Genomic DNA, 144,179 nt, shown 5'->3' with positions numbered 1-144,179 from the left:
AAAGAGGGCTACAACCCAAAGGAAGGCTCATTGCCTTACAAGTGATTACAAATAAGAACAAGAATGTCTGAAATGAATAGTAGCATCTACAAATGCCAAAAAGAAGTTCTGGTAAGCGCAATTAGTCTTTTGCCACTATTTTGTCTCTCTACTCTATTCTGTTGCTCTATCATATACTAGAGCACAAAACTTTCAATCACTCACACAAAACTTTGCACAATCGCTCATATGATCTTCGTTCATCATCACTTCCTTACCAAATGATTATGTAAATCAGACTAATATATCTGCACCATCAAATTAGATCAATTCCATGTCGGCCTAAAAACCGCATAACATGCAACATGAAACATGTAATTCAAGTCAACTTAAACCGATCTAAAAACAACTATCCGGACCAAAACAAGATGTTCATATGCTTCCCACATGTTAGCTCATCAACCTCGAAGACACAAACAATCATCAAAATTACTCCGCACGATCCACACAACAAATCTTTACACATTACAACACCAAAACATTGTTTTACTGGCAAAACGGTCTACCGAATCTTCTAACCAACACCAAACTTAACATCAAAGGCTAGAAATATGGAATAAGGTGAATTTCATATCCATTACACATCTCCCAAATCCGCAAAGAAAAATACTTAACCAAAATAATTTGTTAACCACAAAACTGCACACTCAGTCGGTTACATTGTTCTTCCTACTAAACCTTACTGAACCTCAATCAATCTTTCGGAATGAAGGAATCATGAACTATGGATTGGATATTAGACTCACCAGTTGTCAGTTGCCTTCAATGACAATAAATGATCATCAATGCAGTGTCTCATGCCAACAATCTTCCCCTTTGGGATTGATGGCAACACTTAGTGAAAAATGACTAAGTGTCGGTATCAAAAGCAAAATCAAACTTCCAAACTCAAAATAATAAAAGAATCAAAGAATCAATAATCTCCCCCTAATATCAACATTTTTCACTCATCTATTCTCCCCCTTTGATATCAATGACAAAGGTAGAGTTCCGAAAAACAAAATGCTATTTACACATGTGCACACATAGTCCTTATACGTTCACAAAAATAGAAGATATCAGCCTAAGAATTTTTCAATGAGTCCAAGTGACTGTCCCAGCCTTTCTGCAAATTCTCCAATACAGTTATAAACCCACTAAGCAAGTAAGCTTGTGTCTCTATTGTCTTTACATCATTTGGATCACCAGTAGCCAGAGCATCTTGGGCATCTTTGAAAGCACTCTGCATAATGTCGAGCTTAGGAGTAATGAGACTCCTAACTTCACTAACTCTCCCAATTATTTTCTCTCAGTCATGGTTCACGCTCCTGATTTTCTCAAGTAGACATGTTACCTGATTTTTCATGACTACTCAATGATGCTATCAGGGAGTCAACTAACTAAGATATTCATTCAAGCTCATTCTCATACACCTTAAACTTATTCTCAATATCTGCAATAAACTTGTTCAAAGATAGACATGATTTGTACAAGTTTCCACCTATGGATAGTGCATCTTGCATGCTCTTCACACATTCTCCTAATGTGGCTTTATCTTTTACAATCATTCTTTTTAGATTTCAAATCCTTTTTGCATTAAAATCATTTAGGGCTTTTTCTGCAGCTAACGTTTCAAAAGACTTAAAATGTTTGTCAACAGAATTAATCAAACTCTTTAATCGCCCAGATGGAGTATATGAAGTATCCTCTTGAAACAGGGGCTTCAAATTCTCAAGAACACTTGTTGCCAAGTTTAGCAACATATTATCCTCAGCATGAAACTTCAAAAGATTTTTGTTGGCTTTGGCTTGTGCAAACGATGCAAGTTGTATCTTTTGAATTGGGGACAAGAAATCTAGATTGATAGGACCTTGAATGAATTTTGGATCATCAATGACTATCTTTCCCTTTACTTCCTCTGCAGAGTCAGTTACTTCAGTCTTGATTTCAACCTTGACATCCACTTTTTTCTTTTTCTGCATTCTTCTCTGAAACCGGAGGGTCTACTACAACAGTCAGAGGATTCTCAACCTTGTCCTTTCTTTCCTTAGCTTTCCTTGTATCCTCTTCTCCAACTTCTTCTTGCACACTAACTTCTGCATTCTCATAAGTGTCATCTATTGTCTGGTCGGCTTCCAGATTGATTTGAGATGTCATGTTCGGTTCTTCCAGATACCCTTTAGCCATATTTACTTCATATTGATTGTCTAACAAAACTTTTGTCAAAATCTTTTCAGTTTCCTTGACAACTTCATCAATCTTCCCTAACATGATTTTGTTTACCCTGTGTTTTCTCTTGAATTCGTTCTTTGTTAGTTTCAGCAATCTATCTATCTCCTTTGTAGTAATGACCGAACATAAGTTAACCAACACATATTCCTTTAGTCTCTCATCTTCCTTACTATATGTTTGTCTTCTGGCATCCACAATGTCATACAAACCTTTTGGGTATGACAGACATCAATTCAATCGATGCTTTACTATACACATTAAGATATTCTACAATAGCCTCTTCTAGTGTCCTCTTACCAGAGTCATCAAAATTGTCATACCACTTAGATAGTGGTTTCAAATTATCATTCTTAACAACTTCATTTACAATTTGCTCTAATGTCATAGGACAAACAATAGTAAATTTTATTTGCTTCAAAGCTTCATCAAACTTAGATGCTTTAGGTTTCTTACCAGATCTTGTTTTACTGGTAGGCTTCTCCTTTGAGATCTTAGTAACTTTAGGATTTTGAGCCTTCACTTCCTTCACGGCTTCATCAAATTCAGTTTCTTCTTCATCCACAATCACAAATTTGATTATCTTCCTCTTCTTCTCACCATCAAATGGCTTGATTGAAGATTTAGGTTGGCTTACTAACTTTGCAGAACCGGAGGAGGGAGCTATGATTCTAACTTGCCTTCTCTTAGGCTTAGATAGTTCTGGTTTTGTTTCCTTCTTCACAGACTGCTCCTTAGAGAATATTTTCTTCTCTATCTTTCTAGATAGCTTCCTTAGTTATTCCTATACTCTTTGCAAAAGCCTCTACTTCCTTCTGAAACTTCTTTTGAATTACTGATTTCTAAAACTGGTGATGAAGTTTTAAACTTTTCTCCTTGTATGTTCTAAATCTTTCTTCATTAGGATCCACCAGTTTGTTCAACATATGTTATGCATATAGTTCCAAAATTTGTTCTTCAACCTCATAGCCCATAGGCATGATCCATACATTTTGGGGCTCTACAAATTCCATCAAATATTGATCAGTATCTACCATGAAGTAGATGGTATCTTGATATTTATCTACAATAAACTTAGGTATTCTTTCCCTATCATGCATTTCCTTTTGAAAGTTCTTGAAATAACCACATAAATTCTTGCTTCGAACCTTAGAATCACCAAAATCGTACAAATGTTCCTAGATTTGAACTCCTAGAGGTCTATCAAATGCCCATTCTACTGGACCAACACTCGAAACCTCCTTCATAAAGTAGAAAAATAGGCATAGAAGCAGTGTTCCAAATTTGAAAGGATGTTTCTTATTTTCTTTGATCTTCTTAATATTTCTTATAAGCTCACTTTCGAGCAATTCATAGAGATCATATTTCTTGTTCTCTCTCATCATCTCATATACAGTATAAATAGAAGTACCGGAAATAAATTTCTCTATGCTAGAAAAATAGATTTTGTACCCAATGATCATTGATGCAAACCTGATGTCATTTTCTAGAATATCATTGATTTCCATCGCCCATTTGTCAAATTTAGATCAAGTTGCATTGATCACAATTTCATTCTTCAAATATTTCAGGGATGACATTTGTTCAGTTGCAAACAATCCAATTACGGCCTCAATGACTGACTTGGTAATTTTGTAGGGTTTATCTAACCAGACAAATTCATCAAGAACTCGGCTCAACATATATTGAATCCATTCTTGTTCATAGAACATTGGAAATCTAACGAACTACGCAAAACCCTTGCTCTTAAAATTTTGAAATTTTAGTTTCAGTACCGAGCTCATCTGCTAGCTGATTGTTGTACAAATTCAGCATTTGTGTGCTACCTAATTCCTCAATGGGACAGTCTGTATATACCCTAATGTCCTCAATATGTAACACTCTGTAGGACATGGATGAAAATGCGCTCTCAGGATCATCTTCCATCAAAATGAAAGGATGATTCTTGAAATTCAGATGTGCACGCTCAGTGATTTCCAAAACCAAAGGAGTTGCAGTGCCAAACGCAACCATACTATCGAATTCAAACTTCAACTAGAAAAGGGGTTTCACAGTTAAATACCTTTCAACCAGACTCAAGATCGCACACCAAATCTGGATATCACTTTGAAATCTCTGCAAATTCTCCTTTACTGTGCTTTGCTACTCTTCTGCTTCGAATGCAAGGTGAGAAATGAATGATTAACTGCCCTTTTATCCTTAGCAAACCTAAATTTTTACTTCAATAAATGCTCTTAACCCTAAACTTTTGGATACCCCTCATTTCACAAAGATCTTCTACGGACCTACAGATTCTTCTTGAATCTATCATGGATACCTACAATCATCGTATATGCCTTTGTTATTGTTAGGATTCCCAAAGATACTGAGAGGGGGGGGTGAATCAGTATCTAACCGGTTTAATAATTTTCTTGACTTAAAACATGTAAAGCATATCAATATTGTATACGGGTAAATAAAAAGTAATGCAATAAACAGAGATAACAGAAACCACATGAAAAGAACACCATAATACAGTAGTTTAACGAGGAAACCCAGTGTGGGGAAAACCTCGATGGGATTTGTGACCCACAATATTCACTTACTAGCCAATAAGAGAATATTACTGCTACAATAGGGGCCTACACATGCAGGAAGGCCAAGTGCCTAGAGCTCATTGCTCAATTATAAAATGGGAAGTCTCGCTGACTTACAAAATGGATTATGCAAATCCAAAGTCTTGTACTGCTTCAAAATAGCATCTACTATGCCAGATTCAATACCGGTTTTAGCTCTGCTTCATACATAAACCTTTAATCTATAATTCGCACATTAGGTCTACCTTCTTTTTCCTGTCTTATACCTTTTAATGTTCTATAATGATCTCATTTATATATGAGTCATTTTATAACTTTCCAAGTTAGCTTACAATGATTTTAAATTTAATTACAAAATATATTATAAACAAAATTCTTGTCAGCCTGGGTGCCAGTATACTTCCTGATGCCCTCATAAATGGCACAAGGTTAGCAACTGATAAACAACACCAAAGACACAAAAACCATTAGTGTTAGTCAATCAAAAACTAATCTAAAAAGGCATACCAAGAGAGACACTAAAAGCATGCTAATGAATCTAATAAACGAAACAAAGATTATGAGGCATCTCCAACTGCCTCTTAGCATGGCCTTAGCTCCTTCTCCCTCGTTCCTCTCCTCTCCAAGTTCCAAAATAGTGTAGCTCTCAGCAGCTTTTTGCACTATGGATGCTTATGGAGGATTGAGATTTAATATTAAGCTTCAAATATGAAATGAAAAGCTAAATACTATGCTATTGATGCTAACATGATATATTTTAACCAAAATGATAAGATGTTAGATTGCTTATGCTAAATGCTCTCTAAAAATGTCTATAGCCTAAATGCATACAAGTTTTCAGGATCTGGATTATGAAGGAATGGGCTCTATTTATAGGAAAAATGGAGCAATGGATGGCCAGGATTGAAAGGTTTAATCAAGGGTTAAGCTTGAAAGTTGGGGATCCATATGCACAATTTGCACCAATGAAATGGTGACAAGTGTCAACACAGGATTGGGTTGAGAGAAGAGGTTGGAAGCATTAAAGGCCTGAGAAGACCTCATGGTTATCTAAAGGCTAAGGGTCAAGTCTAAATTAGGATTACCCACTGGATTAGGAGTTAATGCAAGGATAAACCTTTGTGCAAATGATTAAGAGATAATCATGGTCAAAGCATTAAAGGCTTGATGAGACCCTTGGGTTGGATAGAGGTTGAGTCAAAACAAATATTTTAACCATGTGGGAAGGTTTGGGTTAACCATTAATGGTTTTTGAAGACTTTGTGGATTAAGTGGTTGAAGGTTGGAAGCTTTCAAAGGTTATCCAAGACTTTGAGACATTTAGTGGTTGAAGGTTGAAAGCCTTTAATGGTTATCAAAGACTTTTAGGCTTTGAGAAGTGACTCCATTTTGCTTAGGAATGTGACAATAATTAGGGGATGGATTAGGCTAATTAGGAAGGGGTTAGAAGAATCTAGAAGGGGATTAGATTTTGCAAGTGGATTTGGTGGGTGAGGGAAAATAGGATTTTATTAAAAATAAAAACTCATTTATTTCAATAAATGTGTGCAAGTTGCATTTGTAGGAAAATGCAAGTGGGGTGGGGATAATGATTTAAATAAATGTTTTATTTAATTTATTTAAAAGAGGAAAAGGGAATTTAATTAAATAAATAGATTTTATTTATTTAATTGAATAGAATTTGATTTAATGAATTAATTAAAATAAATTGAATAATTTATTTAATTAATAGAAGAATGTTTGGAGATGAATTAATTAAATATTAATTTAATTAACTGATGGATAGTGGATTTTTAATCAAATAAATACGAAATATTTATTTAATTAAGCTGGACAGATTTGTGTGACTACATTTGCCCCTCTTTGAGACGGTGCGGTTTATCGCGTCGTTTCAAAGAAAGAAAAACTGGTGTGAAGAAATGCCCCATAAAATGTTAATTTAATGGGTGGTATGCCCCCTCGAGAGATGGGCCGAAAATTTTTGAAAAATCGGGCGATCTCTCGAAAAAGAATGAAAATTGGCAGGGTGATAGAAGAGAAGAAGTAAGGTATACTGGTGAAAAATAGAAGAAATCGGGGGAAACGTGGAGAAATGGGGGGCTCGGGAAGTTCACGGGGACCACGGCGATGAGCGGGACGAAGTTATGGTGACGGCGAGGGGTATAAATGGGGTGAAAGGGGTGAAAACAGGATCATTTGTAACCGCGACCAGTTGAAAACGAGAGCTCTAACAGTGACATTTGGAGGAGCAAGCAGCAGCTACGATGCCGATTCCGATCACCGAGTACAGATTCGAGCGAGTCCGACGGTTCCAGCACCCAGATGACTACGGACCAACGGTACGCAAATTCAGAAACTTAATTTTCATGCATTTTTGATAGGTTTTTAGCTGAGTCCAAGTCAAGTCAGAGTAAGAGCGCTGGAACTCTGGTTTTGGCGCTTTTGCTCCATAAACTAGCGCTATTGTGCCACAATGGCGCTATTGTGCTCTTGTTTGAGCGCTTTTGGTTTTATTAGCGCTACTGTATGCATGTTATAGCGCTATTGACTAAGTAGCGCTATTGGGGGGTTAATTGAGCGCTATTGTATAGCTGGTTTAGCGCTTTTGCAGTTGTAACACTGTTGCATAGCTTATTGAGCGCTTTTGTCAGGATTGTAGCGCTATTGTTGAAAACTAGCGCTTTTGTAGGTAAAATAGCGCTTTTGCCTTAGGATAAAGAGATGCCCCAGTTTGAATGAAGAAAATCTCCCGATGTCAATGATTGATGGATGGTGAGGTGAAGTGGGAGTTGTTTTGAACCATAGCAGTCCGATGAGACTTAGGTCATTTGTTAGGATAAATGCCTGTTGAAGTCTAGGTGGCCATGATTGCTTACCTGTTGAGACCCGAAGATACTTGATCAGAGTATCTGATGATAGTCTAGGTTTAAACTTAAGAAAGTTTGAAAACAAAACAACTGATGGTGATTGATGAATGCCTATGTGCAAGAAGATCTGCGCGTGTTGCAATTACGCGAGCGTCATCCTGCGACACAAGGGTTGCAGGACCGATTGACTCAGACTGAGATAGACTGCATTGTTGCGACTAGTTTGTACGAGGTGATGCATATGCCCGTGATTCGTATGAATCATGGTTTGATTACAGCATTGGCAGAGCGGTGGCACAGTGAGACGTGCACCTTTCATTTGACACAGGGAGAGATGACTATGACTTTGGAGGACGTGTGGCGCATCCTTCGGATTCCGATTCGAGGGGAGATAGTCACATATGATAGATCCTGGGGGACGCTTTCATGTCAGAGGATTTTTGATGAGGATGTATATATTGACGATGGCTCGATCGCATGGGAGGATATAGCGGCACTATATGAGCCCCTTCCAGCAGTGTTGTCAGGGATTGTGGGAGGACTTCTGTGTCCAGACAGGCGGTCACATGGATTGGCAGTGGGATGGGGACAGGTGATAGAGATGATGATGATCGAGGGGACCCGATTTGCACGGGGGTCGTGTGTGTTGGCGCACATGTATCAGGAGCTCCACGAGGTAGTGTACCGAGGGAGGGGTTCTCTAGCAGTGGGCATGACGCTGCTACATGTTTGGGCATGGGAGCACCTACCAGTGACTCGACCAGTGAGTCTCAGATTTCGAGCCGTGGACCAGCCATACATGTTTATGTACAGTGGCATGATGAGTCAGCCCCACTTGGGGAAGTTAGAGTGGTGGCGGCGGGCATTGGATGACTTAGATGCAGTGATATGGCGGCCATACTTGGAGTGTGAGCCATGGGAGGATGACGCAGAGGCACTACCTTATGTGTTCATGACCCGATTCCTCATTGGGAGGACCTCATATCATGTGGAGAGACAGGTGTCAGGGAGAGTGATGAGGCAGTTTGGACGGCAGCAGGGACTGCCTAGTGGATCTGGAGAGTATACACGGGTGATTCGGGAGAGGTATGCATGGGGTCCAGTGCTACCTTATGATCAGGCACTAGCAGAGTTTCGGACACTGCAGGCGAGGCCATGGGACCTACGACTGAGGGTCGTTGATGCAGGGGTTACAAAGGAGTATACACAGCACCGAGCGGCACACCCGATCCGACGGATATCAGACCCGGCAGAGCCGATCCCAGCTTTTGAGGATGAGAGGGGACAGGGACGAGGATGAAGAGCAGGAGGTCGAGGAGGAGGAGGAGGAGGAGGAGGTGGGGGAGGAGATGGAGGTGGGGGAGGAGGAGGTGGGTTGGGGATGCCGAGGCAGCGGAGAGGGAGAGGTGGACTACCTCTTCAGATATCCCAGGGACCTTTGATGCAGGGAGGAGTGCAGCTGAGTGGGAGGGGGATGGAGAGAGAGATCCCGATGGATAGAGGAGTGGGGATTTCTGGAGAGGGTGGGGTAGGGGAGGGACCTATTGGAGAGGGTGATACAGGTGAGGGACCTATTGGAGAGGGTGATACAGGTGAGGCAGCGATGGACACGGGAGAGGGAGCTACTGGAGATCTGCGGGATCATATTATAGTTTATTTGCAGACCCGGATAGAGAGATTAGAGGAGGAGGTAGCAGCTAGGGATGTGCAGCTATTTGCACAGGAGTCAGAGCTGACGATGGTGCTGCGGGATAGAGATACGGCGGTGGAGAGATTGGCTGAGCTGCAGGAGAGGGTTCGGATTGGAGTAGGAGCATAGGGTCCTACAGGGGAGGTGATGAGGGAGATGCGGCGAGCGCAGGCGGAGATAGATTACTGGCAGGGCTTATATGAGCAAGTTGTACCAGTGAGCCAGTGAGCTCTCAGCTATTCGCAGATGCGGCAGGCCAGATCAGAGCGATCGCAGAGGGTACAGAGTAGTGGGGGTGTGATGGGTCCTCTACGGTAGGAGAGATCAGGGGATGCAGTAGGGAGTGGGGGTTCGATGAGGCCTCCACAGAGAGATGGATCAGGTGGTGCAGGCACTAGTGGTGGAGCAGGTAGAGGTGGTGGTGGTGGTATAGCATCTGGCCAGAGCGGCATTTGAGAGAGCATTTTGCATATATATTGTATCATTGTTTATTTATGGACTGTATCTTGGATGGCTTTTGGTAGCCGATTTTTTTGTAGACGTCATTGTACTCTGATATATGAGATGATATATATGAGGAGATCCCATATTTTGATGATATGCATTTGATTATGTATGGATGTATATGCATGATGATGATGTATTGCTTAGATGGATATGTGTACATGTATGCATTTGATGAGATGTTTCCTATATGCATGTTGTTATGATGATGTATGATGTTGGATACTGACATATGAATGCAGGTTTATATATGTATGGTTTTTATTTGTTTGATGCAATGCTTTATGTATGTAATGTCATGATGATGATGTATGCTTATGATGATTTATGAACAGGATTTTGTTGTTTCCTATGTAATGATAATTTATGCGATGATGTAAATGTAATGGTTGAATGAATGATGTTATGTATGAATATGCATCTAGATGTTTGTCAAATGAATGCAATATGGATAAACAAAATGCAAAGTACAAATTTTTATATGATAATGTGTGAAATGAATGCATATGCATAATGGATATAATATGTTAAGAACCAATGTTTTATAAACAAATGGATTTTATGATTCTAAATGCTTTAAATATGATTTAAGTATAAATGATAATGGGATTCTAATAACTGCACCGTAATGCAATTAAAAGGAATATAATGAATGCAATGCGAATGGATCCTAAAAATAAGCATAATAAGATACTTAGGGAATGGATGAACGAATGCACCTTTTTACTGAATGAATGGTTGAATGTATACAATAACAAATGATAAAGGATAATAAAAATGATGATGGATAATCGACACTATATGAATGCCTTATTAAATGATTTAAAACAATCAAAGACAATTGAATCCCATGAATGAATCTAATTGTTTATGATTGATGCAATGCTACAAAATGATTAATGAAAACTAAATGGCAAGAAAATGAACTATATGCAAAGTTAAAAAATGACATAAATTTTTAATGCAAAATGCAACTAAATGTTTAATGCAAGATGCAACTAAATGTGAGGATGATATGATCATGAGGAATGCAAGGTTTGTAAGACTTTGCATGATGCATTGATGATGTATCAGAGTACTCGATCATGATTGTATCCAAGACCAGCTTAATTTTCTCATTTTTGCATATAAAACCTCTATATGAATGAGTGAATGGATGGGTGATATGCAACGGAATGCAATATATAAACAGATGAGATGAAATGATGATCCATAGTGCTCTATTTTCATCATTGATCTTTAAAATGTTGGAAGAGAATACAAGCATCCTGACATAATGATTCAAGATGACCTGAGTATTCCTTACATGGATTTTATATAGCAAGTTAATACAAACGACTTGATATAAGGGATCAAGTCGACCAGAGTATTGCTTGCAGAACAGACAAGGATTATCTCCTTTCATGCATGACTTGGATCGTCCTCCTTGATCTTAGGCTGATCATATCCTGAGACAAGTGCATACCGTACTAAGAGATAACACCTTTATCCAGTTTGGATGAGGTAGGAGGAACCAAAGGAAGAGCATTGTACCTGCAAACAAATAGTATATGCAATATGAATAAAGAATATGGATCCTTGGTAATGGTTCATGCCCATATGGTCGAGGTATACGCTGTAGTCAGCAAGCCATAGTGATCTAGGACTGCATTTTTGCCTAAGATCACGTAGCTTAGTGAACTTCCCACATAGACACCATTAGTACATGTCCCAGAACTTCATCGGAAATAATGTGCAAACTATACAAAACAATGCTGAAAGATGCCGATACAGATAAACAAACGATTGTACTCATAAATCAACCAAGTATTTGATAGCCTAACAGAATTTTCTTGTCAAAGAAAACGTCATCTTGTCTTTGTTTTGGTAAGGAAGGATGCATCCTTGTTGAAGACAGTTTGATTGTTGATGTTGATTGTGTGGTTGATTGGTAAATGGTCATTGTGTGAGTAGTTTGTCAATGTTTATTTTGGTATCTGCATGGATCAGTATGTACAAAGTATTGTCATGTTTTTGTGTGATTTTCAATGTTTTTGTTGATGTTTTTGGATTTTGTGAGTTGTTTTGAATGTTTTTGGTATTTTTGATGATTGTTTGAATGAAGAACTTAATGAATCATAAGACAATGTAGAATCCACTTCCATCAATAGGTTAAAGGCATTGCCCCCAGTTTTAGACATGACTATGAAAAAGCAGGATGCAAGATGTATGGAGTACTATCATAATTGCAGAGGAATAACAAGCCATGTTTTTTGGATGGATGGATGTATGTATGAAGTAGATGTGATCGCAACAAGTCTGAAAGACAATGGAGCCATAGCCTTTACGAGTGGCGCCTGTTTGCCAGGTTTTCACCACCGTACTTACCCAAGGTGCCACCGGAGTGGTTGTTCACCGTTTGGATGCATGATTTTTCTTTACTCTTTTGATGTTTTTGTGTTTTCTTCAGGTCATTTATCTAGATATTTTTGGTATTTTTGCCAGTATATATGGGAGCCTGATACTCTGTGCAGCTTATGTGTAAAACCGTTTGAGGTGCATGCTGTTGATCGGATCTGCTAATGGTTCTCCTTCTGAAGTAGCCAACTGATATGCCCCGGACCCAAATACAACAGTGACAACATATGGACCCAGCCAATTTGATTCAAACTTGCCCTGATGTTCTCTGTTTGGTTGGTTGCGAGGATTCTCTCGTAGAACAAGATCACCTACCTCAAATGTACGAGATCTAACTCGGTGATTGTAGCTTCTACTCATGCGCTGCTGATAGGCTTTGAGGTGATTGTATGCAGCTTGTCGTTTCTCATCAAGTAACTCTAAGTCCTATCAGAAGGTTGCGTGTTCGATTCACGTCGGGTTCACCAAATGATGCCCTCCTAAATGGCACAAGGTTAGCAACTGATAAACAACACCAAAGACACAAAAACCATTAGTGTTAGTCAATCAAAAACTAATCTAAAAAGGCATACCAAGAGAGACACTAAAAGCATGCTAATGTATCTAATAAACGAAACAAAGATTATGAGGCATCTCCAACTGCCTCTTAGCATGGCCTTAGCTCCTTCTCCCTTGTTCCTCTCCTCTCCAAGTTCCAAAATAGTGTAGCTCTCAGCAGCTTTTTGCACTATGGATGCTTATGGAGGATTGAGATTTAATATTAAGCTTCAAATATGAAATGAAAAGCTAAATACTATGCTATTGATGCTAACATGATATATTTTAACCAAAATGATAAGATGTTAGATTGCTTATGCTAAATGCTCTCTAAAAATGTCTATAGCCTAAATGCATACAAGTTTTCAGGATCTGGATTATGAAGGAATGGGCTCTATTTATAGGAAAAATGGAGCAATGGATGGCCATGATTGAAAGGTTTAATCAAGGGTTAAGCTTGAAAGTTGGGGATCCATGTGCACAATTTGCACCAATGAAATGGTGACAAGTGTCAACACAGGATTGGGTTGAGAGAAGAGGTTGGAGGCATTAAAGGCCTGAGAAGACCTCATGGTTATCTAAAGGCTAAGGGTCAAGTCTAAATTAGGATTACCCACTGGATTAGGAGTTAATGCAAGGATAAACCTTTGTGCAAATGATTAAGAGATAATCATGGTCAAAGCATTAAAGGCTTGATGAGACCCTTGGGTTGGGTAGAGGTTGAGTCAAAACAAATGTTTTAACCATGTGGGAAGGTTTGGGTTAACCATTAATGGTTTTTGAAGACTTTGTGGATTAAGTGGTTGAAGGTTGGAAGCTTTCAAAGGTTATCCAAGACTTTGAGACATTTAGTGGTTGAAGGTTGAAAGCCTTTAATGGTTATCAAAGACTTTTAGGCTTTGAGAAGTGACTCCATTTTGCTTAGGAATGTGACAATAATTAGGGGATGGATTAGGCTAATTAGGAAGGGGTTAGAAGAATCTAGAAGGGGATTAGATTTTGCAAGTGGATTTGGTGGGTGAGGGAAAATAGGATTTTATTAAAAATAAAAATTCATTTATTTCAATAAATGTGTGCAAGTTGCATTTGTAGGAAAATGCAAGTGGGGTGGGGATAATGATTTAAATAAATGTTTTATTTAATTTATTTAAAAGAGGAAAAGGTAATTTAATTAAATAAATAGATTTTATTTATTTAATTGAATGGAATTTGATTTAATGAATTAATTAAAATAAATTGAATAATTTATTTAATTAATAGAAGAATGTTTGGAGATGAATTAATTAAATATTAATTTAATTAACTGATGGATAGTGGATTTTTAATCAAATAAATACGAAATATTTATTTAATTAAACTGGACAGATTTGTGTGACTACACTTCCTTTTACTGTCGGTGTCCTGTGTGCCGGTGTAGAGTCTATTGTTGCTGGTGCTGGTAAATTGTCTTGTCGGTATCATATGATTGCAAGGTTGCCATCAATGACAAAACCTTCAATCACCTACAATATCTCATTGGAGTGTGCATTTGCCAACAATCTCCCCCTTTGGCATTGATGGCAACACTCATGAGAAAAATCCAAAAAGTGTCATCCAAAAAGAATCTGCCAGAATTGTCTTACCAAAAATTGTGTACCAAAAAAAATGTGTGCTCCCCCTGAGCTGATGAGCCATTTTCTGATTATTTTTCTCATTACCACTACTCCCTCTTTGGCATCAATGACAAAGGTTGTCAAAGTGTCAATTGAGTGTGGTTTCTAGCTTCATCCTTGTAACTGGTTGGTTACAATCTAAAAAAGGTCTGCCAATACCAGATTCAAGCTCTGAGTGAACCGTTCATTGTCCTTTAGTGCGGCCTTTGTCCTCTAAATTATACAGGTGAGGTGTTGCATTTGTTGTTCTGGTGTTTTCTGTCCTTGAACTAGAGCCTCAAATATCTATTTTCTTAAGGAGGCGAGGTAGTCCAATCTTGGACTAAGTTTCCATTTTAGATCTTTTGCTTTTCCTTTTATACTTTTCTTCTGTCTTTCCAATTTTAGAAGTTCCTCCTCAAAACCTGTTGTTTTCTGCTCAAAAATTGATAATGGTTCAGATGAATTAATGAAGTTGTCAGCTAACTTATTTATTTCTTCCTATACCTTTTTGATCTTCTTGTCTATATCTACTCTCAATAAGTTTGTTTTGCATGCATCTCTGTACAAAGTTTTAAACTCTTTTAGAGTATTACATAGTGTCGGTAAAAGAGTGTCAAATTGTCTCATGCACTTCTTTATTTCTTCTTCAAATAATTTGTGTTTTTTGTTCTCTAGTTTCTCTTGGAATGCTTCCTTATTTATTTTTTCAATTGTCACAATGTTGTCAGTAATATACTTAGACAATGTGTCAAGTTGATTCAAAGAATCTTTATTATCCACATTACATTTGGGTGCTATCATTTTCAAAATTGGGATTGTATCATCGATAGCTTTGTATGCTTGTGAGATACACTCTGTTATTTTCTTGATAGAATCCAAAAGAATTTTTGTCACATTTGTTGGTCTGATTTCTGCAATGGAAGAACCAACAATCTGTATTCTGCCAGTGTGAGTAATTTCTTTGCTTGTAGTGACCTCTGGTAGATCAGTTTGTGTTTGCATTTCTCTAAGCACACTCCAATGAGATATTGTAGGTGATTGAAGGTTTTGTCATTGATGGCAACCTTGCAATCATATGATACCGGCAAGACAATTTACTGGCACCAACAACAGTAGACTCTACACTGGCACACAGGACACCGGCAGTAAAAGGAAGTATACCGGCACCCAAGCCGACAGGAATTTTGTTTATAATATATTTTGTAATTAATTGTAAAATCATTGTAAGCCGACTTGGCAAGTTGTAAAATGACTCATATATAAATGAGATCATTATAGAACATTAAAAGGTAGAAGACAGGAAAAAGAAGGCAGACCTAATATGCGAATTATAGGTTAAAGGTTTATGTATGAAGCAGAGTTAAAACCAGTACTAGATCTGGCATAGTAGATGTTATTTTGAAGTAGTACAAGACTTTGGATTTGCATAATCCATTTTGTAATTCAGTGAGACTTCCCATTTTGTAATTGAGCAATGAGCTCTAGGCACTTGGCCTTCCTGCATGTGCATGCCCCTATTGTAGCAGTAATATTCTCTTATTGGCCAGTAAGTGAATATTGTGGGTCACAAATCCCACCGAGGTTTTTCCCACACCGGGTTTCCTCGTTAAACTATTGTGTTATGGTGTGCTTTTCATGTGGTTGTTGTTATCTTTGTTTATTGCATTACTTTTTATTTACCGGTATACAGTATTGATATGCTTTACATGTTTTAAGTCAAGAAAATTATTAAACCGGTTAGATACTGATTCACCCCCCACCCTCTCAATATCTTTGGGAATCCTAACAATTGGTATTAGAGCCTGGTCCTCTATTTTCAAAAGCCTAACAGCTTGAGGAAGATCTTGACACCGGTAGAGATGGAAAAATCGATGAAACAATTAGAAGCAGCTCTCTCAAACTATGATACAAAAAAGTTGAAAAATATAAAACTTGAAGATGATCTAAAGGTTGCACAGGATATTATTCAAGCACTTCAAGAAAATCTTACCATTGCAAGGAACAAGAGAAGAGAACTTAGTGAAAAGATGCAAAATGAGAATGATGATAAGGAAACTCTTAGTGATCTGATGAATAAGCTGAAACAAGAAAACATGAAAACAAAGAATGAGATGCAGGATATGACTATGAGATTTTGTAAAGAAATTGAAGATAGAAAGAAGAATGAAGAAGATTTGACTAGAAGACTGAATGATGCTGCAAATGAAAACACAAGACTTAGTTATGAAAATGATATGTTGAAGACAGATCTGATGCACACACAAAATGACTCAAATGAACTTATGAGACAGAAAGGTATCTTGGAAAGAGAACTGGCTACTGCAAATCAACACAAGGAAAAATTTAAGAAAAGCTCAAAAGAACTTGGTGACTTGCTGAAAAATCAGAAAACAAATGGTGATACTAATGGCCTTGGCTTTGAAACTGGTGAAAGCTCTGGCACTGCAAACACACATGATCATAGCAAACTGGTAAGACAACCTACTGCTTATAAATTTAATGGCAAATGCTTTAACTGTAACAAGTATGGTCATAGAGAAAATCAATGTAGATCTAGAAGTTATCAGAGCACTAATGCACCCACCGATCAATGCTCCAAATGCAACAAAATTGGTCATAACTCAAAAAACTACAGAATGAATGTAAGATGTTATGTTTGTGGAAGATTTGGACACTTATTTAATCAGTGTAGAACACAAACCAGCATAGGATATGGGAAAGCTATTCAGAAAAACAATGTGACCTATTATGCTTGCAATAAGATTGGACATATTGCAAAATTCTGCAAAAGTAAGGCATGACCGGCAAGTAATAATGGTGCTAGTTTGAAAGGTAAAGAAAAAATTCTCAAAACAATGGATCAGAAAGTCAGATCTAAATGTTGATAGGAGTAACACTCCACCAGCAGAACAGAATAACACTCCACCGACAGAACAGAGTAACACTCCACCGGCAGGAGACTCTTCATCTAACTGAAGAAAATTCCTTTGAGGGTTTAGCAAACAAATATGAAACATGCTATTATTCCCTCGGTTGATGATGAGAAGTTGAAATTACTTCTATACCGGAAGATAAGTTAAGACATTACCTAACCGGCAAACATTAAATGCAGTGGTTAGTGAACTTAACATTATAAAGCAAGTGTTTTGGCTCCATTTTCATTTCACCAAGCATTCAAATCTTCGAGAGCGCGAAAATTCTGAGTGAAGGCATTCCAAGCAAAGAAGTGAAGCAATTCATCAAGCAATCATTCCTTAAGGCAGATAAAGGTATTTATAACCATGGCTTCTTCATCTGCTCCTAAATTCATTGCAAACCCTACTATTGTCGAAGTTATTAAACACCCTAGACCCATATTCCAATTAGTTCCTGAAATTGCCAAGAAAGATGATAACATTGGTGCATTTTCTAAAATTCCTAAGGGAGTAGTTTTTGCTGAAGACCCTAGAATGTATATACATTGTCATATAGAGGAATTAGGTGATGAGGAAATTAAGAATATGTATAAATCTATAATTTATGATGAATCCGGAAATATCAAACCTAAACACAAGATAGTTGAAACCCTAGGATTCACTAAAATTCTCAGTATCTCGGATTTTCCCAAGGATGTTATAAGGATAGTACTAAGCAGGGTACATGGTGAATTCTTCTGATTGGAATCAGTGCACAAAATAACAAAAGAAGCAGTAAAGGCTGTGACAGGGTTACCCTCCACTGGTAACAACCCTGATAAGACAAAGAAGGTCTCAAATGACCTAGTGATAAACCTAACCGGTGCAACATCTGACAAGATATCTTTAAGGGTAAATGATGTAACGGATATCAATGTCAAATTCATCAGTATGATCTTAGGCTACAAAACTACACATGCAAATAGGTTAAACTCAGTCTCTAGCCTATGCATTAAAAGTGCCTATGATATGATTAATGATAATGCAAGAATAGATGTGTGCGAATGGCTTAAAGATGAACCGATTGACAATTTGGGAATCCTAACAGTTACCTGTTGGAATCAGGCACAGATTTTAGATAGGGGGTTTGAAAGATTTTCATGAAAGCTTCCCCCAAGGTTGGATGCCTTAGCTTAGTTACCAGAAGAGATTCCAGCACCAGAATCATGTGCGGACCCATCTCCTGCCTCAGAGTCACTCTTCTTGACCCATTTCTTCTTGTACTACTCTCTAATTTCTTCAACCTTCGCTTTCCCATTATCATTCGATTTGTTCTAGTCTGTTAGAGAATTCTTCGCATTCTTGCTTCTACAGTATTTTGCAATGTGACCAGTTTTGTTGCAAGCATAGCAAGTAATGTTGTTTCTCTGATAAGGCTTGAAATTACTTTGATTTCCCTTTGATCTGCATTGGTTAGCAATATTTCCAAATCTTCCACAAGCATAGTGTAGACACCTAAAAATGTCTCATTGATCATGTACTAATTATTCCTCTAATTAGTTAAATAATTATTTAATTAAGTTAATTAATCATATTCTTCTAATTTCATATTTCCTCATCATCTTACTAATTATTCTATTTCTTATTCTATCATCATTTAATCATTTTAACCATTTTCTAAATATTAATTAAATATTTATTATTTAATTAATTATGGTTAATTCCCCAATTTATATAATCTTTATTATTTAAATAATTCTATTCTTAATTTCTATCTCTAATCATCTAATTATTTAACCCTTTTCTAAATATTAATTAAATATTTATTATTTAATTAATTGTGATTTAATCCTTTAAATTAAATAATCTTTATTATTTAATTAAATTCAATTTCTAAATAATTAAATTATTTCTTTAAATTATTTAATTAACTAATTAATTTCAAATTCTTCTAATTTCTTCTAAATCCAATCACATGTGTATGATTTCAAAAACCAAATTGAAAATCAAACTCAAGTTCTAAATATATTCAAATGCTAAATTGAATTAAAATAAATTCAATATTTGAACAAATCTCATGCAAAGATTAAATTAAAAATCTAAGTTAAAGTGCAAGCACATGCTAAATTAATTAATTCAATCAATTAATGAATTAAATCATTTATCTCTTCAACTTCTATTTCCATCTTTTAGTTATCATTTTCTAAATAAAGCTTTCTTTGTCATCAATTAATTTTCCTCCAATCATTATTTTTCTTCCCTCAGTCAGCTTTTTCTCAATCAGTTGACTTAATTAATCTATTCAATCTATTTTGTTTCACCTCCAAGTCAATAATTCAACTATCAATCAGCATGTGAGCTCACCTGAGTTCCACCTCTTGATCAATTTGTTCCACCTTTCAATCAATCTTCTCCAAAAATCTATAAATTGAGCATTCAATCTCCATTTTCAGTCCTCCTCAATCCTGGACAATTACTCTGAATCACGAACTTTGAATCTATGTGTCACTTGCAAGTTGCCAGCGCAATATCTGAGAGTCATCATACCACAGAGAAGAGAAGAGCAATGGAAGTTATACGCAGTCATGGAATAGGGAGTCTTTAATTGATTTTATTTATAGTTCCTATTTTGTTTGATTGTGTTATTTCATTGTCTGTTTGTTAGAATTCTTTCATTAGATAGGGATTCGTGATTTCCCTTTGTTTCTAATTGATAATATTTATTAAGATGAATTTTATCGTACAACATTTTGGTGAACCCGACATGAAACACGGCTAATTTACCTTCTCTGTTCTCTGTGTAATTTTTGCAAGTCGTACAGATTTTTGCATATATTTTTTAACAGATTTCGCATGGATTTCGAGAATAGATCTTTCATCACGCAATTGCACTTACATCTTCACACAATCGCATAGACAGCGCCACGCATTCGACCCCTTGGGGTCACACATTTGATATGACAGGGTTACACAATCGCCTTTTCTTGGTTACGCAATCGCCCTTTCCAGATTAGGCATTTGCAGGGAAAATTATTGTTTAATTCTTTATTCTGTCTATTATTTGATCTATCTAATTCTGTCTAAAATTGGGTTAATCTAGAAATAGATTACTTCTATTTCATGATTTGATTATAACAATTTATGGAAAGAAAGGTACAGTTTAGGATTTCAGGTGCAAGAAGGATGAAAGAACAAAGAAGAGAAGCCAAACGCTATCAAAAGGTTCTCCAAGCAGAAAAGCAGATACAAGATTCGGAAGATCAACTGGCCTTTGATAGATATAACAGCTTAGTTCTTTCTTATCAAGTTAAATATGATCTAATCAATATTGAATGGATGATGAGAGATTTGGCTAGGGCCTCACAGTTGGTTTTGCAGGTTTCTGATCGGGTTTAGTTTTCTTTTATTTTTTAGTTTTTAATTTTTTGTTGTCTGCTTGTCTGTCACGCAATCGCCCTGTTATTATTACGCAATCGAGTTGTTATCATCACGCATTCGGTCTATCAGAATTACACATACACCTTGTTAGGTTCACGCATTTGAGTTGTCATTATCACGCAATCGCACAAGTATTGCCACGCATTCGCTTATGTCAAATTTTGAGTTTCTATTTTCTGTTGGTTTGATTTTACTACTAATCTCCTGTTTACAGCCTGTGGCGAATTTACAGAAATGATCGGATTAGTATTAGATCAGTTGCATGCATCATCTAACACTTCATCTTTTGGTGCTTAAAATCAACAATAGTTAAAATGGACATGCATGGATAAGCTCACACTTCATTGTTTGGTGCTTAAAATAAACATGGGCTAAAATTGACATGCATGTATCTCACACTTTGTCTTTTGGTGCTTAAAATCAACAAATGGTTAAAATTGACATGTATGCCTTCATATTTTGATTTGGTGTTTAAAATGGACATGCACATGCGTATTCAACACCTAAATTTGGGCTATAAAACGAACGTGAATCAGGTTGCATTAGATTGAATCATATTTCTTTTTTCTTAAGGTAAAGAATTTTTATCGTGTTTGCGGTGGACCTACTATTGCATTAACTGACATTCCACCCGCCTTCGGGGTCTTGGGAGAAAGGAAGGAGGTGACAATGACATCCAATTTTATTTTATTCTACGTAGTGAGGGGTATCTTTGACTGGGGATTTCATCACCCCATAGAGGTACTTCTAATTGGGATGCATTGGGGATATCATCTCTCCCAGCATACTCTCAAGCGGGTTTTTCGAGCCGCTATACAAATATATTGGTCAGGCGGCTAGAGTGTTGAGTGAATTTGACGTATGTGGGGGCCTTCCCTACACTGATAAGCTCAACTAAAGTCTTAAGTGGCTTGCTCTAAGAATACATCGTTGGATCGGGATCCCTCGAAACCTAATACTATGAACCAATTTAGTTGACAAAAATCCTACATTCAGTGATTCCGGGAGTGTGGATCGTACCCTGCGAATCGTACCCCATAGATACCCTTCATGTACCTTACACTATGATACAAGAATCCCTTGGCTATAAGATCTTCAGATCTTCAGGGTAAGAGAGACTGGCATGCCCGAGAAGTGTGTGTCATGGAGTGGAGCCAGTGCTGCCAGACTCTCTATCTATTCATTTTGTTTCGGTATTTTATTGTAAGGGCCTCATTTGAATGGTGTCCACTTTCCAGCCTAAGATTGTATTTTGTGCTTTTTTATGTATCGTTGTGTTAGACCAGTATTGAGTCAATCCTGTGGGCTATTTCAGGCCCTATCCTACGCATCTCTCAATTTTCTAAGATTGTATGAAAATTGAGTCAGTCAGCTATACATACCTTCAAGCAATTTTTCTTAGATTTGGAAAACTACGGAACTTGTCCTAGACATGGAACTACTGAAAACAGAGTTCATTTTGAAAACAAAAAAACTCAAAGTTCTTACATACTTGTGACCCTAGGAATTCCTTGCATAAGTCCCACCTACGTCCTCATTATCGTCCTAAGTCTTTGCATAGTCCCCACTTACATCCTCATTATCGTCCTAAGCCTTTGCACAATCCCCACTTATGTCCTCATTATCATCCTAAGTCTTTGCATAGTCCCACTTACGTCTTCATTATCATCCATAGTCGTTGCATAGTCCTAATTTTGTGTCCGCATTATCATCCTCATATACGTCTTCATCTAGATTTCATAGGCGTCTGTCTTAGTTCATCATCATTTTCATACCCCAAACATCCAAAACACAATCAGAGGATCAGTCAAACTCAACCTCAACTCAAACAAGTTGGTCAAGTTCAATCAAACATTGTCACATTCAGAGAAATGGAGAAAATGTTTTACATGTTGTGATCCTAGGTCCAAACCAAACAAGAAAACACCATGGATTGGAATTATACATTTCATAGGGAAGGTGGAGGATTCATCGCTTCCATTCCTATTCCATCACCGTCCATATAAATATTAGCTCAACAAATCAAAACTTTGCAACAACAACTGACAGACATGGCTAGTCCTGACAACAATAGGGGCTGGTTAGAAAACATAATGAGAGAAGTGATGACCACGAGGGGATCAGTATCGGACCAACCTTCTTCTTCTTGTGAGACCATTCAAACATGCCAACCTTCATTCCTCAAGAAAATTGTTCCTACCTGAGTTCAACCAACATTAGAGTCATGTAAACCTTCTTTTTCTTTCAACACACTATATCAGTCATACCAATCATATCAACCCAACAATCAAACCCCTTTCAACCAAAATCAAACCCCATTCAACCAAAGTCCAAAACAAAATTCATACCAACCCAATATTCAAACCCCTTTCAACCAAAATCAAACCCCATTCAACCAAAGTCCAAAACAAAATTCACACCAACCCAATATTCAAACCTCTTTCAACCAAAGTCCAAATCAAAATTCATTCAACCAAAATCAAATATATTTCACAAATCATACTCCTTTGAACCAAAATCAAATCCCTTTCAACCAAAGCCAAAATCAACCATGTCTATCTACCATTTCATCATCCCCTGAAGTCACACAAGACCAATCCATGCCATCTCTATTCAATAACATAATCTCTGAAGGGCTATCCATAGCAAAAATCCAATCTAATTCAAGTCATGATTCAAAGGATCTCATTCAAAATCCTTTCTCATCAAGTCAAAAGTTTGAAACATTCCAAGAATCTCCCATGCATTTCCAAAATCCTTCCCCGTGTCAAGAGGATGATCCAAAATCAGAAGAAATGAGTCCCGAAACAAATAAAGATCAAGAACAACCACTTTCATCTTACCCAATTTTTGATCAAGATCCCACCGACCAAGAATCTTATTATGATCCCCTCGCTCTTTTCTATTCCATTCATAATCAAACCCTTCTATCTCAAGAACAAAGTGTCCTTTCTAGTCCCATCCAACATCCACCTCCTAAACAAGATCAGGATATCTCTTCCATCCTTCATAATAATCCTTTTCCAAGACAAGATCAAGGCCTACCTTTACCTTCATGTCCTAAACAAGATCCCATTATTTCTCCAAATCCTAATCAAGGTCCCTCCATCCCTTCGTCTCCATGTCATAATACTCCATGTTCTTCACAATATTCCCTCTCAAACAAACTTACCATTTCTCCTAGTGATCCCCATCCCTCTACACAAGTTGTTAATAAACACCTTATCAATGAAATCACCAATCTAGATCATACTACACAGAGCAACTTGTCAACAATTGTATATGTGTCATCATCAAATGCTAATGTAGTGACAAAAACAAGCATAATACCAACTAATGAGATCAACACCTGGTTGACTTCATCATCCTCTTCAAGTGCATCAATAGAAACAAGCATAACACCTGCTCATGTTACAACTTCAAAACTAGAATCAATTTGTCTCATACACTCACACTTGAAAGACTACGGGCAAGAGGATCTACCACAATTGAATTGTATTGAAAGTAATAAGGCTATAGCTGAATTAATGGGTTCCAAAGCTAGATTTCCCTCTTATGATCCATAAAATCCAAAAACTAATAAAATCAACATTGGAGATGCTGAACATGTACACTTAGTTGAGTCCTTATATCCTATTGGAAAAGACATCTTTATCCAACTCTTCAAACAAAGACCAATGAACTACCTACACAAAACTCTCTAACCCTATGAAAAGCAGGCACCTTAAACGATACTATACCTAAGGTTGGGTTAGTTTAGGTTTTACTTTCCGCATTGTCTATCATATTATTCAAAGCACTGCATTACATATAGTTTTTTTTTTTTAAATGCATCACATTCTCAAAGTTTCTGCATTTTCATATAGCAGCATCAATAAAACAAGGCAACTGGTCAATTTTATCATTCGTTTGCATTCAAGAGAAGAAAGGGTCATCTCCTTTCTTAGATATTCAGATATGAAGTCCTTGAGGTTCTAAGGTCATTCATTTTCAACATTACCCTGTGACGACGCTTTACTTATGGTTGGGTAGTGATTTCGCTATTTGAGACTTGTTAACCCAAAATCTATCAATTGCTATATCTCAAACATATTAAGAAGATCTTTAATTCATTCTAGACACCTAGTTGATCATATGACTAAGTGAAAAATCTAAAATTCTACTTCAGCGCCACTGTAATTGTCACACCCAAGTAGGTTTCATTACTTACAAGTCAAGGCAAGAAAATAAAAAGAAAAAGAATATGCCAAATTCATCTCAAGGCAAAAGCGCAATGATATATAACTAAAATATCACGGATACAAGTGTGATAAAAAGATTGACTATGGGAACATGCAAGTAACTCCATCAGGGCTATGAACACCTACTGGCAATGGAGCAATATTTGAGAAATTACAGTCTATAACCTCTTCGGAGCTCTCAAGGTTTGCTGGCAGCGAGGCTCTATTCGGAATGCTTTTGAAGATAGGATAATCCATGTAGCTAGTCATATAGGATGCTAAGGATCTTTAGTGAACACAAGAGCAGAAATTAACTCATCTGCACACACATGGGCAAAAGAAGATCAAAGTTTCAAGAACCAATGGAGCATTTTTTTGTGTCTCCATTTGTAAATCCGAGTCACTAAGTGTGTTGAGTTGAATGTTCCAAAGGACCTTAGGGATCGATTGACCTCTTATCTATAAAATGTTTTGCACCTCCAATTCAATTGGTGTATTACAAATGATACAACAAACACAGTCAACCTTGTTCGAATAGGAAAGGCATCTTCATCATGGCATTAACATAGGTCATGTCAAAAAGTCATTTATCTCCACATACATTCTGCAGATCATCATGTCATACAAGTCTGCACACTAGGGGCATAACTGAAAAAATCCAAAAAATCATATAGAGTCCTGAATAAATCCTAAAAAATCATATAAAGTCCTGAAAAAATCCAAAAACATTGAAAAACTCAAAATCCAAAAACATCCATATAACGTCCTGAAAAAATCAACCAAAAACATTCAAATATCGATCTACATAATCCAAAAACATCGAAAAAGCTCTTGGAAAAGAACTAAAATCAAAAATCAATCAATCAAAAAAACTTGCAATAAAATGTCTTGTGAGAAACAAATACCCTAGTAGATATCTAGCAAACACTTCACACAAAGTTAACAAAGGATACAACTATCCAATCAAACATTTGCAATCAACTGATCAAACTGTCTTATCAATCATATCATATTCATATCAAAGTGATCATTATCTTGTCTTCAATAGAAGAGGATACACTCGAAATCAGACAGGTCAGTCTTAAACGGGGTCCGCAAATTTCTGAGATCAGACTTTACCAACCATCACATCAAGCAACTGAGAAGGAAGGCACAAGGTCAGTATAGCTGTTGAATTTTGTCCAGGTCAATCTTTATCTTTTATCAATTGGTGACAGATTATATTCCTATGCTACTCAAAGATATCCACAAGTGACTAGAGGAGCCATGATGGGCATTATATTTTTCTTTGTTTGCTGCTTGTCTGCTACGTGTTTGTTTCTTCAATGAGATAACTTTACATCTTGGTTCCTTATACCCTGATGCGCTAAGCTTCATTGTTCAATAATAAGGCTCAGTGATGAATATATATTGAGCAATAAATAATGACATAGGTTCGTGAATCATTCATTCTCATTTCATCTCATTTTCTTATTGCTAGTTTGTTGATTCTTTTCTCATCATCTCTTTCTAAATCATTTTCTATCATCTAACATTATTCTATTTCATTCGAAGGTTCATTCTCTCATATTCTATCTCAATATCATCTTCACATCACCTATCTCTATCTCTAATCCACTAACCATTCTTCTATCTTTCATCTCACATTCTTCTTTTTTCGAGAGATCATTCATGTCTTTAGTGCACAAACAATCTCTCGAGGGGGCATGTTTACACCCTAAGTATCACCGAGGCATACTAGGGCAGAAATTTTTTATTTTCTTTGAAACAACATCGTTTCAACATTGTCTCAAAGAGGGGCAAATATAGACACCTAAAACTGTCTCATTGATCATGTACTAATTATTCCTCTAATTAGTTAAATAATTCTTTAATTATTTAATTAAGTTAATTAATCATATTCTTCTAATTTCATTATTCCTCATCATCTTACTAATTATTCTATTTCTTATTCTATCATCATTTAATCATTTTAACCATTTTCTAAATATTAATTAAATATTTATTATTTAATTAATTATGGTTAATTCTCCAATTTAAATAATCTTTATTATTTAAATAATTCTATTCTTAATTCCTATCTCTAATCATCTAATCATTTAACCCTTTTCTAAATATTAATTAAATATTTATTATTTAATTATTTGTGATATAATCCTTTAAACTAAATAACCTTTATTATTTAATTAAATTCAATTTCTAAATAATTAAATAATTTCTTTAAATTATTTAATTAACTAATTAATTTTAAATTCTTCTAATTTCTTCTAAATTCAATCACATGTGCATGATTTCAAAAACCAAATTGAAAATCAAACTCAAATTCTAAATATATTCAAATGCTAAATTGAATAAAAATAAATTCAATATTTGAATAAATCTAATGCAAAGATTAAATTGAAAATCTAAGTTAAAGTGCAAGCACATGCTAAATTAATTAATTCAATCAATTAATTAATTAAATCATTTATCTCTTCAACTTCTATTTCCATCTTTTAGTTAGCTTTTTCTAAATAAAGCTTTCTTTGTCATCAATTAATTTTCCTTCAATCATTCTTTTTCTTCCCTCAGTCAGCTTTTTCTCAATCAGTTGACTCAATTAATCTATTCAATCTATTATGTTTCACCTCCAAGTCAGCAGTTCAACTATCAATCAGCATGTGAGCTCACCCGAGTTCCAGCTCTTGATCAATCTGTTCCACCTTTCAATCAATCTTCTCCAAAAATCTATAAATTGAGCATTCAATCTCCATTTTCAATCCTCCTCAATCCTAGACAATTATTCTGAGTCACGAACTTTGAATCTTTGTGTCACTTGCAGGTTGCCAGCACAACATACAGAGAAGAGAAGAGCAATGGAAGTTATACACAATCACGGAATAGGGAGTCTTTAATTGATTTCATTTATAATTCCTATTTTGCTTGATTATGTTATTTCATTGTCTGTTTGTTAGAATTCTTTCATTAGATAGGGATTCGTGATTTCCCTTTGTTTCTAATTGATACTTTTTATTAAGATGAATTTTATCGTACGACACATAGCATATTACATTCCTCCTATTTACCATATTTCTGCATTCAACTGACTTATGACCATATTTATTGCAATTGAAACATTGACCGATGAATGATGAATTATTTTGATTTCTTCTATTTCTGCATTGACTTGACATATGACCAAATGTATTGCAAACAAAGCATTTACCATTGAATTTATAAGCATTAGGTTGTCTTGTCGGAGGCCTCTTGTTCTTCTATTGATTTCTTTGACCAGATCTGGAGCTTTCTCCTTTTTTCTCAAATCCAAGTCCTCCCATATCACCTTTATTCTTTTGACTTTGTAGCATTTCATCCATCTTGGCTGAGCTAGCATTGAATTTTTCTTTGTACGCATTAGCACTGGTAAGTTCATCTCTCATAATTATGATATATCTTTCAAGCTCTTGCTCATTATTTTTGGATTGCATCAATTCAAGCTTCAACGGGTCATTTTCATGATTTAGTTTACAACACTCATCGCATCTATCCTTTAGTGATTGAGTCAATTTTTCCTCATTCTTCTTCCAGTTTTCAATCTCCTTTGTCGATTTCATCACAATGGCTTCCATCTCATTCTTCAGCACTGCATTATCTCTAGCAAGTTTTTCACATTCATCTGTCTTGACTTTCAGAACTTGAAAATCAATGCATTGGCTTTCTTTCTCTGAGTTTGTCCATTAGCTCCTTTCTCTTCTCTCTAGATGAGTTCACTTGATCTTTCAATGACTCAATGAAATTTTCAGCATCCTTGAGATTTGTCTTCAATTCCCAGACTTTGGCTTTGGACTGATCCAGATCATTGTTGTCTCAGACCACTTGAATCCAAGACACCTTCCTGGATCTCCCTCAAGTTGTTAGGATCCTTCCAAGGAACTTGGATCCGATACATGTTGGACACAATGGAGGGGTGAATAAGTGATTTAAACAATTTTTACTTAATAAGAGCTATACCGGTTCAATATGAAATAAACAAAATGCAAACTGGTTACCAAAGCAATGCAAATAAGGTGTGTAGGAGAAATATCTGAAAGATTAATACAATACACACATGAAGATGCACCACACAACAACAGATGTACGAGGAAAACCCAATGTGGTAAAAACATCGGTGAGAATAGCTGTTGGATCTGCTCCAATCCAACCTCACAATGAAAAGATCTTATTACAAATTTTAGGGCAGCAACCCCTGATTTATGAGCACCAACTCAAAGAAGCACCAACCCCTACACAATTTATAGGCTACAACCTAAAGGAGCTACAACCCCTACACTAAGCACCTACTCAGTGAAAATGATATGAAAACTCAGATATACAAATGAGATCCTTGTTGCAAATGAAGTTGTGCAACCCTTCAAAGCTCTACACTACCAGTTTCTATCTTACCGGTTTGTATCAACTCAACACACACTACAACTTAGCCTTTCTTTTGGTTCTAACTCTACTTAATCTTCTCTCCCTCTATTTTATTGAATTCAAATCACACTTGGTCACTCTATATCAGGTACTGCTTCTTTCAGTTTGTCACCTCTGCATTCTATGCTCACTCTGTCAGTTTGTTCCTTACACCATTTTACCCTACTTTTTTTTACCGGTACAATCTTCACTCACAAACACTTCAGGTGTTTTTCTCTCTTGCTCTCAGACAACAATTTCACTTTATATTTCACCCTACGGCAGCCTTTTTATCTGTCTTAGGTCACCATATTTTAAACTGAAGCTTTCCTGTCAAAAACCAATTCAAACAGAGGATGGCTAGGGTTTCCTTCTACCGACCAAATTTGCATCCAATCTGATCTGATCCACCTTGGATCACACACCTACATTGGAGGAATAAGCCATCACGCATTTTCCATCTGTCCAAAGTATGTTTGCCAAAAATAGCAAACCTGACCATGATTTCCGGCCTTGAAATCTGTCGACTCATTTATGACCCAGTTGTTTCCTTCTCGAGGTCCTCTTGATATCTGATTTCCTTAATTCGATCCAAGTGCCAACAACTCCCTGATTCTTTGTCGTTCATTCTTCCTCGAGCCACATCAATCTGTTATCAATCCGTGATTTGTGGTTGTTTCATTTAATACCGACTAACTACTCCAACAACATGTCGATGGAAACTTCACCGACCTCTGCATGCTCGCCACCTCAGGTCCATGTGGTATCACATCGGCATATACTCATATCACCGACACAAGGTCGGTTTAAACTTGAACATTCAAGAAACTCGTGCCGGCACAAGCCCTTACCGGTGAGACCTTCTCCTGCTGCTAACCGACAATATACACTACACTGGTAGCACAACTTCACCTCCAGTGGTTTGTGATCTCTTTGTCACTCTGCCTCTTTATCACAAACAAACAACCAACCTTTATACCGGTTACAACTTGTCATGCCAACACACAACTTCATATCACCTCTTATCAGTGATGCCACTGACAATCTCAATACCTACTTGTCTTCCACCATATCGGTTGACAAGCCTTCATGTTAATCTTCCTTATGTCGGTTCAATCTTCTTCATACCGGGTTGACATACCCTACCGGTAGCTTGCAATATCGGTTGGCATCAATGACAACTCAATGCCAACAATACCAATTGTTGGAATCAAGGGAACACTGACAGGGGGTGGGGTGAATCAGTGTTCAACAAAATTGACTTTAATAACCTGATCATGCAACAACATTATGCAAATGAAGTAAAGTAAATGCATAAACACAAAGCCAAGATCATCAACACCATAACACCAAGATTTTTACATGGAAACCCGATTAAGGGAAAAACAACGATGGGATTGAGACCCACAATATTATAATACTATGATCAGGAGTATAGTAATATTACAAGAGGGAAATGTACATGCATTCAGGCTAAAACTCACTGCTCAATTACAAAAGAGGGCTACAACCTGGAGGAAGGCTCACTGCCTTACAAGTGATTACAAATAAGAACAGGAATGTCTAAACTAAATAGTAGCATCTACAAATACCAAAAAGCAGTTCCGGTTAAGCGCAATTAGTCTTCTACCACTGTTTTGTCTCTTTGCTCTATCATATACCGGAGCACAAAACTTTCAATCACTCACACAAAACTTCGCATAATCGCTCATACGATCTTCCTCCATCATCACTTTCTTACCAAATGATTATGTCAATCGGACTAATATATATGCACCATCAAATTAGATCAATTCTATGTTGTCCTAAAAAACCGCATAACACGCAACATGAAACATGTAATCCAAGTCGGCTTAAACTGATCCAAAAACAACTATCTGAACCAAAACAAGATGTCCACACACTTCTCATATGTCGGCTCATCAACCTCAAACACACAAACAATCATCAAAATTACTCTGCACGATCCGCACAACAAATCTTTACAAATTACTACAACAAAACACTTTTATACCGAAAAAATGATCTACTGAATCTTCTAACCAACACCAAACTTAATATCGGAGGCCACAAACCTAGAATAAGGTGAATTTCATATCCACAACACATCTCCCAGATCCACAAAGCAAAATACTTAACCAAAATAATCTGCCGATCACAAAACTGCACACTCAGCCGATTACATTGTTCTTCTTACCGGACCTTATTGAACCTCAATCAATCTTTCGAAATGAAGGAATCACGAACTGCAAATTAGATATCAAACTCACCAATTGTCATTTTCCATCAATTACAAGAACTAATCATCAATGCAGTGTCTCATGCCAACACTTCAGGCCATACAGACTCTTCTTCAACGTGCACACTAACTCCTCCTTACCTTTGACCTCATATCCCTGTAGTTGTTACATGTAGATTTCCTCCTCCAAATCCCCATGGAGAAAAGTTGTTTTAACATCTAGTTGTTCAAGATGCAAGTCTTGTACAACCACAAGACTTAGAATAGTTCTAATTGAAGTCATTTTTACAAGTGGAGAAAATATTTCATCAAAATCTATACCCTTTTTTTTGTGCAAAACCTTTAACCATGGGTCTGGCCTTATATATTTTCTTTCCTCCATCCTCCTTCAGCCTATAAACCCATTTATTTGGCAAGACTCTTTTTCCTGCAAGTAATGGGACTAAGTCCCAAGTCTGATTCTTCATCAAGGAATCCATTTCCTCTTTCATGCCTAGCTCCCACTACTATTTGGCATCCACCTGCATTGCTTCTTCATATCCTTCTCGTTCACCAGAATCAGTTAATAAAATAGAATACAAAGAAGAAAAAAATCTTTCAGGAGGTCTACTTAACCTCATAGAATGTCTAACACTTGCAGGAGTTTGTGGGATATTTTGTTGTTATTGAACATCGGGTACCAATGGCATTTTATTTTCATCCAACACCACATATTCCTTTTTGACCTCTTCATGCTTCTTTTCATGCATTTGTTCTTTATACATGACCTTCTCATTGAATATAACATCTCTACTTCTAATTATTTTTTAATTTTCAAAATCCCATAACCGATAACCAAAGTCATCCATTCCATATCCAATGAAGGTACATTTTTTAGATTTAGCATCAAGCTTGATTTTGTTTTCTTTATCAAGATGGACAAAAGCTTCACAACCAAAGGTTTTTAAAAAAGAATAGTTTACCTTTTTACCCATTCATGCCTCCTCTGGAATGCCACCATCCAAAGGATTTGAAGGTCTTCTATTTATCAAATAAACAATAGTATGTACAACATTTGCCCAAAATTCTAGGGGCGGTCCAGCATGCAATCTCATGCTCCTTGCATGCTCCATGATGGTCCTATTCATTCTCTCAGACAAACCATTTTCTTGTGGGGTTCTTGAAACTATTTTCTACCTTCGGATTCCATTGAAGAAATAGTAATCTTCAAATGCTTTTCTACAATACTCGCCTCCATTATCAGATTTAAGACACCAACTTTTTTCCTGTCTCATTCTCAACCAAAGATTCCCATTTCTTAAGAGTTTCAAAAACATTTGATTTCTATTTTAGGAAATATACCCATGTTTTCTTGGTTACATCATCTATAAAAATAACATAATAACAAGAGCCACCAAGAGATGATACCTGACCCAATCCCCATACATCTGAATACACAAGCTCTAATTTCTCACTCTTCTTCTCTTTCCCAAGCTTGAGAAATTTGACTCTATTCTATTTACCATAAGCACAATTTCACAGAATTCTAAATCAATCTGCTTCAATCCTAGCAACAGATTTTTAGAGTGAAGGATTTTCATCCCTTTCTCACTCATGTGCCCAAGTCTATGGTGCCACAATTTTGAATATATCCTTGCAACATCTATTGTAGTTGTCCCTATAGCAACTTTTTCTATAGCAGCTAAGGTAGAATAAGTATTACCAGTACACAAATACAATGTGCCCACCTTTACACCTTTAGCTACTACTAATGTACCTTTAGTGACCTTCCAGACATTGTCTGTGAAGGTAACTATGCAGCATTCACTGCCTAGTTGTCCTGCAGAAATTAAATTTCTTCTTGAATTAGGAACATGCCTTACCTCCTGCAACAACCAGTCATTTCCATTCTGCAACTTGATCTTTATATTGCATTTTCAAACAATCTGGCAGGGCTCATCATCACCTAAATATACCTATCCAAAATTACCTTGAACATAATCTAGAAAATATTTTCTATAGGATGTAGCATGAAATGAGGCCCCTAAATCTATTACCCAAGAATCATTAACATTATCTAAACACAGAATCAAGGCATCTTGTAAAGTATTACTTGCAACATTAGCTTCCTTACTGCAATCTTCATTTCCGTCTCCTTGTTTGTTTTTTCGAGACCAGCAATCTTTCTTTAAATGTCTTGGCTTTCCGTAGTACCAACAATCCTTTCTTCTTCTGGATTGAGAGCGTCCTTTCTTTGACTTCCCTCGTGACTTATTACGCCTAGGGCCTTTTCCTCTTTCCTTTGATCTTCCCATGTTCTCTACATTCAAAACAGTACCTGATAATGTTGAAGTCTCACCTATGCTTTTTCCATCGCATTTCCTCGATTAGGATAACACCAACAACATTATCAAATTTCAAAGTATTTGAACCATAGACAGAGTTACTTACAACCATAACCAAGCTATTCCAGCTTTCTAGCAAAGAACATAAAATTAAGAGAGCCCTAACCTCTTCATCAAATTTAAATTTTACAAAAGTCAATTAGCTAGTAATTGTATTAAATTCATTTAAATGATCTGCTACAGATCCTCCCTCACTCATTTTCATATTAAACAAACGCTTAATAATAAATACCTTATTCGAAGCTAAGGGTTTCTCATATAGTTTAGCCAATACCGACATCACATTTACAGTCGTTGTTGCTTTTGATATATCGAATGCTACAGACTGTGCAAGGCACAACCGAATGGTTCCCAGTGTCATTTTGTCCAGAATATCCCAATCTTCATCTGACATCGCGATCGGTTTCTTTGTCTTTCCTTCCAATGGCCGTCGCAGATCCTTTTGATAAGAGTAATCCTCCATCTGCATTTTCCATAACTGATAATTCTGGTCGTTGAACTTCTCGACCTTGAATTTGGATTCTTCCATTTCTCCCACTCAAATCTGAAAGTCCCTATAGATTTACAAAAATACATGGCTCTAATACCAATTGTTAGAGTTTAGGTAGATCCAGAGCAAATACAAATTTACAATTATGTGCAGATACAAACACAAAAGATGAAGAAAAATACATAACACATATAACACAAAGATTTAAGGTGGTTCACCCAAGATGGGCTACATCCATAGAACAAATCCTTCCAATCTTTTCTTATTATCCAGTAAATTAGTACAACACCATTACAATGCCTTTTACATTTCAATTGTTTATAACGAGCAATTTTTAGGGCAACACTCAAATTCGGTTATTTTTTTAGGGTTTTTTTTTCAATGTCGATTTTTCAACAAAAAATGGCAAAAAAAATTTGCTCAAGGGTTGTACCCCCAAACCCCGGCAAGGATACATAATGAGTGTGTGATACTTGCATGATCAATCACCACATGTCAACAAGCTAAACTATCCTCTTGGAGTGGAAAATGAGTCATCTTGGGTAATAATGCTAAAACCCAAATATATGATCCAAGCCCCTTAATTTATATGCACTCAATTTTAGCTCTCCCCAAAGCAATGAATCACTCCTTAGTCCCTATATATCAAAATAAATATGGTAAGGTGTAGGAGAGTAAAATAAATGGCCTTCATTGAAATGGAGTGAGTTATGATCTCATAAATCTCAAGATGGAACTGGTGTAAAAGATATGGTCACTCAAAAATTGGTGTTGGATCCTAAGTTGTGACAATCCTAGTCAACAAAGTCAGCTCTTTTCTAGTATATTATTCTTTGTCCAAAATTTATGTGGAATGTACCACCTTTGTACTTTTTCACACGAGAAGATATAAAAGTTGGTTCAACATTATGAGAACTTATAGTTGAATCTGTAGGAGTTGATTATGAACCTCCCACACCTTAGAATCATCTGCAAAACAAAATTAACCTTCCACAAGAGAAAATGGAGACAATAGCTTGCAATGAGACAACTACAATTAGACAACTTAACAATTATTGAATGGCCTATGAAACAAGAATTAAATGCCAAATGATAACTAAAAAATTTCCAAAAAGGCCTAAGTTAAAATAAGCATGTAAATAAAAGCTACTAGTGAAATAGTTAGGCAAAATACCTTATTGGCACCAACAAAATCCATTATTACTCATCTAACTTTAAATATTAATAATAGAGAGCAAGTAGATTTCTAGTAGGGAACTCTCCACTATTAAGGATTAATGATTTTGAAAAATCTAGAAGGATTTTATTTGGGGAGGTAGGAACTAAAGTGAAGGGTTATTGGATTGAAACATACAACATTAGGGTTGTGGAGTGATCTTGGTGGAACAAGGACAATTTTTTATATCCCAAACAAATGATGAGAAAGTTTTGAACAATATTTTATCGGCTATTATCATTTTACATTCGAGAGAGTATAAGTTATGTTAGAGAAGGAACAAAGAAGGTTAATACAAATTTAGAGTTAGTTTAATTCCCTTTGGGAAGATAATGGCTAACAAAATTGATATGGTATGTGAAGACCCCTCCAAAGTGTTGTTCTTTTGTCCAGTTAGCAATTAGGAATAGAATCCTCACCTTGGACAACTTAATAAGGAGTATGTATGGGCCATTTAGATGCCCTCTTTGCTACAAGGAATCAAAACCAATTCAAGGTATCCTTCAACAATGTGCAATGGACAGCATCAAAGACTCAATGCCAACATCTCCTTAGCTAGTCAAGAGGTCCTCCTAGTCGATAGTGTTTATTGCAAACAACATACACATGTACACTAGGGTTTATGTCTAGACCAACAATGGTCCATCAAGTAACTCCTTCGAGTGAGATTAGAAAAAAGAAATTGTAGGGAAGAATTGAGATGGTAGGTGCTTAAAGGTGAGGTAAAGCTAAATACCAACAAGGCCTCCAAAGGCATTCCAAGCATGATATGAGCAATATATGTTTAAGAAATAGCATGGGCAACTTTGTGCTAGGAGTATCAAAATTCATCAATTTGAAAACTAATACCATTGTGGAGTAGGAAGCTTTATTAACTAGTTTGAAAGTTATGTATAGAGCAAGGTGTAGGGATGTGGAAGTCAGAAATTCTCAAATAGTTGTAAATGTGGTTATTGTAGGTCAATGCTCTATTAGCGATTAAAAGCAATTCTAGAAGTTCTAGTTGGAAGTTGAAATATCATTGTTTCAAGTGTGACATTGCTATAGGTGCCAAAATAAAGCTACATCATTGACCAAGGAGTTTTGCAAACTAAGTTTTCTACCATTAGGAGTAAAGAGATCCATGATTGGAATGGATTGGCCTTATTAATTGATGTTGATTGCCAATTGAAATACTTTTAAAAAGTGATGTGTAGTAATTATTATTGATACGAAAAATCCAATTAAGAGGTTTTAGTTTTTGATATAGGCAACTCACACATATATGACATGTAAGAATTCATTGTGAGGTAACTTGGAATTTGTATTGGCATCGTGAAAGAAGGTGTAGTGTGTGGTTTTGGTCTAGCATACATGGTGATTACTTGGGTTGGTAGTGGCAAAAAAAAATTGTCTACGATTGCGGGTTTGTTTTGGGTATCTTCTAATAAAATGGGGAGAATTGTCTCAAGACCCGTTGTTTAAAGGCCCAATTACAAACCATTTGTTGAAAAGGATGTTTAATCATAAGGACAATAATTTGATATTAATGAAGACTATTCTAGGGGAGGAATGTCTCGTAGGTAAGTGACTTTAATTCAAGGGCTACAATACTAGTAGATTTCAAGCACAAGTTGAAGTTGGTTGTAGCAAATGAGGAGATAAAGGATAGTATTATGGATTACTTATCCCAACAAACGTGAATCAAATGGAAGGGAAAAGAGATGTTTGAAGGAGTGCCATTGTATGCATCTAGAAAAAGGAAGTAACGAGCTTTAGGAGTGGTAATAGAGGCGGCTATATTGCAAATGCAAGAGGAATTTCATGAACTTTTAAGTATAAAAATAAAATTTGGTAAGAGTTTTGGTAGGACTTACAGATGGCTATAGATCATATGGTGGCTCACAAGCAAATACACAATACCAATATTGGTGAATGGTTGGCTTATTCATACACTCCACAAGACAAAGGTAATCACAAGGATTAAGATATTTGGAATAGTGTGTACAATTAGTTCATTTGCACTGTTACTGAAAATAACCCCATTTTCAAGTAATGGAGTTTACAACCACGTATCTAAAAGATGAGTTAATGCACCTCCAAGCTGGTGCCATAGGAATGTGCATTCTTAGGGTTAGCCTTGTTTGGGTTGTAATGATTTCCTAGTATGCATAGTACTTGTCTTTGGTCTCTCCCCTATTTTGTTTTCAAGGCTTTTATATCATTCATAATAGTAATTATCGATCTACAAGTTTTTGGTGATCTATATTCTTTAATACGTGTAGACATGAAAATGTGATCCACTACTTAACGTTTCGAAAGATGACTTTTCAATCAAATCATAATTTATAGAAAATCATGTAAAATCATAAGCCCATAATAAGCTTGACTAAAATCATCTAGACATATCTATATTTCCACGCCCACTTCCTCTATAATTCAGAATTATATAACTGCTTTAGATAAGACCGAAGAAAACGATGTACCATGTCCCAACATAACAGTTCAACCATCATTGAGAAAGGAAGGAAAGTGTAGGTATTTCAATACACTTCAGATTTGAACTGCAATTAAATTCCAAGATCATCAAAAAAAAAATCTTTCAAATATGATAACTAAATGTTGAAGAATTCGGTATAATGCCAGATGCATACACACAATTCTAATTAACCCTCAAATTCTCTCCATCTTTAAACCGATTGCAGGGAGAAATGAGCAGAGCTAATTTTAAAAAAAAAAATCACACCCATGACACTGTTCAGCAAATCATCCAAAAGCCAAAAAGTTTCAGCCATGTTTTACAGATCCTTATCTCAACAATCTTCCATTCGTCTAGCTACATTCCTACTACCTCTTTTGCTGGGTCATATCGAATTTAAAAGACAACCAAAATTTACCTTCCACTACCTGGCATTTATCAGAATCAGTATTATCCAAGTTTATTTATTAATTTTAAATGTTGAAATTGTTTAAAGAAAGCAATGTTCAGAGTGCTGTATAAAACCAGAAAAAAATTGTTAGTTTTTATTCATTTTTTTATACATTTTAAAATAATATTTTCAAATGCAACATGTTTGCAGTGCAATAAACTATTTTGTTAGACTTAAATTCATTAAAATTAGCTAGATCACATGCCAGTGTATGTTAATTTTTTATATTAGTTTTTGAATAGTAGTAGCTTTCAATAATATCATTTTACTATTGATAACTAAATTGGTGGCCGTAGTATCTAGTCCTCTGTCTATGCAGCATTATATTTAGCAAGTGTTACCTTGGAGACACTTGAAAAAAAGTCTGTATATCTAGCAGTAGCACGTAGCCATATAAATGCCAATACGAAATTTTTTATAGACGTTTCTTTCAATGCCTTTGCATCCTTATTTCTTATTTTCAAGCAAAACACGGGGAGGATGCAAAAAAATTATGAGAGATGGTTACTGACAAAACTCAAGCTTGAGTTTATATGGGTTTGTGCTAGTATATTGCTGACACAAGCGAAAGGCTGATTGAAGCGAAACCCCATAATTTTATTAGATAAACATGTCTGGTTTAAAAAATCGATAGGCTCGAGCATAAAATAAATCTACATGCAAAAAATGTAAATTTGAACTTGACAGAGATCAGACAGTTATGAGCATAAGAAAAAACAATTCACCTTAATTCTCATGTAAGGGCCTTTGGATCAAAACAATCCATATCTATCAGTTTTGCCATGAGGACAATAACTAGAGTGAATACATAACTAGCATTAGGCCTCAATGATTCTCAATACAATAATCATCCTTTCCTCTAGTACCTTTTATTGATGGTACAGTTTATTTTCGATTAACACAATTCAAAGCTTGGACACATCCAGCATTTGCTTGGTGCCTGGCAAAAGTATAATGATGAAATGGAAATGTCAAAAGGGCAGTATTCAAACAGTCTCAATGACCTTAAGAGCTTTTTCTGTTGCTGCAAATACACAGATAACTAGCACCCATGGTTTTATGAAGCTGAAAAGAATCAACATAATGGTTGCTTCCAAAGAGCAATGATAAACATACAAAATAATATTAGTTTGCAACTGGATTATCATAGCAGGATACAACCAGCTATCCATTTACATAAAAAGAAACATTCAATGGCCACTGCAATGGACAGATCTTATCACAGCAAAGGATACAAGAACAAAACTTCAAAAATAAACTCATAGCAAGTTCATCAAACCCAGCATCATGAATGGCTGAATGGAGCAGAAAAAATCAGAAAACCTGATCAATTTATGCCAATGCTGTTCTCTTTGTGATTTAATTTACACAGATGCTGTTCTACTGTGTTAAACCAACTACTTAGAAATTCAGTATGTATTGATTTTTGGTGTCCCTGTTGCACATTCATGACATGAGATTAACATTCAGTCTCCAACCAAATAAAGTACAATATAAGCTAATCAATCCCAGACAAAAGAAAAAATAATGTTTTAAATATTCTCGGTAAATTTGTGCCCATGCCATACCTGAAATCACAGTCCTGTACCATCAAGCTGTCCATTTGAAAGAAGATGGACCATATATTGCTGTTACCATGTCATAAATTGTGTTTAAAGACACATACCAACTAAATTGAAGAGATCTTAAGCTACTCAGAAGAATAATCCATAAACATCATTATTGAAAGGTGGTGTTCTCAATCATTTTAGTTAGAACTTAAAAATTGTACTTATCTCTAGGATAGAGATGTATTTTTCAGACAGCATTGCCTGTTAAACAAGACTGAAAATAACATTGTATTGCCATTTACAAAATTAAATAACACACCATTGCTTATCAATCTATGTTACCAGGTTCATCTGAACTAAGGGTGATACCTGTTTGAACAAGACCGGTTACAGATGCAGGCCTGGGTTCCCACAGGGTTTTCCCTAAGTTTGTACAGGCAAAGCCCCAGGGAAAAGAAGAAAAATAAAAATTATTTTTTTGCAGATTTTAAGCAATGTAATTTTTTTTAATAAATGTTTGAGGGGAGGTTGTCAGTGTAGATACATAGACAGTGAAAAATACAGAATCAATAAGACACCAAGGCATTTATTTCCTGTCTGTGGAAGTGCTTACAAAAGAGAGAATAGGCTGTAATTCTTTAAGGAAACCAGGCTCCCAAATTCCAAATGTCTTATTCCTCTTGCCTCAACACATTTTCATTCATTTGTCGTCTAAGTAGAGTAGTCTGTCCCACCTCTTAGCCCACCTGGAGACTCTGTTTCTTCACTTCCATTCCAAGGTAGCATAGAATGCACACCTTTCAAGAGGTGCTCCACCAATTGCTCTAAAACAAGATTCTGGAGGCAACATATCCTTCAAGTTCAAACTCTGATGCCAAGTTTGCAGATTCAAATCCCTACCAAGAAGAGGCAACAGCCTATCCACGGGAGCACCTGTTCAACAAGGCTGTTACACCGAGCAACATGGGGAACCTGCATTGTGTAGTGATTCCAAAACAGCATACCCTGCAAGTTTGCAACACTTCCTTCTCAAGGTTTCCATACTTCCGTTGAGCACATACTTACTCTCAGTGTCTATGGACAAGAAGGAAAAAGTTAGGGTTAGGATTTTGAATAGCTAGGGAGGTAGCAGCAGTAGAGCTTCAGGCACAGCTAAAGGTCCCATTGATAAACATGACAAAAATGATTCAGAGGCAGACATCAGCTCAGATGTGGGTAAACTCTCAAATGTATGCACTCGTGAAAGAAAGTGGGATCTGCATTGGATATGTATCAGAATGTAGGGCTGGTGAAAGTGAAGAAGTCAGATGGAGAAAAGAATAAAGATAAGACAAATGAAGTTGTGTCATTCAAGTGATTGATGCAGATTTAGACAATAGTGTGATACAGCAGTTAAGAAATGAGCAAAAGAGGGATGTAGCTGAAGACAGACTGATTTATGCAGCATACAAAACTGCCTCAAATTAGTTATCATGTATGTGGTGATTTCAGTTTGTTGTTGCTTTTAAAGGTTTCAAAATCTTCTAAGCCTATTCTTTAAAAAGCCATTGAGATTTTCTGATATATCCCAAACAATAGAGATAAGATGCAGGAGGACACAGATAGGGTTTCTAGCCTGTCTTTGGGTGACATTCCCTTCTCTTTGGACTACTTCCCATCAGATGTAGATCTTTCAAATGATAATGTTTTGGAAATCTTTGCTCATCAAGAGGAACTTTCAGTAGTTGGAAAGTTCGTGGATAAATATCTGTATATAGCAACACTAACTATGTGGATGGGTGAAGTTTGACCAAATTTACAGATGCCTATGATCTCTTTCCTGGCCAAAGGTTTATTTCTGTTGAAGTTCAACTCTGCAGTTGAAAAGGATTTTGTTTGGCAGAATGATCTGTGGTTTAGAGGTTGATCAGGTTTGATATTATGCGAGTGGGAACACCCTTTTGTTGTTTATCATGTCTCTTTCTTAAAAAAACTTTTTCAATTTGTTTATACAACCTCCCTTTGGTTTGTAGAACTGAAAAAGTGATCCAGCAACTAGCTGAGCAAATTGGTGAGTTTGTATGTTTAGATGGGAACAAACACCTTTCCAGTTTCCACCAATAAGTTTTCAAGAGCATGTGTTATGATACATATAACCATGCCTATCCTCAATATTCTCAGCATTCAGTCTACTTTGGGCATCGGCTTTGATATGTTGATGATGAGGGTATGCCTTTGACGTGCTTCAAATGCAACAAAACAGGTCATAAAAGCAGAAAATGTGATTCATCTGAAAGAGCTCCACCTCAAAGCATTGTGGCTTAAAAATAAAAGAGCTCCTGGATGAGGTTTTTTTTTTATGGAGGAACACACAATGCTTTTCAAAGGTAAGCATCAACATATGGTTTATTCCTTAAGTTACTCAGTTCTCCTCTCAAGGACCCCATGACTGCTCCAAAATGATGTGGGAATGGGGGCAATGACAGGAGTGGTCCAGGGGCACCCCAACGGCCCACAGTTCCCTATGGGTACACATGTCATGCACCCATAGGGAACCCAAGACGACCAGGGCACTCCCAAGTGCCCAGTTAGGTTTCAACTTTTCAAGGCATAACGTGCGAATGAATTGGAGGTGGTCGCTGCAAGGCTGTTGCAACAGCATTGCCAAAGTTAATCCCGACTGTCTTTCTAAAATTCTCAATTTCTTCCAAGCATTTCTTCCCAACTCTACTGTTTTCACTGCCCTTGCTTCCTTCACTTAATTTATTAAACATTTTTATTAATTTTGCTCTCAAAAAAAAAAAACTTGGCTTATTTTACTGTCATTACACTCTCATCTTTGTTTGCATGCTGACCGTCTTATAATATTTATAAAAATAAAAAATAATAATGGCTAAGAAAAGCTTCAATTGCTAATAGAGATCTTTCTTTTTATTATTACAATCACTAACAAACATAACATCATTTTCACTTATAATCTTCATTTGTATTTTGATTACTATTTTTATATCTATTATTTTACACCGAAATCACTCTCAAATAGAGCACAATCAACACTTCTCTTTATTAGTATAGATATCTTAAATATACATGTAAAAATATCAATTTTGAGTAATATTATTTTAATTCATAATTATTCCAGAACTATTTTGTTTTATTTGTATTATTTATTTATTTTATTTTTATTTGAAATTTTTAAAAATTAATGTTATTATGTTGTTTCTATTTATATTTACATAGTCAACATGCTATATTTATACTTGTGGTTCAAATGACGTTGAACCAAACGGTTGGTCTAGATCTTTTTCATGAACGTGGAAGACATCTATACATGATTTTGATTGTATTTATTTGAAATTTTGTAAGTGATGATTTTCATTTATATCATCCTAGACATATATGATATATGACATAATATTAAAAATTTGAAATATTAATTGGCATTTATCTATATCACTACCATTGATTAATGATGGAGTATCATACTATCAAATGTATTTACAATTTTGTATATTTAAAAAAAAAAAAGTACACACACACATATATATGGTTTATTCAAATTTGGAGTGATGGTAGATTATCAGTTGGAATCAGGGGCCTTGCTTCAGAGAGCAACAATTTTTAATGAAGAGATTGAAAAGGAGCGCTCAAGCAAGAATGAGATGCATGGCTACAAAAGGAGCCTCCTAAACAAAAAATTTCAGATGGCATTGGGGGTATTTAGAACTCACAAAATGAGAGCCATTATTAGTAGCAGCAAGAAAAGAAGCTGCAGATTGAGGCACGAACCTTGCAAGGATGAAGGATCACTAAGGACATTGGATAGCCTCTTCTCCCATAGAAGAAGAAGATAGAGTTTTGAGGAAACTTGAGTTTGTTATTGTTATCATTCCATAGTTGTTTAAGTAGATTGTTTCTATTTTATGTGCAGCATATCAATAGGGTTACCTGTCCTACTCCTAACAGTATCCCTTTTCTATTAATTTTTTAAGTACTCATGTATTTCTGTTTATATGTATGGGTGAAGCTCCAATAGACATCTCAATAAATTTATTTTAAAAAACTTAATATCATGTTTATATTAATTGCTCTCTGTTTTATGTTAGTTACTTTATTATACAGAATAATTAATATTATTTATTGATTAAGCATGGAAGGGCTTTGAACACTTCCATAAAGAAGAAAATAACAAAAACCATAACTACAGAGATAATCTAACATTGACTAGACTGTAATATAAAAAAAAACATGCTATGTTCAGTGTGCTCTACTAGGGTTTGAATTTTCTACAATTCTTGGCAAGATTCTGAGAAATGGAAGGCTGTTCGGTGGGCCCCTCGGTTGCTCCCCATTCACAGGTGTTGTTCCTGATGCACATGTCTCTCGTGTTGTTTCTGACATGCAAGTATCTGATGTTGTTTATGATGCGCATGTCTCAAGAGTTGTTTCTAAAGATATGCTGAAGGTGTTGTCTCTATCGGGTTGGGCCAGCCATCTTGGAATGACAAAGTTGCCAGATCTGGTTTTTTCAAGAATGAAGTTAGGTTTCAACAATCCAGATTACTGAGGAAGATATTGCTGTAAACTCACCTAATTCCTTGATGGATGAAACTATATCTGTAATGGATAATACTTCTGGTTGGAAAGTTATTTGCCTTTAGGCCAAATATTGATTTGGTTAGAATATAGTTGATAGAGGCCTGCAAATTGAAGAAAAGTATTTCAATTAGTGCTATGGTTGATGGATTATTTCTTTTTTAGATTTGCCAATAAGGAGGATTTGTTCAAAGTGCTTATAGGACGACCATGGTTTTTTGATAAAGGCCATAGAAATAATCTTTCACTTTGTAAGTGGAAACCTAGATTCTACCCTATAGCTGATTTGTATGCAGTTGCTCCAACATGGGTTCAATTGCCTAATTTGCCGTTGGAATTCTAGTAGGAAAGTATTGCTAATTCTTTTGGGCAACTTGTATCTATTAATAAAGTTACTTTGCAAAAATTCAGGCTTTGATTTTGCCAGATTACATGTTAGTGTGTAAATGAACAAAGTCCTCCCTACACAAATGACCCTTTGGTCTAAACTTGGTAAATGGGTTCAGCCTATTCTTTATGAGAATGCCCATTTTTTTGTCAAAACTACAATAAGTATGACCACCTAATGGATAAATGTCGAAAACCTAGTTTGAGAAAGGAAAAACCAAAACATAAAGAAGTTGTTGAGGAAGAGGCTAGGGTCTCTGCTGACATGTCTCCTTTTCCAGGCCTATTTTAAAAGAAGAAGAAAATAAGAAAATTACGACCCAAGAGGAAGTTAGGGTTCCCACTAAAAAGGTTCATTTTATGGAGAACATCTCCCTTACTGAGTTCAGGAAGAGGGTAGTGCAGTGGCTGATATTGTGCCTCTCAAGGAGAAAATGCAATGTCCCCGCCTATCAACTACTTCTTATCTGCCCTCTAACATGAATAGAAACAGAAACAAATAAATAAAGAGAATTCATTGATCAGAAAATCATCTCATTTATGAGACTTCACAATTTCCTGAGGTTTTAGAATACATAAATTGCAGTATCCATCAAGAGGCAACCATGCTATACTTAAGCGATTGGATTAAGGATGAAACATAGCAATGGAGCGATCTTATCTATGCAGGAGATCCAATATGCAGTGAACACATTAATGACAGTAAATGAAAGGTGCAATTAAGATTATGAAGAAGCATTCATGAAGGGGTGCGATTTAAAGGTTATATTGCAGAGTCAGCAATAACAAATGATAATAATAAAAGGGCCGCGATTCATTTAGTGTGAAGGTTTAAAAACTATTAAATTTGGTTAAGCAAAAGATTAGTTATGAACAATCGCCTCTTACAAACAGTTGTAAGCATATGAAGGGTTGTGGCTTCTCACAATCTATGGGAAGATAAAAATATCTTCTTCCAAGCATCCAAGAAAGGAGGGGATGGAAGGAACAGAAGATATTAATATACTGCCAGATCATTATTATATCACTAGCAATTATTGTGGTCACAGCAGATTGGTATGCTGTAAGCCTGTATCTACTTATGAACTAGTGCTTATTTATGTCATGTTATGTCTAGGAATAATGAGAAAATATGCATATAATATTAGGGAGATCAGATTTATACTTAATTTCTTATACATTCATAATAATTGAAAAGACCAATATATTAAATGGTCTAGCCCTTGATCTTTTGCTAATGCCTTTGTGAGGATAGATCGTGTTGTGACCATTTCACACATTGCCCCATCACAAATGGGGACCCCTTCTTTTGCTTTCAGTTTTAGTATTTGTTAGGTTAGATTGCTAGGAGCGATCCTTTTAGAGAAAACAAGTTTGAGTTGATCTTGCATCCAGCATTTTGAGAGTCAATGATTCACACCTTTTCATTGGCTTTGATGGAAATGAGGTAAAAATTTGGCTGAGGCAAGTTGATTTTGGAGGTCAAACATTCTAAGTTTGCATTTTAGAGGACTGTCATTGACCCCTCAAAAGTGTGACTTAAGCATTTCAACCACTGTCATTGACCCCTCAAAATTCAAAAGTGCGACTTAAGAATTTCAATCACTGTCGTTGACGTAGCACTTCAGGTATTCCTTTGCCTCTTCAATCAGCGAACCTAGGTCTTGTATTGCATTGCTTTGATCGAGATCATTGTTTGGACAAGTGCTTTGCAAGGAAGCGTTCCCATTACTTCCTTTGATTGCCTAGATCAGCAACTTAAGCGTTTTCATTACTTCCTTTGATTGCCTAGATCAGCAACTTAAGGTTTTTGAACAATTTCCTTCACCTCCTCCAAGCAGCGACCTAAGATGACTCATTTCCTTGGATGATTTTGATCAGTGAACTAAGAGGATTTTGCTTTCAATCAAGCTTCAAAGGGGCATTTTGAATCATTTCCTTTGACCCCTTGAAAGAGCGACCTAAGAGTTAAGGTGATTTCCTTTGCTACCTTGAAAGTGCGACATAAGGAATTGATCATTTCCTTTGACATGTGAAAAGCGCAACATAAGAGTTAGATGATTTCCTGTGACCCCTTGAAAGTGTGACTTAAGAATGAGCTATTGTCATTGCTACCATGAAAGTGTGAAGGTTAAAGCATTTCCTTTGCGATATTAAAAGTGCGACTTAAGGATGAGCTATTGTCATTGCCCCCAAAGATGTGTGACTTAAGGAAAATTGTTTTGAGATGCATTGAATGGACCCCACAATATTGAAGAAACATTTTTATTTAAATATGAAGTTGGGATCCAAGGTCAGCCTTTTCTTGTAATTGCAAATCATTAATCACAAGTCGGCCTTGTGATGAGGTACCGCACCCTTCCAAGCAAACTATAAAGTGGTGTTTGATCATTTCATTTGATCAAACACAAAATTGATTTTGCACAAACTCTCATGAAGACTGATTCAAATCATACATATCAGTCAAGTTTGTCGTTGCTAGAAGGCGAATCCATTCCTTATTGGCAGCGATTTTCATTAAGACTAAGGCGAAATCATTTAGGGCATCAAATTTCATCATCTTTCACAGTAAATTGACTTCTTCCATCAGCAAATTTATCATCAAGGACAGTGACACTGCATCTATCAAACTTCAGCGATCTTGTCATTGACCAAACAGCTTATTGGAGAGAGATCACCAAGTCTACATCAACAATTTAACAAACTCTAGCGATTGACATAAAGAGCGCATTGATATAAGAGGGCAATTTTGCCACAAGATCCATTTATTCAAAGATTATCAGCCTGTTTTTATTGATTTGCAGATCTGAATTGACTGATATTCAATCATCTTTATTGAAAATCAGACCTTATTCAGCACAGGTATACCTTACTGCTTATTGATTTTGATCATAACGAGGCTGTCATCCATGGCATTCTAATCATCCAAGCATATTTCAAAGCATAATTCATTAGTTTAGATGGTTATGTTCAATTAGAATCAAGTTTTGCAAGCTAGGGTTTTAACATAGTTACCTAGGGTTTTAAGCAATGTTGAGGATTTTAATGAGTTATCAGTTCTAGAGCAGAATTCTTAAACCTAGGTGACTAATTTTCACTTGCAAGCATTAATATAATATCATAAAGCTAACTTGGACAACTCTCACAGGTAGAGAACATGGCAGGCGCACAACAGACTCAAAGGGAAAGGCGATGTAGTCCATGATTGCATCATTCTGGGGCAATGTAGGAGATATCAGTCTCAGCCAAATCAACGTGAAGAAATTCCAAGGACTGTTGTATACCACCAAGCCTTTCGGATACTCAAAGATGATGATCGAGAGCGGAATAGTGAAAGCAACAGGCTTCCCTCCACCTGTGAAGTGCAATGAATTGATCGTTGAGTGTGCCAAACACTATGATGCGAGTAGAAGGACAAACATGGCACGAGCATTTTATGATGATGATCCTGATAAATGCCTAGGCATGATTAACAAGTATTGGCTATTGAAGAGCTAGCCTGGCTTATCCAAGATACCTGCCTGTTGTGACCTATTTCACACATCGCCCCATTGCGAATGGGGACCTGTTGATGTGTTTTTTATAACTATGTCGAACACAAAATAAAGTTGCCTAACGGTCACTTCACTCTCTCTTGATCAAAGTGTGATTGCATGCTAAGATTGCAAGAAGTTCAAACAATTGACTCCAAGGATCCTTCAATGCGTGGACGTGACTCAGTTGGCTGGTGTGATTGCTAGTAATCCAAGGGGCCTTACGTTTGCATCATTCTTTCACTTCTTTGCTGTGGCTGGAACTCCATCATCAGATATGACAATTTTGTGATGCTGCTGCTTCAAACGGACTAAAATGAACTGAAAGTAAAAGGGAAAAGGGTTTAGAAGGATCTAAATCTACTCCTAAGGGCAGTGATAACAATGAATAGTGCTCTGGTGGACAATTTCCAAATAAACCAAGCTCTACTTCGCCAAGATCAACTACAACTCCACAAGAACCGGTGCAATCTTCTGGGGATGATAGAGGATTTTCAAATTGAGAAAGTACATTTGAATACCCAAAAACGGCGCAATCCAAACGACTATCCACAATTGAACTTTGCACAAATTTAGGGGGCTCAGACTAACTTTACACTGCAACTTACAATCAACAAGATGCAAAAAGTATGAACGATGGAAATTCATCAGACACCATTACATTCTCCATTGAAATCAAAGCACTTTACTATTTCTAATCTATGTGAGGAAGGTGAAACCATCCAAGCTTTAAAAAAATAACTTAAGTGGACACCATCAAAGAACAATGTTTCACTGTTATTATCTCAAAACTTATCGCAACAATTTCATACAAAGCTCCCTCCTTTTCAAATGAGGGGGGTCACCCCTTTATATAGGCCTCAATCTATGATAACATGCAAACCCTAATTAGGGTTTACACAAAAGATTCTCCACTCAGGATGCAACAAGGTGGGAATCGGCAATAAATACCCCATAAAACCTATATACAATTAATTACAATCTTGCCGAAAATGGCACCCATAAAGCATTAATTAACCATTACATTCAAAAGGTGCCCACTATGCAATGAATGTACCCTCATGCAAAAAATCGCCCATGATGCCATATATGCACCATCATCTCCACATGCGGCGGTTGCATGTAAAAGGAATCTGCCATAAATTCAACATGCAATGACCGGGTCGCCATTTGGTCAAATATTCCGGTAATGAATGCGCAACTCTACTGCCACGTGTTCAATAGATCGTCGCCATGCAAGTGGACCCTGTCGTCGTATATCTGCTCCTGCAAATCTAAAATTGTTGGAGGGGGAAAATTCGATTCAGGAAGAATTTTCCTGAAGTCTCTTCAACTTTCCTTGCTCGGAGAAGGTTTTCCATCACTTTTCACCATCTCCTATTTTTTAGGAATTTTCCACAAATTAGGGTTTCAAGTCCAGGAGGGAGAGAATTCCCCTACTGTAATGTTCCCTGACCGTACGATGCAACTGGCAAGGGCGTATGAACTGACAAGGGAAAGGTTCGTATGGTAGATAGGTCGTACAGTGGTGAGAGGAGTGGTCGTACGGTGGTATGGGAGGGGTCGTACGGTGCAAATGTTTGTACGGTGGAGTGGAGGTTTGTTGATGTGTTTTTTATGCACATGCTAACACAGAATAAAATACCTAAAGGTACCTTATCCTCTCTTGAATAAAGTCTCCGAATGCTGAAGATGTCGCGAAAAGGATCAATCGGGATGACTTCAAGGTTCTTTTCTGTAGGATCTCTACGTGTGGATAAGCTCTTCACAATATGATGTGATTTTGCTGGAATCACAAGGGGACTTACACTTGATGACTAAACGTCTGATTTGCTGGAATCATGAGTCCTATTTACTAACTGGAAGACAAACAAATGGCAAAAGATGCAAGGTTCAGGAAGTCTACTCTACTACCTAGAATGCGAGAAGATGGATGAATGACTAGGTGGAGTCCTACTGGGCTGGGTCTCACCATCAGGCTGAACAATTCAACACCAACTCAGTGCGATCTTCTAAGGGATGCTTCCAATATGTTCAAATCGTACACCATCTGACAATGATCACCATTTGAGATAATGCATGAACAATGGACGTGTAACGACTTAAGATTAAGCTCATTTTATGCCAATTGACCACGCAAGGCGCACTTACCATCAGCAAGAGGCTAGTGGTTTGGATTAGACGGATTCCACACAGGTGCATTCAACAATTTTCTTCATTCAATCTAATCATCTACCATCTAGAATTGAAGATTCAACAAGAAACCATGCATATTGCAAGAAACAACACACTTCACCATTATTTCAATGAAAATGGAGTTTATTTACAATCAATGGCAACAATTTCTTGCTTTGTCCTCCTATTCTACTCTAACTGCTATTCTATTTGCTATTAATCATTAGCTATTCTAACCTCTATGAACTAACTATTCACCTTCTAACTATTAATGACTAACTATTATTGACTCACTATTCACTAACTATTCACCTTTACAAATGAGGAGCCAGGGCTTATATAGTGCCCACAATACAATTCAATGGCTTAGATCGATTTGAGATCAATGGCCAAGATTTTACAATGAAACCCTAATTAGGGTTTGTTACAACCAGCTTAATTCTGACTAATAAAATAATTGCATTATTTGGACACATGTCTTCTCTGGAATATTTGACCAATGGATAACCGGGGTAGGTACATCGAAGTTTGTGCCATCTCCCATGAGTCAGGTGCATTGAATATGGACATGCTGAGGTGGACCAATCCGACTGGAGGAGTGATGACAGGGATGCCACCCTGTCTAACACTTGGTTGATGCTCAATTTGGTGATGCTTTCCTTCAAATGCTGGATTGGAAGATAGATGGAGAAGGTCGTCCTTAATGAAACTGGATTGGAGGAGGTCGTCCTTGTCCTGACTTGATCTTCTTTGATGAGGGTCCACCAAGTAGTTGATCCTCCAACTCCGGGGGTCGCCATTTGATGCCTACACAAAAGATTAAAGTTAGTCTTTGAGCATCATACCTTAAAGCATAGAATTTAGGACCTTCCAAGATAATGATTTAAGATATTAATTTGAAAATGACATGATAAATCCAGAATTCTAAATTTTCAAATTAATTATGAATGGAGATTAGATTTTTCAAGACTTTAGACTTTAAAAGATTGCTATGAACTCAAAACAAGTCTTGAATAAGAACTTCAAAAAGGATTCTTCATACCTTCTCCTTTGAAAGCCTAACTATGAACCTTGAAAAATGAAGGAAGAAGATCAGATTTTGCTGGATAAGGATTGAATTGTGGTCTTCCTTTGGATGAATTACACCTCAATTAGCCTTCAAAAAGCTTCGCCTTCCACTAGCTTCTCAAAATCTGGAAATTCACCTTCAAACACCTTCCAAAATCTGGAAATTATCCTCCAACTTGTTCAATTTCGCACCTCCAAATATGCTCTTCAAGTTCGCATGAGAGATAATGAAAGAATGATTTGAATATGCTACAATACACCTCCCTTATATAGGGCGCTCACCTTGATTTCCCTCAAGGCCGACTTGGCAAATAGGGAATAAAATAAAATAAAACTCCTCACAAAAGATGGCCGACTTGTTTGTAAAGGCACAATAATGATTTTTGAGCGCTTAAGCATAATTTTTTAATTTTTAAATTAATTCCAAAGCTCAAATGTGGATTTTTTCAATTATTTCAAGGCCTAGAAATTAATTAATTAAATTGTAAATACCTTAATTCATGCAAATTTAATTCAACCTCCCAAATGTCTTGAATTTGGCAAATTTGGTGAAAATTTAGGAATATGGAGGTTTGATTGAGGCTTAATGAAGCTTCCTGATGATTTCGCCCTGGACCCTCTAGAAGGGTCAGGAGCGATTTTTTCAATTAGGTCCTGAATCTCTCATTTCTTGACTCCAAAATCTCCTGGAAGGTGAGTTTATGTGTGTCTTGACCTACTCAAGGTCTTGTATTTCGAATTTATATCATTTTTCATGCAGGAACTAGGTGAAAATGTGAATTTCGCCCAAGACCCTCTGGAAGGGTCAAGAGCGATTTTTTCATTTTAGGCCAAAATTCACCTTAGTTTGATCTTTAAACTCCCCCAAGGCAATCTCCAGGGTTTGTTTCCTTCCATCATTGGGTTAGCTCATCAAAATTTTGAAGGAAATATTGTATTTTTGGGAATTTCGCTCTAGACCCTCTGGAAGGGTCAAGAGCGAAATTCTTTCCTGAGCTCAAAATTCTCATTTTTGAAGGTCCAAAACCTTTTCAAGGCATTCCAAATAGGTTCTTTCATTGAATTCCAGGCTTAGTTTCACTCAAATCAGGAGGAAAAAGGTGATTTTAGGGTTTTTTGCCCTGGACCCGCTAGAAGGGTCAAGAGCGATTTTTCTTCCTTTGGCTTACTTCTCCATCATTTTATCTTGAATCCTTCACTCAAAGTTAGGCAATGGTTTTCCTCATTCATTCCATCCAAGTTTGGCTTGTTCTTGCAAGGTAAAATAGGGGATTTTTAGATTTTCGCCCTGGACCCTCTGGAAGGGTCAAGAGCGATTTTTTGGTTTTAGGACAATTCCTTCATCCTTTCCAACTTCGAATCACCTCCAAGGCATAGAACATCATGCCTTACTCCCCTTTGAGTCTTGAGAACCAAAATATCATCTTGAAATGCAAGGAAAATAGGAAGATTTGGAAATTTCACCCTGGACCCTTTGGAAGGGTCAGGAGCGATTTTCCCAATTGGCATCAAAATTTGCATCCTTAGCAATCCAATTCCACTTCAAGGCAATTCACATGTCTTTTCACACCCACGTCTAAGCTTAACTTTGCCCAAACTTTGGAAAAAAGGATAGTTTTGAGGATTTTCGCTCTGGACCCTCTGGAAGGGTCAGGAGCGAAAATCATTTTCTAGGCTTGATTGCTTCCTCTTGACCGCCTCAATTATCTTCAAAGGGCAAAACACACTTCCTCACACCCATTCAAGCCATAGAATCTAGAAAGTTGCCCTGACCTTGCAAAAAATAGGTGTTTTTTAGGAATTTCGCTCTGGACCCTCTGGAAGGGTCAGGAGCGAAATTCATCATTTGGCTCAATTCCTTCACCTTTTGATGATTTCTTCCAATCTCAACTTAATCCCAGGGGTAATTCCTTCTATGTTTCTCCTTGTCTCATACTTGACTTAGTAAAATTTGATAGCAAAAGTGTTTTTTGAGAAAATTCGCTCTGGACCCTTTGGAAGGGTCAGGAGCAATTTTTTCAATCTTGACCAAAATCCTTTATTTTTCACCTTGAAACTTCTTTGCTGAGTGGGATTTCACCTTGCACTGTGCTAGGAATAGAATTTCATGTCCAAGAAAGGCTAAAAAATGTGTTTATAAGGAATTTCGCTCTGGACCCTCTAGAAGGGTCAGGAGCGAAATTTCCTTTCCTGGCTAGAATCCTTCATTTTCAATGCTTCTAAACATCCCCAAAGGCTAGACCATGTTCATACTTCATCTCATCATGCCTTGGACATCAAATTTTGGCCAAATGAGGCAAGAAATGTCTCTTAGAGAGATTTTCACTCTGGACCCTTTGGAAGGGTCAGGAGCGAAAATCACTTTTTGGGCTAAATCCTTCATTTCTCCCTTTCAAAACGACCTCAAGAGGCAAAAGCAAGTCATTTTCTTTCCATCCATGTCATCATAAATCAAAAACTTGACTTCCTTTATTGCAAAGTAAGAGCTTTTGGGAATTTCGCTCTGGACCCTTTGGAAGGGTCAGGAGCGAAATTTCCCCCCTTGTCCAAAATTGCTCATTTTTCAAGCTTCAAACCATCTCTCAGGGCAAAGTTAGGCCATTTTCCAAGTTAGGAACAAGGTTTCAAGCTCAAACAAGATGGTAAATGAAGTTTATGATGAATTTCGCTCTAGACCCTTTGGAAGGGTCAGGAGCAAAATTCTCCTTTAGGCTAAAATCTTGTTCTTCAAAATCAATCAAACTCCCTCTCAAGGCAAAAACACACCCATTCATCTCTCATCAAGCCAACGCCTAGCCAAAATAAGGAGGAAAACAAGAGTTATAAAGATTTTCGCTCTGGACCCTTTGGAAGGGTCAAGAGCGAAATTCCTAATCTTGGCCAAGATCCTGACTTCATTTTCACATTTCTTCATTCAAGCCTAGGAATGCATTAGTTCTAGGTTTTGGTCAAAGTGGAATGTCTTATGGAGAATTTCGCTCTGGACCCTTTGGAAGGGTCAGGAGCGAAATTCGCTTTGGACCCTTTGGAAGGGTCAGGAGCGAAATTTGACATTTTGGACTCTCCGTCAGGATCATTTTATGGAATATAACATTTAAGTATAAGTAATACTTTAAGTTATATTCCATATATACTTTCAGGATGTTTAAGAGTGGTTTCGGACCTCCAAGAGTTATATTGCAAAATCTAGTTTTTGGAGGATTCTTCAGTTTTCCAGACTTAGCCAAATTTCAGGATCAAGACATTCCAGACTTAGCCAAATTTCAAGATCAGGACATTCCAGACTTAGCCAAATTTCAGGGCATTTGAAGGTCAAGATGACATTTCAGACTTCATCACTCACCACTCACCACTCACCAACTCGACCTAGCTCGGACCTTCAAGAATGATACCCACTCACAAAGCAAGACACAATTAGCAACGAGAGCAAAACCAGGCCCTAAGGAAGACTCTCAAAGAAACCCTAATTCTGGGGCCCTGTGGACTCACCCTGGCTCAAGTAAAGCCTGTAATCCAACGATCCCCTCGACGGCACTCATCTTGCAAAGGCTAACAGACAAAACCCTAGAAAGCAAAAAGCAGGGGTCCCCATTTGCAATGGGGCGATGTGTGAATACGTCACAACAAGGTTGTACGGTGCAAATGTTTGTATGGTGGAGTGGAGGTTGTACGGTAGTGAGTCGTACGGTGGGTGCTGGAAGGAGACGTACGATAGTGGGCCGTACAGTGGCTGCTAGATGGAGGTGTACGTTGGGTGTTGGTGGAAGTGTACGGTAGTGAGTCGTACGTTTGGAGTTGGATGAGTGTACGGTAGGGGGTTGTACGGAGGATAAATTCTCACCAAGTTCCACCGTTCGAAGTTGTGTAGCGTAGTGGGATGAATTATTATTATTCCAGGCACAAGAGACTTAAGTGTAGATAATGAATGTTCGCACAGGCACAAGAAAATATATTGATAATGATCGCACAGTAGATTACACAAACTCGGAACAGAAACATAATAGGGTGAGGAGATAGGGTGAGGAGAACTCCCACCGAAACTACGGATGCCAAGTAGGGAGGATCTCTCACCTCCGAAATGACAGACAAGCTGAACTCCAACTGGAATTCGCACAAACAAGAGAAAATACCAAAATTCGCATACTTATGACAAAGACTAACTCGGCCATATATATGGGCTCTGGGAAACTTCCCGAAGGGTTACAAATGGGCCGACACGACCAACCAAAACTTGCCTAAACTAATTAAATAAAAGAGCCCGAAAGATTTGTTATTAAATTTGGGGCCTTACAATAAAGTAATTTAATTTGTTATTTAATTATATATCCGGGACATCACACCTACGAATCCAAATCTAAGAAAATTTTGAAATTTGGATGTGATTTGATGCCCAAGAATGGATTTTTCAAAAAAATTCTCGAGGGGAAATTTCTTATTCAGTTCATCCCTGATTCCTTCCTTGCCTTAGAAATTGTTTTTTTTACCTTCAATTCATCCGGCGTGGAATTCATGTTGTGAAGGAATTCTCCTTTGAAAAGAAATTTGTTCCTTAAACCTGAGGAAGGAAATTCTTCATGACTTAGCCAAATTTTCACCTTTTTCAAGAATTCTGTCATGAAGGAAGGAATTTCCAACACTTAGCCAAATTTTCACCTTTTCCAAGAATTTTGTTGTGAAGGAAGGAATTTCCATCACTTAGTTAATTTTTTCACTTTCTTGGAATTTCTTCTTCTTGGGCGTAATTTTGCACTGGTGGAGGATTCAATGAAATTTGTGAATCCTCCATGCCTTCTCGATTTTGGCGCATGTCCTTCATCTTGGGCGGAATTTTGCACTGGCGGAGGATTCAATGAAATTTGTGAATCCTCCATGCCTCCTTGATTTTGGTGCATGTCCTTCATCTTGGGCAGAATTTTGCACTGGCGGAGGATTCAATGAAATTTGTGAATCCTCCATGCCTTCTTGATTTTGGCACATGTCCTTCATCTTGGGCGGAATTTTAAACTGGCGGAGGATTCAATGAAATTTGTGAATCCTCCATGCCTTCTTGATTTTGGCGCCCAGCTGGAGAGTAGGGCAGAATTTTGCATTGGTGGAGGATTCAATGAATTTGTGAATCCTCCATGAGACCTCTATTTTGGCACCCTGCTGAGTGCTTGGGCGGATTTTGGCCATGAAGGAGGAATTTGATGTTTTCTAACAATTCAGGACATGTATATATATGAAATATAACATAAGAAAGGAAAAAGACATATTGAACTTATACTTTAAGTTATATTTCATATATATTGTCAGGATGTTTGAGAGTGGTTTCAGGTCCCTAGGAATCATAATGCAAATTCTGGATTTTGGAAGATCTTTCAAATTTTCAAACTTAGTCAAATTTCAGGCCATTTTCGGATCGGGATGACATTGGTGGATTGATGTGAGTTTCCAGACTTGGATGATTTTGCATGCTTTATTCTTCTGGAATAGGAGTTCCAAACTTATTTTTTATCCGACTTGTCTGCCTTCTGACTCTTCCGGATTTAGAAATGGTCTTCAGGAACGTTCAGTCTTTAGCGTCTTAAGAGATATTCATCTTTCAGTGTTTTCCTATGAAGATCCTGCCAAAAATAGATTTTCCCAAATAGCAAGTGTTTCAAAATGTCAAGGTTTGGGCAAAATAGGTCAGAAAAACACTTGCTAAAAATAGAAACTTACTAAAAATAGTAAGTTTGTTTTTTGGCAAAATTAGACCAATCCAGGGGGCAGTGAAACTTACTAAAAATAGTAAGTGCTTAGAATTCGCTTAAATTTTACTAGGAGGTCCCTTGAAGGGTCCTGATTCCAGTTCTAAGTTCAGTTTTTCCAAAACCCTAAAAGAAACCCCTAAAATCTAGGACTGAAGGCAGAAACCCTAAAATTAACAAAATGAGTCCTAAACTTAACCAAATTTGCTCAAACGAAAAGCAGACTTAATCAATATGACCCCCAAACACTTGCAAAGCAGAGAGACTGACGAGACTCCTGCGAAATGACCCAAAAAACAAAGCCAAAAGACCGAAAGGGCCTAAAAAGTAGGGGGTCTCCATTTGCAATGGGGCGATGTGTGAAAACGTCACAACATCTAGCCCCAATAGTTTTCTTTTTAGGGTTTTGTCTTAGCTTTGCAATTTCGTAAGTCTATTTTTCGAGAGTTTGAGTTAGAGTTTTCAAGGAGTCATCCAAGTCAAATGGAGAAATCATGCTCAGAATTGTGTCTGGACATCACGAAAGTGCTTAAAAGGCCCAAAGGACGAAGATCGCAATTGATTAGGGTCAATTCTGACACCTTCCTTATTTGTGAGATTCTGCTTTTTTGCTTTTTTTTTTTTTGCTTTTTCTTTTTTGGCACTCTAGGACCAACCTGGGAAGCAACTTTTTTGGCCTGCTTTTTTGCTTTTTCAGCTTTTTTGAGAGTTGACCTAGGATTGGGTCCCTCAGGTCATGGCAACAACATTCCTATCTTTAGGATAAAAAATTTGTGTCTCCAAGTGTAAAAAGCAGGGTGAAATCTATAGACAAGGATTTTGTTCCAGATGTTCTAGATAAACAAGGAAATCTACTAAGTGTCTATGCCAAAGACAAGTTCGAATGGAGATAGCAATGGAAGAAATTCATAGTGTCTGGCGAAACATTGTTAAAGTCCGCCTAGGCACTTGCAAACTTGTCTTAGAAGCCACAAAGTCCGCCATGGCAAGCCAAGGTTAAAGTCTGCCCAAGGTAGAATGTGATGGTTGGCATGCCAAGCATGAAGTCCGCCCAAGGGTGATTGGACAATGGCCAAACAGTATTGAAGTCCACCCTAGCAATGTCCAAACTAAGAGCCAAGTCTGCCATGGAGTGGCATGCAAAAGTTGAAGTTCGCTAAGGATGCATGGAAAGACAACCTCAAAGTCCACCCTAGCATATGCACAATGGCATGCAAGTCTTGAAGTCCGCCTAGGCGAGATGGCAGGAGAAAGGCCAAGTCCACCTTGTTGATGATTGTAGCTTCGGTCAGATTAATCTAACCAATGAAGTCATACAAGTGAACAATTGATATCTATCCTTTCACATAGTCGATTGATGTATTTACCTTGATGATGTTAAATCATGATTATAAATAATCATGTATATAAATATTTAATGAAAACTAAGAGCCAAGTCTGGCATGGAGTGGCATGCAAAAGTTGAAGTTTGCCAAGGATACATGGCAAGACAACCTCAAAGTCCACCCTAGCATATGCACAATGGCATGCAAGTTTTGAAGTCCGCCTAGGCCGAGATGGCAAGAGAAAGGCCAAGTCCACCTTGTTGATGATTGTAGCTTCGGTCAGATTAATCTAACCAATGAAATCATACAAGTGAACAATTGATATCTATCCTTTCACATAGTCGATTGATGTATTTACCTTGATGATGTTAAATCATGATTATAAATAATCATGTATATATATATTTAATGATATATATATATAGTATATATAGATATATATAATTAAATATACACATACATGATTATTATATAAATCATGTTATTCTAGAAACGATTATAATCATCATCACCGATCTATGATTAAATGATAAAGAGAATCGATCATACAATGGATCGATCAAAGATCATTATGTGCTTGACCAATATCGATCATGGAAATCGGTGTCTATGTTATATGGACTACAATCATGATTTGATTATAAGAACCGGTTTATGAATATCGATATATTGATCAATGGAATATAATCAATCATTCTTCCAAACATTTCGGTATTTAACATGCGTTTAATATAAAACGATAACTAAATCGTTCATCGCTGTTTATGAAGTATGTCTACGAAGAGACGTGACTTCACGTGGAGGCATGTCTATTCATAAGACATCTAACCAAACATATATATGGAGGAAATCGATTCAAATGGCAAACACAGAAATCTACAAGTGCAAGCCAAAGACATCTAGTATATTCTGATCAAAATTGAACTAAGAGTATTCTCATTATCTCAGTGATATTATTGAAGACATGGTTAATAAATTTATTCAAATAGACAAAGCAATAACAGAAAAACAAATCAGATTACTTTAACACACCTTGACATTTGTTTCAATGTCCAATCAACATCCAAGTCCGCCCAAGGCTAGAGTGGACAATGTCCAAGGTATTATGAAGTCCGCCTAGGAAGGATGTGAAGGTGGTTAGCCCAAGGTGAAGTCCGCCAAAGTGAAAAACAATGTTCAAATGCAGTTCGCCATGCCATCGACGGCAAATGGCTTGGAAAATAAGAAGTTCACCTAGAACAAATTGGCTTAATGATGTGCCAAGTCCGCCAAAGCATGAGAAATACATAAAATTTGCCATGGATAAAGGTTTGGAAAAGTTAGAGAAATATTCAAAAATCCAACACTTAGGGAAAAAAAATTCTCAACACTTAGAATATGAACATAATTCTAACTCTAACACTTAGGAAATTTTCGAACTCAATAAGAATCTAGTATTAGAATATTTAATTATATTTTAGTCACCTATATTTAGTTCCTTGTTTAATGGTCATTTAGCTTTTTAGTTAATTAGCTTTTAAGCTTTATTTAGTGTTTAGCTTATTCTTTTTAGTTAATTAGCTTTTAAGCTTTATTTAGCGTTTAGCTTTTAGTAGTTCACTTTAAACGACTTGTTCTTAATTTAGGACATCGTCCTTGTAATCTCTTTATATACGCTTGTATATTGTTGAATAGATTATCCGATTATTGAATCATTCATTCAATTTATTTTTCATGGTATCAGAGCAGGTCAATGGGATTCTTTAAAGTTTGGCAAATTTTTTAATAAAAATTCATGGCCTTCTTTCTAGAATATTTTCCAAATTTTTTTTATTGTTTTTTATAAAAAAACAATTTTGCTTTTTTGAAGGCTTTTTGAGGGTTTCGAGGGTTTCTAGTTTGTGGGCGAATTTCTTTGTGCTGGGCAGCAGTTCATGTTTTTTTTAGGGTTCTAGAGATTTTCGGACCTGCAACCTAGAGGTTTTTTTGCAGATTGAAAATTTTCCTAAAGTTTCAGCAATTTTCGACTAGGGTTTTGACCCTTCAGTTCAAGTCGAAATTTTATTCTGGTTGCAGATTCTTGGTGGATTTTTTGAGACCTCAATTGGGTCGTCGTCAGATTTTTTAGGGTGCATCATTTTTCGTGCCTCGGTTTTTAAGTCGAGGTATCTACATTCTGATTTCAGATTCTTGGTGGGTTTTTCAAGAGATTTTATGGGTTGGTCTCACGTTTTTTTGGGTGCCTCGTTTTTCGTGCCTCGAATTTTGTGCCAGCGAATTTGCCTTGGAATTTAAAAACAGTCAACGATTTCTGCTAATTCTATGGACATCGGGAATTTTGGTGTCTTTTGGGCACCGTTTATGTTGTACATACGACCTAGGGTTTCTGCCCCTATTTTTTTAACTTTTTTTTTTGGGAGAAAAAAAAAAAATTCTAATTATTTTCAGGAAAAATTTCAGGTTTTAAGGTTGCAAAAAATTTTAATTTCTGGGTTTCTTCCAAACCTCAAAATTTGCACCTTGGAATTTGTGCCAGAATTCTCCTCCAAAGGTTTCAGTTCTTTCAGCAACTGCTTCTATTTTGTTTCCGTGATGGCATCTTTGACCATTATCATGTTGGAACACAGACAGAAGTTCAACAGCTGCCACAACACCTGGAAACAATGCATGTTCACGATATCTAAATATCGTTGCCTTGATCAAATTGATTTAGGCCAGACCTCGTCCTACAAGTCCTAGGGTTTTCACATTTTTTTTCCTCAAAAATTGTTCGTAGGGTTTAGAATTTTTTCCTTAAAAATTATTATCTATCATCTACAAAGCTTGCGTGGGTTTTCTGATTTTTCTCCACAAAAAAACATGGGAGGGTTTTGCTTGATTTTTCCTCAAAAATCAGGGAGTGTTGTTTTACCACGTGATGTCTACTATTTTGTCGCGTGAGATTTGTTGTCTTACCACATGATGTTTGTTGTTTTGCCATGTGATGTCTGGTGTCTTGCCGCATGATGACTAGTGTTTTACCGCATGATGCTTGAGGTTTTACCGCGCGATGTTTCAGGGTTTTTTACCATATTTTTCTACAAAAAATGATGATTTGTATATTCAGTTTTGGAGGGTTTGCTGATTTTTCCTCAAAATCATGGTTTGAAATTTCAGTTTGGTTACCCAACATTAGGTTGGATGGATTCTGGTATTCTTGGTCTTTAACACTTTTCAAATCCAGGGAGGGTCTCCACCGCAGCAGAGTGTTCTTTTCGTTTGTGATCAAAAGACCTGCAGTGTCTTTTGTAGGGTAGTTAGTAGATAGAATGACAATTAAGGGAGGGAATTACAATATTTAATTATATTTTAGTCAACTATATTTAGTTCCTTGTTTAATGGTTGGTCATTTAGCTTTTTAGTTAATTAGCTTTTAAGCTTTATTTAGCGTTTAGCTTTTTCTTTTTAGTTAATTAGCTTTTAAGCTTTATTTAGCATTTACTTTTTAGTAGTTCACTTTAAACGACTTGTTCTTAATTTAGAACATCGTCCTTGTAATCTCTTTATATACGCTTGTATATTGTTGAATAGATTATCCGATTATTGAATCATTCATTCAATTTATTTTTCATCTAAAAGGTTCCATGCCAACTCGCTCAAAGGGAAGATTAAGTTTCCATTTCAGAAGAAATAAAACAAGTCCAAGTTCGACAAATCTAAAGAAAAACATGAAGTTGCTAAAGGAATCGAACTTCTCCAACTCTATATCAATTTGACTTGTCCTTTTCAATTCATTCTCAAGTTGAAGATAGAGGTTCGAAGGTTTTCTCTCCCAAGGTTTCACAAGAGAGATTTTTGAAGGAAGATAAAGTAAATTTTTTAAGTGGAGAACAGAGAGTAAAGTGAAATTTATGAATTGAAGGACGTAATTTCAAGAAGATAAAGTGATTTTTTCTGAGTTAAAACAAAATTTTCAGAGTTGAGGGCAGATTTTTTGCCAAAATCAATCAAAAGTAAATTCCAGAAGTTCAAAAATCCATATTTTTGACTGATTTCTTTTGTTCTTTTGTCTTGATCATTTATTTCACGAAATTTGCTAAGTGTTGGGCCAAATTCTTCCATTTTCAGTCTGAGTTTTCATAGAAATTTAGCTTTTTGACAGGCCGAAAGTGAAATTTTGAAGCAAAAAATCCAAAATCATAGTTAAAACTTTAAATTTTCTTGAAGAGTAATGTTGAATTTTTCATGTTTATTGCAGGTTGATGACAACTAAAGGAGGACCTTCAAGGAAAGCTCAAATGAAATTCGCCAACAAAGGGTTGCAGCCGGAATCAAAATTAATTCCAACTAGAAAAACATTACAGACACCAACCTCGGGCACGTAAACTTCAAAGTTTCAAGAGGAGAATGTATGGGCAAGATGGATTTTTGCCAACACCTATTGCTCGCCGAATGATGAGAAATGGCATCGTTCAAGCAGCTAGATTTCCACCAATTATGGAATGTGCTACACTTATGGTTGAATGTGCCATACACTAAAACTCACAAGAAAGGCAAATCATTGCGCCAGATGGAAGAATATTGACTTGTCTCAAAGAGTTAGCCATTCAGGAAGCATTTGGGATTCCGAGTTATAACTAGACTTCATATAAAACTAAGGAAGAAGCTAAAAGACTTTATGAAGATTAGCCTGAACTTTGCGCAACAAATGTTAATAAAGAGGTGGCTAGAAAAACCAAGACCCACTCTCAAGAAAGTGCCAAAGAAATTATTCCGCACAGACTTCAAGGAGGAATATGCTGACATCATTTTGTTACTGAACAGAGTAATGGGCAGCCCTCAAGGTGCGCCATTCTAAACATGGATGTATCATTTTATTGACGAGATCACCCCTGGAGTTAAAATGTTCAATTGGTCTAAGATAATCAGCGACAACCTAAACAAACAACTGAAAATTTTGGAAAAGACGAGGTCCTTTTACATGAGCTCCTACATTGTCTATCTACTAGCAAGAAACTACAGATACACCGGATTGATTTGCAAAGGCATAGTTGGCAACGGCGAGAATGAATTCAAGTCCTATGGCTGCTATCCGCAATGCATCTTACCGAGAAGGCCCACTTCAAGCAGGTAAATGATGTGTTCTTGATGTATATCACCAGAATATTGCAAGGAAGAACCCATCAGAGACTCACTCAGGAAGCCAAGAGTTTCATAAGCAAGTATGGATCTTGGTTTATCCAATTTCCAAGATTCACATACATAAGAGTCCAAGGATTTATCGGATGTCCTTATCGGCTTCCAATTTATCCCACCAATAGAATCATACTCTTCTAATGAAGGGGCATCTCAAAGTGCCAGGCCAATCGAAAGCATCAATTCAAGAAAAAGGAAGCAATTGATGACTCTTCAAGGTCAAAGGGGAAGGAAGTCGTGAATGAGGAACTTGCTCAAAAGAAGCAGAGATCAGAGCCATCCCATTCTGCTACCTCTAAGAATTTCGACAGCCTAATGATTATTGAGGATCAGCCACTTGATGAAATGAAAATTCCTTCTTCAATCCATGAGAGAAATATTGGATCAATCCAGTAGGAAGATTCAAGCATCTCCTACAGGCACAGATACTTGAATTAGAAAATGAAATGGATATTTTAGGCGATGAATTTCAAGAGGGAATGATTTCCGCTCTTCGAGGAGGTCAGGATATTCCATGTGAAGAAAGTAATCAAGAAGAAGAAGGTATTGAGCAACCTATGATTCCTGATTGGTTGAAGGAAAGGTTGAAGATAAAAGCACCTATGGAAGTAGTCCAAGAAGAAGATGACATGGCCGATTTCATGGCTAGGTTAGAAAAGTTTGCTACAAAGAATCCAGCCAAGAAGTTTTCCACAATCCAAAGAGATGAAACAGGCCGCCGAACAGTCCAGATTGTTGTACCAAAGGTGGACAAGGCGAAGGAGGATATTACTCCTCAGGAATACGAAATCACCACTATCGACTTGGGACCAACTACAAAGGGTCAAGAGGTAGAAGACTAAGAAAATTCAGTCACTTCCATGAAGGCGAGATTGGAAAAGGAGATAGGAAAGAAGAGAGAATACAAGAAGGAAATTGAGTGCCTGAATGAATACATTCAGCACTTGACCAAGCCACTTAACCAAAGCAATGTAGCAGCTCCTCCACTTTTGAATTCCTCGCAAGAAGCAATTGAAGGTTTTGAAGAAGAAAAAGTGATAGCAAGAGACTAAAGAATGGATGGCAAGCAAAAGAGAAGAAGCAGCCACATTCGTGGAGAGATTGATGCTAACATATGGGCAAACCTCCTCTTTACTCTCCAGAATTGCGAGCATGTCAAAAGCATGGGCTGACCTTCAGGATGTTAAGGACAGAATTATCTCGTGCCTTAGGGTGTTGAAAGGCCTTCCTAAACAGGAATTGATTGATGGAAAGATAATTGCAGCAGGAGTTGCATATGATTTCAACACATGGCATTGGGCATTGGTTGCACGAAGCGAAGTCCTGGAGAGGGTAAAGGCTGATAGTATTAAGGCTGAAGAGCAAATTCAAGAAATGCAAAGCAAAGTCTTTCTTGTAACCACTGATTTGCTTGAAAAGGAGACCATCCAAGAAAATGATATGCGGTTGGAAAATCTCAAATGCATAACTCAGAAAATTTTCTTCACCGTCACTAGACCAATCCTAAAGCAAAATTTGACCAAGGTAACGGATTTCTTGTCCATCCGGGATGCCTTGCAAAAACAAGAGTTGGAATGGGAGATTGCATTTGCCGCTTGTGCAGACGACTTGGACAGATGAGAATACAGGATCAATATGTTGCCACATGTCACCATCGAAGAGGTCGACCCGATCGTGTCTAGGTTCATTGAACACACTGCCACTTGCAAGGATAGGGATGTGCCTTCCTAGGAGATAGCTCCTCACGCCACTTGTCTAGCATGCATTTGTCTCTAGTGTTATTTTGGGAAACTCTATCTAGGGTTGTGTCTTGATCTCAGTCATTGATCTTAGATTGATCTCGGCCTTTCATTTGTTCCCTCAAACTCTATACAAACTCTCATTCTCTCATTTTGTTGTGTGGAGAGATTATGAAATTGTTGCTTAGAGCTATTTTGATAATATAAGTTCATTTGCAATTTGCTTTGAAGCCTTTTTATTATCACGTGGTTGCATATCTTTCTTCAACATAGAATAGTTTTGTTTAGAGTAAAATTGCTTTCAAAGTTGTTAAATGAATGAAGGACTTGATAGTGTAGATTGGTGAAACTATTGCTCATACTTTCTTTGAATAGATGATTTTTATTCAATGTGTAAAGTTAGACAAAGCTTATATCGTGGGTGCTTAACTTCTACTTTGGATGAATATTGTTTGTTGGATGGTATCATTCGTAGTCTGAAAATCTCAAGCACAACCTCAGAAGATTGTACTTACTTTGTCTAGTTGTCCTTCGTGTGGCGAAGCAAAGTCTTGTTGATAGGTTTCACCTAATCTTTACCATCTCCCAAGTTCTTAGGAGATGTATAGAACTTCTAAACCCCTATCCTTTTGTCCTTTTTTTTGAAATCCTAAATTTGAAAATAAAATAAAAAAGAGAGCCTATATTGTTAAATTTGTCTAAGTCCTAGCTTGTAAGTGATATCAGTTGAGCATAAGTCCCCCTTGTATTTCAGCATACATAACCAAGGAAGCTATCCAACATAAAGTCGCTCGTTCGCACATATAAACCTTGGAGTCGCCGTGTGGTCTTTCTTTGCAATCTTGGCATACGTAGTGATTTTGTTGAAGAGAGGGTAGAGTATCCCTGACATTTTATTCTAAGTGTTCGGTGAATTATAAAATGTACACCAACACCGCCGAGCTCCATAGGATTGTGATTTCAAGGAAGAATTCAGTGATTTAATCACTATGCTCAACCAAATTGTAGGAGCCCCTCAAGCCTCTCAGTTTGAGAACTGGATGTTCTACTTCACGGAGATCATATCAACTAGAAAGTAGAGAATCAATTGGGCAAGGATTGTTAGCAATAATATTGATATATAGCTCAAGAGACTTATACGAACCAAAACATTCTACATGAGTTCATACATCACATATTCACTTGCCAGAGCTCATGAATATACAAGATTAATCTATAGAGGTCCAATCAGTACTAGGGCTAGCGAATTGAGAGCATGTAAGTCATACACACAATTGCATTACCCAAGCAAGACACATTATAGGAGAGTGAATGACGCCCTCACTATGCACATCACAAGAACATTCCAAGGTGGTATTCATCAAAGACTATCCCAACAGGCGAAAGAGCTAATAGAGAAGTTTGGTGCATGGTTTATCCAGTTTCCCAAGTTCACCTATATAAGAATACAAGGATGCTCTTGCCCGCCCTACATGCTACCGAGATATCCTAACGACAAGTTGGTATTGCTTGAGTTGGTGAGACAGTTGATAGCGTACAATAAAGTACAAAAGAATAAACACAAGGATTCAATTTTCCATCTCAATCGGACAATCATTGGAGGTGTGCCCATCCTTGCAAGTGGCAAAGAAGGTGGATGAAGAATTGAAGTCTTTCCTTCTAATACCATACTTTTCTAGAGACAACTTTGATCCCTATGGCAGCATCAAGAGATCAAGTGGACAAAGACACAAGCATAAGTTACAATTAGAATGTCACTTCATGAATACTAAATATGATCTAGACATAAGAAAGAGAATATGTTTGAGGCTACCTATTGACATCGTCAGAGCATGCGAGGTTTTCAACATTCTCGATCAAGCACAAGACAGTGGAAGGCGCCTCCTACTAGTATACAAGCAAGAGAAAGATAAAGAAGTGAAAGCTAATTGGAATGAGGTAGAGATCACTAACCTGATGAATCTAACGAAGCCAGTTTTATCACACACAAGGCAATGGGTAGATACTCAAACCCATGTATTGAAGAGTCAAGGCACTCAGTTGACATTCAAATTGATGGGAGAGGTAGAATCTTCCGATGATGAGACAAAAAGCGAAAGCCAGAGCGGAAGTGCTACCCAATCGGCCCATTCCAAAGGATCCAAGAGGAAAGAGACCAACAAAGAAGAGCCTCCAAAGAAGCATAAGTCAAGTTCAGGACACTACCCCTCTACTAGTACCTCTTCCATGCATGAGATGGAAATGAATCAAGCAGCTGCCCAGGAAGATCACACACCTAGAACGAGCATTGATCATGGAGTGAATGAGTCCAGGGAATCTACAATTCAAAACAACAAGTGTGAAAGGACTGACAAGGAAAAGAAACCATTGGGTCAAGGCGAGGCCGCCTCATCTAAGCCAGTCAATGATAAGGTAGGCAATGATGCATATGAGAATATCGAAGATGAAGATCAGGAAGTTACATCTCCACCTCGAGAACATCAGCAATTGAATGAATTACAACTAGGAGAAGAGAGATCAGCTATCCCTATTAATGGTGATAGCTTCGGTGAGATAAACATAATCATGGATGATAATTACATCAATAGAATGATTTATGATTTTGTTATATGTATGTATGTATACCAATATACATAATAATAATAATTGAGTTTATTATTATTACATATATTAATATACATACATACATAATTATAAATGGATATTAAATCATAAATCATTATAATGATTTATTCTATGTGGAATAAATAATCATTTTATGAATAAGCATCGAATTGATTGAATGATCAAATGGCTGATCACACATCGATCATCATTACTATTATTCTTCCAAGTATAAATCTGCATTTAAATCGATCTGCATTGAGTATCATGCATGATCTAAACCCAGTAGATATTGTGTATGTATACCAATATACATAATAATAATAAATGAGTTTATTATTATTACATATATTAATATACATACATACATAATTATAAATGGATATTAAATCATAAATCATTATATTGATTTATTCTATGTGGAATAAATAAGCATCGATTTGATTGAATGATCAAATGGCTGATCACACATCGATCATCATTACTATTATTCTTCCAAGTATAAATCTGTGTTTAAATCGATCTGCATTGAGTATCGTGCATGATCTAAACCCAGTCAATATTGTGTATCGACTACTTTCATTGATCTTTACTATAATCGATAATGTGTATCTACTTGATCTTTATTATAATCGATTATCAATGTAATGATGCTTGTGTTATCATCATTCTAACATACCGATTAGGAATCGGTTTGTTAATGGATTAGAAACTATCGATTATGAATCGGTATGTATTATGTTTGCAATGATTAATGAATGGACATATCGGTGGAGAGACATGTCTCCACACATGTGGAAACATATCTATCCATCGATATGTCTCCTCACTCAAATATATATAATTTGTGAGGATGCTAGATGAATAAGAAATATCAGAGCCAGGTCCAGGCTAGGAGCCCCAAGCACACGAGAGGTGTGGCTTAAGGGGGGGTGTTGGTGTTGGAAATAAGCCACACCCGGACCGACGATGGACTGGTCTAAGAGAGGCCAGTAGCTCAGTGGTAGAGCACTCCAGCAGTGTATGGAAGGTCCTAGGTTCGAGTCCTAGTTGGTCCATGTCTCAACATACACCATAATACATGGGGGTTCACAAGGAGAATTGTCATGGATTGTGACAGGCTGAAGCATCCTATCATCCGACCAACTTATAGGCATGTTCTTTCATTCTGTTTTAATTTATAGCAGACTTAATACTGTCATGGCATATTGAATACAATCTTACATTGTAATGCTTGCTATTATATGATAAGGAATCTGAATATTATCAGAAAGCATCTGTTCACTGAAATGGTTTAAATAAAATCAGTCCCTTATCCTTAATTATATTGTGCACATGAACCCGAATGAGGGTCATCATATTTGTGTATATTTTTCTCTGAAAAATTGTCTACAAGTATATACAAGAGATTGATCATTTATATCCTGATAAGAAAAATAAATCTGAGTGTTGGCATTCTGTCTGTGCGTTTCAATTATCAACAATGATCTGAGTCATGGATTCCTTTTTTTTAACACTTAACTCTGCTTGTGAAAAGACCACAAAAGAAGAATTCTTTGTATCTATTAATTATCTATCTTTTGGCATGCATCTGATATATTTTTAGTGAGATATTTAAGAAGAGAATTTATAATCAAGCCTTAGAAGTATGCCTTAACCCAAAGAGACATCACCCGAGTGGGTAGTGTTTCCGTTTGGGTCAAGGGACAGAAAACAATTAGTTTATCCCGAATTGTCACCATCTCATGAAGGTCATTATTGACCGTTATATGCTAGTAACATCGTACAGTTGAAAATACCTAGAAGATTAATAAGGTCAATGACCGGCTCTGAAGGAGCAGCATTCTTTTCCGATGATCAATAAAGGTTATTTGTCTTGATCAGTTATGAAATAGTGGGTCTATTAAATAAGTATTAATCAATGAATAAATATCTCGGTTGAATGGTCTTGAGAAGTCAAGAAGGTAGAATATCCATGTTCAGCTGAGAGGGGAACACGTTAACTTACATTCTTGTGATGGTTGTTATGACTGTTGGTGTCAGTAGACATTAAGCAGATGGATTAATCCGTGTCTAGTGGGCTATTATCCTATGATGATCATTCATGACCGTTATTGTCAGTAAACATTGAACAGTTGGCTGGTTGGTTAGTAAACCAGCAGGTCAGTTGGGCTTGAGTGAATGACATGAGACAAATTGATAATTAAATGGTTAAAGAGCCAGTGGGTCAGCTGTACCCAAATGTTTTTTGTCTAGTGAGTCAGTTGAACTCCCGTATGTACAAGTCGAGCAAGGGTGGTGAATGTTGACAGCACATTAAACATGCTTGCAATGTTAAAACCTTGGCCAAGATGGTGCTGCATTATGCATGCGACCATCAATTCACATAAACCAGATACACCTACTAGTCAAATTGGTCATACTAGTTAGGAGGTACCTATAGTGTGTGACCGACTAGAAGCGTGTAGGTTCTAAACACTAGGCTTAGATGGCAAGATGGCAACTAGGACTCATCCTTCGTCTACACCCTCATGCAAGGTCGGGCCACTTCCAGTAGGAAGAGGCATGAGAGACTGCCAATTCTATGGTTGGGTGGAAAAGCCCTTGACGATACTCTTCCTCACCAAGACCATGCCGAGGCTTGTACCAGATATTCAGCGGAAAGCTTATTGAGTTGTATTTTCTAAAATCTTACCTATTTCAGTTGATTTAATTTTAACTACTTTTCAGTTGATTAGTTAGTTTTCATTTTCTGATGAAAGTTAGTCAATTGTTCTTTTCAGCTGAAGATGAAGTTAGTTGTCTAAATTATTCTTTAAATATAATCATAGTTATTGTTTTTCCTATATTAAGTTTAGAGGTTGTTACAAGACCCCACTTATTAAGAGACCTACACCATAAATCACTTGCCACCTCACAATGGATGAATAGATGATCATTGTCCTCACAACAGTACTTGCACATAATACATTTGGATTCATCGACACGGCCCATCAGCATCAACCTATCCCATGTCAAAGCACATCTCTTCCACGCAATTTGCAGGAAGGAATTAGCCTTAGGAAGCCCCTTGTTATTCCAAATTCTCTCCATAACAGCCTTACTAAAAGAGTTGCCTTCGCAAAACAAAAAACTATAAGCAAAGCCAACAGAAACCTTTCGACATTAGCTTGTCCTCCTTGCCCGAGATAGGCCATTTGTTCAGCTTACCTTGAACTTTCCTCCACCTGTTGTTCATCTCTTCCCCATGAAGTTCACGGGTAGTCCAATGCCGCTACCCCACTTGTTTTGTCAAATAATTCTTAACCATCTGCCCCACTTCTGGCTCCAAGACATTAGCCAAAGGACGCAAGTGCTAAAAATTGTTAAGTGCTCGCTCCTCTAGCCAAACATCCCCCCAAAACTTAACTTTATCCCCTTTGAAGACTCTCCAAATAGTATCTGATCTAATGAGATCAATTAAAATTCTCAAAAAAATCCAAATACTAGACCCCATCAGTAAAATGATCGAGTAATCAAGGAGATTCTTTGGGACATTTTGTAAATACTTAGCTTGCATCACCTTGCTCCATAAACTATCCATCTCATATATACACCAGGAAAGCTTGACACCCAAGGCCTTATTCATTTTCCCAATACCTCTAAAGCCAACTCCACCCATGTTTTTGGGTAGGCACACTCCTCCCACTTCACTAAGTTGTATTTGAACACCTTTGTACCTTTCTAAAGAAAAATCCTTTTAGTGGCTTCAAGCATCCTCACAACCTTGCTAGGGATCTAAAAGGCAAAGATGGTATAAATTAGAATAAGGGAGGCAATGATAAGAGCAATCCTACCAGCAAGAGAAAGCCACCTCCCTTTCCATAAAACAAGCTTATTTTGAACCTTGTCCACCACTTTACTCCACTCCGCTTTGGACATTCTCTTATCAACTATGTGCATCCCCAAATAAAAGCTAGGAAGAAAATTGGCCTCGAACCCCAAAATCCTTTGGATTTCAAGTGACTCAACACAAAGTTCTTTCAAGAAGAAGATACAAGACTTACTAGTGTTGATTTTTTGGCCCGCTACAAGCTCATAATTATGAAGTGTTGAACACACAACAGGACTGAGAGGGGGGTTTGAATCAGTATGGATCTCTATCACAACTTTATTTCTGATCTATTAAACTTCAATCCACAGTTACCATATTACTTTAATGAGATCATGAAAGCACGAAAGACAATCAACTCATAAACACCAGATTTATGTGGAAAACCTAAGAAGGAAAAAACCACAGTGAGAATCACTTACAATATAGATATGAATGAATAGAATAAACAGGCCATAGGCAAGGGAGCTCACTGCTCTAGACTTGCAAGCTATGGCGCACAACCTTAGGGCAAGATACAAAAGACTTGCACAACTGAAGATCACTTCCTCAAGGCAAGATACAAAGAGCTACCAAGAGAGACACACTATCCTCTGCTAGGAGTAGCTGAACTAAAGAGGAATAGGACTCTTGATCATGTAATAGACCTTGAACATCTGTGTCAAGCGTCCAATATCATGGCAGATATATCTGACCTCAAATTTTGTTACCAAACACTGTTAAGGCTCTTCTCAACGAACTGTCACACACTTTTCTACTCAAATCTATTTGCATATGATTCACAACCACTTTGCATCAAGCTAATACCTCCCATACACCTGTCTCTTCAACACACACCTTTTCTCATCTTAAAATACAAAGATATTCATTAAAATTCTCAAATAAGTCGACCCAAAGCAAAGTGCATAAAATTACATAACTTAGGCCATCCAGACCAATAATATCCAATGTGGTTCACTCTAGGAGAAAGAGGGGACCAAAACATAGCACCACGCATCCTTCTAAGTTGAATCCAATAAGCCACAAACCCTAACACATCTTCCAAAGCTATTGTCAAATGAAACGTGTGGATAAAGTATAAACAACAAAGCTCAGCAATTAGTCGACCCAAAAACATCTTCCAATGCAAATTACCTAAAGCGGATCTTCATACACCATGGCGAGACCTAAAATAATATTCCAACTTAACCTCCAATGCATATCCAGAACAAAAAGCATGATCTAGACAAGATAAATCATCTGGGCACACTAAGACCCAACACAACTGATTAAACCAAGCACGGACTAGCATAACTCACATGCAGAACAAAAGAAACACTAGAGATTAGAACCAGAACACTACACAAACCAAATAAGAATGTCCTCCAAACTGCAATACCTAAGTTCACATATCCGGAAGCCACCAAGCAAATTCCAAACCAGTCCGATAGACACACTCACTGTCAAAGAACACAACTAGTCTCATCATCTAAGCAACTAGAGGACCTGAAAACTTGATAGTACACTATTCACAGAACATTAACATTATATCCAAGTCCGCGCACCATACTCTTCACAGTCCAGATATTTCATTAGGGCATTAAGTACTCTTTTCTACATATTGAAACTTCTGCTACATTGACTTCCCGAAAACGTCCTTATGTAAGCATATCATCTCTACAAACAAAGACAACATCTGAACACTCAATACCAGGCCAAATATACCACTGAACATTAGTCACCAACTTACTATAACATAAATGATAGCACAACCTTAAATGAGATACCAATCAAACTCAACGGTAACACCAAGCAGCACATATTGATATCATACATCTTCTGATCATCTTCCAACACAAACTTTAGTTGAGGCACCAATCAAACTCAACAACAACAACAACAACATCATGCATCTTTGATCATCTTCCATGACAAACTTCAACGGAGGCATCGATCAAACTCAACGACGACACCAATATCTGACATTCTTAATCAACAATAAAAAACAGAGAAACCTTCATATACTTGTATGGCAGAATAACAACTCACCTATCACCAACTGTAGTTTGCACAGCACCAGATTGTATTTGGAACAGACCATATCCGGATCAACAAGTTTGACATCAAAGCCAAGATAAAAGACCAGACCACATTCGGACGAAAGAGACATTCGGATCACCAAACACCAAAGACAAGATAAAAGACCAAACCACATCTGGACCAAAGAGACATCCAAACCACCAACAAGTTTGACATCAAAGACAACATTACTCGGACTTCCAACATGAAGCACCTTTTTGAGTCTTCTAGCCTCCCTAGCCAAAGCCTCCCCAAATAGAAGTGTGTCGTCAACGAATTGGAGATGAGTCACATAGTGGAACCTGTTGGTGTACGTTTTATCATATATCGAACATTAGAATAAAAATGTCCAATGACACTCTATCCTCTCTTGAAAAATCACCACTTATGTTAAGATTGCGAGAAGATCATATGGTGATTCCAAGGTTTCTTTAGTCAGGTCTTGACATGTGGATAAGCTCAATGGGCGTTGTGATATGCCGATAATACACAAAGGGACTTACGCTTGAATTGTTCACAACTTTGGGATTTAGACAGGTTTATCGACTTATGCTCTTCTCTTTTTTTTAGATTTTTGGATTAAGACTTTCAAAAAAGGGATAAAAAGGATAAGGGTTCAGAAGTCTACTCTACTCCTATAAACTCAAGAGACGGTATTGATTTGGTGAACTCAATAAACCACACTTTGCTTCACCTCACTTAAGACAACTACACAAAGCGGATGCAATCTTCAAGGAATGTGCTTATGATTGGAAGTTTAAGCATACACAAAATGGAAAGCTCAGACTAACTTTGCACAATGAATAAAAATCACCTATTCATCAAATGTATGAGCGGAGATACACCACGAATCAAATCTAACTAAGGTGTTGAAGAAATTGAAAACCTTGCTAATCACTCAAATAATAGAGATTACAAAGCCTTAAGAAAAAGCACACAAGTAATGTATTATCTGAAAATGACCTTCTTGCAACAATATTTCAAAAACCTCACTCTCCAAATGAGAGGAGGCAACCTTATATAGGAGTCCAAAAAGTTTAAATGGCCGAGATCGAACATGGATCGAGGGCCCAGATTGAAAGATCAAAACCCTAATTAGGGTTTCCCAAAACTCTAATAGTTTGAACAAAAGAGCAGACAAGTGGCGTAGCTACTAATTTCACTGAGGTGGGTATCCAGTTTCCTTTTTAGTAGATGCAATGTATCTGGACACTAATGGTCGAACCTCCTCCATGGTGACACTTGGCAAACTGCCAATTTGTTAATCAACCATGTCCACGTCATCAGTACATGTGGTGAGACTGTTTTCCCAGTCAGCCGCCTATGCTAGGAAGTTCTCATGAATGAGTAAGAATCTCGAAATCCTGGTGAGATCATCCTTCAGAATCGGTCATGAAACTTTGAAGAAGTTTCCTTGAATTTTGGCCCTCAAATTCTCTACATGTAAATGTTTTTCTCGCACTTCATCTTGCTGCAATATCTTGGTTGCTACAAGGAAAACCTTATCCTGAATACTTCTAATAGTCTTTTCTATCTCTCAACACTTAGCTTCGGATTTCCTCAAAGATTCAACCCTGGTTGTCAAAGCAAAGTACCAAGTGCTGAAATCATATCTATCCCCTGACTGAATAACTTCTCCATCTACCAAATCCTACTGAGAAAGCCCTCTGATGGTCTTCAAGTGTGGGATTATTCTATTTTGAATCTCCTCGACATCTTCCCAATCTTCAGCTATGTCTTGAATTCTGCTTAACAAGGAAGAAGTGGAGTCATATGCTGATACTAGGTTTGCAACAAGTATGTCAACACGCTCCAAGGCATCAGAAGTCCATCCTTTGGCCTCTCTGAATGTAGTCTTCGTATCCTCATAATCCTTCATTGACTCTAGAGGAAGAGGTGCGGAAGGAGCAACTGGTACTTCCCGATCAAGTGGTTTTGTTAAGTGTTGAGCATACTTCTTCCATTGTTCGTTCTCCGCTTCCAATCTTTTTCTCTTTTCAACCTCTTTGTTTAGCCTCTCCTTCATGGATTTGCAAGTATCATCGAATTCCTGGACTTCCTGAATCTTGGTGGTCTTCCCCAAACTTATAGTAGTGACCTCATAGTCCTCAGGAGTAATGTTGTCTTGAGTTTTTCCTGCCTTTGGTACTGCTACCTATATTGATCTAAACCCTGCAATATCTCTCTGAATCAAAGAGAACTTCTTAGCTGGTTTAGGTGGTCTTATTTCAGCTGGTTTATTTAATTCAGCCAAGAATGTTGTTGTGTTCTCTACCTGATGAACCTCCTTGGGAACCTTGGCTTTCATTCTTTCCCTCAACCAATCCGGGATGATTGATTGTTCCATGCCACTCTCATCAAAATCATCTTCAACTTCCTTAGGTGCGGTAACTTATGCCATCGAGGAATTCTCTCTGAGGTTCCGGGTTCTCAACTTCTACAAGTCTGGTGAGAATAGGAGGTTGACTTGGTTCTTGAACCATTTCCTCCATGATTTCCTCAATTACGGGAGGAATAACTTCTGTCTCATTAGCTCCCATTTTACTATCAAGTTCTTGTTCATCAATTTCAATTCTTACTGGAGTAGTAGATGTAGCGCTTATAGTCGAATGACCTTCGCCAGACCTATGCAATCTACTCACATCTACATCTCCAATGATTTTCTTTTCTTTATCCCTTATGGAATTCTCAGTGGGCTCTTTTCTCTTGCTTGACCCAACACTCTCTGGATTTTTTGGGTTACTTGATGTACTCCTATGATTCGAAGACATGGACACGTCAGTCCCCATGAGATCATAGGTGAAAACAACATTCCTTGCTTTGAGCTCCTTTGTTCTCTGAGCTGCCCACCATTTGGAGTATTCCATCACAGGTCTCATAAGATCACCCAAGTCAAATCTTTCAGATTTTGTCCAATCAACTAGAGCAAGAGATTCATTCTTCAGGGTGGCATAATGTGGTTGCTCATATTCATTGTCTTCCTCAAGTTGGTCTTCCACTCGCAATACCTCCAATGCCCTGATCAAGCTCAGTAGGATCCTAGACTAAAATCTCTTTATGATCTTGAAGTTATCAGTTTCGTTAGCCCAATAATCTTCAAGGTCTAGTCTATGCTCGAACCTTTCTCCATCAACTTGTTTCATCCAATGAAAAGGATCAAAATGGCCTCTTGCTTGATATTGAAAGAATGGGTACCATTGAATCTCCTTGGCGGCATGTGTAGCAGCTTGAGCTGATGGACATGTCTCCAATCCATTTTCGATACTGAGAGAAGACACACCTGTCTTTTGTTTAAAGGAAACGTGGGTAGTCTATACAGCTGTCCGGAGAATCCCTGAATCCTTAAGTAGGTGAACTTGGGATATTAGATATACCAATACCCAAACCTACTAATAAAATCTTTTGACTCTTGAGAGAGTTGCTGATGAAGACCTCCCTGAAGGGTTCTCGTGATATGCATTAGGAATGCATCATTAACTCTTTTCAAATGGAATTTCTCCTCCAAGTGTAGTTGTGGATAACAATCATAGACAACGAACTGGTTCTCCTTATTTCCAACAGCTCCTCTGCACACAAGGCCTCTATATCTGTATGTCCTAGCTAAATAATAGATCAAATAAGAACTCATATAAAATGTTCTATTCTTCTCCAAGTTTTTCAACCAAACATCCAAATTATCATTGATGATTCTAGCACAATTTATCATCTTAACGCCAGCAGTTACCTCATGGATAAAATAGTAAATACATGGCTCGAAGGGAGCACCCTGCTGGCTGCCCATGACTTTGTTCAATAAAACGATGAGGTCTCTGTAATCTTCTTTGAAATATGCCCTCACAAGGAGCTTAGGTATCTTGGAAACACCTTTCCTAGGTTTCTCCAACCATGAATGGTTGATATTAGCCTCATATTCTTCTACATTGTCATTGTATAGTTGGGTTGCTTCATCCCTGGTCATATAGACCGTGTTGTGGTATTCAAGGATGCAGAAGGCCTCTCTAATTGCTACTTCTCCAATATTTGTGAGAATCCTTCCATCAAGTGCCACTATCTCTTTATTCTCCGGTTATAATGCTTGAAACACTCTACTATCAACTCAGTGCATTGCATCGCTGGAAGGAAACCAGCAGCCTGCACTATACCATTCCGCATCCTCCTCGCTATCGCTGTAGGAAATTGAGTGTTCATGCCGTGCATCCGTTTCTTGAACTCCCTAAGGTTTATGTGCCCTAGGTTTGTATCTCCCACTTGTTTCCACTTAGAGTTCATTTTTTATTCTGGAGGGGAATCTTTGTCAACTTGGAACTTCATCCCGACCTTGCGCGATGTTCCAACCTCCGAGGTCATCCAAATTTGCAAAATAAATGAATAAATTCAAGTTAGGGTCTGCATTTTAGGTGTGATTTTAAAGTTTGGTAGCTAAGTAAATCATGAAATTTTAGGTGTGATTTTATAGTTCTGAAAATCTTAAGAAAACCCTTGAAAATCGCCAAACTCAAGAAGTTCAAGGTCTGATCAGAACCTGAGAGCAAACTATGTCCAAGAAAATTCGATTTAGTTCAATCTAACTGACTTATGGAGTAGAAAATGAGAAAGAGAAGAAAGAAAATTCGTTGCATTTGTTCTTTCTCTTTGAAAACTTTAAAAGAATCAGATAAGAAACCCAATATTCTGTTCATAAGACCCATTTTTCACCTTCAGAAATGAGAAAGAAGAGAAAAGATGCTGCTTAAGATAGAAAATCAGAGGTCTGTCTCAGGAAATCTGTGAATTTGCTCTTCAAAATAGTCAAAATCTTTCCTCAAGCTGCACGTAAACCTCTGAAATATGGTTGAAAATTCTCAGACCTGCACAAAATCTCTTTCAAAATCTCTTCAACCTGCAGAAAACTTCTCTCAAAACTCTCTTTACTTGCTCTCCAAAATTCGAACTTCATATGAGAAAATGAAAGAATGAAAGGCATTTGTAATGGAGTTCGAACTTCTTAATTAGAAACACAGAAGATCTCTTAAAATTTGTTTCTAATTTGACCTTCATACATCGAACCTGGACATTCAGTTGATGAACTTGATTTGAATCTCTTAGAAAGTTTCTAATTTAGATGCTTAGTTGAACTGTAATCCTTTTGGCAAGTCTGATTTGTGAATTTCAGTCTAAAATGAAAGTTTCTATTTCGGTTTTCAGTCCATGATCCTCAATATTTTCCTTTCAAAAACTTTCTAAATCTGCCATAGTTCGAACTTGGAAGATAAATCTTGCTGACATCATGCAGGAATATTCCTTTATTCCAAATTTAGCAAGTTCTACATGAGGCGAACTTGATGAATCTGATTCTCTTGCAGCCTAGGCGGACTTTGTTGAGGTGTTTCCACTTACACTTGAGGTAGGGCGGACTTTGTTGAAGTTAGGCACCATTCCTCATGCCTCACGTGGACTACACTTATCTTGTGCACTTTATACCCTCTTCATGGGGCGGACTTGGTAAAACTTAGGGACCACAAGTTGAGCAGACTTGGTTGATTTCATGACCCAAACTTGGGCGGACTTTGCTAATCTTGTGCACCATTCAATATGATGTTGAGCAGACTTCCTTGAAGTCATGCACTTCATGTTATACTCTAAGGCGGACTTAGCTTGCACTTTGCACCTCTAAGGCGGACTTGGCTTCCAATGTGCACCTCATATGTTCTCCTTATAGGTCGGACTTTGCACATCCTTTGCACTTTTCCCCATAATGTTGGGCAGACTTTATGAAACTCAGGAACCTCATATATAGGCGGACTTTGCCTAAGTTAGGAACCTCATCCATGTTCACTTCATATCCTTTGGGCATACTTGATTCATTGTGAGACCCATTCAGGGCGGACTTTGCCTAAGTCTTGACCCTCTGATCTTCATTGCTAGGCGGACTTGGTCAAACTTATGTACCATGAGATCAAAACTTAAAATCTTCATAACTTGTGCAATTCTTCTCGGATTTGTTTGAAATTTGAGAACCACTCATCATTCATCCATTGAATTCCTCTGGATCCATAAAATTTAGGAAATCAGCTTTTTTGAACAAAACTTGAATTTTGGAGGAATTTGAAGATCATTTTTAGTGAATCTCAAAGCCAATAATGCAAACCCTAGATCCCCATTCCAAAAATAGAAAAAAAAGCAAGCATCCCTAAAATATAGGACAAACTTTCTAAAAATAGCCATTTCAGGGATCGTGCATAAAGTGCCAAAAACGAAACTTCCTAAAAAATAGGAAAAAGCGAAAAAGCACACTTTCCAAAAATAGAAAGTTGTCCAAATTGGCCCAAATCAAAAGCAATCTTCGTCCTTCAGCCTTTCTAGGCACTTTGATGGTGTCTAGACTCTGTTCTGGCCTTAGTTTGCACAAATTGACTCACCACTTCAAAACTGACAAAACTGGCAATACCAATGTCGAAAGGTCACAAGGCTCTAACAAAAACCCTAGAAAGTAGGAAAAAAAGGGAGGTTCCCCATTCTCAATGGGGTGATGTGTGAAAAGGTCACAACAGAACCCACTAGAAACTTGTAGCCCCCTCAACTGCCTGTTGACGTGTATTTTATACACAATCATACACAGAATAAAATACCATTAGGCATCTTATCCTCTCTTGAGAAAATAGTCTCTAACTGCTGAAGATCTGCAAAAAGGATCAGTTAGATGGACTCCAAGGTTCTTTTAGTGGGGTCTCCACGTGTGGACAAGCTTTTTAGTGGTATGATGTGATTTGCTGTTTCCTCCAAGGGGTCTTACGTATTCAAAGCTCGAAGATTTTACTAAACTAAAGGAACTTTTAAAAAAAAGCAAAAGATAGGGTTTAAGAGGTCTAATCTAGCCTAACCCTATGAACGACTTAGCATGAATGAGATTTGGCAAGACTCAACCAACTTCAATTTTGCCATAAGATAACAACTCAATTGAAATTGGTGCGATCTTCTAAGGTAATAATAATGTTCAATGCATCAAAGACCAAGGACACTACTACGAAGGTACATATCCTAGATACGACAATGCTTGAAGGTTAAAGACTCAAAATGTTCTCCAGTCGACCACGCAAGGCTTTCCTACAATCAGCAAGAAGCTAGTGGTTTGGATTGCGAATCGTACCAAATATCAAATCTCACACTTAGTCTTTCAAATTAACAAACTACTTTAATTGAGCATGATTCAAGTACATCCAACAACCATGAAGATAACTTAAGAAATTTGCAACAAAACACCATAACTTCAATATTTTATTGATTTCCAAGTCATCATATACAACAATTGCTTGAATTTCTCTCTTCAAGACTCAATCTTGCTACAAAATAAAATTGCTTCTAACTTTAATCTCTCTATTTCACTCTTATCTGACTATTCGACTATTAACTATTATTAAATGAAATGAAAAATGGGGGTATAAATAGCATCCCCAATTACAATGAAAGGTTCAGATTGAAAGTAAATCAACGGACAAGATCATGACACCTAAACCCTAATTAGGGTTTGTTACAAATGACCTCCTTTTTACTGAACAATATTAAATACATAGCCAAATATTAAATTCGGCACAAAAATCTAGGAGGTATCAACCAATGAGAAATAAGATGTCATGTCATCTGTAACAACCTTTCATCTAGAATCTTATTCCCTTTCCAATTCTCTTTCTTAGCATATGCAATGAATTTTGTCACGATTCCTTCGATTTCTGTGATTGGAATCTCGGGAAGATTCTTGATACTCTCCTCTAAGTGGATAACCTGATCGAATGCATCTAGAAGAGCTGCGTCCCAAGTAGGTTCAAGTTCCTTTGTTCTATCAATCAGGAGCATGGTGGCATACATCTGATCATACTGCTCATTTGTAACATCTGCGTCCTTGCGAAAGATGATCTTGATTCTATCCTCAAATTCCTGGATATCTACATCTGTCTCGACCTCGATCCTTCTGCCAAGAATGGTACGAAGTACCTCAAATACTCTGTCCTAGATCGGATTGATCACCTCCTCAACTTGACCACATCTAACACTGATGTCCTCGAAGAGAACACTCTTTATATGAAGTAAGGTTGACCACTGAAACAAACTGTGAGAATCACCTTCTAAGATCCTCTCCTGCGTTAAAATTCTTCTGGATGTGTGTCTTATTACCTTCAAGACAGGGATGACAACGTCCTTGGTATGGGCAAATGCAGCTACTGTTGCCATCAATCTGTGAATAATCTCAAGAACTTGGATAGCCTGATGAATGATCTTTGACATCCTTGTAACAAACTCTATGGCCATTGTATGAGATCTATCCATCCAACTACATGTACGCTGGACCAGGTTCCTGAATCTTTCTGCTTCATTGATCGATTGAAGGGGCAATGCCTGCACTGGTGACCTAACTGGATCCTGACGTCCCAAAGGTTCATTGATGTGACTGAAATATGTCCTCCATGCACCGACCTCTCTCTCAAGCTTTCTATTCTTTTCTACTTCTTCTCTAAGCTTGTCCTTCAATGCCTCAAATGTGTCGGTGGCATCATCTAAAGTCTGCTCTGCTGTGGATGGTCCTAATTCAATAGTCTGTATATGGTAGTCTTCTGCTAGGATCTCACCTTCATATTTGTCTGCTGCCGGTGTAGCTATCTGCAGTTTTCTAGATCCAGTCTCATCTCGAATCATCTTGGACATCTTTGTAGCCTTCTTCTTTTCTGTTGTCATATGTGAACGTCCCACGAGGCTCTCTAAATCAATTGCACTGTCCTCGTCCTCAATTACGATCACCCTAGTCAATCTTTCCTTCAACCAATCTGGGATATTCGATCTTGTCTCTTGAACTTGAATTTCTTTATGTACTATTTCTTCTTGTCTGGGAGGAGATGTTACTTCATTATCTCCTTCTAAATCATAATCTTGGAGAGATCCATCTGACGAAACATGCTGTGCCTGTCCTTCCTCCTGTCTGTCATTCTGTACCATCGACTCCATGGACTCTTCCACTCGAACTGTTCTATTCTCCGGTCTGGAAGAAGTACCTGGTGCTTGATCTTTGTTGGCACCTTGCTTTTTCTTGGAAGACTCTTTCTTTTCCGATCTTTCCTTTCTCTTCGAACCTCTCGAATGGAGATTGCCCTCACTGGCACATCGAAGGTTACCTTCACCTGAATTCCTAGGATTAGGATTGCCTTCACTAACACTTGCTCCACCTTCGGCTGGTTTTTCTTCCAAAGTAAAAGACATAGCTATGCCTTGTTCCCTCAACTTCTGATGCTGAACGTCTACCCATCTGCGAGTACAAGACAAGACTGGTGCCATCAAATCATCTAAATCCACGGCCTCGGGCTCATTCCAATTCAAACTTATTGTTTTGCTTTCTCTATCATATGAAGACTGGATGTGCCTGCCATTGTCCTGAGCTTGGTCGGCCACTCTGTAAATCCTGCATTTCCTGATGAAATCCAAAGGCAATCTAGAATGTATCTTTCGTTTCACTTCGAGATCATCTAAGAGGTTCATCATAAAATCTTCAATTTGGTGCTCATGCTTAAATCTTTTACCGACCGTCTCCTCTAAATGTCCATGTGGATCAAAACTATTCCTCCAAGCAAAAGATGAAAAAGAATACAAGGCTAACTCCTTCTCTGCGTCATCCATGGCTAAGACATTAGGACATACCTCAACTGAATTACCCAAAATAATAGGTACCTGGACTCCATTCTGATGTCTGTGTCTGAATGCCTTCACATATGCTGCCAACTGCCTTGTTACTTCAAGTAACACAATTCTGTCTGTCGGGTACCTCGGCAACATGTATGGAGGTAAAGGACATCCATGCACTCTAATGTAAGTGAACTTGGGAAACTGAATGAACCAAGCACCGTACCTCTTGATGAACTCCTGGGCGTCCTGAGATAATCTGTTGTGAATCCCTCCTTGCAACGTCCTTGTGATGTTCATCGTGAAAGTATCATTGACTAACTTGTAGTTCTTCCCTGGCGGATGATGCAAGTAGGTATAGGATTCACAAGCTCTGACCTCGCCGGGTCCTCTTCCAATCACTCCTCTGTGAGGTAGTCCTGCGTACTCAACGCCCCTGATTAAGGCATAGATGACGTATGAACTCATGTGGAAGGACTTAGTAGCCCTGAGTCTTCTCAACTGTACGTCTAAGCAATGGCTAATTATTCTAGCCCAATGTATCGTACCCTTTCCTTGAACAATCACCTGGATGAAGTAAAACATCCACTTCTCAAAATAGAAAGCATGAGGTGCTCCTGTAACTCTGTTGAGCATGGTAATCAAATCTCTGTATTCCTCCTGGAAATCAATCCGGTGTGGTGTGTTCGGTACTTTGCTCAGACGGGGACGACTCTTGAGTAGCCAGTTCTTGTTGATTATGCTTAGGCAAGCATCTGGATCATCATCGTACACTGATCTGGCTCCTTCAATGCTCTTGTATATAATGTCCCTGTGCTCTGGAAGATGGAAGGCTTCACTTATAGCTTCCTCTGAAAGGTATGCCAAAGTGTTTCCCTCATTGGACACAATTGTCCTGGACTGTGGATTGTAGTGACGGGCACACTCGATCATCAACTCGTGGCACTGAATAGCTCGAGGAAAACCGGCCGCCTTGATGATGCCACTCTCTATAATTCTCCGGGCGACGGGTGATGGCTTACCGATGTAAGGGACCTCTCGAAACTTTTTCGTGCTAAAGTTCCCCAAGTTGGTATCTCCAATGTTGCTCCACTTGGACACGATCTTGGTCTCCACCTCTTCGGTCTTCTGATCTTCTTTCATGAGAGCCGAGCGGCTGGTGGATGCTCCCGCCTTTGGGGTCGCCATACCTACACAACATTTCATCATAAGAAATAGATTTTGCAATAAATAACGGTGAAAAGTTTTTAGGAAACCTCATGATAAGTCTCTAGAGTTATCATTTCCTAAAAACAACGATTGAGCTAAGAGAAATCCAAAAATCAAAATTTCAAAATTTGGAATATGACGATGAATGAATAAAGCAATAACAATTAAATCGCCATACCTCGATAGAGAGCTAACTCTAGAATGCAAAAACAAAATTCGCCTAGGCAAAATTTGAGGTATAAAATAGTCTTCAATGTGGTCTCCTCAAAATTGACTTTGCCACCTCTGGAGTGAACGTGATCTTCAAGTATCGCCTTAGACGTGGTCTTAAATGATCTTCAAATTTGCCTTTGACAAATCGCTCAAACAAATCCTCCGAGTCTTTAGCAAATTCGTCTTAATGTATCCTCAAGCTCGCATTTGGTGTGGTCTTCAAATTCGCACCACCCTTGATAACTAAGCGCCACCCTTGGTCTTCAACGTAATTCGCACTCCACACAAGATGATATTAGCGCCACCTTTGGTTTGAAATCGCAACACCTTTGAACACACTTCGCACTATATTCGCCTCCTCTTAATTCGCATGAAGAAAGGTAAAAATGATTATGTGAAAATGAAATCTTTCACCCTTCATATATAGCGCGCTCATCCTTTCACCCCTTAGGCCGACTTGCTTAATAAAACCATTTTTTAAATGATTTGCAATAAAATAACAAGGCCGACTTGCTTAATTGGGCGCTCCAAATCGATTTTATATTAATTAATTAATTAATTACTAATGCCTTGCGTTTTTTAAATGTTAATTTCGATTTTAAATAAAGGCAAAAAATAATTAATAAAAGATAACGCCATATTAAATGCTAAATAAAATGGATATTCAAATTTTAAATTGATTTAGCATTTGAGGAAAATTCGAATTGCTTACTTGGCGCCAAAACTATGAAAACAAAGGGGACGTACCTCATCGCCCTGGTCCCTTGGAGAGGGACAGGAGCGATCCATTATTTGGTCTGGATTTTTGCATTTTTTACGTCTAACTCCTTCATCTCCACGTTCAATATTGATCATCATGATAGGTTCTTCGAATTTGATCATCTTGCATGTGTGCTTAAGGGCCTCTTTAATGCTCATCACCCTGGTCCTTGTCCAAAAGACAGGAGCGATCTTCTAATTTCCACGTTCAATATGCATCTTTGTTCCTCGATCTTTCATTATTGGCGAATAACATCTATGCTCATTCCTTTTGCGCTTATTCCATTTGTCTTCATTATGTGTTTGGATGCATTAAAGGGACCATCGCCCTTGTCCCTTGGAGAGGGACAGGAGCGATCCACGTTTTCTCCTTAACCTTGGCAACTTTACACTTTGATCTCCTTTGCAATGTCCTCTAGACGCCGTCCTTCACTCTTCCTAACCTCGCTTCGCTTTGATCTTGAAGGGACGTGAGTGTTTTTGATAGTATCGCCTTGGTCCTTGTCCAAAGGACAGGAGCGATGTGAGCTTTTACCTTGATTGGCAATGTTTGGACGTTCAACACTCTTGCGAATTATCTTCAAACGATGCCTTGGACCATATGCTATCTTATGACGTCTTGACTTAGCTTGAACTTGAAGCAAAACGAGGAATCCAAAGCAAATCGCCCTGGTCCCTTGGAGAGGGACAGGAGCGATATAGTCTCCATGCTCAAAATGATGATCATTTTACGTTCAAAACCCTTGTATATCATCCTTTCATCATACCATGGACCCTTTAAAACATTGCAACATCTTGTCCTTACGTAAATTTTGCATGAAATGACCAATGCATTCAACATCGCCCTGGTCCCTTCCTGAGGGACAGGAGCGAACTAGGCTATAGGGTGTCAATCTCTTCATTTTAACGTCCTTTGAGTGTTTGCGCATGATGAAGACGCCTTGAAATGTCCCTCGCCACCTTGTCTTGACTTGTGTCGACCTTGAACTTTGGAGGAACGACCTTGAATTTGCGTAGGAAGTATCATCACCATTGTATCGCCCTGGTCCCTTGGAGAGGGACAGGAGCGATCCTTCCCTTGTGGCCACTATCTTACTTTGCCAGGCTCCAAGTTTATATTCAACGGACTCGTCCTTCTTCACTTTATTCGTCCATGCCTTGACATCATCTGTAACTTTGCAAGAAAAGCAATTATATCAAAAATCGCTCTGGTCCCTTCCTGAGGGACAGGAGCGAGCTAGGCATGTAACACTGTTATGGACGTCCCAAAAATCTTCAATTTATATTCAACGCATTTATCTCATGTTTTCCCTTGTTTTTGAACGTAAACTTGCCTTGACCTTTGTCTGGATTTTGCATAATGAAGGAAATCGCTCTGGTCCCTTGGAGAGGGACGAGAGCTACAAGGTACCTCGCCCTGGTCCCTTGGAGAGGGACAGGAGCGATTTAGTCAATATAGGTCATTCTCCTTCGTTTTTGCATCTCAAATTATATTCATTTGGCAAAGCATCTTCCTTCGGACCCTTTCAAATTGTTAAGTTTTCAAAATCTTGCAAGGACAAGGCGAAATTTGAATTGTAGCTCCGGTCCTTCACTGAGGGACAGGAGCGATTTTCCTCCTGGAGGCATTTCTGTGCTCATGAAAATCTTCAATTTATATTCAATGGAAAGATATCGCCGTCCTCCATCACTTCCAACTTGAAATTTGTCTGGACTCTGCAGGGATGATGAGATATTTGAAAATGAGCTCCCGTCCTTCACTGAGGGACAGGAGCGATTTTGCTCCTACAGGCCAAAATAACATGATTTTTCACATTTTAACACTTCACGAGGCGAAAACAAATCAATCCCAATGCCCAGGATCAAAATCAAAAAAAGTCAAAATTTGGTCAAAATATTCAATCGGACAAAAATTCACATTGACTGTCAACATTTAGACAAATTTAAGCTCTGCATTAACATTCCAATTGAAAATTAGACCATTTTGGCGAATTCATTGCATTCAAAATTTGCATCCTAGAAAAGGAAGCTCAAAAGCTCTCAAAAATGACTGGATTTTGGCCTGAAAAGACAAAAAATTAAAACCCTAAGGCTTGACCCTAAATCCAGACGACTAACCGACTAACAAAACCCTAAAAACGAAAGCAAAAGCGAGCGAAAAACGAGCAAAAAGAAGGGGTCCCCATTTGCGATGGGGCGATGTGTGAAATGATCACAACACTGCCCTACATCCATCTCCTCAATAGCACGACTAAGGACCTTAGCCACGATCAAAAACAAAAAAGGGGATAGAGGGTCACCTTGCCTCAATCCCCTACCAGCATTGAAAAAATTTGTCACCCCACCATTAATTAGCACCACATAAGATGCGGCACAAATGCATTGTGAACCTAGCTACACCAATCCTAGCAGAACCCAAACCTCCTCACAAACCTTGATCAAAAAATCCCAAGATATGCAATCATAGGCCTTATTCATATCGAGCTTCTAAACCATCCCTTCTTTACTCCTAGCTTTAATGGAGTGAATGGTCTCATGTGCTATCACTATTTTATCTATAATCTACCTTCCTTTAACAAACCCACTTTGCTCCTCTGAAACAATAGTCTCTAAACAATTCTTTAATCTAGAAGCCATAGCTTTTATGACAATCTTGTAAATTTCATTGCACAAGTCTATCTGCCTAAATTCATTAAGTACTTATGATTTTTATTTTTAGGCATGAGCTAAAAATGTCTTATTCCAATCTCTCATCGTCACCTTTCTCTTTGTAAACTCTTCCACTACGCTCCAAACATCCTCCCCAACAAATTCCCAAAACCTCTGAAAGAAGCCAAATTGGAAACCATTTGGACCAGGGGCCTTCATAGCCCCAATATAGAAGGTAGCAATCCTAATCTCTTCCATTGAAAAAGGAGCCATCAAATCCTTGTCCATTGACTCATTTACAAAGGACGGAATGTTACTCAACATATCTCCCTATGCTTGCAAATTAATCTCTTTGTCTACACAGAACAGCTCCTTAAAGAGATTATGGCTTTCCTTTTGAATTACACCAATATTTTGCACCATATTGCCATTAGGAAGCTAGATTTTGAATATCGTATAGAATTGCCTTCTAACATTGGTTGCCAAATGGAGAAACTTTGTATTGTTGTCACCTTTCACCCAATTAATTCTAGACTTTTGGAGCCAAAAGATCTCCATTCTGAGAATCTTACTTTGATCAGCAAGCTTCTCTTTTTCCTTACCTCTAACCTCCAAAGATAAGTCATGCTCAGCTATCTCTTTCTCTATAATCCTCAGCTCATCTTCCACTTCCCTTTTATTTTTAAAAAGATCCCCGATCACTTCCTTGTTCTAAGCTCTAACCAATTTCTTGGTCTCATTTAATTTCTTGAACACCAAAAATCTCTTATTCCCCTTCACCTCCATGTTCCACTAACCTTCCAAAGCCCTCTAAAACTCAGGATGTTAATGCCAAAAACCTTCCATTTTGACAGGGACCCCTAATGGTTTCTGGCTTGGGTTGATGTTAAGAAGAATAGGCCAATGATCAAAGCCACCAAACTACAAGATTTTTTAGACAAAGCTAACAAGAGACAGCAACCAATCAGAATTTACAAGGAATTGGTCCAATCTACATACAATGTTATCTGCTTCCACCCTTTTATTGCTCCAAATAAACCATCCTGACTTTGGGATAATATCAGCTAAAGCGAGATCTTCACAAAATTTCCTTAATCCAATAGAACCTAAGTTGCCAATGAGCCTACACCCTTTCATCTCCTCAGTAAATAAGGCAGCATTGAAGTCGCCCACGACCACTTAGTTGTCCTCTAGAATAGTCTCCTTGAAGGCTTTCATCCTATGCCAACATAAGTTTCTATCCCTTTCCAAGTTAGGACCATGGATATTAGTTTAATCCAAATTGTTGACCCCTTGGATATCCTTGAGCTTGACAGATAAAACATAATTTGTTTTAAATATCGACACCCCTGAGAAACTACACTTATTCCAAACAACTGCTAATCTACCAGTTGTTCTAGCAACATCCACAACAAGCCCTTCCCCATTCTTCCATACTCGAGGAATCATCTCTACCATAGAAGAGGTGTCCACCTTAGCCTCCTAATGAAGAAGCACATCTGGGCCTTCTACATGCACCAACCACTTAAGCAAGTAGCATCTCTCCAGGCCATTCAAGCGTCACTTGGAGCTGCTCGATTCCCTTTTTCACATATTTGTTCAAGCTCTTGAGTGCCTTTCCCTATATCCACCAAAGCATTGTGCTTTGCTTTGCTAAACTCAGACTTTTGGGATTGATTCCTCTAGCATCCATAACAAAGTTGCACTTTCACTTCCTTCCTCTTCTAGTCACCATCCTCTAGGAGTTTTCCTTATCTTCATCATCTTCATCCCTTCCCAAATCATCCTCATCCTCTCTGCTCACCTCCCAAAGCTTACCTTGAGGACGATCCACCCTCACTTGGGCTTTTGTGAGTGAGCTTCTTTTACCACCAAAAATAGGACTCAAAGATGCCTTTTCCAACTTATTCTTGCTCCTATCTAAGGAAGAAACTACATCCGGACCTGAAACCTAGGGCGCCACATTGTCCCCCAAGTCGGCTTGAGAGGGGACAGAGCCATCCTTCACCTTCCCTAAATCCTTACACATATTTGTGGACTACTCTGAAGTTGGCTCAATAGCCACTTGTTCTTCAATTCGTTGCCCAACCTTCTACCTTTTCAAAGAAAATGAATTAAACTTGTGAGGAGCAAAAAGCCTATCTTTGTTGTCGTTAGTGATGCCCTTCTCCAAAATCCTACCGATTACCTTGCCTTCTCTAGGATCTACAACATTCATAATGCAACTTCTAGCTAAATGTTGAACCTTTTGGCATATGAAGCACCTAATGGGAAGGCATTCATATTCAAGCTCTTGCATCCACTCCCCCAATAAAGACAACCTCAGAAAGTGTCAAATCGACCTACTAAAATCCATAATAACAAATTTTGACAAAGGAAGCCAAACGTCCACCAGGAGTCGCATTTGAGCTACATACATAAACACCCAATGAATTTCCAATCAACTTGAAGATTTCCTCAAACCATAATTCTTGCGACAATTTGAACATCCGAATCCAAATTGGAGCCTCCTTAAACACTTCCATGCCAAGGATCAAAACCAAGAATCCATAGCCCTAATATATAACCCTGTCCTTCAAAATTCTGCCCAATCTAATTTGAATAAGGCTATTCCCCATTCTTCAATTAGTGAAAGAAGTATCATGTAATTCAACATCAACAAGACCAATACAAGATAGGAAATCAGCAAAATCCACCATACTATCTAAATAGTCATCAAGACCTCCCAACTTTTTAGAAACAAGGAGAAGGGTATTAAAATCTCCCATATCATCCAATTACAATCTAGCTGGCCAAAGAGAACATTAGTTAACTTATCCCACAATCGTTTCGAGGCAATTTTGAATTAGGAGCATAGACATTAATCATCATCAAAATTTCATTAGATATCGAATTAGTGAAGGGCATAATCAGGCTATTTCTACAAGAAATTACCATCCTCCTAGAGAGGTAGACAAGATTCCACAATCACTATCCCTCTTGAAGCACCTTCCACAAGGCTAATACAATACTTAGGATCAAGACAAATTTTGCAAGCAATCTATGAAAAGGTAGAGTCTATCATCTCTATCATCTTGACCTCCTGAATAAGAAGAATGCCAACCTTAATGTCAATGATACAACTCTTTAGAAGATTTTGTTTATGGGGACTATTGAGCCTTCTAATGTTCTAGGATAAAAATTTCATGGAGAAAACAAAAAACATACTACCATCTAAAAAGAATATATTTATACCAATCCAACTATACCTAATGGGGCAAACCATCCCCAAAAAGGAAAAAACTTAAAAGAGAAATTCATTTCCTAGATTTTTGGACCCTGAAAGATTTTTAGCGTTTTTTACTTTCCCATTGCTACCTCTTTTGTTGTTTCTCAAGAATGAGTTTCTTTTTTAGTAGGCCACCCTTGTTTTAACTTAGTACCCACGTCCGACTTTTTCCCAATAATCTTCTTTCTCCCTTTCCCTACAAGAGTCCACTCCAAGGACACAAAGGAAACATTAGTAATTGAATCTAAAGGCTTTCCATTCGAGGAAACCAAAGACACAGTGCCAAAGCCAACTGATTCTTTTTTCTTCAATAGTCAACATATGTTGTCCTTCCATAAAATCCATTTTAGAGCTAGTTATATTGAATTTATCTTTTCCAATTCTATCCTTTGTCAAATCCCCTTTGCAAACCTCATGAACCTTAACTTCCATAGTTTGTGTTTTCTCAACAAGTTCTCCTCCTTCCAAGACTTGTCTTAGGGTGCAATAACACCCCCAAATCCTATTGTTCTTATGTAAGCAAGATGTCCTCAATAGTTTGAATAATCCTATTGAAGGGGAGGTTCCTTTTCAATAGGAACCCTAACATCCACCAGGACAATAAACCATCTTATTTTCTTCCTCCCTCAAAATAGGTTCCTAGAAAGCTTTTAGAGGAGTTATCAATAGAAACCCTACCCTCCTCAACTTTATTTTTGGTTCTTCCTTCCTACGACATTTATCCATCATGTGGCCATGCTTATTGCAGTTTTGACAAAAAAGCCCAACATTCACGTAAAGAATCAGCTGAAGCCATTTACTAAACTTTGACTAGAGGGTTATTTGTGTAGGGAGGACTTAGTTCATTTCCACAATAAAACAAAATCTGGCAAAAACAAGCCTAGATCTTTGCAAAGTAATTTTATCGATGGATAAAATTTGCCCAAAAGAGTTAGCAATACTCTGAAAGATTTTAGGGTTCCAGAATTTCAATCGCAACCCAAGCAACTCAACCCATGTAGGACCCACCACAGACAAATCAGCTAAAGGGTCAAATTTAGGTTTCTGCTTACAAAGAGAGATTATTTATGTGTCCTTTATCAAAAAACCATATTCCTCCCATTAGCACTCTGATCAAATACTCCTTATTGGCAAATCTGAAAAGAAATGGTCCATCTAACATAGCACTAATTGAAAGACTTCCCTTCAATCTGCAGGCCTCGATTGACCATTTTTGAACTAAATCAATATTTTGCCTAAAGGCAAAAAACTTACCAACCAGGTATTATCCATGGTAGAAATAACTTCATCCATCAAGAAGTCGGATAAGTTTTCAGCAATAGATTCCTCAGTAATTTAGGTTGTCGAAACCTTGCTTCCTTCATTCCTGAAAAAACCAGATCTTGCAACTTTCTCAGGTCATGATGGTTGGTCCAACCTGTCAGAAACAGCACCTTCAGCACATACTTCAGAAACAGCACCCGAGACATGTGCATCAAAAACAGCACTGGAAACTTGCATGTCAGAAACAGCTCTAAAGACACATGCATGTACTTCAGAAAATAGCACACGAGGGGCCCTATTGAACAGCCCTCCATTTCGCAAAATCCCATCAAGAATTGCAGAAAATTCAAACCCTAGAAGAGCATAAAAAGTGTACTTTTCGGAGAATTAAAAAGGTAATACAATAATCATTAATGTTGATGTTATTCATACATTCATTATTTTATTTTCTATATATATAGTATGGGTGTAACCAGCCATACCAAACCTCAACCCCAAACCATACCTGGATCAGCAACTTAGTTATTAATGTTGTTTATAAAGAGAATTTAAATAATGAGTAGCCATATTTTATACAAGAAAATACATACTCTACACCGCACTCCACAACTTGTTTGCTTTCACATCAAGAGTCCTGTTACTTTTAGAACTTGTTTGTTTTTCTTGGTTTTACACTGAACCTTTGGCATTCAGTTTAATCTGATAAAGAATCAAAACATTAATTCATCAGAACTCAATTGCAAGATGAAAATGAGCACCAATCTCAACTTTCATGATGCCTCACAATTTCTCACATAAAAATGATACCTGGTGTCAAATGTGCCATCAACCTGAAATTCTGTTCTTTAACCCTAATTTTTTTATCAATGTCAAAAAACTTGCTTGTTTGATCAATTAGGGATGTACTCACTCCCCTAAGATCAGGGTAGTTCTAACGGAAAGTACTACACTATACAACTTTAAATTACATGCAAGAAATAAATAGGTAAAGTTTAGAAGTAAAAGGTTTCTTCAGAGATTGGAAAAATAAAACGTTCAAATTTTTATGAATGTTTAGTAAGTTCGATCCATTTAAAACGTATATGATTCAAATAAAGAAGAAGACAAAGAAAATGATGGAGCCAAATCAACATATAATAATTTAGAGTTTAAACAGAAGGATAAAAGACCGCTCATGTGTGTGTCTCTCATCTATTATTATCATTAGTATCAACTAATTCAATTACTACTATATAGAAACCAAAAACAGTTGATTCCTGTTAACAAGTTCTATACAGAATATATGTAAAGACTTCAAAGAATGTCTGAATTTGTTAATGAAAAGTTGAAAACAATTTTGTAAATGGAACAATTGTGGCACTTACAGCATGATAGGCATATGGAGCTTTGTTTTGACGCTGGAAATGCTTTGCCATGATGGAAAATTGGATAGGGCCCCATTCTTCCTCTTCAAAAACGTTACCCAGGGCTGCTTTATATAACTGTTCAAAAATATAAACCAAAATCAGTGTCTAGAAACATCTCAAACAAGAAATGGCCTTCAACCCACCCTTGGACTACATGTTAGTAATCAAAAAATGTACTTTTACTAACCTTTGTGGTATCAGACAGAAGCTCTACACCAGCTGGATAGGAGCTATAAAATTGATCTGCCCGTGAAATACCAGCCCTTGTGCTGCACAGCACTCAATCCAAGTTCGTGTAAATACTAAAAACTATATTTTCATTAATATTATGAATTACAGCAGTTTGAAAAGAGGAAATAAGATCCTGATATCTCTTAATTTCATCACATTACCTTACACTTCCCTTGCAACCCTTCAAAATGTAAATGGGACAAGAATGTATTGAATCCTACATAAACAAGAAATTTCTGAAACTTAGAAAGGTAAGTCATACGTGTTATTTGTGTAGGCATACACAAGGCCACTGAACAAGCAATATATTCCAAAATAAGAGGCAGCTCTTCTGAACTTCTGGATCTCCAGATAAGACTTCCATGTTCTCTCCATTTTTTCACTAGTTACTGGTCCACCTGCACTTATTGTTTGGAAGTAGACAAACAAAAGAGAGGATTAATTATAGTATGACAAGTTAACTGTAGAATTGACATAGAATTCCTCCTATCTTTGAAAAGTCATATACTTCTATTATTAATAGAAAACACTCGGTAAGCAGAGGTTAATTGAGCCACCAGCATTGGGATGGAAACTGAAACAAACTCCAACAAACTGAAAGATGACTTGGGTCAGTAAAGAAAAAAATGGTTAGAGCTGTAAATATAAATAGTTTATGGAAAAGGAGAAAGGAATCTGCCATATCTTTTCCAGAATTAAGATAGGACCATTCTATGCATGAAGAAGGAATAGTTGTTACGTAAGTAAAATTCATTGAACTTCTTAAAATTTAAAAAGAAAAAAGAGAGAGAAACAAGTATCATATTTTCAGTAGATCAAATTCTCCCCTCAAAGTTTTAACTGCCTTTCACTGGAATGGATGTTGGTCAACTTGAAGATTGGAACAAGCCTGCCCAATAAGACAAACTGTTATAATAGAAAATACTGAAAAGACCACCATTGAATGAACCCATCTCCCTCCTCGAGAACGCGTTTTTTTTTTTCACTCTTACATTTGAAAGCAAACTCATTTCTTTGAGACAAAAGGGACGAGAAGAATAGAGAAGAGATGAGAAACTTGTGAAATATAATTTGATAAGAGAAGTTGCCACTGCAGTCCCATCCCCAAAACATGGGAGCAACCCTGTCCATCCACTGGCCTCAGAGTTTTCAAGGACATCCCAGGAATGCCAGCTAAAGAGGCTGGATGTCCCGGAATGGCCATGTGCCCCCTTATTTTAAATTAAAATAAAGTCGTTTTATTCAAAATCAATGGAAAAAGTTGTCAAGAGGCCCTCCCATGCCCCTTATGAACCCTAAGCACACCCTATAAGTAATCCACTCATCCATTTGCATTGCCAATTGCATTTGCCACAATCATTTTTACATTTTCCACCAAACCTTACAAGGGAGGGAGTATGCATAGTTTATGATTATAGTTTATGATTAGTCACCCTTGAATATTCACACTATATGAATTGAAGGCATAAAATTCAAAGAAAAGCCTACTTGAAGCCAAATATGATGATTTTCTACAAAATCTCAACTGGCCCCAAAGGCACCTAAACAAGTTTGGATATAACAGTTTGTTTGATAAGTTTTGATGCTCTCCAAACAATATGCTATTGGGGTCATATGCTTATTATCCTAGTAAAATAAAAATAATTTATAAAAATTAAAAATATATATAAGAAGATAAAAGTTCATCTAATAGGTCCTAAAAGGGTTTTAAAAAATTTATTGTCTAGAATGTCACGACAATAGTTGGACACCACAACAATTCCTAGGATGCTACTATATAACCCAAGTGTGACTACAAAACTCAAGTAACATGAAAAATACACAATTTGAACATGCAATTTATTGTGTACATGTTTTCTAATATTTTATTCTATCCCTCCAATTTCATAAACCACATTAATGAGTTTAAGAAACTATTAACAAACCAATAATAAGTAGAAATGCTTGATAGTCGCTCCTACATTTTTCAAGGGTTCAATTTTCACAAGAATGGTACAAAACTTGAAACTAAACCTTTCTTTTTAGAGACCATAGAATTTCACTAGAGCCCATTAAGTAACAAATATGGTCAACTAAATCTGTCCAGCCTAAAATTATAAAAATGAGGACTTTGAAATTACATTAATAAATTACTGCACTACAACAAAGTTTCATAGTTTGCTCATAACAAATTTTGTCATATTAATACACAAATGAGAAGCTACAAAACCATTTGCTAACTTCTAGAATGTAGAAGCTTTACATATTTTAAATGTAAGAAACAAGAGTCCATTTACAGGTTTATTTCCAGTGAACCACGGGGCGCGTCCCCCCCCTTTTTGGGCGCGTCCCCCCGTCAGAGACGTCTCGGGGACGCAGGGACGGGGACGCGACGTCCCCCGCCGTCCCGCCACCGCCACCCAAACGCCGCCAGGACGTGGAGACGTCCCCGCATCTCCCAGGGAGACGTGGAGACGTCTGGGCGTCTCTCGAGGGACGGGGAGACGCCCAGGCGTCTCCCGCGTTCCCACGCGAAAAAAGACAGTTTTGTTTATTTTTTTAAGTTTTTTTATAACATGTGCTTTTTGGGGGGGGTTAAGGGGTAACCCTAATTGGACGTGGGCCCCACCCTACCCCCCAAAACAACACAAAAGCATGTTTATTTTGGATTTCACTCTCATTTTGCAAAACTGATTTTTTTTCCAGCAGCTTGAAGAGGAGGAAATACTTGAAGAAGATTGATTGAAGGGGTGAGAAAAGTGACTACAAGCGTGATAGGAGCTAGAAGAAGCAAGAAGAAGAGGAAGAAGAAGATTCTTCTACATTTTGGAGAGATTTTTCAAGCACAAGGTAGGGTTTTTCAACTTCTTCTTGTTTTTTTTTTGTTTTACTTTCTGATTTTCATTGTTCCATGTCATTTTTGGTTTTTTTTCCCTATTCATCTCAAGACTCAAAATGAGATTTGATGTTGAATCTTGAGGGTGCCCTCAAGATTCAACATCAAATCTCATTTTGAGATGAATAGGAAAAAAATTTAAAAATATATTGTTAAACAAGGCTGATTTTATTTTTATTTTTATTTTTATTTTGTGAAATGCAGTGTCAATTTGAAAATTTCACAATGAGCTCCCAAGGCACGAGTGAAGATAACATGGAAATCCATTCTCATAGTGAGAATGATTCAGAATATGAACCTGAAAATGAGGGGGGTGACCATGGGGCTGATCTTGGAGCCCAATCTAGTTCTATGGCAAGTGCAGCAGCTAGTACAGGTTGCCCTTCAGAGTTGTTGGCACCATATGCTAGGGGTCATTTTGATCCTAAGTCTCCTCTAAAACAGTTTGCTTCACAAATATCAGTACAAGGCACTGAATCACATTCAAGTGGGGGAACAAGGAAGTGGAAGTGCAATATTTGTGACAGAGAATGGTTCGGTAGCATTAGCAGGGTGAATGCACACTTTCTATTTTGGAGAGGAAAAGGCGTGAAACATTGTAAGTTTTTGGAGGAACCCAAAAATATACAGTACAGAATTGAGTTTAACAGGCTTTGGGGGGTTCCAGATGACACAAATATTTCAATGCCTACTACTTTGTCTGCTAGGGCATCACTTCACGACAGCCAGAATGTGCCAGTGCCACATACTTATCATGCTTCGCAGGCGAGAGGAATGATGTTTGGATCTCCATCTACTTCCACTTCTACTGCTGCCAAGGCTGGGAAACGTAGGTTGCATACACCACAGAGCAACCCCATTGCTGATATGTTTAATGTGCAGCTGAGAGATGAGATAGATGAATCCATTGGCAATTTCTTCTTTGCCAATGGCATTCCATTTCATGTTACACGGTCTCCTTATTATAGGAAGATGATGGATATGGTGGCCAAGGGAGGACCATCTTATGTGCCACCAGGGGAGACGAAAATGAGGACCTCGATCTTGGATAAAAGCTATTCCAAGATCAATATTTTGATGGAGAAGATGAAGGCATGTTGGGCGGCATCGGGGTGCAGCATGGTTATGGATGGGTGGACGAACATTAGCCATCGTCCACTCATCAACGTCATGGTCACATGTGCAGAGGGCCCATACTTCCTTAGAGCAGTTGATTGTACAGGGCATCGTAAAGATGCTGATTTCCAGTTTCAGGTCCTCAGGGAGGCTATTGAGGAGGTTGGGCCACAAAATGTGGTCCAAGTAGTGACAGATGCAGCCTATGTGTGTAGAGCAACAGGGAGACTCGTTGAGGCAGCCTATAGACACATTTGGTGGACCCCATGTTGTGTGCATGCCATGAACAATGCACTCAAGGACATGGGGAAGATTGACTGGATTAGAGGAGTGGTCAGCGATGCGAGAGATGTGCAGATGTTTATCTGCAACCACCACACTTCACATGCACTCTTCAGGACCTTCGCGAAGAAGGAGTTCTTGAAACCAGTTGAGACTAGATATGCATCCTATTTCATTCTCTTGGAGAGAATGATTGAGTTGCAAGAGGCATTGCAACTCATGGTTATGACTAATGAGTGGAATAGGTGGGCTGAGGCCAAGACAGAGCAGGGGAGAAGGGTGAAGGAGATAGTGAAGAGTGATGTGTTTTGGACTGATGCGAAATACATTGTCTCCATCATTTCTCCAGTATTCCAGGTGATCAGATATGGAGATGGGGATGCACCTAACCTTGGAGAGGTGTATGAGTGCATTGACTCTATGCTTGACCAGATGAGGGCTGCTGTGCGAGTGAAGGACCCCTCTCTAGCATTCTACAATGAGCAAATCCGGCCTATCATTCAGAGTAGATGGGACAAGTTGAACACTCCTTTGCATATGGCTGCCTTTGCCTTGAATCCTAAGTGGTACAAGGCTAGACCGGGTAGAATGACACCGATTGAGGATGATGAGGTGAAGGCGGGTTTCTTTAGGTGCATAGAGAAGATGTTTGATTCCAGAGATGCCGGCATAATTCGCACTGAGTGGGGAAGATTTGCCACTCTTAGAGGTTATTCAGATGCGGCAAAGATGGATATAGACACTATGGCACAGGAGGACCCACTTTTGTGGTGGACTTGTCATGGCCCGAAATCTTTGACCACCACTCTAGCCATCCGTCTGCTATCCCAGGTTTCCAGTTCTTCAGCTGCTGAAAGGAACTGGTCTACATATAGCTTCATCCACTCTCTTAAGAGGAACAGACTTACCTCTAAGAGAGAAGAGAAGCTTGTGGCTGTACACAGTGCTTTGCGTCTCATTGACCGCAAGACACTTATGTACAAGGAGAGTCCAGTGGCAAGATGGGATGTAGAGCCAGAGGAGCCTTCACAGATTGATGAGGATGATCCTACCACTTCAGATGCAGGGCTAGTTGGTGTGAGCTTGAGGGACCTTGATCCTCAGGAGTCCAGCAGTTCCAGTGAGGAGGAGTTCGCAGATGATTAGAGGCCTCCATTAGCTACAGTTTGAGTTTTCAGTTTTGTCATTTTGTATTTGACTCGTCTCTTTTGTAATGCTATTGCTACACATATTTGTATTTGGCTACTCATTGTAATGATGAATCATGTAATCATCTTTATTATTATAGACTTTGCAATGGCATCAGATATTCATATTTTTCGTTTTCCTTTTTCGATATTCATATGATAGAAATGAGAAATCTCCAATTTGACAATTTCATTTGTCAAATTTTATTTACTTTTAGCAATTAGTTACGTATCACTAATCTAAGTAATCTTGGTATTTCCTATAGTTTCATTTGAAATCTAATTCTTATACTGTTATACTGTTATACATCTTTTCAAAACTAGTTTTTCAAGTACTATATGTATATATATGAGCACCACCATCCCGCCACCCCCCCGCCGCCGTCCCCCCCGCCGTCCCCCCCGCCGTCCCCAAATTTATGCCCTTGGTCCCCCCGTCCCGGAAACGCGTCCCCCTCGTCCCCCCGTCCCCCCATCCCCAACGCCCGTGGAACACTGTTTATTTCATGGCAAAGGAATAATGAAGATAAGCTACTCCTCCAAGCTCTATGACTCTAAGCTTTAAGTCAATGGTAAGCGAATCTCCCACCCAACTATGTAGCAGCCAAAGGCCCTCCTCGCCTTTCTTAAGAGAATGGCAACAAGATATACACACAAACTCATAAGAATACACATATTGGAAAACAAAAAAATATACACTCATGCAAAGCTGTTTTCATACACAAAGAGAATATCTCAAGACTCTAAATAAAGGAAGATCAATGTATTTTAGACGTTGGAGTGTCTTTCACAATGGATCTCCATATCCAATTATGATCTAAAGGATAACATAAAGAATATCAAAAATGACAAATATCCATTAATAGATGCCATGAACCCCAAAATATCCCTCTTTAGTATTTCATGTAAGATTTGCAGCAGAAAGTTTGAATATCCAATGTCAATGACTAAGGCTTTGTTTGAATTAGTTGAGAAGGAAAGATTTGAGCATCCCAAAGAATAAGAAATCCACACGAAGAAAGATATGGGGTTTCTAGTTCTTGAGTTAAAAGAAGGGGTAGCACCATAGCAGAAATATATTCTCTAAAGAGCATGAAAATAACCTTGAGAGGGTACTGAACATAGTTGCCAGGAAACTCCATCATAGGAATGTGGGAATGCGTACCCATCCCTATAACCATAATTTCAGGTGTATACATTTATATGTAATTTACCCACCTCCTTATTTGTTTACTTGTGTACCCTAATTTTAATTGGCATCCCATCCTTGTACTAGTATTGGTACCCATGCATATCTTAGTAACTATGACATTAAATAAAGAAGAGAGTAGTGTTGCAGCAGGGGAACAGCATGTTGGAGAAACAAAGAAGATCAAAGAGGAAATGATGGTGTGCAAGTGGACCCAAGAAAGGTGGAAAGCAATCAGAGTAATCAGCCCAAGGGACAAGAAAAGAGTGAAGGGAAACAGCACTCAGAAAAGAGAGCAGGAAACATGAGGAAGAATAAAATTTGGTAAGGTGGATGGATATAGGTGGGTAAACCCTACATGAGGATGGTGAGAGAAAACAAGGAGTAGAGCTAGGTGGAGGATGGTTTAGGGTCTAGTAGGTGGCTGGAAAAAGAAGCAGCATTAAAGAAACAAGCTTCTGAAATGCCCTACATGGTGGAAGTGCACATTGTGGCCCACTTAGTGGTTTAAAAGAATGTTTCTACCATCTATCTTTAATTTGTAATTGCTAAATTCATCTATATACAAACATCCACCAATCACCCATTTATGTTTTGTTAATAGTTTGATCACTCTAGAAAATATAACTCATTTTGTTGACCAAGTTGCCATTTAAACAAGTAGGCAAACTTTACTGGGTGAACTGTCTTGGACAAGACCAAGCAATAGTAGTAAATTATTGCCGACAAATGCTTTTCTAGGGTTTTCCCTTTCAAATTAATTTTAGTGGATTCAAGCCCTTTACTTAATTCCGATTTATTTTTGGATGTGCAGAGCAATGGAATTTGCCCTGGTCGCATATTTGAATTGGCAGAGAAGAATTTATGGCAGGCAGCCTGTTGAGCTGCCCCAATTAAATCCCGAAGTGTCTCTGCGGCAAATTATGTCTTTGCTCTTTCCTTTATGAAAACAGTTAATCAATTGGATTATAAGACATAGCTCATTATTATTGGTGAGTGTAATCAAAGGGTTTGGCTGTCATGGTAGTGGATCAGTTTTGTCATCTGAATGTTCTTCTATCTGGAGAAATAACAATAGTACAAATAATTTTAATTAAGTACTGTGAAGGAGTAGGGTTCAACATGAACAAGGTGATTTTGGAAGGATGGATGGTGTGCTATGGCCGCCACAAGATTGGGAGGTCTTTCATTCACAAGCACTATTTTGTTCTTGAATCGCGGGTTCTTGCGTATTATAAAAGAAAGCCACTGGAAAATGAAGTAATTATATTATTTGTAAGCCTTAATTGACGATGTTTCTTGTTTCTCTGAGATAACTGGCAATATTTTAGATCTGAGAAGATATTTTAATTATAATTTCTGAAAAATATTGTACTTTTGATTTAAATCCAAGATATGCTTGCTCTTGTGATGAAAGCTTAGCTTGTTCTTGTTGTGATGTATTCACACATCGCCCCATTGCGAATGGGAACCCCCACGTTTTTCATGTCTTTTAGCATAGCGGTAGAATCTCTTGCTATTAGCCTTCGTTTGAAGAAGTGCACTTTCTCAGGTGGCTAGGCAATGGTAGAATCATTTCTCCCTCCTTAGGTTGGAAAGAGGTCGAGTGATGTCAATTTGAGAATAGTAGGTAAGTGTTATGCCTTGCATATCCATTTCCCCATTAGTCTCCTTGCGTCGAAATTTGGGTCCCCTGTTTTTGTCTTGTCTTTGCTTTTTGCTTTGTTCTTTTGTTTTTTTACCTCAGAACTCCGGAGTCCTGAAGTCCCGAGGTCCCTTTGTTCTTTTGGTCTCTAACCTTAGAACTCCGGAGTCCCGAGGTCCCTTTTCTTTTCTTTTTCCTCGGAACTCCGGAGATCCGGAGTTCCGAGGTCCCTTTTTCTTTTGTTTTCTTGTCTTCTTGCCTCGGAACTCCGCATCTCCGGAGTCCCAAGGTATGTGTTCTGCGTATTTTGCCGCGAAACTTCGGAATCCCGGAGTCCCGAGGTTTTGTGTCTCTTACCTCGGAACTCCGGAGTCCCGAGGTGGAGCCTTTTTCTTTGCTTGCTTCGGAACCCCGGACCCCCAGAGTTCCGGGGTAGGGTGTTTTCTTTCTTTTGTCAAGCTCGAAACCTCGGGACCCCGGAGTCCCGAGGTCTTGTTTAAAGCCTTCGTACGGACAGGCTTGGGAAGGGGTATAAATAGGATTGATGAACTTTCAAAGTTCACTTGTGCATTCAGAGCTCCTTCTCCTTTGCTTCCAAACCGTGAACCTCCGGACTTCCGAGTTTTTCTTTGGTGTTTTGGGCATTTTGATTCACCAGGTTGGTGATTTTTCTTGCCCCCTTTTGTTGTTTGGTAGATTAGATTTTCCTTCCTTGCTGAGTGTTTGTTTGTTTGCTTTCTTTTCGTTTCTTTCGTCCCTTTTGTTTGCCCGCGTGCCCTAGTTTATGCAGCCCAAAACCCCGGACCCCCATAGTTCCGGGTGGTCGGCTTTCCTCGAGCCGGGAACCTTGGACCCTCGGAGTTCCGGGATTTATCAACTGTGCTTTTAAATGACCCTGGATCCCCAGAGTTCCGGATTATTCCTTTTGCGAAGGACTTCCTATCACTCATACCGGAATCCCGAAACCTCGGAGTCCCGAAATCAAGTGTTATAACCCAAACCCGAAACCCCGGAACCCCGAAGTTTCGGACTGCATCACTGAGTATTTATACCTACCCCGGAACCCCGAAGTTTCGGATTGCCTTACGCATACCTACCCTGGAACCCCACAGTTCCGGATTGCCTTACGCATACCTAACTCGGAATCCCGGAGTTCCGGACCTAGTTCATCTGTACCTAGCCCGAGACCCCGGGACCTCGAAGTCCCGAAGCAAGTGAACTTTTATGATTATAATCAAGGACTGAAATTTTGTTTTCTTCTGGCAAATTCGAGTGGTTAGATGGACTCATCCTCCAGCAAAAGAGGCAAAGAAATTGATAGACTCCCAGCCACCATGAAGTATCATTATCAGGGACAGGTCTACGCTTTGAAGCTGGATGATCAAATCAGGTGGGTCACAAATACAGAAATTGGCCATATAGAACTTGAGGATATCAGGACTCAGCTAGACAAACCTAGTTTGGAGGCCCTCTACCGGAGAATCAAAAGATCGAGCCTGGTGGAAGCCACTATCTTTCTTTAGTCAGTACAAGCACCTGAGTTAATAATGGCAATCGCCCCATTTTATAACCCAGATACTAGAAAGTGCATAGATGCACAAGGGAAAACAGTTATAGACTTGTCTCCTGATATGCTGGGGTTTGTTTTTGGCATCCCAACCAGAGAAGAGATTTTCCTTTTAACCGAAGAAGAGGCCTTAAAGGCATGGAATGACAAAGTTGCATCAAGTAAAAGGCACATGAATAAAAACTGGTTGGAAGAAGAAAGAAAAACAGGTCTCAAGGCAACAGAGATCTTGAGGGCAGATTTCAAAGAGCCCCAAAAGACTTAATCATTATGCTTAGCAAGGCCTTTGGCAAGCTAGATTGTAAACATTTCCATCCATGGATGTTCCAGTTTATGACCACTATCTTAATAGGGAAACAGTATTTTGATTGGCCGCAGATCCTCTCCAACAATATCTGCAAACAAATGAAAGAGGTTCACCAGACCCAATAGTTCTTTTTCACATCTTATGTCATCTGGGTAGCTGCTAGAGCTGGAAAATTTCCAGGGCTACAGGTAGAAGGTCAATTGGGAGAGGAGGTGTTGACGTGTATTTTATACACAATCATACACAGAATAAAATACCGACAAGCATCTTATCCTCTCTTGAGAAAATAGTCTCTAACTGCTGAAGATCTGCAAAAAGGATCAGTTAGATGGACTCCAAGGTTCTTTTAGTGGGGTCTCCACGTGTGGACAAGCTTTTTTAGTGGTATGATGTGATTTGCTGTTTCCTCCAAGGCGTCTTACGGATTCAAAAGTTCGAAGATTTTACTAAACTAAAAGGAACTTTCAAAAAAAAATGGAAAAAGGACAGGGTTTAAGGAAGTCTAATCTAGCCTAACCCTATGAACGACTTAGCATGAATGAGATTTGGCAAGACTCAACCAACTTCAATTTTGCCATAAGATAACAACTCAATTGAAATTAGTGCGATCTTCTAAGGTAATAATGGTGTTCAATGCATCAAAGACCAAGGACACTACTACGAAGGTACATATCCTAGATGCGAAAATGCTTGAAGGTTAAGGACTCAAAATGTTTTCCAGTCGACCACGCAAGGCTTTCCTACAATCAGCAAGAAGCTAGTGGTTTGGATTGCGAATCCTACCAAATATCAAATCTCACACTTAGTCTTTCAAATTAACAAACTACTTTGATTGAGCGTGATTCAAGTACATCCAACAACCATGAAGATAACTTAAGAAATTTGCAACAAAACACCATAACTTCAATATTTTATTGATTTCCAAGTCATCATGTACAACAATTGCTTGAATTTCTCTCTTCAAGACTCAATCTTGCTACAAAATAAAAATTGCTTCTAACTCTAATCTCCCTATTACATCAACTATTATCTCTCACACTATTCACTATTTTTCTATCTTCAAATGAAATGAAAATGGGGGTATAAATAGCATCCCCAGTTACAATGAAAGGTTCAGATTGAAAGTAAATCAATGGACAAGATCATGACACCTAAACCCTAATTAGGGTTTGTTACAAATGACCTCCTTTTACTGAACAATATTAAATACATAGCCAAATATTAAATTTGGCACAAAAATCTAGGAGGTATCAACCAATGAGAAATAAGATGTCATGTCATCTGTAACAACCTTTCATCTAGAATCTTATTCCCTTTCCAATTCTCTTTCTTAGCATATGCAATGAATTTTGTCACGATTCCTTCGATTTCTGTGCTTGGAATCTCGGGAAGATTCTTGATACTCTCTTCTAAGTGGATAACCTGATCAAATGCATCTAGAAGAGCTGCGTCCCAAGTAGGTTCAAGTTCCTTTGTTCTATCAATCAGGAGCATGGTAGCATACATCTGATCATACTGCTCATCTGTAACATCTGCGTCCTTGCGAAAGATGATCTTGATTCTATCCTCAAATTCCTGGATATCCACATCTGTCTCGACCTCGATCCTTCTGCCAAGAATGGTACGAAGTACCTCAAATACTCTGTCCTGGATCGGATTGATCACCTCCTCAACTTGACCACATCTAACACTGATGTCCTCAAAGAGAACACTCTTTATATGGAGTAAGGTTGACCACTGAAACAAACTGTGAGAATCACCTTCTAAGATCTTCTCTTGTGCTAAAATTCTTCTGGATGTGTGTCTTATAACTTTCAAGACAGGGATGACAACGTCCTTGGTATGGGCAAATGCAGCTACTGTTGCCATCAATCTGTGAATAATCTCAAGAACTTGGATAGCCTGATGGGTGATCTTCGACATCCTTGTAACAAACTCAATGGCCACCGTGTGAGATCTATCCATCCAACCACATGTACGCTGGACCAGGTTCCTGAATCTTTCTGCTTCATTGATTGATTGAAGGGGCAATGCCTGCAATGGTGATCTAACTGGATCCTGACGTCCCAAAGGTTCATTGATGTGACTGAAATATGTCCTCCATGCACCGACCTCTCTCTCAAGCTTTCTATTCTTTTCCACTTCTTCTCTAAGCTTGTCCTTCAATGCCTCAAATGTGTCGGTGGCATCATCTAAAGTCTGCTCTGCTGTGGATGGTCCTAATTCAATAGTCTGTATATGGTAGTCTTCTGCTAGGATCTCACCTTCATATTTGTCTGCTGCCGGTGTAGCTATCTGCAGTTTTCTAGATCCAGTCTCATCTTGAATCATCTTGGACATCTTTGTAGCCTTCTTCTTCTCTGTTGTCATATGTGAACGTCCCACGAGGCTCTCTAAATCAATTGCACTGTCCTCGTCCTCAATTACGATCACTTTAGTCAATCTTTCCTTCAACCAATCTGGGATATTTGATCTTGTCTCTTGAACTTGAATCTCTTTATGTACTATTTCTTCTTGTCTGGGAGGAGATGTTACTTCATTATCATCTTCTAAATCATAGTCTTGGAGAGATCCATCTGACGAAACATGCTGTGCCTGTCCTTCCTCCTGCCTGTCATTCTGTACCATTGATTCCATGGACTCTTCTACTCGAACTGTTCTATCCTCTGGCCTGGAAGAAGTACCTGGTGTTTGATCTTTGTTGGCACCTTGCTTTTTCTTGGAAGGTTCTTTCTTTTCTGATCTTTCTTTTCTCTTCGAACCTCTCGAATGGAGATTGCCCTCACTGGCACATCGAAGGTTACCTTCACCTGAATTCCTAGGATTAGGATTGCCTTCACTAACACTGGCTCCACCTTCGGCTGGCTTTTCTTCCAAAGTAAAAGACATAGCTATGCCCTGTTCTCTCAACTTCTGATGCTGAACGTCTACCCATCTGCGAGTACAAGACAAGACTGGTGCCATCAAATCATCTAAATCCACGGCCTCGGGCTCATTCCAATTCAAACTTATTGTTTTGCTTTCTCTATCATATGAAGATTGGATGTGCCTGCCGTTGTCCTGAGCTTGGTCGGCTACTCTGTAAATCTTACATTTCCTGATGAAATCCAAAGGCAATCTAGAATGTATCTTTCGTTTCACTTCGAGATCATCTAGGAGATTCATCATAAAATCTTCAATTTGGTACTCATGTCTAAATCTTCTACCGACCGTCTCCTCTAAATGTCCATGTGGATCAAAACTATTCCTCCAAGCAAAAGATGAAAAAGGATACAAGGCTAACTCCTTCTCTGCGTCATCCATGGCTAAGACATTAGGACATACCTCAACTGAATTACCCAAAATAATAGGTACCTGAACTCCATTCTGATGTCTGTGTCTGAATGCCTTCACATATGCTGCCAACTGCCTTGTTACTTCAAGTAACACAATTCTATCTGTCGGGTACCTCGGCAACATGTATGGAGGTAAAGGACCTCCATACACTCTAATGCAAGTGAACTCGGGAAACTGAATGAACCAAGCACCGTACCTCTTGATGAACTCCTGGGCATCCTGAGATAATCTGTTGTGAATCCCTCCTTGCAACGTCCTTGTGATGTTCATCGTGAAAGTATCATTGATTAACTTGTAGTTCTTCCCTGGTGGATGATGCAAGTAGGTATAGGATTCACAAGCTCTGACCTCGCCGGGTCCTCTTCCAATCACTCCTCTGTGAGGTAGTCCTGCGTACTCAACGCTCCTGATTAAGGCATAGATGACGTATGAACTCATGTGGAAGGACTTAGTAGCCCTGAGTCTTCTCAACTGTACGTCTAAGCAATGGCTAATTATCCTAGCCCAATGTATTGTACCCTTTCCTTGAACAATCACCTGGATGAAGTAAAACATCCATTTCTCAAAATAGAAGGCATGAGGTGCTCCTGTAACTCTGTTGAGCATGGTAATTAAATCTCTGTACTCCTCTTGGAAATCAATCCTGTGTGGTGTGTTCGGTACTTTGCTCAGACGGGGACGACTCTTAAGTAGCCAGTTCTTGTTGATTATGCTTAGGCAAGCATCTGGATCATCATTGTACACTGATCTGGCTCCTTCAATGCTCTTGTATATCATGTCCCTGTGCTCTGGAAGATGGAAGGCTTCACTTATGGCTTCCTCTGAAAGGTACGCCAAAGTGTTTCCTTCGTTGGACACAATTGTCCTGGACTGCGGATTGTAATGACGGGCACACTCGATCATTAACTCGTGGCACTGAATGGCTGGAGGAAAACCGGCCGCCTTGATGATGCCACTCTCTATTATTCTCCGGGCGACAGGTGATGGCTTGCCGATGTAAGGGACCCCCCGGAACTTCTTCGTGCTAAAGTTCCCCAAGTTGGTATCTCCAATGTTGCTCCACTTGGACACGATCTTGGTCTCCACTTCTTCGGTCTTCTGATCTTCTTTCATGAGAGCCGAGTGACTGGTGGATGCTCCCGCCTTTGGGGTCGCCATACCTACACAACATTTCATTATAAGAAATAGATTTTGCAATAAATAACGTAAATAAGAGAGATAAATTTTAGGAAACCTCATGATAAGTCTCTAGAGTTATCATTTCCTAAAATACAACGATTGAGCCAAGAGATTCAAAATTCAAAATTTTGAAATTTTGAAATATGACGATGAATGAATAAAACAATAATAATTAAATCGCCATACCTCGATAGAGAGCTAACTCTAGAATGCAAAAACAAAATTTGCCTAGGCAAAATTGAGGTATAAAGTAATCTTCAATATGATCTCCTCAAAATTGACTTCGCCACCTCTGGACAGAACGTGATCTTCAATTATCGCCTTGGACGTGGTCTCAAATGGATCTTCAAGTTCGCACAAATAAATCTCCAAGTCTTTAGCAAATTCGCCTTAGGCGTGATCTTCAAATTCGCACCACCTTTGGTCTTCAACGCAATTCGCACTCCACACAAGATGATATTAGCGCCACCCTTTGGTTTGAAATCGCACCACCTTTGATGACTAAGCGCGCCACCCTTGGATGAATGAAACTCGCACCACCTTTGAACACACTTCGCACTATATTCGCTTCTCCTTGATTCGCATGAAGAAAGGTAAAAATAATGATGTAGAAAATGATAATTCCACTCCCCTTATATAGCGCTTGCAATCGATTTATCCCTTAGGCCGACTTGATAAAAATAAAACCATTTTTTAAATGATTTGCAATGAAATGACAAGGCCGACCTCCTTAAATGAGCGCTTGAAATCGATTTTTTTATTAATTAAATAATTAACTATTAATGCCTTGCGTTTTTTAATTTGCAAATTTCGATTTTAATAAAGGCAAAATAATTAATAAATGTTTAACGCCATATTAAATGCCAATTTAAATAGGATTTTCAATTTTTAAATCGATTTAGCATTTAAAGAAAATTTGAATTGTTTAATTTGGCGCCAAAAATATGGAAATAAAGGGACGTACCTCATCGCTCTGGTCCCTTGGAGAGGGACAGGAGCGATCCATGATTTTTGGCATGATTCTTGCGCTTTCAACGTTCAACTCCTTCATTTCCACGTTCCAAATCGATCATCTTGTGGTCCTTCGAATTTGAATTTCTTTCTTGTGCGAGCAAGTGCATCTCATGACCATTATCGCCCTGGTCCCTTGGAGAGGGACAGGAGCGATCCTAAGGTTTTTGCTTGAAATTCTCCATTTTGGTACGATCCTTTCCTTGTATCATCTTCCAAATGCCTTTTAAAACCTTGTGCGTCCTTGCCTTAACGTGATTTTCAAAGAATATCACTTGTTTTGCCTAACATCGCCCTTGTCCCTTGGAGAGGGACAGGAGCGATCTCCATGTCTTCACGTTCACCTTGTATCTTTGACCTTCGAACTTCCATTGTAAGGCGAATAATATCATCGCTTGTCCATTCCACGCACATCCCACTCGCTTTTGCAAGGTACCTTCGATGTTATAAGGATCATCGCCCTTGTCCCTTGGAAAGGGACAGGAGCGATCCATATTTTTTCCTTGATCTTGGCGACTTTTAAACTTCGATCTCCTTTGCAATGTCCTTCAAACGTCGTCCTTCGCACTTCCTAACCTCGCTTCGCCTTGATCTTTGAAGGAACGTGAGTGTTTTGATAGTATCGCCTTGGTCCTTGTCCAAAGGACAGGAGCGATATGGGGCTTTTACACTATTTGGCGATGTTTAGACGTTCAAACCCTTGCAAATTATCTTCAAACGATGCCATGGACCTTGCATAACCTTGTGAATTTTTAACTTAGCACGCACTTGGAACAAAACGAGGAATCCAAAGCAAATCGCCCTGGTCCCTTGGAGAGGGACAGGAGCGATTTAGTCTCCATGCTCAATAATGATGATCATTTCACGTTCAAAACTCTTGTTTATCATCTTGTTGTCATACCATGGACCCTCCAAGACGTTGCGAACCCTTGATCTTACGTAAATCTTGCATAAAATGGCCAATATATCCAACATCGATCTGGTCCCTGGGAGAGGGACAGGAGCGAAGTTCATCATTGCGAGCTTGTTCTTGCTTTTAGCAACTTGCAATTATCTTCATTGCGTGAAATGACGTCCTTTAAGTCCTCTTGGTAACTTAATATTTGCTTGTCCTTTGAAATCGATGCCTTAATGGAAATATCGCTCTGGTCCCTTGGAGAGGGACAGGAGCGATATGGGTCTTAGAGTGCACATTCCTTCCATGTGATGACCTTTACAACCTTGCGCTTGATGGAAATGCCCTAAAATGTCTTCGCCACCCTTCGTCTTGACTTGGATCGGTTTAAACATTGGAGGAACGACCTTGAACTTGCGTAGGGAGTATTATCATCATTGTATCGCCCTGGTCCCTTGGAGAGGGACAGGAGCGATCCTCCCCTTGTGACCTTCATCTCACTTTGTCATCTTCCAAATTTATATTCAACGGACTCGTCCTTCTTCACTCTATCCGTCCATGCCTTGACATCATTTGTAACTTTACAAGAAAAGCAATTATATCAAAAATCGCTCTGGTCCCTTCCTGAGGGACAGGAGCGAACTAGGCATTTAACACTGGTATGGACGTCCCAAAAATCTTCAATTTATATTCAATGTGTTCATCTCATGTTCTCCTTTGTTTTTGAACGTAAACTTGCCTTGACCATTGTCTGGATTTTGCAAAATGAAGGAAATCGCTCTGGTCCCTGGGAGAGGGACGAGAGCTACAAGGTACTTCGCCCTGGTCCCTTGGAGAGGGACAGGAGCGATTTAGTCAATATAGGTCATTTTCCTTCGTTTTTGCATATCAAATTATATTCATTTGGCAAAGTATCTTCCTTCGGACGCCCTCAAATTGTTAAGTTTTCAAAATCTTGCAAGGACAAGACGAAATTTGAATTGTAGCTCCGGTCCTTCACTGAGGGACAGGAGCGATTTTCCTCCTGGAGGGCTTTCTGTGCTCATGAAAATCTTCAATTTATATTCAATAGAAAGATCTCGCCATTCTCCATCACTTCAAACGTAAAATTTGTCTGGACTCTGCAAGGACGATGAGATATTTGAAATTGAGCTCCCGTCCTTCACTGAGGGACAGGAGCGATTTTGCTCCTACAGGCCAAAATAACAAGATTTTTTACATTTTAACACTTCACGAGGCGAAAACAAATCAATTCCAATGCCCAGGATCAAAATTCAAAAAAGTCAAAATTTGGTCAAAATATTCAATCGGACAAAAAATTCACATTGACGGTCAACACTTAGACAAATTTAAGCTCTGCATGAACATTCCAATTGAAAATTAGACTAATTTGGCGAAATCATTGCATTCAAAATTTGCATTCTAGAAAAGAAGCTCAAAAGCTCTCAAAAATGACTGGATTCTGGCTTGAAAAGACAAAATTTAAAACCCTAAGGCTTGGCCCTAAATCCAGACAACTAACTAACTAACAAAACCCTAAAAACGAAAGCGAAAACGAGCGAAAAACAAGCAAAAAGAGGGGGTCCCCATTTGCGATGGGGCGATGTGTGAAATGGTCACAACAGGAGGAAGGACAGAAGAAGGTATGGGAGTGTTATTCCCAACTCACTCTAGCCAATGCAAAGGCTCATTTTAAGAGAATTAATGATGCCTTCATTTTCCTAGTAATAATCAAATTAACAGGGGACGCAGGATACTGGATTAGCCCGGAGGCTATGGCTATTATCCGAGAGTGGGCATGTTGGTTCATTCAAAACCCACGCTCAACCTACATCAAGGTTAGCGGATTCACAGGGAACCCAATGTTGCTGCCCCAATACTGCAATGATTGAGTAATTTTGCTGGAGTATGTAAGGCAACTTTTGGGCCTCCAGTCTCTTTTGTCTTCAAAACATAAAACAGGTATTGATTTCTCAGTATCAATTGGATATTTCGCGTGCTCAAAAATACAGGTTGCAAAATTAGCAAAGCCAGAGCTTCAGGATTTGAACCTGAAAGAATATGATTATGCTAGGGAGTTCTATGATCCTTACAGGAAACTTAAACAAGCTATGCCTAAGGCATATGAGGGACACAAGCCAAGATTGGAGGATTTTTGGGCTAACCTTCACGATAGTTTTGAAGTCAGAGAAAAGAGTTATAGTCGGTTGTCCGTGCCACAGATCAGAGATTTTGGAGTTGAAACCAATCTCCCCAAAGACCTCAGAGACGATGGAGACTTGCTCGATGCGGCATACAAAGGACTAGAAATTGATAAGAAACCTCTCTCGCCAATAAGGTGGTTAGCGAACGAAGATCCGAATATTGAAAAGGTTTCTCAAGCGGTCATCAATAGGACCAAGCAATGGCTAAGCCAAAGGGTAAGGCCAAGTGCCTCAAAGGGGAAGCAGAGGGAATCCACATCAGGGGTACCTCAATCAAGGGGTTACAAGGAGTAGCCCGAAAGACAAGGTCAAGCTCAAGGCAAAATACCTCTACTGACCCCAAGGGGTTACAAGGAGTAGCCCAAAAGACAAGGTCAAGCTCAAGGCAAAATACCTCTACTGACCCCGATGAGGGGGATAAAACTCCAAGAGAAAATGAAGGAGTCTGAGTTGTTGAAAAAGGCAGTAGACCTAGGAGTGACCGATGGGTTAGGAGCAGTACCATTGGCTAAAGTCCTCCCACTAAGGACAATTATAGGGCAAACTGCAGGAGAGGGTACCCAAGAGCAAGAAGAAGATATAGAAATTACTGAGGATATACCTACTCAGCCACCTTCAACAGATGCCACACATGCTCCAAGCACCAACGCCCCTGCACCACCACCAGTTAATATACCGCAGGGCAACCTGGAGTACAAGGCTTCGGGTCTACTACTGAGGGAATAAAGGTTAGAAACATCGAGTCTGATTCAAACCAAGAGGAAGAGGATCTTGAGTAACAACGGCCGCTGGAAGGCGAGCAAGAAGGGGATGAGGCAGAAGACTTATTGAATGAAAGACTAGTTCTAACCCCTCAAGATCAAGAGGACCTCCTCAAGGATATAGCAGCCGAGCAAGGTGAAACAGACGCAGGTGAGGAAGAGATGACATTTAATGAAGAGGTTAGTGGCAAACTGGGAGAGTTACATAAGCAACACGCTCTCCAAACCAGTCTGGCCCGCCAAGTTACCTTACCTCAAGATCCCGGGCAAACAGAGGAAAGAGATGAAGCAGAGGAGCAGACGAACGTCCATGTGGTAACTGCAGTTATAGTGTCACATCAAGGTGACAAGGATGAAGATATACCGCAATGGCTTGAGTTTACCTTTGAGAAGAAAAAGAGAAAAGTGGAGCTTCCCAAGGTCACTCTACAGCAAGTAATCACTGAGGAGCCACCAAAGGCTAAGAAGCTAAAAATCGTTCATCATTTATCAAAAACTGGTTCTGGTGAAGTGATTGTAAATGTGGTAGTTCCATTCCAAGCTGAGGGACAAGCTTCTCCCAAGTATCAAATATCCCAGATAAATTTGGGTAAGCAAACCAAGTGGGGAGAGCTAGATACTTTGGAGCTAGCCACGAGTGTCGTCAGAGGGCGTGTAAAGAAGGAGCATACTTCGAATCTAGAACTCAAAGCACAAGTAGAACAATACAAGCAGCTCTTAGTTGAAATGAGCAAACCTTTGGACTCTTGTAGAGCTGATGACCTACCTTCAACCTCATCGCTGCCAGAGGGAGAAGTGAAGGCACTAAGGGAGGTGAGACGAGTGGTCGCTGCAGCCAAGTCATGGACCCAAATAAATGCGGCTAAGATTAGACTATTTTTGCAAGATACAATGAAGATATACTGGGGGGCAGTACAGGCAAGCGGAGCCTTAGCTTCTTGTGCTACGCAATGGTAACGGAAGCTAGGTATTTTCAATAAGCAATTCCGAGTTTTGAATAGAGTATTACGACTAGGGGAAGAGACTGTAATGGAGGAGGACCTCTTAGGAGGTGATAGTTATGAAAACTTACAGTCCTATGTATACATTTTGGAGTTGAAGATTGAAATGCTTCAGTAGTATATGAAGGATATGGCAAAGATTCAAGTCCCCCTTCTCAGGGAAGTTTTGTCATATGAGAATTTTGTAAAGGGTATGCTTGAAGCCTTCGGATTAGGACTGACTAGTACAGGGATAATGGAACAGCAGCAATTTTTTGAATCAATGGGATGCATATGAGGCTCAACACTTAAGACCTTCGGCCCAATTTGATGTCGCCCTCGTGGACAGGTACACGTACTTGATCACTCAGTGTCAAGAGGTGGCAGAGACAATAGGCGAACTCGAGAAAGGAAAGATTCATGTAGATGAAGTGTTGAAGAAATATAAATTTAGAGTTAGGCACGTAGCTGATCCTCATGTTCAAGCAGTTGCATGTATAATTGATAATTATAGAGCTTTTGCCAACAAATAAGGAATAAACGCATAATTGCTAAAGATAGCAAAGCTTTTTCATAAATCCTTAATTTTGTATTTTCAGCTACAGCTCCTACTCAAGATCCAATTTTGAGAGAAATTTTGCATGACTACGAAAACGTGGCTCACCCAGCATGGTCTTCGTAGTGCTCATGCAGTCCCCATTTCGTAGTTGTTAAGTGGAGTATCAAGGCAAAAACTTGCAAGTTAACTGCGACTCCTAGTTTTAGTTCTTAATTTAGGGTAGGTTTATTTCCTAGATAATAGGGCAGAGAACTTCTATAAATTGAGAAGTTGGATTCATTTGTAAGGGTCCCCAAATTGATGATTTGTGGCCCACTTAGAGATTTTAGAATATTTTGCAGATTGTTAAGAAGTTTGAGTTATTTTTGTTATACATTCATTGAGATTAATACAAGAAGCAGCTTGTAGATTGCCTGATCTATATCTATGTTCTACCAAAATTGTTCTGTGTAATCTGGTAACGTCTATTATTTCGAGTTACCAACGTGATTTGATCTTTTTGTCTATTACTTTATGAATCATATCGCACACGTTAGTGGTGTATGAGAATTACTGTGATAGGCCATATTGTTGATGATTTTATTTCCATAGGTCTGTGAAATTGATGATTTTGCAGGTTTGCTCGAGGTCCGTTGTTGAATGCTAACTTGGATAATGTTTGATAATTTCTTGGATTGCAGGGAACTAATTGAGTATTTCATTAAGTTGTTATTGTATTGGGTTTATTGTTATTTTCTTGTTCCCTTTTACTCTTCGCAGTTTATTTTCCCAGAGAATCCTAAATCATAAAATACAAAAAAAAAGGGGAGTTCAACCATTCAAAAAAAACAGCGAGATTTAGTTTCAACCAGCAGGCCCCTTAACAGGTACAACCACATCAACCATTGGGCTGCCCATCACCGTCGTGACCCGACTATAGAGACCTTGGGGTAGTGAGTTTTCCCAAATTAATTGCTTTTCAGGATAGGTGGTGAGTGTTCACATTGGCTACCTGACCGTTGGCGAGTGTGTCAAAACAGTCGTCAACAGTAAGGAAGGTCAGTTGGGCAAAATTTGACTAAGTTTGGGAAAATTTCCTTTGCCCTTCCATGGAATGGGGTGTCAAGTCAAGTGTCGATTTGATCATGACAAGCAAGGAGATTTGATGGATGCATACCTTGGATCAAATCTCATCAATTATGCAAAGTTTCTTCGTCATCCAAGTGATATGATCATACTTCATTGAGAGGTAGGTTGAAGGGGCGAAATATGGCTAAGTACATGAAAATTTCCTTTGCTCCCTCCTAGGAGCGAAATCCACTTCCATTGTTCCCTCATAGGAGCGAATTTCCTTCCCTTGCCATCTAGGGGGTCCAAGATACCCTTGATCACCACGAATTGCAATGTGAAGTCTCGTCGAGCAACGAGTTTGATCTTTAGCCTAGCCTAATGCAAAATTTGACTAAGTATGAGAAAATTTCCATTGCTCCCTCTTAGGAGCGAATTTCACTTCCTTTACTCCTTCTTAGGAGCGAATTTGACTTCCTTTTCTATTGTAACCCCCAGCATGACTCCCATTGCATTCTAGAGGCCTGAAATGGATGCAATGAATTCAATTGAAAGGATGAATCGATGAAGAAGTTGATAAAAAAGTTGAGGATGGTAAGTGTGCTCCACTTCCATTGCTCCTTCCTAGGAGTGAAATCTGCTTCCTTGGCTCCTTCTCAGGAGCGAGTTTCCTCTCCAAGCCTCCTATGACATCTAAAATTCCATTTGGTCATCATATGATGTCTTAGTTTGAGCAATGAATGCACTCCTCAATCAACAACCTTGAATTTAGCTAAGCATAGAGGTCATTTCCTTTGCTCCCTCTTAGGAGCAAAATTGACTTTCCTTTGCTCCCTCTCAAGAGTGATTTGGGCTTCCTTTGCATATTTGAGGACGATGAACAAGTCTAGTGCCTTTGACATCATTGAAAGAGGTAAATGCATCATGATTTTGACAAAGGAAAGAATGGAGATGGCAAATTTGGAGTAACTTCCTTTGCTCCCCTCCAGGAGCGAAATTGACTTCCATTCCTCCCCTTTAGGAGCGAATTGCTTATCCTTTGCTCATTCATGAGAGCGAAGTCATCTCCAAGGCATTCATTAATGGTAATTTGATGACTTTTGTGCATGGAAACTAAAAACCTAAGACATGAGTTGATGAAACCAAACTAGAAGGGCTAATTTGAGGTCACTTCCATTGCCCAGGTCTTGCAGCGAAAAAAACTTCCATTGCTCCTCATTTGGAGCGAATTCACCTTCCTTTTCTCTTTCATGAGAGAGAAGTTGCTTCTAAAGCCTTCTTGGATGATAATTTGAAACATTCACATGCATGGATAGCAAAATCACAAGAGATAAGTTGATGAATGGAGGGTAAGTGGATAAAATCTAGCTAAGGGGCAAATTTGAGGATGACTTCCTTTGCTCCCCTTTAGGAGCGAAATTCACTTCCATTGCTCCTCATTTGGAGTGAACTTACCTTCCCTTGCTCCTTCATGAGAGCGAAATTCCTTCCTAGACATTTTTAATGATGATTTGAAGCATTTTCACACAAGGAAGATGAGAAACCCTGAGGCATGATTGATAAAAAGTGACAAATTGATGAAATAGGGCTAAGAGCAGGTTGGGAGGTGATTTGAACTCGACTTCCTTTGCTCCTTCTTAGGAGCAAAAATCACTTCCTTTGTTCCATCATAGGAGCGAAAATCACTTCCTTTGCTCCCTTTTAGGAGCGAAATCTGCTTCCTTTGCCTTGGTTTTGGAGCGCAATTCCTCCTATTGCCTTCTAAGGAGTCTAAATTTCCAGTCAACAACATAAAATTTGACTAAGTCTGAGCGAACTTCCATTACTCCCCCTTAGGAGCAAAAATCACTTCCTTTGCTCCTTAGTTGGAGTGAGTTTTATTTCCTTTGCTCCTCCTTAGAAGCGAACTTCCCTCCATTGCATCCTAAAAGGTGAGCTAATGAACTTTGACGCATGGAGAACTAACCTTGAGCATTTCCTATATTTCACCTTGCATATTGACATGGCATGAACAAATGAAGGGATCAGATTGGTGAAGATTTTGATAAAGAGATGCTGGAGATGGTGATTTAAATTCATTTCCATTGCTCCCTGATTGGAGCGAATTTCACTTCCAGAGCTAAGAAGACACATCTTCTCCCTTGCACACTTACAAAGGCTAATCCAAAATCAGTCAGCTGTCCACTTGAAGCAAGCATATTCCTTCCCTATAGATGCACTTATCAGACCTGCAACACATAAAAAAGAAATCAGAGATCATATCAAATTAAGAGGGTGTGTAAAGGTTATATATCATGTGTGTTTGATACCATATTTGTTTTTTTTTGCAGATGTGAAAGGATGATGATGCAAATTGCAAAACAACACCTTGAAAGAATAGAAGGAGGATTGCAAGACCTCGCCACCATGCAACTTCAAGAGGAAAACTCCATCGCCAAGCACAAGGGTAACGAGGAAGGTGATTACACAGGAAGGATCTTTGTAATGTCCCCTAATTAATTACCCTTTGATTTAACCTAAATTTGGCCAAATATATAAATAAGTAATTAGGTTTTATAGGCATACCTTTGTATACTGTTTTCCTGCAACAAAATTAGAGAACATATATGAAATAATAATTAAAACTGAAATATGAATTATATTAAATGATATCAAATCTGCTATATTAATGACTGTTAGAATTATAATTGTTGAATATAATCAGATTATTATATTTCCTATATGAGATTAGATTATTATATAAAGTCAGTTACTAATCAATTCATTTAGTCCATTAGTTGGATAGGGTGTCCAAGAAACCATCCCTCTTAGGCCCAAGGGCAGAATACCATATCCCCCTTGGCTCCATATGGCAGGTGTTAGGCATCCATCATGGAGTGGTGTACCTAGCGAGGTGTTCTATCACCATTCCCCCTCATCACAACTCCATCCCTCCTAGGCCCAAGGGAAAAATACCATATCCCCCTTGGCTCCATATGGCAGGTGTTAGGCATCCATCATGGAGTGGTGTACCTAGGGAGGTGTTCTATCGTCGTTCCCCCTCATCACAACCACCTCCTCTCTTAAGCCCAAGAGCAGATGCTTCATCCCTCTTGGCTCCATGTGGCAAGTGTTAGGCATCCACTATGGAGTGGTGTACCTAAGAGAAGGTCCCTCATATGCAATGAACCAATTATGATATTCTAATGAAGTCATATTTGTTATCCAATTCAACTAATTATGATAATCAATTGTATTTGACATAGTTATTATGCGTCCATTATATCATATTGCCTTAGTTTCTTATATCAGTTTGTTAACAGTTCTTTCTGTTAGTATTACTTTAAATCAGAATTATTCATTAATTGTCGATGCTGAATCTTATATTATTAGCATTGCACAGTTTTATAGCAATTTATTACAAAATGAATTTGATTGTCTTATTCCTTTTGGATTCATTAACAAATGTATATCTATATGTATTATGTTTAACAGTGTTGTTCTGTATAATCATTTCAATACTGTTTGAATAATTATATATAATTTGCTTCTCAACTTAATATCATATAAATGACACCCTTTTGATTACAACAGTTATATTTAATGACATACAAATAAGATTTTAATATATATAAATTGCTGACTGGTTATATTCTAATATTAAATCAGAAGTCAGACTCATACATACCTGTCGTTGCTGGCTCTATTTCCTTATCCCTGTTGGCAGCCTTGAAGATTCCTTGCTTTTTCGTTTCCTTTCTAGCAGACCCCGATTTTTTGTTCTTTCTATCCTTGCTGGCAGTTTCTATATCTTCCTCAGCACGTATTCCCAAACCCTGGGACTGCTGACATCTCCCTTTATTTCCTCTTTCCTTTCCTTGTAAACCCTCTCCCAAGAAGTATCGGGCTTCTATTAAAAATGGTAAGAGGGTTTCCTTTGGGTAGGGACATGGCTGTACGTGGCTGTATTGAAAGCCACGTCCTCCCCCTTAATCGCTGCTTGTGAAATTTATTTGATTAATATTCATTTTGTTTTTGGTTAATATTTTTTATTAATTAACATGGGAGGCTCATATAAATATTTATTTATTATTCTTAAATTAGTGTATGTAATCAGAAAATATAATCAAGATATCTCTTCATAAATAACACAAAATAGGGATTATGACCAACATTTAATACATCAACATGAATGTATATGAAAAACATTATGGATTAGAATTTGAACCATTGTATTTACAGTTTATGAACCATTGTATTTACAATTATGATTTTTTTTATTATATTTTAATTTAGTTTTTAATATTTTAATTTTATTATTATTAATTATTAAATTCTATTTCAAAGTGGGGACATTACAATCTCAAGGTATTCAAGATTCCTCACTGCAGCATGATAACATGAGGAGGCCAAAGGAGTGAAGAGGAGAGATCATGCCACTATCTCAAGGCAAGATAAGCAAGCAAAGATGTAGGAATGACTTGACCATAATGATACTTCCCATCATCACCACATCGGGCAAGTGAATAATGTTGAGTATCAAGAGATATTGCTCAAACATTTTGTGTTGATCTACCAAGTACAAGCAAATTGAGGTGGCATCCTAGTCACTACTCCACCAATCAGAGTTCCACCTCAGCGTGTCCTGATTCAATGAACCAAGCTCATACATGGGGGCACAAACTCTAATGCATCTACTGTAATACCCTAAAAATGGTCATCTAAACCATGGGCCCCTAATCTCGACAGCATCACCAAGGTCCTAACCAAAGGCAATTAAATTAATCTTGAGCACACAATTAATTTCTAAAATCATCAATGTCACATGGCAAATTAATCACTCTGAATTAATTAATTAAATAAATATTTAATTAATTGATCATTTCAAGAAAATCTTTTTAAGATCAAATATCTCATTTATTCAATTAAATATCTTTTGCATATTTAATTAAATAAATCAATTTGCCATTAAATCATCAAAAAGAGGAATTAATTTGAAAAGTAAATAAAAATTGCCATAAATCTTCAAAAAGGGAAACAAATCAAAAAAGGAATTAATTGGAAAAAAAGAATTAAAATTTGAAAAAAGAAATCAAATGGAGATAATCTTGAAAATCAAATAAAAAATTGAAAAATCTCAAAAAAGCAATTAAAACAATTAAATCTCAAAATTGAATAATGTTGTTTGTAACTAGGGTTATGTATGGGTTCGGATTGCCTTAAGGCAACATCCGAACCCCCTTTAGGTCCGGGCCCTATCCTAGGGTAACGCGACTCTAATATATGCCCAGCCCAATCCTAAACACACGCCACCTAATTAAATTAGCGCCAAAAACCAAAGGAGGCCAACTTGCAATCAAGGATTTCAATGTGTATAAATAAGAGACATTTGCAAGTCTATAATCATCAAGTTCGAATCTCATACAAATGCGAATTAGCTCTGCTGTGCGAATTCTTCAAGAAGGGTGCGAACTTAACTTCAAGGAAGAGTGCATACCTATCCAAATTGGTGCGAAATTGTCCAAGATGACATAGTGGATTTTGATGCAAGTTTTGAAGCATGCAAAGGGACAGATCTGATATGTGAAGATCAGATTCAAGCTAAGTATTGTACTTATGATTTAGAGGAGAATATATAATCTGACCTGTGGGTCTTTCATGCTGGGTTTTTCCTCCTTCGAGGTTTTCCCAGGGTATGCTTGTTTGTCTACTGTTTTATTTCTGATTTATGTTGGCTTATTAAATACTGCAAATCTGATTACAATCTAGGGCATAATTAATTTATGTTGACTTATTAAAATACTCCAAATCTGATTACAACCTAGGGCATAATCAATTATATAAATCTGATTAACATACCTAGGGTTTAAAATTACATGTTATCAGAGCTAAGGTTATTCTAACCCTCAGATTTCAGTAAGCTCTTACCTTCAAGTTGCTGTTCGTCTTTTATTAAGATAATGACAGGGGTGAAGTTAGCGGGCATCATCAGGTCCTCATAAAGGAGTCATTCTTTAATTCATTGTGGAGATTCGAGAGATAAACAAAAAAGAGGTGTCTTCTCACAAATGACACAAACTCTTGAGAAGAAGAACAACCTCTCATCATTTGAGGTACGATATAAGACACCATTCCAGCGCCCAAGGAAACATAATAAGATTCAGATTTCTACATCTCTCTCAACAGAATTGGGTTGAACTCCAGTGATATCGTTTCCTGTACACATACATCTAATTGATGACCATTTCTGCATAAGGGTATCTGTATATTTCTGCATATTCATTATATTGTATTCCGTATATTTTTAATTGAATACTGTCGTTCTGGATATCCTTGTTAAACAGTATATTATGTTCATACCTGCTAAAATAAATCTGAATTATGAGATATTACTGTTGGTATTCTGAGTATTAATTTTATGATCGAGGAAGAGAAGTGACAGTTAGAGGAAAACGGTGATGGGGTCACCTTCTAGGCATGCCACCTCATGGTATAAGACCGGGGAGTCCCATGAGGCCAAAGGGGTACGGAGGGTGCTGCCTTTGGGCCTATGAAGGATGGACTCCCAGGGCACCCTACTGTGACAGCCCTCCTACTCTTCATCATAATAAATTGATGTGTAAATCATGAGGCATAGGACAAGGATGGCATGATTAGGGAAAATGGTGATAGGATACCTCACTGGGTTCTCCACCTCAGATGGTATGGTAGATTTATTTGCTCTAGTCATGCAACTGCTATTTTGTATTGCTAACAAAATCAGTTGTATACCCACCAATCTTCAAACCCTAGCTGACTGTGCTAAGGCACATCAAGAGGAGATTGTGAAGTATGGCTTTTGAAGATAGACTACAAAGATAGTTTCTTTTGGGGAAGCTTTCGGTTCCAGTGTCAGTGTTATCTAAACATCAACAGGTGTATTTTCCTTAATGTGATAATTGAAGATTAAGTATTCCTGTTGAATAACTTTGTCAATTTGTTTACATAGGGTTTCATTTGCTTTTGTGTTTACTTAGTTTTGTAAAATCCTTGTTGGGTTGTGTGAAAGGAAAAAGATATTCTCCTTGATTTAACCCGTGTTGGGCCGATCATGTTTTGAGGTTCCCTGTGACAGGTGTTTATCCTTGTAGGTCTGCAAGCAAGTTTGTGCCTGGGTTATCCCAAGTTAACATACTTATTAAATTTGAGCTCATGTCATTTAATGTTGTGGCAAATGCAGTTTTATTATGTGTCAGTTATCTATTAAAATAACTGCATGACAGATTGCTTTCAGTTAATTGGTTATGATGATGCTCCTTCCTACATAGTAGAAGTTAGAATGTAGTGTTGATTTCTTAGGACTTTTCTATCGATAACATTTATTGGCAATCTTGCTGTGTAATCTCTTGATGGAATTTATCCCCATCTTATCTCAACAATTGTGCTATGGGTCCACCTTATTGAAAGATAGATGGACAGGATCCTTGAGATTAACATAAAAGATTGATTGTGCAGAAGTTAAGGAGGAGCGTCTCCTTCTGAGTTGGTATACTCTAACCTATGTTGGTTGATTACCTTTTATTATGAGTATTAGCATGTAATTCCTTTCGTGAGTCAAGCATTTTGTTCCTTTTTTTTTCAATTTCATCATAGAGTATGATTTCCTATCCCGGAGTACAGGAAATTGATTGGATCTTTCAGTGGCTTGGAATGCTTCTGAAACAGGGCATACTAAATCTTCAAGGGAAATTATTGGGATGGGCATACACTCAAAGGAAGTTCAAGTACCTTGGAAGTTGTGATTGGACACAGCTAATACTGAGAAGGAGTTCCAGCTATTTTGGTATATCTTAAGGGGTTATGAGATTCAGGAGTGCAAATTGAAGAAAGCTCTGTATGGCCTCAAACAGGACTCTCATGCTTGGTATGAAAGAATACTTGTTAAGTTTAGAATTTTTGTAAAATGATGCTGACTCTAACATCTACTTTAAAGTCATCCAATGATGAAATGCTAATTATAGTTCGATATGTGGATGATTCATTTCTTACTGGTAAAGATGAACTTATCATTAGATGTAAGAAAGAACTAGCTTCAGAATTTGAAATGAGGGACTTAGGTTTAATGCATTATTTCCTAGGTCTGGAAGTATGGCAAAGGTCTAACGAAATTTTTCTAAGTCAAGGAAAGTATACTATTGTTATTTTTGAAAAGATTTAGAATGATGGATTGTAAACCCATGTCTACTCCTATGGAATCTAACTTAAAGAAGTTAAGTGTTTCTGCAGCTAACTCTGATTTTGCAGATCCATCAGAGTACAGGCAGTCGATTGGATCACTGATGTATCTAGTTAACACTAGACTAGTCATATGCCTTGCAGTGAATGCTCTCAGTCAGCTCATGAGCTTGTCCAAACATGTTTATCGTGTTGTAGCCAAGCACATCATAAGATACTTGCGAAGCACAGTTGATTATGGGCTGAAGCTGCTTAAGTTCAGATTGGTCAAGAAGTGTTACGGACAAGGAAAACTCTTAGAGCATTCACCCACTACGATCTCTTGGACCTACAGGGACAGTCCTCAGTGGCATTAAGTATTACTGTAGATAAGTACATTGTTGCAAGTGTTGCATCAAGAGAAGCAGTGTGATTTCTTAAAAGTCTTGTTGTGCTATTTTTTTATCAGGGTTGTATATTGATGCCTGACAATTCAGTGTTTTATGGCAAGACAATCCTATGTTGCAGATGTCCTCACCAAGTCTCTTGAAGCTTGAGATAGACTTGGAGCTGTGGAGAACACCGCCTTGGTTGAGAGGGAGTCTCAATCTCTGTGATACATTGTGTTGTATCAACCATCCTCTGCGGGCAATGTAAAATGGTAGAAAATATCCTCTCCACCCTCTGCAGGCAATGTAAGGTGGATCCAGTCTATATGCTTGTGTGCGAGCTGGAAGACTATGTTATGTAGTTCCATTCTATGCTTGTGTGCAAGATGGAAGACTACAATATTCTGATTATGTCTATTCCATTTCTTGCTTGTCTGCAAGATGGAAGATTATGATGTTACATTCTTCTTTGAGAGAAGACTGAGGTAAAGACAATAAATGATGGATATGCGTGATCGATGACATAGAAAGACTCCATGATGTGCATGAATAAATTATGTATGTATTCATGACTTGCAAGTGTGCATGTTAAAGTTTGAAGTCATCCTCCACCGGCATTCCAAGATGGATACTATGGGATATTGTGCAAAGAGGAGCAAAGAGGCACCATTCAACTAAAGTATATTAACACAAATGAACAGGTTGCAGATATCCTTACCGAACCCTTATCCAGAGTGAAGTTCAAATACTTCAGAGACAGACTTGGTATTGTGGAAAACGGAACCCTAATTGAGAGGGAGCTTCAATCTCAGTGACTATTTGTAGCACTTTGAATCATTCCTTGCTTGTGTGCAAGAATGAATTACATCCAATCTATGCTTGTGTGCTAGACGGATAATTGTAATAATGTAAAGACCCACTGGTGTATTACACTTTCTATGCTTGTGTGCTAGGTGGAAGATGTAATTCTATGCTTGTGTGCTAGATGGAACTTAAAGGTTCAGATTATGTATTCTCCTCCTCCCTAGTTAAGAGGGAGTGTTGTTTGTAACTAGGGTTATGTATGGGTTCGGATTCCCTTAAGGCAACATCCGAACCCCCTTTAGGTCCGGGCCCTATCCTAGGGTAACGCAACTCTAATATATGCCCAGCCCAATCCTAAACACACGCCACCTAATTAAATTAGCACCAAAAACCAAAGGAGGCCGACTTGCAATCAAGGATTTCAATGTGTATAAATAAGAGACATTTGCAAGTCTATAATCATCAAGTTTTGAAGCATGCAAAGGGACAGATCTGATATGTGAAGATCAGATTCAAGCTAAGTATTGTACTTATGATTTAGAGGAGAATATATAATCTGACCTGTGGGTCTTTCATGCTAGGTTTTTCCTCCTTGGAGGTTTTCCCAGGGTATGCTTGTTTGTCTGCTGTTTTATTTCTGATTTATGTTGGCTTATTAAATACTGCAAATCTGATTACAATCTAGGGCATAATTAATTTATGTTGACTTATTAAAATACTGCAAATCTCATTACCACCTCGGGCATAATCAATTATATAAATCTAATTAACATACCTTGGGTTTAAAATTACAAATAAAATAGAGAATAAATCAAATTTTTCTGATTTTATCTTAATTTTAGTTCAATTTCCTTTAAAACTGAGAAAAGCAGCCAATCACATCAATTCACTTGGATTGTGCTTCTTCTTGGAAAATCTTGACCGCTCATCATCATTTGATCTCAGCCATTGGTTTCTTTCTGAATTTTCTACAAATTCAGACTCTCATCTCCTAATTAATGATCCTAGAGAATACATTGTTATTATGTTGTTTTTGCTCTAGGTTCATTGAGATTTGTGCATTCAGATATTTACATATTAGTTCTTGCATCCTTATTAAATCATCTAGCTTAATATTGCTTGAATCATGTTAGATTAAATCTTGCAAATCATGCATATCTAGCTTAAATCTTGCATTCATTTAGCTCAAATTGATGCTCATATAGATTGAATCCTTCATTTAGATTGTAGTCTAGTCACTGGATAGCTTAGTAATCTAAGAGCAATCTAAACTCGCATCTACTAGAAGGCAATAAGCCGACTTGCAATGGATTTCATTTTGTCGTTTTTGATTAGCTAACCCATGCAAATAATGGTTTATTGAAGTGTTGTGTCTTACAGCTTGCAGATACCCATCCACTTTTCACACACACACCTACCCCCACCATCCATTGGTCAAACGCTCCAAAAATGGCATGTGTCCAAGCATTGTAATTATTTCATTGGCCAGAATAAAGTTTGTTGTAACAAACCCTAATTAGGGTTTCATTGTAAAATCTTGGCCATTGATGGGGTTTGATCCTGGCCACTCATTATAATGAGCTCTCTATATAAAGCTCAAACTTCTCATTTGTAAAGGGTTAATAGTTAAGAGATAATAGATAGCTTAGAAATAGTGAATAGCGAACAGTAGATAGCAGCTAGAGTATACTAGGATAAGGCAGAAATTGTTGCCAAAGTTGTAAATAAACTTCCTTTTCATTGAAGTTATGGTGGAATGTGTTGCTTCTTTACAAGTGCATGGTTTCTTGTTGGATCTTCATGTTAAATGATGAGTAATTAGATGAATGAAAGGAGTTGTAAATGACTAATGATGAAATTTGTTTATCCACACCACTAGCAATTTGCTGATTGTAAGTTTGCCTTGTGTGGTCAACTGGAATTCTCGATGAACTTAACTTCAATTGCTATTCACACTTGGATATGCATTGCCTTGATGATGTCTTTGTTGTTGATAGTAATTTGAACATCACGTGTCTACCTTAGGAGATAGCACTAGCTTTGTAGAGTTGTTCGTTGATGGCAAAACAAAGCTTAGTTGAGTTTCATCTAATCTTTCATTGTCTCTTGCATTCTTAGGAGTAGCGTAGTCTTCCTAAACCCTATGCCCTTGGCCCTTTTTTTATTCTCCATGCAAGTAATTAGAATCTAAGTTCTGACATATTAGGAACCTTGGAGTTGTCTCATTTGATCGCGAAGCATTGCATTTGAGAGACTTTGTTCAAGAGAGGATAAGATACTTTTGGGTATTTTATTATGTGTTTGCATGTGCCTAAAAAACACATCAACAGTTCTTTTTTCGAAACCAAATAATAGTTTCCCCGACTGTGAGCGAGATGGTTCACTTCAATTCTAGTTAATACGGCCTTTTTTATTTTGAACCAAAAGGCATTTTTCCTTAATGACGAGAACTCACTCTTAATCTGGATATTAGTGCATTGTTGATTTTAAATCAAAAATAGTTTTCACAAGAAAGACAATTGTTGCTCAAATCCTGGTTTGTTGATTTCAAATTAAAAATAGTTTTTACAAGAGAGAATAATCGCTTAAATTCTGGTTTGTTGTTTTTAAAACAAAAAATACTCTCCCTGTTTAGACTCTGATAGCTTAGTTAAATTATGGACAATGCAATACTGTGCCGTTGATTTTAAACCAAAAATTAGTTCCCCTAATGCTGATAGATAACTCACTTGATTTCTGGATAATAGTGTTTTTTGTTTTTAACCAAAAGTAGTTTCCCCCACAATGAATGAGAAATGCCACTCAAATTCTGCATAATACTTTATTTTTGTTTATAAACCAAAAAGTATTTTGATTTTGCCTATTTACAAAGGAATAGCTAACAAAATTCAAAATTATAATGTGTTGTTTATTTTCAACCAAAAAGCAATTTTGCTGATGGTGAGTGAGATAACTCATTTGAATTTTTGTTGATAGTATGTTGCTATTGTTAAACCAAAATATGGTTTCCCTAATGATGAGTGAGATAGCTCACTTAAATTCTTGATAGGCTGCACCATTGTTTTTAAACCAGAAAATGCTTTCCTCATGCTGAGCTAGATTGCTCAATCAAATTCTGAACTCTGGATAACAATTTTAAACCCAAAAGTAATTTCACTAATGATGACTGTGTACTACTTACTCAAATTCGGGATAAGGCTGTGCCGTTGGTTTTAAACCAAATAACAGTTTCCCTAATGAAGATCAAGATAGTTCGCTCAAATACTGGATGATACTGCACTGTTGTTTCTATATGGAAAAGTGGTTTCTGAATGTTAAGTAAGATAACTCTCTGAAATTTTAGATAATAGTATACCAGATAGTAGTTTTACTCATTTTGAGTGAGACGGATCCCTTAAATTCTGGATAATCTGAGTTGTTTTAAAACCAAAAAGTTATTTCCCTGATGAAGACTCAGATACTTAACTAGAGACAGTGGTTTGAAGGCAGAACAGAAGTAGAAGAAACAATGAAAACAGCAACATATTGCTTATCTAGAAATAATATTCATACTGGTGAGATTGTCATGTTCAGAGATAATTCTTCTGTTACAACTATTCATCTAGACTAAGTTCGACAAATTACAAGCTTCACTGGCAGTTTCTTTCTTTCTAGATGAGCACAGATTCTGTAAGTCTTTGGCCTGTTTACTCTATCTATATCAAAATAGGGAAAGATTTATATAAATAATATGGTAAATCCAAGTGAGGGAAATCGATCCTTTCTTAACAGTAATTGTCTAGCTTATTTGCCCTATTTTATTCATTTTTTTTCTCCCAATGATCATCAATTTAAATTGGAGGTAAATTTATCTATATATAAAATATATAATTTTTTCAGTACCTTTATTTTCCAGATTCCCATTATATCTTAAAACGTCAACTATATAAACCATTTCTTAGTATATAAGTATACTCTTACTCATATTCCTTCAACTATTTATATTCCCTATCATTAAATATTTATTAAAAAGATTCTTTTAATATCAATTCAATTCCTAATAAATAGTCTGTAAGCAATTTATTAAATGATAGGCTCTGAAACTAAGATTGAAAGAAAAATGCAGTACTAGGTATTTACTTCACAACGAAAACTGGAACAACACACTACATTGACCAAATTCTTACACAGATCTTTCTCGTGATGTTCTTCTAATCCTTTTCCTCTGTTCACTTTTATAACAGGTCAGAACAGGTTAAATACAGTCCAATAGAAAAGCAGAACTGATCAATCAATTGTTGGCTGTTGTGTTTTTCAATTATGTTATTGGAGAGATCATGGTAGGGAAGCCAGAACTGGTGGAGTTTCTTGAGAGCGCAAGTATAGCAGAGGTCATTGTCACCATCCCGCTTGCACAAAATGACAAAAATGATTAAAACAATAAAGTTTGTTTTAAAAAGAAAAACTAAAAATCTGCAAGTTCTGTCTAGGTCCGGTCAAATTGCTCGGATCCAGGACAAACTCACAGACCTCACACTGCCCCCAGTGCGATTTCCCAGCAGCACCAAACCAGATTCCAGAATGGATTTAAACCGGATCTCAATCTGGGACCTCTGATGATGGATTATAAAGTATAATCCGAAATGTTGATTTTAAAATTGCAACAGGGTTTCTCCAAAAGCATGTTTTCATATAGCTTATAGCTATGTCCGTGAAAAAAATGGGGAAAAATTATCAGGTGTTCACAAATTTGCATTGCAAATGTAAAGATTTACAATACATTTTTTGCAAAATATGCATGCCATTAAAGATAATAGCACATCAGAATTTGAGTTTAAATAGTTGTCATTGAGGGTAGTCCCAAACAATAGATTTTATCCCCAAATAAGTAACATAAATTTTATCTCCTACTAGATTAACAGATATAACCAAATGGATAAATCATTTAAAATTGATAGGATAACCAATTACATGGAACGGCATACCTCTTGTATTGAAAACGCCAATATAACAAATTGAATAAAATAAATAGGATTGCAAAACAAATGCAGTGGCATGCCTCTGGTGTTGGAAACGGTTAGAGGCTATTAATGAAGTATCCATCCATTTCCAAAACAGAGGCAAGGCGCAAAACACATTTTCTTGCAATTCCATTCATCTCATGCAGTAAATAGTTTTAGTCAATTAGACGTTGAATCAAGGGCCCAAATACTTAGGTGGTTTACACTTTTCGGTACTGAATGTAGAGGCATGTATGAAGAAGACGGAGCTAACCGATACATATGAAAAATCTTTGCACTAGGAGGGGTTTGTATATTTGACTGCCATTGCATAAGCTGGACAATGAAACCAATATTAGGGCTTGTAACACACCTAGCTGCCTTGACAAATGCATATGCATCATCAAATGATTTATGCTGTTTCCATATTAAGTATGCAATAACAAATGCAACAGAACAAGAAACCCCTTGGCAACAATGTAGAAATAGCCTGGAACCTGACTTCCTTTGAATCTCCTCAATATAATCAAAAAAATCATACAACTTGCAAGTGAGATCCTCATTTGGTTTGTCTTCTAACCAAAGTGTCTGGCATGAAAAACCATTTGGAAAACTTTTCTGGGCATATAGAACCCAAAAAATTCAGAATGTGGGAGATTCTGCAGTAGTGAAATGTTGGGGGAGGATTTGCAAAAAGGCTCTGAAAAATGGATCTAGAGGTGGCAAACTGTTTGCATTGGCCTCCTCTGCGGCCATCTATTCCACCTGCAAGTAGTTCGCAATTGGATCATAAGAAAAGGATTCCATTTTCTTTGAAGGGGGGTGCTTCTTTCGGTGTGAATCCACTTCCCAGAATTCAGATCTCCTTTCTGTCCAGAGGAAGGCAAGGAAGGACCATGATTCAACAGGACACATTCCTTTGAAGACTCTAAGAGGCCAGGAAACAGGCTGAAGAGGGCTTGGGCTTGCAGTGCAAGGTTAGGAGACACCAAACATATTGTTCAACTTGATATCCTATCATTTGTTGTATTCTACACCTATTCATTACTATTTCTCCACTACCTCAGTCTATGTACACTAAATTAAATGCATTGGGGAACCATCCTATCTACATTAAATGCAGTTTTAACTCCAAACATCCATCAATTCAAAACTACAAAGTCCATCAATGATCATTTGTTGAGGCAACTTGAACAAAATTCCTCTCTACCCCTCTGACCTGCTCCTGCCCCCAACCAAGAACAACAAAACATTACAAAATAATAACTTTTACTCAAAAAATAAACCTAGCCACCTACAAAAAAATAAGGGCAAGCTCAAGACACGAGCTATGGATATAAAATGTTCATCTACCCTCCTATCAAATCCTGTTTATCAAGATTCCCCTTTTTCATAGATCCCATCAAGAAGAAGAATTTGTTTTTGAAACAAGCAACAAAGTCTAAAGTACAAATATAAAGTACCTAAAATCATGCATGCAAGATAATTTCCTTGATGACTGACTTCAATGTCAAAGTCATGGTTTCCTTCTTGCTTTAAAGTACAAATATAAAGTACCTATTTGGATGTGATATTGAGGTGAAGATCAAAATCGGCATAAGTGGGACAGAAAGCCCAAAATAAGAAAATAGCAGTGCATTTTCTGTTACACATGCCAAATCACAGAGTTTCAGTCGCAAGTTCTGCACACAGACTCAAGTGATTCTGAACATGATTCAAGTGACACTCAGAATCAATGCAGAGTGTTTCCTTTGAGCCAACTGAAAGAAGTCTTTTTAGACAATGGAGCAGGGGATGTCACAGCAGTAGGGCCCTTGTCAAAAGATTTGCACTATGGCCGGTGTATGGGTACCAACAGATCTGGAAGACTTGGGTATGGAATGTTGGCTGACAGACTTAATAAACTAGGGGAAGGTGATCATGAATTGTTGACTGTCCAAAACAGATTTCTTAGCAGCGTTTGTACACTTGTAACTTATAACAGCGTTGTTGGTATATATCATATTTTGCCCTCAAGCATTTCAGGAAAAACCCGCTTGCAGGCATTTAAAAATCATGTTGAGATAACAAGAGAATTCCATGGAAATGCTACTGTTTTGCATGCTTGGCATAGTACCTCATGGAAATGTGTATCTGGTCTCATAGTGCATGGTTTTAGACCTTGTCAGATCAGAACACCTAAGGGTGGGGCAGCTTATGGCATTGATGTTTACTTGACACCAGAAGATTGCTTCGATGCCAGGTGTATAGTAATCTGTGACTAAATAGAAATTAGTATTGCATTCTTCGAAGTGAGGAGAAGTGGTACAGAGTGTAGGTTCTGTTTTACTAATTAGTTACTTCTTGGACCTCTTTTGCTTTAGTCTGGCAAGTTGTACTTCATCATATGTAACAATTTTACATCATTTGCCTTTCTCTGCCATGCTGCTTATTCAGATGTTGATGAAAATGGTGAACCACACATGGTGTTGTGCTGAGTAATAATGAGGAACATGGATGAGGTTAAAACTGGCTCCCGGCAGTTCCATCCCAGAAATGAAAATTCTGACAGTGGTGTGGATAACATAAAAAATCCAAATACTACATTATTCGGAGTACACACATGAATACTCGCTTCACCCAGAGTATGTCATGAGCTTTAAGGTCTCAGATGAAGTGTGAGGTAATTTTACTAGGCTCTTCTCAACAATGCTTACTAGTTCGTGTTATTTTTATGATCAGAATTAGATTAAGCGGAAATTAACCAATATTTGAACAATTAACACAGCAATATAGCCTGGGAAAACCCTCCTACTTGAGAGAGAAAAACCCAGCAATAATATCTCTTATATAATGAAGTAAATCAATTACAATATGGCTAACACAAAGCCAATTATGAGGCCACTCACAAGGCCAAATTAATTGCACCAATATAAATCAATCTCCTTGATATAATTATCGAACTGCTATATGAAAATCTTAACTGCTGAAGTATGAAATGAATGAGGCAAACTGTGTGTGTGAATTATCATCTGAATGAAGTCTTCAATCTTCATATATATATGCGAGTAGTGACTCTTATCAAGGGTTGTCCCTTTTCACAAGAGGGACGACATAGAGAGAGGCGACCACACAATGTGAAGGGATGCATCCCTTAATTAAGTCGGCCCAAATGATAAATAAGACAAGGTGGCGATCATGATGAAGTCTCCCGCACTAAACACGTCAACAGTTCGTACAACTTTCTGTTTGATTCGCAAAGACACAATTGCTGAGGATATGCAAAATTGGCTCTAAGCTATTCGTCTTTGTGACCTGATGAAACCTTTTTCTTGTGTAATTAGAATATTCAGCTGGATTGAGAACAAATTATGGCAGTGGTGTCAATGACACAATATTGGGGCATCATTTGCAAAGGGGCATTACTGTGAGACGGTAAGCTATTGGGTTGTGTTTAGTGATGATGGTTATCTGCTTGTAAACACTAGTGACATAGGACTAAAGCAATATGTGCATGCAGCATAAAGGAAGCAAAATACCAGATTATCATACATATATTTCAAATATATAAAATAAACATCACATTTATTTGAAACTTAACAACACCCTAATCACTTATGCTTTTCATTAGAAATGTGATCTTTTCTAGAACAAAAGTTTAAGGAATACGTCAAAAAATTTAGTCACACCATGGGGAGGATGGGGCTGGGGCTGGGGATGGTTGTTTGTGCAGGGCAGGTTTGTGGCTGTGAAAATGGAGCTTCCTGGTGATTATAATTTAGTATTTACAAAAAAAACAAATATATGTTTGTTTGATTTCAAGACAATAATCATGTTAGCTTCTCGTAAAACAACATCGGCTGCCCCAATAATGGAGTCTATGACTGTAACTAACATCTGGTGAGATCTGGTGTTCAGACTAAGGGGATATATTGTTCTAATATAGATCTTGTGAGACGCATTTCATAGTAACCCACATTTGTAAATTTCAAAGATATAGGTCCAAACTTAGTCCCAAAGACAAGATGCAACGAAAACAAAATTTAGCTGCGCATGAAAAATCATAATTTAGCCCAGTCAACTTGAATAAGCTAAAATCTGGGCTTAGTGGGCACACTGCATTACTCCACCTCTGTAAAGTTGGGCAAGCCTTATACTGCCCTACCCAATATGTTAATGACAAGATTTCTCACAGGTACTTCAAACTTTTTTAAGACCCTTGTAGGTATTTCATATTCAAGATGTACAGCAGAGAACAAAAAATTAGAGTAAAAACACTAAAGGGAAACACCCAAAGGAACTCAAGGTTTTAAAAATGTAACCTGATAGATTTTAAAGCACGTTTGTGTTGAATGCCAATATAGCCTTGCAGAGCATATGTTAAGTGAGATAATTGAAGTAACAATGGCAACCAGATGCCCTCAATATGCATCTAAGGTTTGCAACCAAGACAAATTACAAAGTAGCCTTACTGACAATTTTGTTGGGGTTTCAAATATGTAATAGTGAATATTGCATGACTTGCACTTTTTTCCTTTACTTTGGAGTCACTTCGATTCAGTTGGTTTTACGCAATAATTAAAGTATAGATGGAGTATTTCTACATTAATAGTTGGCATTTTTTTTAATTTAAATTAATTTTACTTCCACCTATTTTTAGGATTCGGAGTATAGCAGAGGCCATTGTCACCATCGGCAATTGCACAAAATGACAAAAATTATTAAAATATCCAAAAACCTGCAGGTTTTGTCTACATCTTGTTGGAATTGATTGGATCCAGGGCAAACCCACAGACCTCACACCACCCCCTGTACAATTTCCCGGCAGCACCAAAACAGATCCCAGGCCAGATTCTAACCGGATATCAATTTGGGGCCTCTGCTGGCCTCTGCCAGACAAACTGGCTACATATCTGATGATGGTCTATAAAGTATAATTAAATTTGCAATGGATTTTTTCCAAAAAGCGTGTTTCCATAGCTTAGCTATGTCCTTTGAAAAAATGGGGAATGATTATCAGGTGTTCACAAATTTGCACAACAGATATCAGCATTGCAGATGTAAATATTTACAATATAATTTTGCAAAATATGCATGCGGTTAAAGACAAAGACACATCAGAATTTGATGTTACAACGGTTGTCATTGAGAGTAGTCCCAAACAATAGTCTTTATCCCCAAAAAAGTATCATGTTAATTTTAACTACTTACAGAATAACAGATATAACCAAATGGATAAAGCATTTAAAATAAATAGGATAACCAATTACACGGAACAGCATGCCTCGTCTTGAAAACACCAATACAACAAATTGCATTAAATAAATAGGATTGCCAAACAAATGCACTGACATACCTCTGGTGTTGGAGGTAGTTAGAGGCTACTAGGGCAGATGGAAGCCATCAGGCAACAACGGTGCTGCGGGCAGAGCTGTTGGATATGGAGTGACCACCAATATAATAAACGGAGGGCTGGAAAAGGATCCGACTCCAAGGTGCAGGTTTGCATTGGGTTCTACAAGAGGTATTGTGATATTTTGGGAGTGAGCTACAGGCCTAATCTTGTGATACATATTTTTTAAAAGTTATTATTATTTTTTAAGTTATATTTTTTTTTTTTAAAAGTGATCGAAAGATCACTAGGGGAGAGGAGCCGGCACATGTTCACCCTAACTTCACACTTCTCAAAATCATATGTGTACATTTCAAAAAAAATTCAATTTTTCACAGCAGCTTACTTGTCAAGTCCCCTATTCAAAAACAAAATTTCAAGTCCATATGGTCAAATATGATGCCACATCAGCATGCATTTTTGTGAAGGTGTCCAAAATGGTCCCAAATTGTCATAAGACCCATAGGTGTGCACTAAGTCATGTTTACTTGTGCGCTGATGTGGCATCACATCATTGGCTATTTTTTTTAATTTTAGAGGTTTTTTGGGGGGATAAGCATTGACGTGACATTTTTTAGGCACCGCTATTGGTCTAAAAGTATCTATGTACTATAACATGTATTGGTACCCCTATCACCTACTGGTCCCTCTCCCCTATTTTGGATAAACAAAATTGAATTCATATTTGTATTAATAAAAAGGTAAAAAAACTGAATTTATTGGTATCAATTATCAATGCAAGAATATCATAATGTGAGACAACTTTGATCAAAAGTAGTGTTGTTAAAGGTTGAGAAATTCATGGCATATGAACAGAAACAAGGAATTGAACCCTCATCAACTTCTCAGTCTTTTGTGATATTGGCATGATATTTTTTAATTCTTTCAATGCATCAGATAAAACCAAATTTGCAGCTGCATTGTTTGAGATGCTTAAAAAATGTGGTTCAATATATTAGACAATACTACTACTTGGGTTGTTGCTAGGAGACTCCTGATAGACAAATAACCCTCTATATTTTTAACCCCATGTGCAGCACATTGCCTTGATCTGACCCTAGAGGACATTGGAAAACTTGAATGGATTGAGGAGATATTGCAAAAGGCTCGCGCAATTACCAAATTCATAGGGGTTTTGTTTATGATGCACTCTTATACAAAGGGCAAGGAGCTAGTGCAACTACTGATGACAAGATTTGCAACACAATTTCTTGCAATACAAACTATTTGCCAACAAAAAAATGAATTTGAAATGAATGTGTGTTTCAAACGAGTGGATGGAGCATGGCTTCAGAAATCAAACAAATGGCATAGCAATGGCAAAGTACATTTATTCTACTAGTTTTGGGGATATGGCTGAAGAAGTCGTAGAATTTTCAGAGCCTCTAGTAAAAGTCTTGAGAATAATGGATGAGGATAAATGCCTCATGGGATATTTGTATGAGGTAGGGCCAAGGAGGTGATGAGGGGTAAGATGGAAAATAACAGGGATTGGTATATACCATTATGGGACATAATTGATAAAAGATGGGATCAGCAGATGCACTATCCTCTCCATGTTGTAAAATACTATCTCAATCCAACATTGTTCTAAAACTCTGTATTCAGACATGATGATGCTAAGGTCACACAAGGCTTGATCATATGCATGGAGAAAAAATTTCCTACCTCAGTAACATTGCAAGTAGCTATGGTAGAGTTGCCAATGTCCAATGTACAAGCAAGCAAGGGTTTTTCTCTCATTTAAGGCTATCATGGAAGGCAGGAAGACCTTCAAACCAAGTAGACTCTATAAACTTTTGATAGTCTCTCTATTTTGTGGACATGTACATTAAATGTCTTGAGATTTTAAGAGATTTTCAGATATTCTTACATAAGATCATCTCCATATAATGTGTTTTTCAACACAATGGTGGGATTTTTTAGTCACAAAACCAATAATCTTATATGGATGGCAAGACCTATTTGAGCCAGCCATATAATTCATCCACTTGTAAGCATACTTGGAGTGTTTTCAAACACATGCATTCCAACAAGCACAACGATCTAACACAACAATGGATATATGACTTGGTGTTTATTTCCCACAACCTCTGCTTGAAGCTAAAGAAAGCTCAGGGTTAAACTTTTAATATTCTTGCTATCAAAGTTGTAATTGTATTCATTATGTTTTTCACTTGTAAGGCCAAGACTAATTTCTACATAGACAAAATCAAATAGTATTGAGGATGATGAGCCAATCAACCTTGATGAGATTGATGCAAAGTCTAAGTGGATTGTTGTTGGTGATGACTTTATTGAGCCTACGTATTTAGAGATCCTAATGAAGGCCAACTTGGATCCTTATGAGATTGAACAGCTTAGGAAAGGCTCTCACCCAATAGCTTCATCATCAGGACCTCTAGCCCTCTAGCATAGCTCTATTTGTAATAGAAAGAGTCATTGACTACATTTGGTTTTTTGGAACTTTGTAATTAGTTTATAAGTTGACTTTCTACAAACTATATTGTAATTCTGTCAACATCTAGTTATTATTTATCACTATGACGTATGCTTTGTGAAACGCAATGTAATCAACGATATGAATATAATATTATAAACAACAAAAAGCTACTTTCTACAATTTATGGGTTAAACTCTCTATTTTATTTGCTCTCTATATCTCTACACTATGGAAATGCCCTTAAATTTCAAAAACAATTAGTTATTCTATTTTTCTACAGTTCTAACATTTTTTTTTAAATCCAATTTTTCAAAAAATCTTATACTTTTGGTTTTCCCATTTTTTTCCCCAAATGAGTTTTGTTGCTATTGAAACAAACCTGGATTTTTCCATGGCTCATTTGGGCTGCCCTCTTCCTATCACTGGCACTAAAGTTTGGGGACTGGTTCTATTGCATCTTTTTGGGAGCTTGAAGCTCACTTTTTGGTTGTTGTGGAAGTTGTTGAGGATTTGAAGAACTATCTGAGCAAAACTAGAGAAGGTTCATCTTCTAAGAGCTTTAGCATCTCTCTTCTCAAGCACCCTAGGGGTGGCGATGTGTCATGCCCCTGCCCTTTAGAACAGATCGCAGCCTTTATAAATTATATTCAGATGTAATACTAATGGAAATTCCTAGGGCCGACCCTATAAAATATCCTAGGCAATAAAATAATTAAACAGGGCCGACCTGTAATAGGTTGTCAGTGGCCACGTAAGAAACATTTCTTGCTGGAATGAGCAAACTGAGAATTAATTAAAGGAGGACAACTTAGTTTTAATTAAGGTTAGGTAGTGATTATATAAAATAATACAAGATAAATTATATTAACAAACACAGCAGGGTGGCATTTATGAAGGGATGCATCCTTTGCAAAGACAACAGACTTAGTGAAAAGGTATGACACTCTCAACTTGAAGATATAAGAGGGAGGACAAAGTCAATTAGAGAGGGGGCGGAAAACAGGAAGGGAATAAAAGGAAGCAGCATTTAATCTATAAACAGAAGTGCAGGCCTGATCTGAATGATAAGGCAAGCAATGATGAGATATGACCCTTAAAATGAGTGTCTCTTTTCAAAGAGCTGTCCCCTCAATAAAGTATGAAAATATAAAGGGAATCGAACAAGATCAACGAATTCAGATCAGAACATCACTGATATAGTAACCTGCATTTTCATACAGCAATCTGGTGATATAGCAAATATTGTGGTATGCAATATGATAGTATATTTAATACATGATTTCTCATATATTTTGGTATAGGCAATAATATGAAATGCTATTCAAACTAGATTCCTAACTTATTCATTAAGTCACTTATTCTCCTACAAACAATCATATGGAGGTGAGTAAGGAAATACAAGGAGAAAGCGCAGAGACAAGATTCCCTTCTAAGTAGACCACCTCATGTTGGATGGACGAAATTCCTGCAACTTGTCGGCCAATGGGTGTTGTATCCTGCCCTTGGGCTTAGATAAGAGGAATGCTCTGAGTGCCCTATGACGGTTTCCTCTCCAACCTCTACGATGTTTGATTGTTGGAAATGAATTAAGAATAGACACAATCATAGGTGGGTTATTAAGGTGACACCAATAGGGAGCGCAGAGGCGGGATCCCCCACTAAGTAGACCACCCCATGTTGAATTGATGACGTTCCTACCACTTGGTGGGCCAAGGGGTGTTGTATCCTGCCCTTGGGCTTAGCAGGGGATGTTCTAGGCACCCTATTGTGCTCCCCTCATTCAACCCCTATTATGGTTGAATTCTAGAAATGAATTGTAGATTTAAGTATGTGATGATAATTACTTATTTACTTGGCTAAAGGTCAATAGAAACACAAACTTGAGATCAATGTATTGTTGGATATTTATCATTGATGTCAATGGCTTCGCATTCTCAGGCAGTTGCAAACAAATGTCTTCACATATACTGGTTTTTATCTACACATTGAAACAAGATACGAAACAGAATAATGTCTTATTTATTGAGATTAACAGAATAATGCCTTGTTTATTAAAGACTCAACAATGATTATGCAGATTACCTTGGTGCGTTTCCAGGCAATCATATTCAGCATATGATGGGAGATTTTGTTCAGACTTCAGTGTTTAATGAAAGACAATCTTTGGAAGATTAGTTTCGAAGACAAACTTTTCATTATCATTTGCAAGTGTTTATAAGCTTTGCATTCGATAGTTGATACAAAAACTATGATGGCAGAGATTAAGCGATGAGACAAAGACCACAATGAAAGTAGTTAAGGTGGTTGACAGTTGGGACGACAACTTCCAAAGCAATGAAGACAAAAGTCACGATGAAGATAATAAAGCAATGTTTCATTATCATATGTTAGATAGACTTTGCAAAGGACATGATAAACAATAATGAAGTGGTGAATATCCACATTGACAGGTGGATAATTTGTTGTTTAAGTTACAACTTCTTTTATGGTTGCAACCTCCTTTCTAACCGATGATGCATTCAATATATAGTATATACTCTTTTCTCTTTCTATGAAATGTAGTGTGTGTGTGCGAATGCAAAGTTAATGGTTCTTGGAATTACTGTGGAGACTTAATTACTGGAGCATGGAGTATGTGAAAGTGTGAGTGTTGGAAAAGGCACAACAGGCTACTGTATGGGAAAGATATGTGAGTAAGGAGAAAAGTTCGATGTGATATCCTTGATTGCATTCTTTATAGATGGGACAGGCATAATCGTGATAGTTTTGCAACCAGTTTGCGATTGATATTATTGTGACAGTTCTTTAAAATATAAGTACTCTTCTGTGCCGTACCAGTGATATCTTTGCAGTTTGATGGTTCAAAATATTACAATAGTTGTCAGCAATTTTGGTAGACCTTGTTCGGTGATAATATTGCAGTCTTGTTTCCAGTATATTATCTAATAGTTGACAGCAGTTTGAAGAGACTTTGTTTGTTGTCTCCCGGTGACATATTGTTTTCAAGATTGGTATTTGTATTGACTTGTGCAGCATTTCACAGAGGTACATTGATATTCAGAATTGGATTCTCTGGTTCGTAGTATACTTTTCAGGTTGTTCACAGTGCATTCAGTATTTTCTTACTCCATTCTATTCAAGGACAAAGTACTGTTCAAACAAAAAAATTCTTGCGTGCATGTCGTCTACATAATATAATGTGCATTTGCATATATACACTGTAATTAACAAAAAATTAGAACATTTCAAAGACATGCTATAACAAGTTATTTACTGTCAAAAAATTACCAGTTTTCACCAATGAGATATCTTTAAGACCCTCAGCGATGCCACTTTTCTGTGTCGAATTAGCTTTGAATCCCAAATTTTCACCTTTTACAACGTCATGCACCTCTGCATAGTTCGAAAAATGAATTTCACTGCTTAAACCCTCTTCGTCTTTGTAAGGCTTCACGAGACCACGTTTTCTTGCAAAACACCTCAAACCTTCCAAATATTGATATTTTCCAGCCGTCAAACAACAACATTATTTAAGTTGCAAACCCTAGCTGCAATAAAACAGCAGCAACGATTTCCCATCAGGACACAACGCAAAGAAAAAGCGAAATACTTAATATTAATGGGATATAAATTGCAGAACAAAAAGGGAACTATACTGGAGAATATCGCCTGGCAAATGCATTTCTCTATTGACGAAAAAGGCTAAAAAATTATCATCTAACTAGACTATCTTTCATACAAGTAGGCATGTGTATGCAGGCCTGGAATTTGACAGGCTATATGTCGTTTTTGCACTAATAAAATTAGAGTTGTATGGCTATTTTTTTCAAAAATCGTATATATGACACTTGAAATTATTAATAAGGCGTAAAAAATTATAATAGGTCATATATATTGATATATATTATTTTATTATTAAGATATAATTGTTTCTTATTTTATATTATTTTTATATGAATTTTTAGTATGTTTTTTCTTATATAAATTTAGAAACTTTGTCAATTTATTTTTTAATATTTTGTCTTAAATATCAATATAGAAACTTCTAACAATTGAAATGATAAGATATAATCATTTCTAGTTTTTTAAAATATTGAAATAAAAAAATCTAAAATAGTTTCTCTTTTTATAATAAACAAGATTTTTTGGTGTGAATTTAGAAACTTACAAGTAAATTTAAGATTTTTTTGTACATTACTAATTTATCATTGTTTTTTTTAATTTTTACATTTTGTTCCATGGAATTATTTCTTTGCTTAAAGAATTTATATTAAACTATTCACAAATTTAAAAAAAATTGACACTTTAACATTTTTTTTAAAACGTAAAACGAAAGACATTAGAATGACTAAACCGTCATAAAAAATTCAAGTAGGGGCAAGCCTGTGTGTAGGAGCTCACCCTCAGATTGAAAGAAGCAGAGTGGAGTTCCTGTAGATTCCGCGCACGTCCTCCTACAATGTGTTGGCATTCCAACAAGGATGTCTTTGTTGGTCCATTTTCTATAATTGGTATAAAAAGGTATTTAGATGGACCTCCTCTTTTATGTTGTCTTAGGTTTTTTATTTCATACCAATTGTCCAAGTTAAAACCATCACCAAAAAAATGGTTGTGATTGTTTTGTTAGCCTTTCTTTAAAGTTTCGAAATCTTTGTTGGAAGTTGATAAGGTTTTCATAATCTTGGTGGAAGTTGATAAGGTTTTCATAATCTTGTAGGAGTTTGTAGGAGTTTGATGAAGGTTTGTGAATCTTTTCATTTTGTGTATGTTTTGGTTAAGTGTTATTATCAATTTTTT

General features: G+C 37.7%; 1 protein-coding gene across 7 annotated transcripts; it reads right to left on the bottom strand.

Moving 5' to 3' along the window:
* Positions 1–39,380: 39,380 nt before the first annotated feature.
* On the bottom strand, positions 39,381–143,196 carry LOC131052168 (uncharacterized). Of its 7 annotated transcripts, none has more exons than XM_057986779.2 (7): positions 143,039–143,195; positions 142,671–142,930; positions 95,347–95,482; positions 95,041–95,122; positions 94,812–94,928; positions 40,242–40,301; positions 39,381–40,108 (listed from the first exon to the last, which is right to left on the bottom strand). In XM_057986779.2, exons 3-6 carry the CDS (start codon positions 95,457–95,459, stop codon positions 40,248–40,250), a joined length of 366 nt encoding a protein of 121 aa, XP_057842762.1. In that variant the 5' UTR covers positions 95,460–95,482; positions 142,671–142,930; positions 143,039–143,195; the 3' UTR covers positions 39,381–40,108; positions 40,242–40,247. The 7 variants fall into 7 exon arrangements, with proteins under 7 accessions (XP_057842762.1, XP_057842761.1, XP_059072685.1 ...); XM_057986778.2 differs by having other exon boundaries at positions 143,122–143,189; XM_059216702.1 differs by having other exon boundaries at positions 142,671–143,068.
* Positions 143,197–144,179: the final 983 nt, after the last annotated feature.

Source organism: Cryptomeria japonica, chromosome 2 (assembly GCF_030272615.1).
Source record: "Cryptomeria japonica chromosome 2, Sugi_1.0, whole genome shotgun sequence".
Lineage (NCBI taxonomy): Eukaryota > Viridiplantae > Streptophyta > Pinopsida > Cupressales > Cupressaceae > Cryptomeria > Cryptomeria japonica.
Note: the sequence above shows the minus strand (reverse complement) of the source record. Positions and strands in the feature narration are given on the sequence as shown.

Coding starts and splice junctions, on each gene's coding strand:
- LOC131052168 (XM_057986776.2), bottom strand. CDS start 95,459: ATGGAGAGAACATGGAAGTCTTATCTGGAGATCCAGAAGTTCAGAAGA. Junction 95,123..95,346: donor TATGCCTACACAAATAACAC/GTATGACTTACC, acceptor AGTGCTGTGCAG/CACAAGGGCTGGTATTTCAC. Junction 94,929..95,040: donor TTCTGTCTGATACCACAAAG/GTTAGTAAAAGT, acceptor ATTTTTGAACAG/TTATATAAAGCAGCCCTGGG.